The sequence below is a fragment of the Panthera leo genome, chromosome B1 (assembly GCF_018350215.1).
Source record: "Panthera leo isolate Ple1 chromosome B1, P.leo_Ple1_pat1.1, whole genome shotgun sequence".
Classification (NCBI taxonomy): domain Eukaryota; kingdom Metazoa; phylum Chordata; class Mammalia; order Carnivora; family Felidae; genus Panthera; species Panthera leo.
Genome location: NC_056682.1, coordinates 27,181,475 through 27,325,653, shown reverse-complemented (window position 1 = coordinate 27,325,653; position 144,179 = coordinate 27,181,475). Strand labels below are relative to the sequence as shown.

Here is a 144,179-nt window from a genome sequence, read left to right as displayed (position 1 = left end):
AAGAGAGAAATGGGAGAGAATGACCACAAATTAAGATCTAAGATCTTGAAGAAACCATGGGAAGTGACCCCCTTCCTACATGGCAGCAACAACTAAGGGCACTGAGTGGTATAATCTACTGCGGTGACATCTGAGTTTGGGAAGGTGAGGAAAGGACCTCAAGGGGCAACAGGATTCATGGAAGACACATAGCTCTCCTCCAGGCTCAGTGGTACAAAGACTACTGGAGAATAATAGTTACCCCTGGGGGGACTGCACTGTCCTCAGGGAAGATTCAGGCAAAGATAAGGGATTAAGATATGTGGATGTTGCTGATGATGGACCAGGAGTGGCAAAAACATGGCAGGAGACGTTCAGGAGTTAGGACTGGGAAAGAGATGGGGATAGAATCGTGAGTATACAGAGCCTATAGGGATTAGAGGATGGGAGTTAGATGCGACCTGGGAGGCTGCGCCTTCTTAGGATAAACCAGGAGACACCATAGTGAGACTGGTCCTACTGAACTCCAAACAAGTATTGCTGGTGAAGCTTCAAGTATTAAAAGGTAGGAGAAGTGGGTACCTCAGGCCCCAAAATTGCTGGGATAGAAGGCCTAGGGAGACAAGGTCTTCATTCCTGAGCTCAGAAGGCATCCTCAATATCTACAAGTAAGCCCTGGTGCTGTGTATTCCCTTCTCCCCTTTGAGCCTTGTAGATAAAGTTACATACATTTGAGAAAGTTGGGTGTTGCTCTAACACCTAGTCTCCTGTTGACCTCTGTCAGTGGTCAGACTTATTGCTTTTCAGAAATTTTGCAAATAGCATTAACCCCATCATTTCTGACATACCCAGAAATATTACCAGTGTTAAAGGTCCTAGTAAGATGAGACAGAATCTCTAATGAAACAAATATAGAAGGAAGAATATATTAAGAATGGTGAGAAGATGTCCCATGTTGCTTGTCTGCAGACACCTGATCTTGCAAACAACTAGATGTAAGGATGGCCTTAAGTCAAAGTGGACTGGTGGTTTTCAGGGGCTGCTGGGGAGGGGGAAATGGGGATTCCTAATCAAAGGGCACAAAGTTTCAGTTGAGGGAAATGAATACACATGAATACAGAAAAATCTGCTGTACAACATCGTACACTTAAAAATGTGTTACGTTTTCTTACCATAATAAAATAAGATTTAAAAAAATGACCTTGAGCGCACAACCTGTTTGCAAGTAAAGAAGATTGGATATACTCCATAAATTCGCTAGTCAATATCCTCAACGTCTGTCCTGCATTATAAGATGCAAATATAATATAACATAGCTATTATTGCAGATAACTAATCTTTCACTCCACATAACTGTTGCTCTTCTGAATTATTTTCTGATGTTAATGCAAACAGAGGGAAGGAAGAAAACCAGTTTGGATGATAAAACTCTGACCTCAAAGCACTTGTGTCAGATTTATACAATGATGGATCTAAAAACAGGGTAATCCAAGGCTTCCTTTTTCCATTTCAGAGAATCTACCACTCATACAATACTTAATCACACATCACCTTGGGAAATCTCAGTTGTCCTGGTTCCTTTGGGCTGCTCTAACAAAATGCCATAGATTGGGTGGCTTACAAATGATAGAAATTTATTTCTCACAGTTCGGGAGGTTAAGTCCAAGATTAAAAGAAACCAGAAGATGCAGGGTCTGGTGAAGGCCTGCCACTTCCTGGTTCATAGATGGCGGTCTTCTCAATATGTCCTCACGTGGAGAAGGGCAAGGGAGCTAGCTCTCTGGGACATTAATAAGGACACCAATCCTATCCTGTAGGGCTCTACCTTCATGACCTAATCACCTTCTAAAGGCCCCACTGCAAATACCATCACATTGGGGGAATAGGTTTCAACATGTGAAATTGAGGGCCATACAAACATTCAGTCTACAGCATCACTTAATACTTATATTGCTATTTACATTTTTAGGTACTTAACATCTTCACCTGGAACCTACTTATGAGCTCCTGGAGAGAAGGTTGTCCTTTGTATACCCATGGTGCACAATAAACATTTGGTGGTTGATAATACTGGTCTGATCCCAATCCATAAACTCCGGGGACTTCCTCAGTTTTGTTACAGTTACTTTATGCTTCCAATAAAGACTCCTACTCTTAAGAAACTGCACTGGTATATATACAGAGAGCATTACTTGTGAGTTTTAGCCCAGAGTCCCTGCTTATGGCTTGGAGTTTTGTGTCTTCCTGACATTTCAAAGGAGATTTTTAATGAGTCTGAGCAATGCAGACAACCAGCAAAAGCCGAGGTAGGTAGGAGAGCAGGGCAGGTCTCTGAAAGTTGGAGAGAAGGGGGCCGTTGTGGAGGAGGGGTACTCTTCCCAGTGTAGACTTGCCCTTGCCCTTGGCGTAGTCTCTCTTGTTGATGGTAAGGGAATGTTCAGATCTGTGCTATCTTGAGTACAAGGGACAGACTCCAAGAGGATGAGGCGTCCCTGGCAAGCATGCATGGAATAGTGGCTATCCTTCCCTCTTCTTTGATTTCTGAAGTCTTATTTATCCTTGACCATCCCATCCAAAGAGAGAGCTTCTTCTCTAAATTAAAACATTACTCCCCACCCTACCCTTCTGCCCTCATAGTCTTGGTGCCCTCCTCTTGGTGGGAAGATCATATTCAGTCTGCACTTGGAATTGTCCTTCTCCTTCTTTGGATGACCAGCATTACATCCACTTGTCTGGTATGCAGCCCTCTGTCAAAGTTTACCCCTAGCTGAGGGCCATTTTCTGCTTTTTAGAATAATAAACATGTCCGTGTGAATGTGCATATGTGTGTGTATGTGTGTATGTGTCCTGCTACAGACTGCAAACTCCTTGATACTTTGTTCTGTTATTGCCTTTGTTTAAAGGACACCCTGTCCCCACTGTTTGCTTAAGGATCCTATTCATCCTTTAAATGCCACTGCCAAACTAGCCTTCTCATTTACCGGTCTTACAATGATACTGATTATCCATAAATAGTGTCATGATTTCTTAGTTACACATTTGCTTTCTTTCCCTAAAAAAGCGGAGGCTTTGTGTCCCTAGCTCTTTGCCTAGGGTCTGGCACATATTAGGGCTTTAAAAAAATGCTCGCTTAATTGAACTGAAGAGATCTCACAGGTAGAAACCTGAGTAAACAAGGTTAAAATTACATAGTGTGACTTCAGAAGGCTGGAAGATTTTTTCGTCCCCCCAATTTTTTCTTAACCTCTGACCAGGCAAGGTAATTGCATAGAAAGGCTTGGTCTCTTTAGACTTAAAGGTTAGATTGTGTCACAGGGCAGCTCTCCTGGGATGGGGTTCCATTTGGGTTCCTTTTAAGGCTGCCCATCCCAGGAGTGGTAGAGGGTCATGAAGACCCCAAGCAGCCAAACATTCTCAGGCAAGACACACTGTGTTCATGACATGAGTTGTACAGGGTATCAGCTCCATTACCACGGTTCCCCAGAAGCAGCCCAGCCATGGTCAGGGATGGGGACAGAAGCATAAACCACTGACCAGGGGCAAAGTTTGGAGGAAGGAAATGGGCTACAGAGAAGATAAGAGAGAAGTTAATTCTTAGCTATGCAATTAATTTGCAACTCATTTTACACCATTCTCCCATAAGTCCTATTGTTTAAGTCCATTGCCCCATAGTGCAGAAGATGAAATCACTTCTCTCCTTGCTGTGCATTTAACACACATTTAAAGGAAGGACTTACGGCTCTTAAATGCCAACTCTCCTTTCACAATTTAGAGATAAAAATCAGAAACTTATCATACCTTTGACAGAGTTATGCAGATTGCTTTGGGCAGGACAAAAGAGGGTTGTGATAAAATGAAGCCAACGTAGTAATAGGGAATGGGCAAAATGAAATTCTGTGCTGTTGATGTAGGGGCAAATGCCATCTGTGCTCCATGGAGGCAGATGCCCCATTCAAATGGTGACAAGGTGATTCGAGATGCACTAACTTCCCTGTGAGTATGGCTGACTCCATTCACATGATCATGGGCTGATAACCTGACACTGGGTGGAGGTGCTGGAATTTTCTGTGATGGCTTTGCCTGTTGTATGTATCTAGCACTATAAAGAAAACACTAGAACATGTGTGCTTTCCCATTTTTTATGTTTTCCAATAAAAATCCATAACTTTCAAATAAGTTTACAAAAGAGAAATTCACAAGCATGTAATAGTATATTTTCTCTTCTTTTCTCCTCCTTCTTACCAAGTTCCCACTCCCAGCCATTCCCCAGTTCTGATGGCAAATGTTACTGGCTCAGTGAAAAGAACAGAGATGATAGAAAGCAGGTGTTAGGGATAAAACATACGCAGCTCTTTCCAAATATTATTTACGGAGGCTCCTCAGTGTGTCTGGCACATCATTCAGTGCTAAAGGAGTTGCAAGAAATGCAAGATTCAAGGCTCTGGTGCAGAAAGCAACTATAGCACCTGCTGAGTTTCAAAGCCCTTTCCATTGGCCTGATCCCTCTTAGAAAGTTTCAGTAAAGAGGGCCGAACATCCTGAATCTTTGGTGTTTCCACCACTGAATCTCATCAGAAGCTTGGGGTTGGTTAATTCTATACACTGATGGGAGCACTGCACAGTCCCAACCCCTCCCCAGACACTCCACACCTCGTTCTGCCAGATGGCCTCCTGGCTCCTGCCCCTTCAGTCCATTAAATCAGCAAGCACTGCTGTAGACATGAGGTCTCTGCCCCTTTCCTTGGTTCTCAGACTCAGCTGTGCCCTAGAATTCCTGCTTCTCTAGAAGTGTTCTTTGTCTTGAATTCTTCTATCAGTTCTGTGTTCTTATGCCTATGTCCCCTAGACTGTTCTCCAGCCTGCACTTTACTTTCTCTGACAACTTCATCAGTCATTAGTCAGGTAGGAAGCAGATTTAAGGGAGATGATTTCAGTTTGAGCCTTGTTAAGGTTGGGATGCCTATGGAGATGATTCATAGGCAATTAGATATGTGGATCTGAGCTTCATGAATGAAGTCAGTGCCAAAAGCATCGACCTGAGAGTCATCGACATGTAGGGACAGTTAAAAAACAACAACAACAACAAACCAACTCTGGAGTGAAGGGAGATTGCTTCGGGACCGCAAGAAGAAGAAGAGAAAAGGGCTGAGAGTGGCAATTCTGAGGAACACTAACACATTTAAGAGGTGGGTAGGTAGAAGAGAAGCTACTTGGATTGAAAGAAACAAGAGGAAAACCAGATGGCTAAGGAGTCAGGGAAGTCATGGAAGGAAAGAGAAGGGAGAATTAAGTACTGTCAGCCACCGCAGAGATAGTAAATGAGATACGGATGGTAGTGGCCCCTGAGTTTGGACACTACATTGTGGGGCTGAAATTTGTGACCTAAGCAGTTTCAGAGAAGAGGGGAATCAAGAATCTAATTCTATAGACTGAGGAGTGAGAGAAAAGCGAGAAGGCCAGACACGGCTATAGACCCTTCTTTTGAAAAGTTTTAACCAGAAAGAAGGAGTCAGGTGGTGACTAGAGGGCCATGTAGTATTAAGGGAGGCTCCCCATCTGAGTGTTCCTCTTGCTTAAGATGGGTTAATTCTGAGCATATTAACAATATGGGAGGCAGAAGCCTGTAGACATGGTAAGGGTGACAATCCCAAAGGGGATAGTTGATGGAGCAGGAATGTGAAAGACAAGGGAATTTAGAATTTGGGTGGAATGTTTAGCCTCCTACTTCTCTGAACCTTGAAGACAAGCAGCCCAGAGTAACTTGACATGTGAGAGTTCTTGCCTAAGAGCTTCAGCATCTTTCCTGAAGAAGGAAGAAAGGTCATCTTCTGGGAATGAGAAGGAAAGGGGCGAGTTGTGAGTTTGGGGAAAGTGGTGATGGTTTGAAAAAGCATAAGGGAATAGAAGAAGGGTTGGCTGAGGACAAGAACAGAATTATCAGTCCATCTATTCAAGGCCCCACTGAGACAGTGTGTCTCCCAATCATAAACTGTATGCAAGGCTGTCTTGAGTTTCTGTAGCTGTAATCAGCAACTTCTCCATGCCATATTTAGGAGTAGAGAAATAATTTGGGGAGTTTACTTGTTGGATTGTTGAACAGAATTTGTGCTCACTGTAATGTATGCTTGTTCTAGACATGAATCTGTCTTCCCTGTCTGCTATGCTTCTGCATCTATGGGCTTACTCAGTATTCTCTATGGACTTTCTCAATGCCTTATTCATCATCATTGTATCCCACACAGTATTGCTTCTGTCAAAGAAAGTTATTTCATGGGAAAAGAAGTAAGGCTTCATGCTCATGCTCAGAGGATTTACTGGTCTTACCATATGCCTTTCATCCAGAAACAGATGGCCTCATAGAATGGGGGAATGGCTCACTAAGGCCCAGTTACAGAGCTAGTTGGAAACAATGGCGAGCAAGGTTGTGGGACGTGGTATATGTTCCAAATAAGCAACAAATAAATGGTGATGTTTCTCCCAAAGCCGGAGTGCATGGCCACAGGAACTAAGCAGCAAAATGTCTCTCACTCCTACATCTGATGACCCATTGGTGAAATATCTGCTTCCTACTCCTCAGACTTTGAGCTTTTCAGCTTTGGAGCTCTTAATTTACCAGAGGACACAATAATTGTGCCATCGAAGTGGACGTTGAGACTGCCATCTAGCTACTTTAGGTTCTTGGTGCCACTGAGACAGTAGGCCAAAAAACCGAAAACAAGGAATCATTTTGTAGCCAGGGTGACTGGTCTTGGTGATCAAGGTTAAAAAAGCACATTGTTTACACATTAGGGGCAGGGATAAATGTCTGGAATGCAGGGGATCCTCTGGGGCACCTCCCAAAATGGTCATATCTATGGTAACAAATTATCAAGTCTGTAGCAACCCTGTACAGGCAAGATTATCATGGGCTTCAGTCCCCAGGAATAACTGTTTGGGGCATCCTACAGTGAAGAGCCCTGACCTGTTGAAGTACTGACTTTGGAAAGGATTTGGTAGTAGAGGAAGGGAAATTATAAATACCAACTATAACCTTGCTTGACCATTTGTAGAAAAGAGAACTGTAATAGCTGCCCATATTTTCTTTCATTTTTTTTCTCTTTCTCTTTCTGCCTCCTCTGCTTCTATCCCTCTCCTCTCCTCTCTCTCTCTCTCTCTCTCATTTCTTTTATCCCTCTCTTTTTCTTCTACTGTGAGGTTGTGATGACTATCTTTCTAAGTTAGTCCATAAGTTAGCAGACAATGACTGGATTGTAATTGAACTAAAGGGAAAATGAGTATTACTCAGAGGTGGATGCCCTAACCAAGAAGGCTTTCGGGACGAGGGTAAACATGTGTACGTGATTGACCACACCTGAGCCAGTTATTATTAAAACACACAGGTTTGCTATTTCTAGATCAAAAAAAATTAAAAAAATAGCAATTTCGTTATATCCAACCTAATAGCTTTGGTTGGGCAGGAACATCTGTCATTGCCATCATTGTTTGGAAATGCAAGTGAAGGGGAAGATGTGTGTGCACCTTGAGTACCAGGGTGGCAGGTGGCAGCATTACTGGGGATTCGCTCAACATCCATCCCAACCGTCCTGTGGATGCTAGATTTCTCAGATGCCCTAGTAGTAAAGATTCTGGATGTGATATAGGCTCTACCATTAAATTGCACTTGTATTCGTCTTCATTTGCAAATTGAATTAAGTAGGAAGAAAGGCCAATGGCAAGACTTTAATTTTTCTGATGTGCATCAGGATAGAGAGGCATGGTCCCTTGGATTTGGCTTCTGAGTCTGGTGACTCCTTAGTCATATCAAGGGCAATGTAATTCTAGAATGAACATCATCACACCATGCAGAGGCAACAGGCCCTTTGGCAGTCTAGTTCTGCAGTGTGGTTTAGGGAATTGTTCCTGAAAGTGCTGCCTACACTAAAGGATTTCAGCAGACCTCTCAATGGTTCTATGAGCTAAGCATACACTTTAATAAAACTCTCAGTGCTTAAACTAGCCCAGGTGGACTCTGTTGTTTGCATCTAAGAAACCTAACTAATATATAGGATATTTGTCACTCAACCCTGAGTTCTGACCCTGTGTTCCCCAACTCTTTCCATCCACAACATATGTGACTCTGACATCCAGAAGAAGGGCACCTGCTGTTTTCCCCTCAACTGTTCTGTTCCTCGTCCCTTCTACCCCCATAGTGCCTTCATGTTTGACAGTCAGGAAATGATCAGTATTGTGGTCAATCTACTCATTTCATTTAGAGATCTTCAGACTCTCCTTGGAAACCCAGGAGAACACAGACACCTTGCAGGAGTTTTCCACTGAAGGAAATTTCCATAAAATGCCAAAGACATAAATTGTCCAATATACCATTTGTTAAAAAGCAATTAATACGTCAAGATTCTGCCTCAGATTTGCTTTGAAAAAGAGAGTGCTACCACTAAGACATTTTTAAGCCACTACCCTAGTCACTAATTGCTGCACTGAACATGAAGGTGACACTCAGCTATGGTGAAGGAATGACTCTGAAACAAGGACTGTGAGGCTCATTGCTTCATAGATGCATAGATGCATCACAATTACCAATGACCTTGATTCCTTCAGTACGTGTTGATTACCCATAATAAGCCCCACACCAGGCTAGGCGCTGGGGACACAAAGGCAAATCATATATAAATTCCTGGCTTAAGGAGCTTTAGCCTAGTATTTTGTACTTAAAATCAAACCTGGGGGCACCTGGGTGGCTCACTTAGTTGATTGTGAGACTCTTGATTTCAGCTCAGGTCTTGATCCCAGGGTCGTGAGATTGAACCCCACATCAGGCTTTGCTCTGACAGCATGGAGCCTGCTTGGGATTCTCTCTTTCCCTCTGCCCCCTCCCATGCTTGCTTGCTCTATCTCTCTAAAAATAAAATAAATAAGTAAAAATTAAAAAAAAATAAAAAGCTTTAAAAAAGTAAAATTAAACCCATTTTGAACATTGTTCACAATATAGTTAATGCTTGAACAACGTGGGTGTTAAGAGTAGCCACCACCCACACCGTTGAAGATCTGTGTGTAACTTCTGACTCCTCCAAAACTTAAGTAGTAATAATAATAGCTTACTGTTGACCAGAAGCCTTATCAATGATATAAACAGTTGATTAACACGTATTTTGTATATATATTATACAGTGTATTCTTATAATACCTAAATTTCTCTTAATTTTTTTCAGTATTTCTAAGTTATGCAGTTCGTCTGAGAGTTTTTTCAAATCATAACCTCCAAAAATTTTTTCCAATATATTTGCTTTTAAAAATCTGCATAGAAACGGACCCACACAATTCAAACCTGTTTTGTTCAAGGGTGAACTATATTTTATAAAAGTGCTTTCTTTTCTCTGAAACCTAATGAAAAGAGTTCTAGATTCATAATCAGATACCCTAAGTGCGACATCAAAGCTTCTCTGTGTCTTCCTACCTCAGTTTCTCATTGGTGACATGTTGCTAATAACAGACTAAATTACTGTGAGGGGCAAACGAAATAGGGGATGTAGAATCATCCTCTAAATGCTCAAGTGCTATGCAAATATAAGACTTTTGGCATATTGTGACTTGAATCTTTCTCTGAAGAGTCCAGAGCGATGCATCCCAAAACCTGGATCGCTCTGATGTCCCCCTGAGCGCGGTAGCCACTTAGCTGTGGGACGATGGGAACAGCAGAAGCTCTGACATAACTCCTAACTTTGGCTCTGCCCTTTACTACCTGTGTGCTCAAGCAGGTGACTTCCTCTCCCTGAGCCTCAGTCTCCTCATCACTGAAGCAGGACAATACTTCCTCCTTAGAAGGCTGATGTGCAGATAAAGTGAAATAAGGCATTTTAATGTGCCTTGTTCAGTGCCTTGCACATGGCAACTTTTGAAAAGAAATGTTACCTGCCAACTTCCCCAACATCCCCTGACCCGGCAGTGCTCCGCTATATGGCTCCATCCCAAGCAACCATCCAGTCATCCATCCGCTGCACTGGGGCAACAAATAAAGATTTCTAGGCATTGCAGTTCACTTTCAGTGTAGTTTCTATGTAAGTCAGACTTATGGCCACATGAAGAATTTTTATGAGTGGGTAAGTGATCCAGAAGCTGTTCCATTTATCCAAGTCACTCAACAGATATTTATTGATTGCCCCCTGTGAGCCTCTCACAGGCACTCCTGGAGAGAGAAAGATCAAGAAAGAACAGGTCACTCTTATTTCTCTGGCAAGAGCTACAGAACAATGGGAACACACTGCACGATGAGCCTGTCAGAAGACAACTGTTTTCAGGGCCAAGTGGTAAGGAACAAAAAGGCATCTCAAGCCTCAGCCGGCGGGGAGTGGGGGGCATTGGCTGCCTCCTGGGCAGTGGAGGCAGCACCGACACAAGCAGGAAGCCAGCACGCCCCGCCAGACCATACTAAGCTTCTTCGTGTGCCAGGAACATGGGGCATTGAATGAAAGCCAGGCCATGCACCTGGGTGACAGAAGGTGACAACACTACGGGCAACGAGTACTGTCCCCACAACCCTAGCATCCTCCAAGTCATTTGCATTTATAAGATTTGGAAAAGAATTAGGCGAGCTGTGGGTTAGGGGAAGCAATGGTAATCACCTTGGGAGAGAGAAGGAAGGGACAGTCTCTCCTGTGTTTAGTGGGAAGGAAGTGCACTGCCAGCCACTTGCTTGGGAACTAGAGTGGACACTTGTCAGGTAACCATCCATCCTGGGAGCATATCCCACCACTACAGAGTAAACACTGTCCATTCTCTGTGGCCAAAATGTGAGCTCTCCAAGCCATCAGCAAAGGCTGTTTAATGACAGACACCGCCAACCCGAAGGCTCACCCAGACATCACAGCTGACTCCTTGGCCAGCAAGGACCTCAAGGAGGCAGCTGGATAACCCCCAAGTTCAGTGAATTAACTCAGAAAATGATGACCTGGCCCTTGAGCATCCTATGAAAAAAAACGTAAAGACATTCAAGGCATCATTCAGAAATTCTGTGAATTTCAGGGCCCTTATCTCTTATGTTAGTAGTAATGGTTTCAGTAACTCAATGTGTCAATTATTTCTTTTTTATTTATTTTTATTTTTAATGTTTTATTTTTGAAAGAGAGAGAGACAGAGTGTGAGTGGGGGAGGGGCAGAGAGAGGGAGACACAGAATCTGAAGCAGGCTCCCGGCTCTGAGCTGTCAGCACAGAGCCCAAAGCGGGGCTCGAACCCACAAACCATGAGATCATGACCTGAGCCGAAATTTGACGCTTAACCGACTGAGTACCCACGTGCCCCAAGAACATGTCAATTCTGAAAACAGCCAAGTGCAGGGGCACCTGCGTGGCTTGGTTAGTTGATCCTCCAGTTCTTGATTTCAGCTCAGGTCATGATTCCAGGGTAGTGGGATCAAGCCCCACATCGTGCTCCAAGCTGAGTATGGAGCCTGCTTAAGATTCTCTCTTTCTCTTTCTTTCTCTTTCTCTTTCTCTTTCTCTTTCTCTTTCTCTTTCTCTTTCTCTTTCTCTTTCCCTCTCTCTCTGCCCCTCTCCCTGAATTGCTCTCCAAATAAACAAACAAATAAATAAATAAATAAATAATAATTATTATTATTATTTTAAAAAGGGAGCCAAGTGCAAATATGGCTAAAATGAATAATCCTTGATCACAGTTTCAGTTCTGTTCAGTTAGACTGAGACAAGTTAAAACCCTCTCCTCAATGCAGTAGAGCCATGAAGTTGTTTCAGTGTGTTTCTCAACTCAATTCTGAATTGACCCATTTCTGCAGAAGTCCTTGTGATCATTAAATATCGGGGATGGGTACTGAAGAGGGCATCTTTTGGGATGAGCACTGGGTGTTGTATGGAAACCAATTTGACAATAAATTTCATATATTAAAAAATAAAATAAAATAAATTAAAAAAAAAAAATATCTCAGGAAGTAAAGAAAAAAACACATGGCCTAGGCCATGGGGGTTGGGCTTAGGGGATAGAGTTACCGAACAGGATCTGTTGGTAATGACGAAGTTCCAACAAATAGTAAATTGTTCTCTTCCTTCCTTCTTACTCTGAATCTCAAGCAACAGTAAGTAGCTCAAAGTCTGGCAGGCGAAGGAGTTCCAGACACCAAATGCTATATTAGGCAATCCATATTGAACAGGAAGCACCCACATCGCTGTGCGGGATCTACTCTGCTACCTGGGAAGTTGACATTATGCAGTGGGAGGGTCTGCATTATTTAGGAGCATAATCAGCTGGTGAGTATGAATGAGTCATAAATTCTACTGTCTCCTCATCCCTTTTGTCTACGTAAAATCCTTTCAAAATCGTCCCCAGGTAGTTCTCAGAGCCCTCTGGGAACGGCTTTCATGTCTATGAACAGTTCTGGGCTTGCTGTTCTCTCACTGGGCTCTGCTGGGGAAAGGCTGCCTGCCCAGAGCCTGTGTTCCTGTGTCCCCACATCTGCCCCCCCAACACTGCCCATGTGAGCTGTATATCCCCATCCTTCACTATATTAGAGCCAGCCTGATTCCTGTGGAAATACAGATATGGGGAGGATGCCACCCGTTTCCAAAGGTACTGGGCTGCCCCTCCCACCAACGTACACACTATTGGCACCATTTCTTTCTTCTGTCCCCCCCAAGGTGTCTTGGCACCTAGATTTTTCTACTCAGGGATCCCCTGTGGGTCCTCCTCCCATGCAAAGCAACTCACCTAGGGACTTGTGGGAGCCCCACATGCCTGTTCCGAATGTTGGCTCAACCAAGACCACTCTGCTCTAAGAAACGCAAGAAGTTCACAAGGCTAGGCAGACATTGCACAGAAGTCTCACAGATGAAGTGGGACTTGAATGGGATTTTGAGGCCAAGGAGCCACATAGGTAGAAAAGAGGGTAGAAAGATATTACAGGGACTCAAGGATGTGTTGTATCTTCTGGCCATTGAGAAGACAAGGGGGGATGGCAAAGGGAACCAATATTCCCGGCAGGAAAGCCCAGGTATTATTTCATTTAATCCTCACATAGCCTTATTGGTTCCCATAGTCCATGATTTATGGGTAAGAAAACCGAAGTTTTGACAGATCAAGAGCAGCCTTTGTCACACTGCTGATTATACTTTGGGAAACGCTTCTCCAGGGGGCTTCTCACTGGAGGAGTCAGGATCCTGGAAAAGTCACAGGAAACTGGAATGAGTGTTGGCTGGAAGAATGCAGGTGGCTGGCTTTCCGGCTTCTTGAACACTAGTGTCCTCCGTCCACACCGCAGCCACTCCTTCTAGCAGCACCACACCTGTAAGACCACCATTGTCACTTCACAGGCCAAGCCAGGAAATAGTTGCCAAAACCCTGAAGAGGGGGCATAGGGTTGAGAATATCTGACACCCTTTTTTTATTTTCTGTGAGCAGAGGAGCCTTAGAAGAAAATGAAGCTATTTTTGAAAAATGTTTATTTATTTATTTTTGAGCGAGAAAGAAAGCAAGCAGGGGTAGGGACGGAGAGAGAGGGAGACAGAGAATCCCAAGCAGGCTCCACGCTGTCAGCACATACCCCGATGCAGGGCTCAATCCCACAAATCGTGAGGTCTTCATTTGAGCCGAAATCAAGATTCAGAAGCTTAACCGACTGAGCCACCCAGGAGTGGAGCAAATGAAGCTATTAATAGCTGTATTTCTAAATATAACTATTTTTACACCTCCCCCAGAGCTGGTTCAGAGGAGACCCCATTCCATGGCTGTATTTGGCATATCTAATTTTAAACTAGAGGGATTATTCAAAGCTATTTAAAGTCCTAAACCACGAATAGGAATGGAAACAAGTAATGTAGGGGATGAGCAGGTGGTCACCAGGGTCCTTAGTCATTCATACTTAGCATATCTTCTAGAGATAGCACCTTTCTGGAAGCTGAGCTAAGGACGGGGCAAGATGCAAAGGTAAATAACTCAAGGTCCGTGCCTTCAAGTGAAAATCGATCTCTCCCTCTCTCCCCCTTTGAAACAGCTACCCTTCTCAATAAACAAAGGAGCTGATATAGTGACATCATTGGGGTATTTTCCTCTATTGGAAACACCAGTCTGGACCCTTCTACATCCTTAACATTTTTCATACTCATTTACAGTTCCGCTCTTATATTCAAGCTGTAAAGAACAGATTATATCAATGGGTCAAAAACAAAACAAAACAAAACAAAACCTGTCAGTGATGAAATAGGGAAATGTTCTGCTAGACTTTGAAAATCCCAAACACAGTTTTCTCTGTGTACGTAAATGAACACGGAAGCGTGGAGTGGAACAGAGATGACCCTGTAATATGATCCTCTCTGAGCAAATAAGAATGTGTGATTGGGAGGTGTGCTCCTTCACCGAAACCTTTGTCCTGGGAGTCGGGTAGGGCCTCGGCCCTTGACCACTTTTCTATTGGAGGTCAGCAGCGTCTCAAGGCCTGAGGAGCAGAATGAGCTAGTAGAAAGGAACTTTACTGATGCAGAATCAAAATCGAGACTGCTTTTTCATGTGGCAGAAAGTGAAGGACACTGGACTGGGGGTCAGAAGGTTTAAATCTAAATCATAGATCTGCAGCTCACTTGCTGGGAGTTCCCAGGGAATTTTCGTAAGTTTTCTGAGCCTCAGTTTTCCTGTCGTCAAACGGAAGTGGGTGGTAACGGCACCAGCTCTGATGATGACAAAGCAGTGCTGTGAGATTCTAAAGACATATTTGAAACTGTGCTGTGGGCTGCCTAACGCACCAAAATTATTAGAGATTCCTGGAGTGCCTGGGTGGCTCAGTCAGTTGAGCATCTGACTCTTGATTCAGGCTCAGGTCGTGATCCCAGGGTCGTGGGATGGAGCCCCATGTCAGGCTCTGTGCTGAGCGTGAAACTCGCTTAAGATTCTACTCTCCTTCTGTCCCTGTCCCCCACTCATGTGCTCCTTCTCTCTCTCTAAAATAAATTTTTTTAAAAAAAATTAGAGGTGGCCATCAGTATTGGTCTAATAATCTCAGTTAAGTCTCCAGAACAATATATTTAGAAAAGCCAAGTAGTCTAGTTGTCATTCTGTTTGTCTCCTACCATCTCCTCTATGTATGAGTATAGGGTGACTACCTACGGGCACCTGGGTGGCTAAGTCAGCTAAGTGTCCAACTGTTGATTTCAGCTCAGGTCATGATCTCATGGTTCATGAGATCAAGCCCCGAGTCATGTTCTGTGCTAACAGCGTGGAGCCTGCTTGGGATTCTCTCTCTCCTCTCTCTGGCCGTCTCCTGGACATTCTGTCTCTCTCTCAAAATAAATAAAGAAACTTAAAAAAAAAAAAAAGGGTGACTACTAAATAGAAGCATGCCCAACAAAGAGAGACAGTCAATTATTTGTGAATTCTATTAAGAATTTAAGCATTCTGCTTCCATCTCATGTCATATAAATACCAGTTAACTTAGGCAAACTGCTTACCACAGCCTGAACTTAATTCTTATTCTTTCCAAAAATCTGTCTTCTTTTCTTCTACTGGAGGTAGAGAGACCTTCAGGAGGGAAGATCTGTGAGGTCAGAGAAGGAAGCCCAAAGCTTAAGTGTGTCCCAGCATTGCCACATTGATGTCATGGAGAGCCCTTAGAGGAAGCTGTACCTAAACAACTACTATTCCTGTATGCCTTGTCCTGCACTCAGGATCCCCACTCTCTGGAGCAAAGCTGATGGGTGTTATGAGAACAGGTCCATTTGGCCTTACAGATGGCTTTCAGCAACTATATGCCTCCTAGTTTATAGTTTATTAACTCACCCTTAGTTTCCAAAAAGCAGACAGAAGCTCAATCCATAAAGTCCTCATCTGAACTCCATACTCCATACTTTCTCAATAGAAACACTAATGGTTTTCTATTGTCCAAAGAGAAATCCCCAGTTCCATAGACAGGCATGCAAGGCCCCTCACAATTCACTCCCAATCTGGCTTTTCAGCCCATATTCAATTACATCTATCTATCCTTATCTATCTATCTATCTATCCTTATCTATCTATCTATCTATCTATCTATCTATCTATCTATCTATCATCTATCTACCTGTACACATGTGTAAATAATTATATAGGAGGGCATTATTCCAGGTTCCAGGGGGACATGCTGATGTACATTGTATCTGAAACAGCATATTGATTTATAGATTTATTGACTCTGATAGGCACTTGAACTTATTCAGATGCAAACCAAAATTGTTCAGGTAGCATGTGTACATTTTCAATGTGGGCAGAAAAAGCTCTTGCCAGCATTGTCTTCTCATAGAGTCACTCTTTCTTGTTAAGAAAAGTTGAGTTTTAAGCTACCTTTTAAAATCATTCTGACTTGCAATGACCTCCACTCACCTCGTATTTTTCAATACGTATCCGTTATTCACAGTTTTGTGTTATCTCTCAGTAGGTTAGACGTCCTCTTTGTCTTTGTGTTAACTCCTGGTGAGTTTGTGTCCCGTCCATATTCAAATGGTCAGCTGGTTCCAGGCTCCCCCAGGAAGTGCCCGGCTGGTGCTGATTCTCTCCACACAGCCACACTCTGCTTGGGGGTTCACTAACCACCTTTGTTAACTCACATTCTTCTACTTTTAATCTCGGATACACACTCCAATGCCTACTCACCAAAACATGCTGTAAAGAATGCCTTTTAGTTGGTCACCTTCCTAGTTTACACTCATCTGGGAGCTGTGATCTGAACACTATTGTCTTCTGCTCTAGACAGTTCCTTGCAGATGCCCCAGCATGCCTTAGGGCATCTGGGCCCCAGCATGCCTTGGGCCCCTTGACTGTGTCTTTCGTCTGTTTATGACATCACCGTCAATTGTTGTACTTTGATGCCTTTGCTCTCAGAGGCCTACCTCGATTCAAAATCCAGCAAAAATCCTCTTCCTCTGAGAAGTTCTCCGTCACTGCTCACAGCCAGATTGGATGTAGGACAAGCACCATGACACCTGTTCTCCCTGTCATGGTTTGGTTCTTAGTGTGCTTTTGTCTATCTGTCATTCTTCCTCCAATAAGATGACAGTGCCTGGAAGGCAAGGACTGTCTGTCTCTACTGGCACCTGGCTCTTCACGAGCACCTCATTGCTCGTTTATGGGTGAAATGACACAGGACTCCCACCCAGCGGAAGAGCTGACATGTAGAAGACCTACGTAGAGATTATCCTGTGAGCACGAGCTCTCCCGTGCATGTCTTGGTGAGGCATGTTAGTTCTGGGACCCCAAAGGAGCCTTGACCATAGAAGCCTTGGCTAGAAGGCTATTTGGGGAATATAAAACCGTCCTCTTTTGGACAAATGAAGATACAAAAGCCAAGATCAATGTGATAGTTTCACATTCATACAGTTAGTTAACACGAGGGCTGAAACTAGAATAAAATGAAAAGCCACAACAATCCAGAACAAGTAGTACAAAACTCATTTCCTCACTGAAACATTTGAAGAGTCAAAGAACGTCTTCCTTAATATTTAATATCAATGATCATTATCATCAGCATTTACTGAGCTTTCAGCCCATATTCAATTACATCTATCTATCCCAAAGTCGAGGCTCTTCTGAGTCAAAGTAATGAAGAGGAGGAAAATTGGCCAAGAAAACCCATCCCTAGTTCAGCAAGAGAAGCAGAGAGATATCACCATGCAGGGGATGGCCAGAGACCAGCTGAGGCAGAGAGGCCTTGAGAAGAAGCATGGGTATCTAACCCTAGCAACAGTAACATCTTGGACTAGTCCTTCAACCATTCTGAACTTTGGCTTTCTTATCTGTGGAATAACTCTGACCATCCCTGTGGCTTGCACATTCTGAGACTGTTTCCCCTTCAATATATAAATGATAGGACCTCAAACCTTTTATTCTCTGTCAAAAATTAAATGTCTGATGGAGCCAACCTCATGCCTGTGTGTAGCTGATGTTCAAAGCCGTTCCGTTCTAAGACTAAATGAATGATTTCTGAATGTGAGGAAGGAGACACTCACTCATGTTTTCTTTCCCATTCCAAATCTTTTCCTAACATGATCTACTTTCCCCTTGTCCTGGCTCTTACTCTGTTTTAGGGGGGAGGGGAGATGCTCAAGTGCAAAGGGTTGCATCTGTGATACTTCTCAGTCACACTCCATGGTCACTGCTGGTCCCTCACAGGGTCCCTCCTCTTGTCTTCTGTATTTATTTGTTGCCTTTTAGCCTTATTTCCTACTGCTATTCCTCACCTCCAAGAACAACCATTGTAATGGGTTTAATATATGTCATTTGCTTGAATGTGTTCTTGTGAAGTGTGGACTTTTGCTTTGTGTGTATGTATTTCTGAATTTCTGTAAGTAGTATTGAGTCATTATGTCTGGTTTTGCTGGGGAAACCGGCAAGAGAACCCCCACCCCAAGACCCTTCCTCTCCATCACAGAGGACGTCTTCAAGCAGAGATCTTTTCATACTACGCCCTCCCTAGTGTGAGAGAGCACATATTATTCATTCTTTCAACAAAAACTAGGGAAAGAGTATGGCATAGTGATTAAGAACACAGGCTCTCAAGTCAAACATGCTTTAGTCTGAATCCTGTCTTTTCACGTTATATGACTTTAGGCAAGTTACTCAGTCCCTCAAAAATCTCCATTTCTTCATCTGTAAAATAAAGACAAGAACAAATCATTAGGTTATTGTGAGGCTTAGATGATATAGGCTTAGAACAATGGCATTTAGCATAGACTGAAGTCCAAATAAATGACAGCCGAATTCATGAGAAATACTTATTAGAGTGCTCACAGATGCCAAGCCCCACACATCTCATGCAGGGGAGGGAGCTCAGGATGAAAGACAAATGGAAAGCAAGAATTAAAAAAATTTTTTTTAAATCATTATTTACTTTGAGAGAGAGACAGAGCATGAGCAGGGGAGGAGCTGAGGAGAGGGATACACAGAATCCGAAGCAGGCTCCAGGAGCTGTCCGCACAGAGCTGTCCGCACAGAGCCCGACGCGGGGCTCGAACTCACAAACTGTGAGATCATGACCTGAGCCGAAGTCGGACACTTAACTGACTGAGCCACCCAGGTGCCCCTGGAAAGGAAGAACTTTAAAGGCACATCTGAGATCATAGAAAATTGCACAATTAAAAATTTATAATCATTAACCCTTCGAATCCTGGGATGGAATGTTCCGACGCGGATGTTTACAAGTGTCACAAGCTGGTTGTTTTCTGTATTCATGTGAAGAAACCAAAGGAAAAGAGTCACCCTCCACAGGAGGAATTTCCTTTTTTTTTTTTTAGATTAAAGTATGTACTTTGAGACATAGCTTTGTCTCAACCTAGCGTCCCCTACCCGGAAATGAGAGTCTCACACACATGTGAACTACCACCTGTCTGGTTTAATTTGGCCAAGAGTGTTGTGCATGGCAATCTTTATTCTGAGATTTGCTATTAAGGTAGCTTAGACATATAGAAAGTTGGTCAGAGCCTGGGAGGTCCCCAGGGACCATCTGCACCTCCCCTCCTTTACATACGAGGAACCCAGATAGATTAAGCTTCTGTTACATCACATGTTGTTGTTCTTATGTATTGTTTTCCAACAGACATGCAGTGATCACACAAACAACCCCCTGTGACTGACAGCTAGCCTCTTCCAGTGTTAGGTCGAAATTCATAGGCACCTGCCTGGAGACAGCAATGCTGTCTGACCTTTCCTCAAGGCCAAGAAACACTCCAGAAAGATCTCTGGAACCAGAACATACCAGGCAAGAACGCAGCCTACACTTAGCAAGCCACATGTTCCTAAGCCCCGGAGCCTGTACCATCTCCCCACTGATTTAACCTTTAAAGGCCATGCCCTGGGGAAACAATGATCTCAGCCATTGCTGAGATGCCCTTCAGCATCGTGAACTCCAGACCGTGTGTCCAAGGCAGCCTGAGCCAGGTGAGTCACAAAAGTGACGCCCAAAGCCACAGTGATTGTAACATGATTATGAAAACCTCAGTCTATAGAATTAGCTCAGGGAAGCGAGTTGAGTATTTCCTCAAAGAAATGTCTTTCGACTAGTCTAATGATTCATAAGACATCAGAAAATATGTTCTGCGTCTATTTATACTTTGCAAACTAGCGTAACTGCCCTGAACAACTGCCACGAGTTGTTAGCACATGGGAAAGAGATCTATTGAGCTTTAGCAGAATGATAAATTAAACTTACCTGTTTGTTTTTCAATATAATAATTGTGTTGTTGATTTCAAATACCTTCTTTTATTTATTGATCGATTGATTTTAATTTTTTTAATGTTTTTATTTTTGAAGAGAGAAAGAGAAAGAGAGAGAGAAAGACAGCATGAGTGGGGAAGGGGCAGAGAGAGAGGGAGACACAGAATCTGAAGCAGGCTCCAGGCTGTGGGATGTCAGCACAGAGCCCGATGCGGGGCTCGAACCCACCAACCATGAGATCATGACCTGAGCTGAAGTCAGATGCTTAACCCACTGAGCCACCCAGGTGCCCCTCAAAACCCTTCCTTTAATGTACCAGTAGCATCCATAGACATCACCCCAATAATCTGAAATTAGATAAGTTAACACACACGTACTTAAGATGAAATAGCTGTCATTTATGGGCATTAGCTGGTCAATGGACCATAGTCATCCCATTGTCCAAAGTGTAAGAATGGGCAATTTGACCTTACACTGTTCGTGTTAAGGCAAGCAGAAAGAACAAATATATGGGGTTTTGTGATTCTGAAAGAATTTTGAAACAGATATGTTTTGGAGTTTTATATTTGTTGGAACTCTACCTGTTCTAGATATATGTAAAGAGTTCCCAGAATTTGTCACATTTTTTTCTCGTTAGTTTCAGATTTTATGATTCTGCCTATCAAATAAACTGCATTTATTAAGACATAATTAGCCTATTTCACATTTTAATCATCTAAGACGTATATAACTGTAATCACAGCTTCAGATCAGCATGATAATCAATGTTATCAAACTGAATTAATTTAACCCTAATCAAAAGCAAAAATACCATGACATTCTAGTTAATTCATGTAGTTTTATTTTGGGAAATGTGCAATTTCTGTTAGATTTTTTGAAATATTAAGATAATCCAAAAATCTCTCTTGTTTTCTCCAAAGGCCCTCTAAGGGCTCATATACCCCAAGGGTATATGACTTGGGGCCTCGTAAAGGGCCCAGAGAGAGAGGTTATATAGCCTTGGAGAGGGAGACCTGCCTTTTATTCCTTTTTCTACCTCCCAAAAAAAGGTGTGTGTAACTGAGACATGAGCACAGTGTTTATCTTTCTAGTGTTTCAATTTCCCTGTCTGAAAAGTGGGAATAACAAACAATTAAAAAGAAGGAAGGGAGGAAGCAAGGGAGGGAGAGAGGAAAGGAGGGAGGAAGGAATTGAAAATCTGCACCTCAGGGCTAAACAACAGTTCTGCAGGAGAAGAATCATTGGGTGGTCTGAGTTCAGAGAAAACCTTGTAATGTTGAGGTTCACCACTTCCGAGCCCCAGATAAACTCAACCTGTTTGAGGATTTAAAGAATTCTAAAACTTCAACTAGACCAGATTAGCTCCATTTCAGGGGATTTGAATTCAATAATATTCAGGAAAGGAGTACAAGATCAGAGGGGGAAATTATTTTGAATTCTGAACCAGTGAATGAAGCCAAAAGTTTTGACTCAGGCCCTAAAGAGATTCAAATTTTATTTCAGTTGAAAGTAAAGACTTGTTGGATTATGTCCAAATCTTCTTCTTCTGCAGTTTAAGGTATAGCTGTCGGGGTGGGGGGGGGGGGGGGGCTTTTCTCAGGAAACAGTTTGTACCTCAATAGATAAAGGGATCCTGTAAAAAGTACACTAGAGGTGCCCGAGTGGCCCAGTCAGTTCAGTGTCCAACTCTTGGCTTCAGCTCAGGTCATGATTTTGTGGTTCATGAGTTCCAGTTCTACATCAGGCTCTTTGTAACAGCATGGAGACTGCTTAGGGTTCCCTGTCTCTCCTTCTCTCTGTCCCTCCCCTGCTTGCTCTCTCCGCCTCTCTCAAAATAAATAAATAAACTTAAAAAAAAATAAAAAGTACACTAACTTCTCTAGAACAAGTTTACTGGGACCTAAGTTGATTGACTAGAGTAGCCAATGAATTAAGAATTAGGCCAATTCCTAATTAAATGGACCTAGCAAACCAATTACACTTTCTCTGTGCCCTTGGGTTGATAGCAAGGTAAAAATAAAAATTAACTTCCAGAAATTAATGAGATAACCTTCATAAAGCTTTCCGGTATGTATGTAGTGTTCTACAGTGACTGGTGCTATGAGAGTATTATGATAGAGTAAACCTCTGATATTGTCTGACTGAATGAAGGTCAGAGGAAGTCAGAGAGAACAGTGACAAGGTCACGTCTTTCTAGCAAAGGGGTCGTATTTGTTCTCCATTAGAGTGACTTCTTGACAGGAAGTTACAGAACATAAATGTTAACAGCACCTCCAAATTTCAGCCCTGATGTCTTATTCTAAAACCTCACTTCAAACGGATGCTATAAAAAGAAAAAAAAAACAAACCGTTACCTATCATACAATATGCTTCCAAACTATTTGTGTTTACCATCCTGAAGGCGTTGACTTCCTTGAAGTCAGGTGCTGCTGGTAACAGTCAGACTTGTGACTGGCAGTAACTCTCCGGCAGCCTGGCCCCTGGAAGGTCACCCACACATCAGGAGGCTATTTGTTGATTATACAGCCTAAGACCATCGGAATGACGGGCAGCCCTTATGGAGCACTGTCTACAAATGATTAGGCTCCACCCCTATATTCTGTTTTGAGAAGATTCAGGTGGGCCTAAAAATACTCATTTTTAAGTGCACCCCAGGTAATTCTGATGTTACAAGTCCTTAGCCACGTTTTTAAAAATACCGATTTAAAGGAATGCTCCTATTCTGGCCCACCTGAGGCTGAAAAACCTAACCTCTGCCACATGAGGCTAAATAGGTTATGTCCAATTTAGAATGTTCCATGACACAATTTTCCGTTATCTCCTACTTTATTTGTATGCTATCTCATGCTCACTAAAAGTCGGGGCACCTGGGTGGCTAAGTCGGTGGTGGGGGGGTGGTGGCGTCTGACTTCAGCTCAGGTCATGATCTCACCACTCATGGTGCTGAGAGCTCAGAGCCTGGAGCCTGCTTTGGGTTCTGTGTGTGTTTGTGTGTGTGTGTGTGTGTCTCTCTCTCTCTGCCCCTCCCCTGCTCTCTGTCTCTGTCTCTGTCTCTCTCTCTCAAAAACAAATAATCATTAATGCTCACTAAAAGATTTTCTACGGATGAATATAGTAGCAGTGGTATTGTCATTCGTGCACATCAACTCCAAAATCCCAGAAACTGGTGGTACCCAGTTATTTTGGAAGCAGAGTTAGTGACTGACGATAGAATTGTTTAAAAAGTTGTTTGAGAAGCAGTTACAGTCTACTTCTGATTTAGTAGAGTAAGTTCCTACTAGACCTGCCCTCCCACAGGCTATAACCGTAAAGATTAGAAGAAATAACCTCTCCGAAGGCACTGTCCAGTGAGCAAAAGCAAACAGTTTCTAGAGAGGGGAAGAAGAGGATGGCACAGGATGGCTGGGCGAGCTCCCCCATCCCTTTTTATTTCTTAGACGAAGGGAAGGTGATCAGGTGCACAGTTAAAACTCCAGCAGAAAATCTAGTCTTCCAGGCTTAAAGAACCAGAGGGCAGAACGTAGGGCACCATAGCCCCTGGAAAGTGAAGTTGTAATTTTGGAAAGGTGAAGGCCAGTGACAAGGAACCACAAATTATATGCATAAACTCTGACCAAATATCTAGGTGACTTTCAAGCTACACATCACAGGGAAAAGTGCAAACAGCCCAAATAAAGGTACAAGAACTAGAATGAGATTTGAACTATCACCTAAAAATCAGAGTTTTCAGTTTGAGTGCAACTGAGGTATTTGCTTGGAAAATGACAACACTTTTCCAGATTATCTACAACATAATATTCACAATGTCCAGAATATAATCCAAAATTATTCAATGTATGAAGAAATTTTAAAATGTGACTCATACTCAAGGCGCCTGGGTGGCTCAGTCGGTTAAGCGTCCAACTTTGGCCAGGTCATGGTCTCTGGTTCATGAGGTCGAGCCCTACATTGGGCTCTGTGCTGACAGCTCAGAGCCTGGAGCCTGTTTCGGATTCTATGTCTCCCTCTCTCTCTGCCCCTCCCCCACTCATGCTCCGTCTCTTTCTCTCTCTCAAAAAATGAATAAACATTAATAAAAATATTTGTTTATTTATTTATTATTATTTTTTAAATTTAATTTTATTTTTTTAATTTACATCCAAGTTAGTTAGCATATAGTGCAACAATGATTTCAGGAGTAGATTCCTTAATATCCCTTACCCATTGTGCCCATCCCTCCTCCCACAACCCCTCCAGTAACCCTCTGTTTATTCTCCATATTTAAGAGTCTCTTGTATTTTGTCCCCCTCCCTGTTTTTATATTATTTTTGCTTCCCTTCCCTTGTGTTCATCTGTTCTGTGTCTTTAAGTCCTCATATGAGTGAAGTCATATATTTGTCTTTCTCTAATTTTGCTTAGCATAATACCCTCTAGTTCCATCCATGTAGTTGCAAATGGCAAGATTTCATTCTTTTTGATTGCTGAGTAATACTCCGATACACACACACACACACACACACACACACACACACACACACACATATGCCACATCTTCTTTATCCATTCATCCATCGATGGACATTTGGGCTGTTTCCATACTTTGGCTATTCTTGATAGTGCTGCTATAAACATTGGGGTACATGTGTCCCTTCGAAACAGCACACCTGTATCCCTTGGATAAATACCTAGTAGTGCAATTGCCGAGTCATGGGTAGTTCTGTTTTTAATTTTTTGAGGACCCTCCATACTGTTTTCCAGAGTGGCTGCACCAGTTTGCATTCCCACAAGCAGTGCAAAAGAGATCATCTTTCTCCGCATCCTCGCCAACATCTGTTTTTGCCTGAGTTGTTAATGTTAGCCATTCTGACAGATGTGAGGTGATATCTCATTGTGGTTTTGATTTATATTTCCCTGATGATGAGTGATGTGGAGCATTTCTTCATGTGTAGGTTGGCCATCTGGATGTCTTCTTTGGAGAAGTGTCTATTCATGTCTTTTGCCCATTTCTTCACTGGATTATTTGTTGTTTTGGTGTTGAGTTTGATAAGTTTTTTATAGATTTTGGATACTAACCCTTTATCTGATATGTTGTTTGCAAATATCTTCCCCATTCCATCGATTGCCTTTTAGTTTTGCTGATTGTTTCCTTCGCTGTGCAGAAGCTTTTTATTTTGATGAGGTCCCAGTAGTTCATTTTTGCTTTTGTTTCCCTTGACTCTGGAAATGTGTTGAGTAAGAAGTTGCTACAGCCGAGGTCAAAGAGGTTTTTGCCTGTTTTCTCCTTGAGGATTTTGATGGCTTTCTGTCTTACATTTAGGTCTTTCATCCATTTTGAGTTTATTTTTGTGTATAGTGTAAGAAAGTGGTCCAGGTTCATTTTTCTGCATGTCGCTGTCCAGTTTTCCCAGCACCACTTGCTGAAGAGACTGTCTTTATTCCATTGGATATTCTTTCCTGCTTGGTCAAAGATTAGTTGGCCGTTTAAAAAAATGTTTTCTAAATGTGACTCATACTCAAGGGAAAAAGTAATCAACAGAAACTGGCCTTGATATGATCCAAGTGTTTAAAGTAGCAGAAAAGGGGGAGCCTGTGTGGCTCAGTCAGTCAAGCATCTGAGTCTTGGTTTCGGCTCAGGTCACGATCTCATAGTTTGTGAGTTCAAGTCCCACATCGGGCTCTGTGCTGACAGTGTAAAGCCTGCTTGGGATTCTCTCTCTCCCTTTCCCTCTTCCCCTTCCCTGCTCTCTTTCCCTCTCTCTCTCTTTCTCAAAAATAAATAAGTAAACATTTTTTTAAAAAATAAAATAAAATGAAGTGGCAGACAAGGATTTTATTTTATTTGACCATAAATACAAAAATTTTAATAATATTTAACAAATCAAACTCATCAATGTACAAAAAGAGCAATTCATCCAAATGACCAGATGGGGTTCATCTGAGGAATGCTTTAACACTGAAAAACAATGTAGCTTGCCATCTAAACAAATTTTGAAAGAAAAACTATATAATCATCTTAATAGAAAAGGTATTTGATAAAATCCATTACCTATTCCAGATTTTTAAAAAACTTCTCAGCAAACTAGTAACACAAGTTTCTCAACATGAAATACTGTCATCATTTAATGTTTAACAGTTAATGTTACAGATTGAAATTTGCTAGTCAACATTGTAGTAGAAGATCTGGTCAGTGCAATCAGGCAAGACAAAGGAAAAAAAATACTCATATTGCAAAGAGAGAAGTAAACCCTCCTTATTTATTGACACAACATAATTGCATATATAGAAAATCCAGTGGAATCTATAGATAAGCTACTAAAGCTAATTAGCATGTTTACAAGGGGTGAAGTCATTCTCTACAAAAAAAATCCACTTTATTTCTATTTTCTATCACTACCAACAAGTAATTGGAAATTGAAATTTGAAAAGCATCATGTATAATAAATAACATGAAGAAATGTGAAATATTTAGGAATAGATCTGATACGATGTGTAATATATGCACACCAAAACCTACAAAACACTGTTAAAAAGAAATGTTAAAATACTTAAATGGAGAGGCATGCTATGTTCATGAATTAATATTGTGAAGATGCAGACAAGGATTTCAAAGCATCTATTATAACTATGTTCAATAAAATAAAATATATTCATAATATATGAGCAGGTAGGAAATCTCAGCAGAGATATGGAAACTACTAAAAAAAATAAAATGGAAATTCTAAAGCAGAATAGTATTATCTGAAATAAAATATTCACTAGGTAGACGAGTAAGAGTAGGGTAGAGAAAACAAAGGAAAACATCAGTAAGCAAGAAACTAGATCAGTAGAAATCATCCAATCTAAAGACCAGAAAAAGCGGTTAGAACTACAGAACCCTTCCCTTACTCAACTCAGCCAGATGACTTCTGCTCCCTTTCCTCAGCAGAAGATTAAGAGTTTATGGGGCGCCTGGGTGGCTCAGTCGGCTAAGCGTCTGACTTCGGCTCAGGTCATGATCTCGCAGTCTGTGAGTTCGAGCCCCGCGTCGGGCTCTGTGCTGACAGCTCAGAGCCTGGAGCCTGTTTCAGATTCTGTGTCTCCCTCTCTCTCTGACCCTCCCCCATTCATGCTCTGTCTCTCTCTGTCTCAAAAGTAAATAAACGTTAAAAAAATTGAAAAAAAAAAAAAACATTTAAGAGTTTATGCTCCAGAGAGGGCGAAACAAGAGGTCTCTGGGTTGAGAGACCAGGCATGGTTGAGGGGTGGTGGCACAAGATGGAAAACAGAAAGAGGATGAAGTAGAAATTTACATACTGAGGCAGCTCCCCTAACAGCCCCAGCCCCCAACACTCCATCCCACACCCACTCTCTTTTCGCAAAATGTTAGCAGCTGGGCTTCAGGCTTATACTCTGGAAACAGGACATTAGAATGTACTATGTTAGGGAATCTTACCAACCAGGGAGGAAAGATGCTGATAGCCAAGGCTCTATTCTCCAGCAAACCTCTTAGCCAGTTTCTATCCAGGAGAATATACGCCCTGATGGTTGCATTCTAGGAGCAGGGTGAAGAAAGAGAGCTGAGACTTCCTTTTTCAGTATGCAAACTTTTATAGAATGCTCCTGTTTTCCAGCCCCATCCTCTCCTGTGCCAAATGTCCCTACCAACATGGTGAGCTGGGTGTTTGAAGAACGAGGTCCAGAGGAAGCTTACTCCTACATTCTCTTTTACAATTTTGAACCTTTAGCATAAGCATATATTATTCACATTCATTTTTAAGTGCTTAGTAATGGGACTGATTGATAAATGTAAGGAAATCACTCCAAAGTGCAACAAAAGGAAAAGAGAAGAAAAACAGAACAGAGGTAAGAAATGCAGAGAATCAATTCAAGAAGTCTGACATCAACTAATGGATAAAAAAATAAAAAAAGAATGAAGACAACGGAAGAGAGGAAATTGTCAAAGAAAGAATAGAAAACTTTCCAGAACTCAATAATCTGAGTCTCCAGATTGAAAGTAAACACAAAGTGCTCAACACAATGAATGAATAAATAATGAAAAAGGGATGCCAGGCATAAAAAGGAAGATACTAAAAGCCTTGAGAGAGAACAAAAACAGTCACATACAAAAGAAATGAAATCAGAAAGGCGTCCGAATGCTCTAGGGTAACACTGGAAGCTAGAACACATCAAGCCGACACCAGCTTCAAAATTCTGAGGGAAATTATTTTCAGCTGGAGTTCTATACCAGCCAAATGGACAATCAAGTGTAAAGGTAGAGGAAAGATATTTTCAAATATGCAGGGAGTCAAGAATTTTACCTCTGATGCACCCTTTCTTAAGAAGCTCCTGGGGAATGTGCTTCAGGGAAATAAGGGAGTGAAATGACATGCTGACGTCATGCACAGGAAAGGTGTGAGGAAAATCCTACACATAGCTGGGCAGCAGGCGTGGCTTAAAACCAACCCAGGCTGGAGGAGGAGAATAAAGGGCTCGTGGAGGGACGCCTCTGCAGCTGACTGAGTATCAGATATTTGACCATTTGAAAGTGAAACAGGAGGTGTTTGACAGACCTGAACGATCCTGTGTGTGGTGTCTGTGTGCGTGTGTGTGTGTCTATGTGTGTGTGTGTGGGGGGGGGTGAGGGTCAAAGAAGTTTAAGGAAATAAAAAAGACCAAGGCAATTAATTATCTCCAACACAGACAAAACTCTCTAAAGCAAACTGTAACTATGGCACATCCCTGGGTTCAGAGGTGAACAATATACATACAACAGTAACAGAGTAAACACCGAATATGATTTAACCCTTCAGTCTTTGGGAGAATTAGAGAAATAGAAGAGTATACCAAAGTAAACTTGACTGCTACAATAGAAATTAATAATGTCTAAATTGGTAAATCAAGAAATAGCAGTATATGTGTATTATTTAGCACCAAGGAGATAAATACCAAAATAACCAGCTAAAAGAATAGATTGGAAATGACCACTTCCAGACAGCAAGATCCCAGATTTGTTGTAGAGATGGGGAAAGCTGTTTTTCATTATTAACCTTTAGGGGCGCCTGGGTGGCTCAGTCAGTTAAGCGTCTAACTTCCGCTTGGGTCATGATCTCATGGTTTGTGAGTTTGAGTCCCGCATTGGGCTCTCTGCTGACAGCTCAGAGCCTGGAGTCTGTTGGGATTCTGTGTCTCCTTCTGTCTCTGCCCCTCCCCTGCTCGTACTCTGTCTCTGTCTCTCTCTCTGCTTTAAAAATAAACAAAAACATTTAAAAACTTCATTATTACCCTTTACATACAGCTTGATTTTTAACCAGGTTATGTACAATTTTGATAAATTTGAATAGTAGTTAAAACTAAAGACGTACAATAAAATAAAGACCGAATTGTCACCCATCAGAAATATTCTAGAGAATGACTCCGAGTGAGGTAATAAATATAGCTAAGAATTAAGTCATACTCCCTATCTGCCCATGCAATTTACTACTAATTGCCCCTGAGGGGAGATATTACAGCAGACTCCTGAGATTTCTTCTGTCGTCCCCCTTTCTTCTAGTCTATGCTCTATTTAGTTTCAATGATTAGAGTGCACATAGATGTATTAAAATAAATTTCGGGATATCTGGGTGGCTCAGTCAGTTAGCATCCAACTTTGGCTCAGGTCACGATCTCACGGTCCATGAGTTTGAGCCCCATGTCAGGCTCTGTGCTGACAGCTCGGAGCCTGGAGCCTGTTTCAGATTCTGTGTCTCCCTCTCTCTCAGCCCCTCCCCTACTCACACACTGTCTCTTTCCCTCCCTGTCTCTCTCTCAAAAATAAACATTAAACAAATTTTTTAAATAAAAAAATAAATTTCAACTTTTAAAAATATTCCAAAAACTTCATATTTATTGACAATAATTGTAAAAAGTAAGCATTTTGAAGACTACAAGTTGTATAAATCATAAACTGAGGATTACCCATCATGTATGATTTATAAAAATCTCTTCTTCATGGAAAAGGTTACTCTTTCCCCTGAAGTTTCAAGTTTGGCAGATCTCTAGACCAGGGCAGAGCGGTTTGAAGACTACTGATCTACAAAAACCCTAGGTTTGTAGAGCTTCTGACCTATTGGGGCTGTTTAAGTTTGAAGCTATTTTAATCTTGAAACATTACCATCAGAGCAAAGCCACAATTTCATATCAACATCCTCCCTAGGTCTAGAAGTATCATTTCCCACCCTGTGGGCAAAAGCCCAAATATACTAATCATTTGGCAGGAAGTGTAGGTATATCATCATTGTCCCAATTATCATGGTTCCTCAGCTACCTGGTTAGGAAACCCCAAGAAGAGCAAGTTGGTTGTGATACCCCAACAGATGAGCTTGAAATTAACAGCACGACACCTTTAAGTTGGCATATGGTTGATGGGTTTGTCAGAAACCATGGTATTTTTTTCATATTCCATGTATATGACCCTGTCCTTTCATCTCCTAGGTCCACTGCGTTCTCAGTAAGAGCCCCAAGCTCTAAGAATTCTCATATTACGCAGTTGGCTTTTTCTCACTGTGCTCCATGTAACAAGTTCCCATAGGAAAAATGCCTTAATGCTCATGTATTGAACGCTGTGCTCTGTGCTCACACACAAATCCATTCACCATTTACAGTAAACGTGCAGGATAGTATTATCATCCTTATTTTAAAGATGAAAAGATAGATTCAGAGAGGGTAAGTAACTTGCCTAAAATTGCACAGAGGGATCCCAGTAAGTGCCATTCGAACTGTGATACTAACCTCTCCATTATCCAACTGTGGTTGGTTTCTCTTATATGCAAGAATGAAACTATAATATATTTAGATGATTCAGACTCGTGGAATATTTTTCAAAGGTCAGATGTCCCTTCTGCACAAATTGGTGTAAGGGCTTGTACAAGAAATCACTGCTTTAAAGGGAGGTTTGAGATATATTCAGCGCCTGAAAAATGTCTTGTCTTTCATTAAAATCACATATGCTAAAGGTCAGTCTAACATTATGAGCATTGTCTTGGGGGGGGGGGTTTGAGGAGGGGGAAAAGTGTGGTGTTTAAATCATTTAAATTACCTCCTAAGTCTCTCTTAGTTTCAAAATAATTCTTTCGTTAGTTGATGTCATTTATTGCTTTGAAGGGTTTGGGCCTCTATTCGATGTTGTACAGCTTCCCCTTCCTTTCAAAGAAACATTTCATAGTTATCTTCTTCCAGAGCACTCTGGGAATATTTTAGAGATCCATGAATCTTCGAAGGGAAATGGTTTTTTTTACATAAAATATTGTTTTAAGCACTTAAAGCCAGCTTTGTTAATCTTCCATTTCTTAAAAATTGGGACATCACAGTGACATTACAAGAGAGCAGTTGTCTATAATTTGCACAGCTAAATTTGGTTTCCGGATTGTCAAATATGCAAACGTATTGTTTGGAATAATAGTTAATAATAGTTTCCAAGCAAGTCGGGAATAGAGCCATTCTCATTGAAAAGCTGGAGCCCAAATGCAACTGCCTCTCCAGTAAGATAATGAGTTAATGAGGAGGACTTCTTTCGAACCAATAAACAACACTGTCATTCAGGGTTATCTGGGCACCCACCACCTTGAACATGAAGTCGCTAACCCATCACTATGTGATCACTAAGAATAGACCCATTACCGCCTCTTTAGCAAGGGCTTGAGCTAAACAGCTGGCACTTGTATCTGGGGCTGCAGGGAACAGATGACTACAATAAGAATAAGGTCCTGGTTTATAGAGCCTCTGCTGTGAACCAGGGCAAGCTACTGGATTATGAAAGGCAGTGAATGTAAAACTCTGAGATTCTAGGGCACCTGGAATAGCTCCTTTGATGCACTGCCCAGAAAAGCCTTCCCAGATCCCCCCGGCACAGGCTTTGCCCTGGATGTTCTCCATCTGTCCCTCCAAATGCCCCCTCTGTCCTTCTCCACTCTGCCCTGTACCCCCAGCACCCCATCTCTAAGCATAGTCCCCACACAACTCCTGTGACCTCTGTTTTGGGCCAATAGGAGGAACCAGGAGCAGCAGAGGACGCAGGGTGAGTGAGGATGGGGTCTGTGTTCCCCGACCTTTGGCTACTGCTCTCACCGGTCCCCGGCACCCTCTCTGCACCCTTGCCCTCTGCACTTGGGGATGATAACGGCTTCCTGCCGTGGTGCTGAATCTGCTCCACCTCAGTGAAGGGACCCTCCACGGAACTCTTCCGTCCCCTACCTTGAGTGTCACAGCGTCCCTATGGGACTCCGATGGATGCCACAGTCCTTGTCCTCTCCGCTTGTAGTTAATTAAGGTTGGCTCTGCAATATGAAGACTTCATCTTTGGAGAACACAGACATGGATAGATGTAGATACCAGTCAGGACGCCCGACACCTAGTCCTAGCTCAGTGCTAGCTCTTTATTAGCTCTCTGTGTAAACATGAGCAACTTGCCAAAACTACACTGTCTGGCTTTTAAAGCTCTCGGTCTTCAGATCCCCAACTACGCACCCAATGCTCTGATTCCCCGCCCTCCAGTCAGCCCTTTCCAGAACCCTGCTGCCCTACCGGTCTCCACACACAATCTCCCACAGAGCACCTCGCTTCTCCAAACACACGAAGCAGTCTTTGCCAATCGATGCTACTTTTCAACTGCCAAAGTGCAGAGCACGATTCTCAGGCCGTGGTAACTTCTCAGGTCTTATTAACTAAAAAACTTGGGAACGACTCCATGTATGTAAATTTATATCAATAACAAATTATAATTATCCATGTATTTTGACCCGTTTGCTTCCATGTCCTGTTTTAGACCGTTGTATTTTTTTTCCTAAGCCATTTGGAAGGGTTTTTTTTTTTTAGTTTATTTATTTATTTATTTATAGGAATCTCTACACCCAACTGGGGCTCAAACTCACGACCCCAAGATCAAGAGTGACACAGTCTTCCAACTGAGTCAGCTGGGTGCCTCTGGAGGTTTTAAACATCCTCCTATGTATGCATATATGTGTGTGTGTAGCTATGTCTATCTAAGTCAATCTGTCCAGGGGTGGGGAGCAGAGGGTAAATTCATGATATGAAAAGGATGGTCTCGAATCGAATCGTAGAGCTCTGGGTTTTAATTCCAGCTCATGCCCCCTGCTATGTCACCTCAGGCAAGTCGCTTAGACTCTCAGATCCTATTTCCCCTTTTGTAAACGTGGTGGTAATCCCCTCTCTGCCTCTGGTTATTTGTGAGGATTAAATTATTTATTTTATGTAAAGTGCTTGACATATAGAAGGCACTTAATAAGTGTTCATTTCCTTCCTCCTGGAATTATGGCTCATAAACAAAGGAAATCCTAAAATTCCTTGGAAGTTCTGTTTGTTTTTTTCCAAGAGTCCTTGATTCTTTGAGTCAAATTCCCAGGACCAGATGTTGTGACACTAGAAGCTTTACAGTGTAGCAAAATAAATTTTCTACGGCAAATACCTTCCAATTAATCTTATCAAAAGCACCTTGAGGTCAAATATTTAATCATTGGAAATTTAGGTGATTAATAAGACTTCATAGTAGAAAAGCCTTAAATTTTGTCACCTTCCTCCTGGCTTTTTAGAAACTAGAGATGCCTCGAGAAGTAACCATGAAGGTATAAATCAGCTTGTTACACGTCTGCAGCCCAACTCATCAATCTGTTCTGTCTCAGTAGCTAATAAGAAAATATAGATGCAAGAGGAAATTTCCAAGTGTGATGTATATGCTCACTGTCTTGATGGGGTGACTGTTTCTGGGTATTTACTTACACGTGCAATTCATTACCATATGTCAATTGTAACTCAATAAAGCTGCTTTTACAAGTCACGCAAGAAAAATAAATTTTACAAAAGGAAAAATATTAGGGCACCTGGGAGGCTCAGTCGGTTAAGCATCCAACTCTTGATTTCGGCTCAGGTCATAATCTTCCAGTTTGTGGGTTTGAGCCCCACGTTGGGCTCCATGCTTACAGCACAGACACTGCTTAGGATTCTCTCTCTCTCTCTCTCTCTCTCTCTCACTCTCACTCTAGCTCTCGCTTTCTACCCCTTCCCCCCAAATAAGTAAATAAACAATTTTTAAAAAGGAAAAATATTCATTGGCCTGTGCACTGGCCCACACAACTCCAGCACAACCTCATCTTAACTTACACCTTTTTTTTTAAACAGACGTTAACACTTTTTTAAAAATTTTGTTTTAATGTTTATTTATTCTTGAGAGAGAGAGACAGAGTATGAGCATGAGCAGGAGAGGGGCAGAGAGGGAGACACAGAACCCGAAGCAGGCTTCAGGCTCCAAACTGTCAGGGCCCCAAGTGGGGCTTGAACCCACAAACCGTGAGATCATGACTTGAGCCAAATTCTGACACTTAACTGACTGAGCCACCCAGGTGCCCTAATTTTTTAAGTAAGTAGGCTCCAAGCCCAAAGTGGGGCTTGAATTCATGACCCTCAGATCAAGAGTCCTATGCTTTACCGACTGAGCCAGCTGGGTGCCCCTTAACTTACATCTTCATTACGTTTGCCAAGACCCTATTTCCATTCACAAGTACCTGGGGTTAGGACTTCAATCTATCTTTTGGAGAGCACAACTGAACCCACAGCACCCAGGATCCCCACATTCTACAGAGAGGGATCTCCACTGTACCAAGTCTTATTTGTCATGCGGGTGATATCTCATAGCCAAACTTTGATGGGAACTTATGTTTACCCACCCCTCCCTGCACCCCCCCCCCCCCCAAACACCGCTGCCTTGCAGGGGAGGATGGAGATAAACACAAGGATGAAGAGGGTAGAAAACCCACTTCCTTCCACCTTGGGGAGGGTGAACAGAGACAAAGCAGGGAGATGGCGGAGAACCCTGCTCTGCGACCATCAAAGTTCTCTCTGGCGGGAGGCAGTCGTGGACGGCATGGGCTGTGGTGGAAACCAGGGCGAGGAGATGTTACCTCCTGTCCCGCTCACCACCACCTCGAATAAGCTGCTTAGCATTTCAGATCCCTGGATTCCCCTGGCTATAAAAGAAAGGGGTTGAACTACACTGCCTGGGTCGTCCCTAGCTTGCAAATGTTCTGATTTCAGAGCGACATCTGGGGTTCCCCACCATCGGGGACTCTGGGTCACCAGAGGTGACTGGGCATGTGGCAGGCAGGCCACAGGATCAAGAGGCTGTCCTGTCCGCCCACACCCAGGGCTGCCTAGCTGGAGGGCCAGAGCCCTGACTGGCAAAAAGGAAGGGGCAGCCCTAGAAGGGTGTGGAATGCGGTTCTGCAGGATGGTGGCCCAGCCCCTTTCAGGCTCCAGTTAGGGAGTCATCTGGATTCTTTCAACTCCTCCTCTTCTGTGGGTCATTTTCCTGCTCATAGGCACCCCCCACCCCCACCCCAGAGGAGGGCGAGGGAAACTGAAAAAGACCGGTTAGACTTCCTGTCAGCACTTGACTTAGAAGGTCTTAAGCACGGCTTTGGACTTCCTGAAACTTGACCTCCTGGCATCCCCACCCCTGGTATCCCAGCTCAGCACACCCATTGCCCTCTCCTTCCGCAGGCGCTCCCCTCCACCAGTGGGTGCTGGGTTCCTTCCCATACGCTTGCACTCATCCAGGCAATCAACAAGCTGTTTCCCAGCATCCGCGGTGTGGAGGAGATACCTCCCTGCCTCCAGTGGGGCTCACGGCACAGTAAGAGTAACAGGTTCTGACCTTCAAAGAGGGACACCAGAAGGACAGGGGACCAGAGAACGAGGGGACACATCTGACGTCGTGTTTTACACATTAGAGTTTGAACTCAGGCTACTTAAAGCTTTAAGGCCGTTGGCTCAGGAGATGAAACGGTTTGTTCTGAGAGTTCCTACGGCTAATGGAAGGATGATGTCCCCCAGACCATGTCTTGTGTGAGATGTGTCTCCCACGTTCCTGAATGAATGTGTCTCCATCCGAGTCTCTGCCCTCCCTGCTCTAGGCAGTGTTTTTCTCTGGCAAATACTCTTGGTCTCCCCATCCTTCTGCCCTCCAGCAACCCCTTGCTTGGATCAGAATCATCCTAATTGTGTGCTTCCTCCACTGTCAAAGTTAACATCCAGTGCTTATGACCGCAATTGCTTCATTTAGATTCTAACATGTTTTTCACATTGCAATGCAAGCCTCTACCAAGATTGATCTCTTCTCTCCACGGTTACCATTTCTCAAGTCTTGTTTTTACATTGATTTCATCCCAGCAGCTTTATTTCAAGTGAATCCAAGTGGATTTCCTCTTTTTTATTATTATTTATTTATTTATTTTTTTTACTTAATTCTTTCCTAGGGAAAACTGGTCTTCAAGAACATTAAAAGACCTTTTGACCCTTTCAAGTGTAGAGAATACACTTTCTCCTTATTTTTGCCTCAGTGGCCTCCAACCCCAGTGCACTCCTCTTCTGTGCTCTGGTACATGCTTCGGTACTCCTCTATCCATAGTTCATAGGTAGAGGAGTGACAAGGTCACAGGCTGCCTGGGATCCTGGCTGGCTGGCCTGTAAATCACTACTCCCATGGCACTTCACCAAACTGCCAATCTATCGGCCTCTATCCATCTAGTTACTTATTTCTGCAAGCAAAGTGGATTCTCCAAAACCAAGTGGATTAAAACAACCATTTCTTTACCTCACACATGTATAACCTGGACAGGGCTTACAGGGGAACACTCATATCTACTTCACACAGTAGCAACTGGGTGGACTCGAGTAGGGACTGAAGAATCACTCCCCAGATGCCATATTCTCATGCCTGGAAAGTTAGTGCTGACAGTAGGATGGGAGGTCAGGGCTGAGAGCTGGGGGCCTCAGTTCCTCTCCACATGGACTTCTACCTCGGCTACTTGACATACTGTCATCATGGTGGATGGGTTCCAAAGGTGAGCATCCCAAGCCAACATGGCACTCTTATGACCTAGCCTCGGGAGTCACACAGTGTCATTTCTACCATACTCTGTTAGTATAGTCATAAAGGCCCACTTAGGTCCATGGAGAAGAGACATAGACCCTACCACTAGATGGGAAGAGTATCGATGTCGCCTTGTAAGAGCAAAGGGGATGAAAGACTGCCTTTTATGCTGTAATATTTGCATGCTTATTCTAACATGAAAAATTCTGGTTTTCTCCAACATGTTTAAGTAGTATTCACACTCCCAGGAGAGGTACCGTGTCATCCTGTGATTCTCCAAACACCCTGGCACAATACTACATGCCCACAGATGTTTAACGAGAATGGCCCCACTGTAAATGGTGGGCACCTCATGTGACCCACAGTTGGCATGCAGTAAAGGGTAGTTACAACTTTCATCATAATTTAATAATAATAATAATGCTAACTGACTCGGAGATGCCAAATGAGGGGATGATAAAATAATGCTCCCTGATAGGTCCTTGTAACTTAGAATCCAACTAAGACATTGTTTTTGTATATATAATTTTTTAATGTTTATTTTATTTTTGAGAGAGAGAGAGAGAGAGAGAGAGTGCAAGCAGGGGAGAGGCAGACAGAGGGAGACACAGAATCCAAAGCAGGTTCCAGGCTCTGAGCTGTCAGCACAGAGCCTGATGCGGGGCCCGAACTCACGAATGGCGAGAACCATAGTCAGACGCCTAACTGACTGAGCCACCCAGGTGCCCCAGACGTTTTTGTTTTTTTTTTTTTTAATGTTTTATTATTTATTTTTGAGACAGAGAGAGACAGAGCATGAATGAGGGAAGGGCACAGCGAGAGAGGGAGACACAGAATCTGAAGCAGACTCCAGGCTCTGAGCTGTCAGCACAGAGCCCGACGCGGGGCTCGAACTCACAGACCGTGAGATCATGACCTGAGCCGAAGTCGGCCGCTCAACCGACTGAGCCACCCAGGTGCCCCATAGACTTTTTTTTTTTTTTTTTTTAAGAGCGAGCTATTTAAAACCATCTGGCTTTTCTACCTTCTGAGAGGCGTTGCCCAACTGGCAAAACCCTGGGAAACCCTTATAAGCTTTCTACTCGCTAGGTGTGATTAACATTGGGCTCTCAGATGCCTGCCATTAGCAGCTGCACCGTGCTAACAGACACACAGCCTAACACTGCTTTCCCAAGCTCCTCTTCCTCTGAGGACTCGCTGTTTCCACAGAAAATTAACTCCAGTAGCGACTCCCAGCTTTGAGGTGTTTTCTAGCACTGTGCTACTCACAATGGGGTTCACAGACCAGCAGCATTTGCCTCACCTTGATAGAAATGCAGATATATGGGCCTCACTCCAGATGTACCGAATCAGAATCTGTGTTTTTAAAAAGCTCTCCCGGTGATTCTCTTGGGCACACTGGCATCTGAGAAGCACTGTCCTGAGAGATTTGCTCCAGGTCAGCTTAACCCTGCCTTTCCTCCCCGCTGCCCTACAGTGCTACCCTTCAGGCAAGCCTGCCTGCCATCTGGACCCTGGTCAACTAAATAACCTCCCCCACTTCTGGTCAGTTGCTACCTCAGCCATTCCCTTGAAAGAGCCCCATCAGTCATCTGGTCCTCATCTTCACACAACCACTGTTTATGCCAGTGTCTTCTGCCTTAGCTGAACAGGGTGCAGGTGTCTCTGTTTTATTGCCATGGAAGGTGCCAGATTCACCGCCTGTCATAAACGTTATACATCTGCACTGCATTTCCTCACTAGTTAATTCACTTAAAATTGAAAAAGAAAACCCCGCTGTCCTCTAGAATGAATCTGCTGAAATTTGATTTCATAACCTCAGAGATTTGAGACTTTGCCATGATCAGGATTCTTTTGACTGATGCATTGGGTTACTTCATTATACCAACAATCCTACCAATTTTCTTTAAAAATTATCTGTTTTCTTAGTAAGTTTGAATCTGAGACAAGATCTGAAACATTCTTGGTTTTAATCAACTCTTTTTGTCTGTGGTTGGGAGTTTTGTTTGCTTTACCAAGGGGACCAAACGCTCTTTGGAATACTTATTCCTCACACAGAACAAAAGCCCATATATTGGAAATCCAAAACAAGACAAATAACAGGCCTCACGCGGGACCACATGGCAAGTGTAATACTGGGTCGTTGGCCCGGGGAATACCCAGATGCCACAGCTGCCTTGTGCTCCTTATGATTGGTCGTTATCTTGGTAAATTAGCACAAAGTTTATTCCTCAGCCTCTAGAAGTTCAGAAATTTGGTTTTGTTGGCACAGAGATGGTAACTGCTCCTCTCTTTGCAGAGACAGATCATGAGATGAATCAAAGTGGAAAGCCGGTTTATTAGCTCACACTGAGACATTATTCTCTTTGGAAATGGAAAACCCCAGTCCACGTATAGTCAGTCAGGGCCTTATTTTCCTACAGCCCAGCTACATGGAAAGCGAAACCATTCTCTAAGTCAAATGTAGAAATTTTACAATAAGAAATCATTGACACAGGAATTGGAATACTTAAAGGACGTATGACAAAGACATACTTTCCCAGAAGGGAGTCTCCATGGACACAACAGCATAAGCTAAGGGTTTAACTGAGTCCCCCCACCGCCCAAACACATGCGTTGAGGCCCAACCCCCATTCATTGTAAACATTACCTGATTGGGACTTAGGGTCTTTGCAGGTCTGATTAAGTTAATATTGAGGTCATAGGGTGACTGTCCGTTCTGACTAGTGTCCTTATAAGAAGAGACACAGAGACACACAGACATCACAGCCATGTGATGACAGGGGCAGAGATTGGAGAGATGCATCTAGAAGTGAGGAACACCAAGGATTGCCAGAAAACACCAGAAACTAGAAGAGCCAAGGAAGCCTTCTCTCCTACACATTTCGGTGGGAGTGTGGCCCTGCAGACATCTTGATTTCAGACTTCCGGCCACAAGAACTGTGAGAGAAATAAGTTTCTAGTGTTTGAAACCATCCAGTTTGTAGTACTTTGTTACAATAGCCCCAGGCAGCTAAAAAGAGTTGTTTTTCCGGCATGGAATCTGAATGAAGGGAAATCAGAACACTCCACGTTAAATGGTATCATGCTACGAGAGCCAGCTCACCTTTCTTGTTACAGAGAGGGCCTTTCAAATGGGACTGGGATATTTGAAGTCCATTAGCTGAGGCCCACTCCTACATGGACAATACTTGTGGGATTCAATAGTACTTGCGGGGTCAAATTTCATGTTTAATAGGAATCCCACACACTGAGGCACATGTCCCCATTTCCAAACAGCAAACAGACCAAGTAGGGTGTAGTACAATCCTCCAGAAGATGCAAAGACACTCGGGAATAACTAATTAATGGTATTCCCTGCCACCAGCTTTTTTTTTTTTTTTCCTGGAAATACAACCATATTCTGACAATGCTGTGTAGCTGGCAAATGTCCTAGAAAAATCTTTCCGGGCTTCACTTCCACAGCTCTTATTCACTGGCTTCTGAGGCTTCCTTGAGGGGTCAATAGACCATTGGCCAAATGAGTAGACTCCTCAAACTAACCATGTTGCACAATTTTGTTCCTAACGATTTAAGTATTGGTTTGAATTTTGAGTTTGAATGGAAGGTAAAACAACGAACGGGCCCCTTTGGGCACCCAGCTTCCCCCAGGCGTCCATAAACCCTGGCAGTGCCTTCCTCCCATCCCTTCCAGTCACGCATGCTCACTGCCACCACCTCTGGCCAGCTAGATCTCTTCTCCTGTCTGGGTGAGGGGATGATGGGGGCAACAACCAAGAGCCCTGCAGGCCTTCTTCTGAAAAGGGGTGGGTAGGAGTGATTGCTTGTGAGGCACAACCAAAAGTGAAAAAACCCCACACTGATCGGCCACCACGTCTATGACCCATCACCACCCGTGCAGTTAAATCCAGGTGACATCTTCAGAACAGAGAGCCTCTCCCCTCCCTGCTGTCCCTGGACTCCCATCCAGGGCCTCCACAAAAGCTGCCTTCAAAACCTCCCAGGGAGAAAACTGTAACTCAGAACACCTAACAGCCCTATCTATAATATTTATATTTGGTGCCTCACCTATACCCAGCACTACCACCTACCCCATAAACATACACTTTTCTCACATCGTATGACCGACAGAGAGCACAGCAGAACAGAGCTTGCCCTGAAAACCAAGTTTTACTTCTGACTTTAGAGCCACAGGGAGAGCATCTCCAGCGAGTTGGAATATCCATTCTGTGCCTCTCTCACCACGCAGGGATCAGAAACACCGAGCTCCCACTCACAGCCTCTTGACATTCATAGACATTTTCAGGTTTCCTTTGAAAAGCAGCATTTTGTTTTATCAGACAGAAAGCTGAAACAGCCAGATGTCTGGTTCAATCCAGGAGAGCAGGCAGTCTTAACGGCACGTGATGGCCACTGAAACGTTTGCTTCTGGATCTCGTCTCTGCTCCAGATCCTGGCCTTTTCTGACCAGAAAGGGTTTTTCTTTAGATATGTTAATACCTTTCATCTGGACACCCAGTCATATGTTGAAGATCTGGCAGCCCTTGCAGATGGGTAACTTTACCCATCTCTGCTCTGATCATAAGTTAATCCTACACCTAAGACCCTAGCAACTTTATTTCCCAATGTGGTTGGGGGAATTGGGCACTGGCCTTTCCCAAGTACTGACACCTCTTGCTGTTTTGTGGCCTCAGGTGTGAGGACGAAATAGCAGAAACAATGAAAGGGCTATTTTAAAAGTTGTGCGTATTATGGAAATACTGTTGCTTTCCCTAGAGGCTAACGGTGTAGTGATTTGTAAAATGTCCTTATTCTTAGGGGGTGCAAGCTGTAATGTTTAGGGATAAAGTGTCACAATTTGTACAACTTACTTTAAAAAATATTTAATGTTTATTTTTGAGAAAGAGAGAGAGAGCTTGAGCGGGGAGGAGCAGAGAGAGGGAGACACAGAATCTGAAGCAGGCTCCAGGCTCTGAGCTGTCAGCACAGAGCCCAACACGGGGCTTGAACTCACAAACAGTGAGATCATGGCCTGAGCTGAAGTCGGCCGCTCAACCGACTGAGCCATCCAGGTGCTCCTGTAAAACTTACTTTTAAATGAACCAGCCAAACACATACACACACAGGCACACACACACACACACACACACACACACACAGAGCTACATGTATGTAGATAAAGCAAACAAGGCCAATGCTGGCAATTGTTCAGGCTAGGTAAAGGGTATGTGAGCACTCGTACTATTCTATCAATTTTGTAAATGTCTAAAATTTTTCTTATTATTAAAGGAAAAAGAAGCTGCATTGCCTTCTGCATTCGAGGGTAGAAGGCTGATAGAGAGATGCTCCCTTTTCCCCAACGAGGCTGGTTCTTGGAAAAGCCAGCAGTGTCGTCCAGATGAAACTGCTTCAGACAGAGATGTTAAATAAAAACCCATCTCCATTTTGGACAGGGAGGTCTTTGTAGAGCTCGTTTATGGCATTATGGCATTTTCCTCTCTCTGCCTGGGGCCAAGAGACAGGGAGGAGCAAGAGACGGAGGGTCTCTGAGCCAGCACGTGAGCTGCTCTGGCCAGTCCAGGGCAGGCAAGAGTGACCATGCGATGGCCCGTAGGGAGTGTGGGATAGCCTGCAGGCGGGGACCCAGAGAGCTGGGGCCGCCATAACAAAATACCATAGACTGGGTGGCTTAAACAACAGAAGCTTATTTTTCACAGGCTGAAGTCCAAGATCAAGGTGCTGGCATGGTTGGTGTCTGGTTGAGAGCTTTCCCTTTGGGCTTTGGATGGCACGCCTTCTCACTGTGTACCCACATGGCCTTTCCCTGTCTGTGAGCACACTCGTGTGCAGAGACAGTGAGCTCTCTAGACCCTCTTCTTAAGATGACATTCATCCTATGGGATCAGAGTCCCGCCTTTATGACCTCATTTAGCCTTAATTATTTCCTGCAAAGCTCAAACTCCAAATTGGCCACCCTGGGGGTTAAGGCTTTACCATATGGATTTGAGGGGCACACAAACATTCAGTCCATAAATACCTCATATTGATTTTGCTTCTGTTTTCTGCATTGTAATTCCATTGGACTATCTTCAAGCTCTGGAAAGTTCGTTAAACGCAAGAGCCTTAGGTTAACCATTTCTTGGAGAATGGGAGGGAGGGCCCGGGATCCCTCCTTCCCTGAGAAGCGGACTTGGAGGGAGCCCCTGCAGCACAGACTGGCGGCTGCGAAATGGCCAGAGTTGAGCAGGGAGGAGCCCTGAGCAGTGGGCTCCTGGAGCAAGCCAGTGGGCTGGTAGCATCTCTCAGCTGTCCCAGAGGAAGCCCCAAAGATATGGGGGAGGGGGCCGGGTTTCCCACAATGTCACAGGAGTGAGGCTCAGACTGTCTCAGGGGGCAGAGTAAACCTGGGAATCCATGCATTCTATCACAGCAAGGACACATTTTTGCCTTCCATCTCCCCCAACCACTCCAGCAAGGGGAGAAGATGTTACTGGGAAGGTCTTTTTTTGTGCCAAACGTGTGGGTTGGTTTGTGAAAGCAAGCTCAGGGCGGAGATGTCGGCCTCGGCACCAAGCCCTTTGGAAAGGGGCACGTAACGCGCACTGTTAGTGGAGAAAAATTTGGAGCCGTTAGGGGCCAACCGAGGCTGCAGTGAATGAGACCCAGAGTTTGCGGGAGGAGCCCCAGAGGAGAGGGGAGATGGCAGAGAGCTCAGCACTGCTTGGTGAGACAGCATGGCCACAAACGCCCCCAACTTTGAGGAAGCCCGACAAGACTCAGGATGTGCTTGGCACAAGAGAGTCCCTAATGGAAACCAGTGAAAGGTGGCTCTCAGCATCCCGTGGCTCTCAGCATCCCACGGCCCAGGCTGAACAGAGCCAGAACGTTTAGATAGAGCAGGGGGCCAGCAGAGCCCTCCTGACAGCCGCTGACACGCGCAGACTTACTTTCAGGCTTGATCAGAAATGGATGGTAGGTACTTGAGCTTCCTTTACACAGGTAACCGTAGCTTCCGAAGCCATTTCCTTCCACTTTTACTAGTGGTTTCTCCACGCGCCAGCGTCCTGTTGTTTCATGCCAATAATCGAACTGCTTTCTTTGCAGTGGCTCGGTTCTCAGACAGTGTAATTTGAGGTTTGGCCGACTCCTTAAATACGTATCACGTCGCTGAATTTAGGACGGGAGGAAAAGAGTGCAGAACCAGTCAAGGCATCAAAGACAGGCTCATCCTCGTTCCCAAGGCGAAAGCGAAAGGGCCATCCAGACCTCCACTCTCCTCTGGCCCTCCCTTCCAGTGCCACGGCCATGACCTTCCCCCGACACCCTGTGCGCAGCTCTACATTCTCCGTGTTAAGAGCAGCTGTCCTGTGATTTGCTGGTGTCCCCCCAGGGAGCTGGAGCTGAATCACTGGACAACGGCAGCTGATTAGTTTAAAGCTCGTGTTTAAAGGGAGAGAAAGGGCTTTCTGAGATAATGAACTCCAAGTGGGTACACCACTGACCCGTGCCGTCGAGGGTTAACAGCGTAAAGGTAATTGGGGTTTCTAGCTAAAAGGGAAAGCTGCCAAGAAGAGCCCCTAACCTAAGCCTGCGCCCCATTCTTTTAATCCGTGACTTCCTCCAGCACTTCCTCTAGCTTGGGGGAGAAAGATGCAAATCTGGCTAACCTCTGAAAAAACTTGTGGTATGTGCAGAGCCGAGCGTTTCAAGCAGAAAGCAGAGACCAGGGGTCGTTTCCGCCCACGCGCCTCAGCTCGGCCTCCAGGGATCACCACGTGGTTCGTCGGGACCCTCCCCGAGTCTCTTCCAGATGCCCTTGGAAAAAAACCTGGGCAGCCTGTGTCGCGGCGGAAGCTCAGGCGCGTGGCGCTGACCCCAGGCAGGCAGGTGCCGGGCCCGGGGCGCGCGGACCGCTGCTCCTTGCCAGGATCTCCACTCCCCCCTGCATCTCTGAGCCAGTCCACGCAGCGAGCGACCAGGGATACCTGCAGATCCGCGGCACCAAGGTGCGTGGGTGGGAAGCCGAGAAATGACTGGCCCGGTTACAGCCACAAACATACTGATGACTTTATTATGGGCAAAACCGCCGCCCTGCCCAAGGTCTCTGGTGAAAAAGGAAGTCAGTCGTTCACGGCAGCGTTTGCACACTGGGCTATTTATACAGATGGAACTAGAGGCCGGGAGATCAGAACACACCAAATTCTGATCTTGCCAATCATGGCTTATTTCAGGACAGAAAAACGGTCCTTTTTTTTTTTTTTTTTTTTCAACTTAAATGTATTAACAAAGAACTGGCTGGTTCCACTGGAAGGAATTTGACTTCAGCTCCTCTTCAGACAGACTCCCCCCCCCCCGCCTGATGCCGGGGCATAGCCTGAGTGGCAGCTTGGCCAGGTGCAGCCACCCTGGGGGAAAGACCGTGGGTGGGGAGGCAGCTCGGAGGTCCTTCCAGGCAGGAATGTGCCTCAGTATATGGGCTGGAAGCCACCGGCATCAGTATCCGACAGCGGTAGGAATGCAGATTCTATTCAGTCTAAGTTCCCACTCTCTGGGAGTGGCATCTCAGAATCTATGTTACTATTTTTTTATGAAAGTTTTTTAAAATTCATATATTTTTGAGGGGGGGGGGAAGGGCAGAGAGAGAGAGAAAAAGAGAATCCAAAGCAGGGCTCCATCCCACAGCCTTGGGATCACGACCTAAGCCCTGAAATCCAGAGTCGGATGCCTAACTGACTGAGCCAACCAGGCGCCCCTCAGTACCTAGATTATCAACAACCTCCCCAGGTATTTCTTATGCAGATTTGAGTTTGAAAAATGACATCTCTTTCACCACATTGGGAATTCACTAAATGCAGGTTGAGTGAATAAACACCAACTAATTCCTGCTAAGGTATTAACCTATCCCTCTCATTATGGGGTGGCATAAACACACACACACACACACATACACACACGCACACACACACAGACTCTTGAAGATTCCAAAACCGAAGTTAAGATGGCAGAACCTTGGAGACTTGTCAGGGTGGTGACCCTGCTCATATGCCCTCAAATTGCCACGTGGGCCTTCTGCACGTAGGACCGTGATCCCATGGAGACAGATACCAGTGGTGTTGAGTGCTAGCCATTTGCTCATCAGCTACTATGTGCTCACCAGGCACAAACATTATCTCAATTTTCACATCCATGTGGGAGGTGCAATCTCCAATTTCCAGACAGGAAAACCGGGCTCAGAAAGGTTAAGGAATTTTTGCCTCTGCATATGGCTACTAAGCGTCAAGGTACAGATGATTCACGTCCAGTCATCCAAGCCCAAAGGCTGTACCCACCAAAATCTATTTCATAAATTCCAAATGGCGTCAGAGAATCCTGAACTATCAGGACAGGTAAGAACTCTGGCCTTATCTAGTCCAGCCTCCTCATATACTAGTGAGGGGCAAAACAGTGTGAACATGAAGTTCCCCCATTTGTTTTGTCTGGCCCGCTTAGTGTCTTTAAAGAAACTCGAATTCATCAGCATTTAAAACTCTGGAGATTTTACATTAAAACCCAGATTTTCCCTGTCTTGAAAAGCGAGCGATTTTGTAACCCTGGGCCTCATTCCTGGTTCTGGTAATGGTTAACTGTACTGGTTGTGGAATCCACAGACCTGGATTTGAGTCTTGGCTCTAGGTCTTATTGGCTGTGCAACCTTGGATAAGTCACTTTGCCCCTCTGAGCCTCCTCCCTCAACTGGAATGTACGTACAGTAACAGCAGCTACTTCCCAGGCTGTTGTGAACATGGGGTAAGAGAATATATGCTCAGTGCCAGGCGGTTGTGCTTAATAAATATTAAGTTAATATAAGCTTAGAGGGGCCAGGCTTTGGCAATACACTGAGAACATGACATAGCCAAGACTCACACCGGATTCCGGATTCCAGTCCCCAGGTTGCTTCCGCTGCATCCTCCTACTATCCACCCCCCCCTCCCCTCCCCCCCAGCTCCCACCACTCCCTGTGAACACCCAGGACATCATGCCGGCAACGAGAAAACCCAAGTTTTCCGAACGTCTAGCTGGATACATCATTTTGCCTCAAGAAACAAAGTGGTCAGTGTGTAAAGAACACGAAATTGAGATTCAGACTATAGTCTCAGCTGGCTTATTGACCGCAAGCAAGTCCCTTATCCTCACTGGGCCTCAGTTTCTTCATCTGTAGGATGGGAAATACTTGTGTTGTGAGCTGAACTGTGTTCCCCTCCGATTCATACGTCGAAGGTCTGACCCCCAGTACTTCAGAATAGAAGTGAATTTGAAGATAAGGTCTTTAAAGAAGTGACTGGGTAAAAATGAAGGCTTTACCCTCATCCAGTATGACTGATGTCTCATTAGAGGAAAAAGAGGGGCGCCTAAGTGGCTCAGTCAGTTGAGCATATGACTTCGGCTCAGGTCATGATCTCGCGGTTTATGAATTTGTGCCCCGTGTCTGGCTCTGTGCTGACAGCTCAGAGCCTGGAGCCTGCTTCGGATTCTGTATCTCCTTCTCTCTGCCCCTCCCTCCCGCTCAAAAATAAGTAAACATTAAAAAAACAAAGAGGAAAAGAGACACCAGGGGCACATGTGGACAGGAGAGAGCCTTCTGCTAACTGAAGAGACAGGCCTCAGAGGAAAACAACCCTGTCGGCACCTTGATCTTGGACTTCCAGCCTCCAGAACCATGAGAAAATAAAGTTCTCTTGTTGAAGTCACCCAGTCTGTGGTATCTTGTTATGGAAGGCCTAGCAAACCAATACAGTCTGTTCTCCAGAAGAATCCTTGAAAAGCCTGGTACGTAGTAGTAGGTATTTGAAAAGGGTTAGCTGTTGTGCTTCCACAGTCAGAACCAAGGACGTGGGATTGTTTTGTGTTTGGAGGCTGCCCTTTGAGCCAGCCTTCTCTGCTGGCGTAGTGTGCCTGCCAGGTGGCCTGGAATGTGTGCACGGCGTGGCCAGAACACCCTCCGCCTTGGACAAGACTGGAAAGATAACGAAGGATTTGTCAATTCTTGTTCAAGCCACCACCTTCCTGTTTGCACTTGTTATGACAGCAACCCCTTTCTTCATCTCAACGTCTTTCTGAACAGGCCTCCATCTCTAAATACGAGCTCAATCTTCGTGACATCTTTTGAGATGAGTTAATGCCATCTAGGGGGCTATTGGACTCATTGGTAAACTACGGCTCAAAGTAGAATGGATTACTCCTAGCACATATTCATAGTTTTTCACAGCCCTAATATGCTGATTTTGCTAATTCTAGGGCATCTATCTTTCCACGTCTGACTGCCCTGACCTATTCTTGGCCACGCCTCAATGGTCTCTGTGATTCAACAAGCTCCCCTCCTGATCCTTTGAAGTTTATCTGAACTTCCAGCCCATGAAGGGAAAAAAGACGATATTTTATCTTGGCGTCACTGGATATCCTTACCTGCATCTGTCATAAAGCAGATATTCATTCAGTTCCAAAATCTATGTAATACTCTTCAAAAAGCAGTAGACATTAACTTCTTTTTTTTCTGGGAATGGTTCCCAATCATTTACTGGAGAGTAACCCCCATGACTGGAGATTACTATAGTATGATGTCGTTTTGTGCTATTTTGAACAGTTCCCTTATATAGAACTGTTCTGTCCACCAGCCACATGTGGCTGTGGAATACTCAAACACAACAGATTTCAAAGACTTAGTATAAATAATGAGAATGTAAGGTGTTTCATTAATTTTTATATTAATTATACCCTGGAATTATAATATTATAGAGGTATTGGGCTAAATAAAATTTACTCAATTAATGCCACTCATTTCTTTTTACTTTTTTTAAATTTACTTACTTTAAGAGAGAGAGAGCACACAAGTGGGGGAAGAGCAGAGAGAGAGAGGGAGAGAGAGAATCCCAAGCAGGCTCCTCGCTCAGCACGGAGCCCAACATGAGGCTGAATCTCATGACCGTGAGATCATGACCTGAGATGATTGAGCCACCCAGGCGCCCCATTTCTTTTTACTCTTTAAATGTTAACTCCAGAACACTTTAAATTACATATGCAACTCACACTCTATTTCTATCAGACAGTGCTGGCAAAGAAGAGAAATTGAGGGACCAGAATATTTTTAAGTGGCTTGCTCTAAGTTCCATGGAGAGTCGGACAGCCTGGGCAGAGCTCTACCAGTAGATGCATATAATCATATGACGTAGGAATGGCACCATTTGGCATGGCTCTTTGAAAATATCTCCCCAACACCAAAATCTTCATCCACCACTTGGTTTCTCCTGAGAAGAAAGCATGTGGAGATTAAGTCAGCCCAGAGGATGAACAGAAACCCATAATCCTCTACGAGTCTTAAAGGGTAAACTAAATGACCTAAGACTTTTCCATCCCTGATGTCTAGAGCAGTCATAAGAGTGTTCTGTACTCCCACTACCACATCAGAACATGTCTGACTCAGAAAGATAGTGAAAGATTCACATGACAAATATTTTCATTCTGTTATCTCTTTTTTGCCAACCACAGTTGAGGTCACTCAACAAATCCCCAAATGATGTCACCTGAGGTACCGAAGGGATCATTATCTTGCGTCGGGACTCACTCAGGTATGCGTCGCATCCAAGTAAAAACACGAGGCAATGATAGGTCACCTCAAGTGACTTTGTCTCCGCCTTGAGGAGGGGAAGGCCGCACAAAGACAACCAGCATCCAGTGGGGCAGACTTCGCTGTGTGGGGATCACCCTCTCACCAGAGAGGTCCTTCTCTGATCTTGCCTGTGCCCTTAAACCCTCAACCCCGTCAGAGCCATTCAGGAAAGACCCCTGACTCACCCACCCACAGAGTCTGAAATACCTTCCTTATCTTGGGGTCACTGCGAGACAGGCAGGAACCTTGATATAAGAATAAAATAAACTGGTCTGTCAACAGCTTGAAGGGCTGTTAGTTCATCGGAAACTCACTAGGTTCTTTCCAGAGCTTATTTATTCGGACTTGACATATGACTACAACAAAGCAATTTAATAGCTTCGCTAGAAATGAGGGCAAAGAAGAAAACAAAACAAGGAAGTACTTCCAAACAGACTCTGAAAAGATGTCAAAACTCGAGGAAGGGGAAGATGATGAAAAATATTTGCAAACCCAAAAACCCAGCAGCTTATAGCTAGTTGGCATACCTCTGTGAGTCTCAATGTGGTATTCATCACACCAAAATAAAAGAACTGTGATAATCCAATTCATTGCGTTTAAAAATTATTATTCATATTAATGCCTCAAAGGGCATTCATGGATGTTTATAATTTGTTCCGTTTTCTGCTTTCAAAGGCTCAAAGATATGTGATATTTAAAAATATTTTGGTTCATTTTCCTTAAATGTTTTATCTTTTGCAAGGGGTGAGCTTCAGTTCTGGTTCATTCCCCCAACAGTACCCGACAAAGGAGGCTTTCTAGGAGGAAAAGTACTAATGATATTCATGGAACATATGTCCCTGTAATGCCCGAGGGCAAAAGTCAGTTGACTCAGCCCCAGGCAGGAGCCCCTGACAGCCCTCCCTGCACCCAGGGCATGTCATTTGTTCAGTGGCCACGTGGGCCAGCATCCTGGCAGAGGCGATGCTCGGGGCACTCAGCATGCTCAGGCAGATGGGCCAACCCTCAGGGAAAGGAAGCTCTTCTGAGATCCTCCTGTCTTCGTTCTTCCCAAATGGGCTTTGCTATAAAAAGCAAATTAAACAGCCATTGTTCCTTTCCTCCATGAAGCTGGCAGACGGACATCCTGCCTAATCCCAAAGCTCCCGGATGTTTGCTGCCGGCCTGCTGATGCCTGCTACTGCTTGACGCAGGAAAAAAGAACTTACCCTCCCCTGGGGAATGGAACGCGTCTTAAGTTCTGAGCTTTCCTTTTTCATTGGGGACTTTTAAATTTTTATTTTATTTTTAAATCTCTTATTGAAATATAGCTGACATATAATGTTATATTAGCTTCAGCGTATCGTTTGACCACTACATACATTATGCTGTGCTCACAAGTGTAGTTACCACCTGTCACCACACAAAGGTATTATAATATTTTGACTCTGTTCCCTATGCCGTACTTTGTATCTCTGTGACTTACTTAGTTTATAACTGGAAGTTTGTATCCCTTAATCTCCTTCACCGTCTCCCCATCCCCTCACCCATCTCCCTTCTGGCAACCAGTAGTTTGTTCTCTGTATTTATTTATGGGTCTGTTTCTTTTTCTTTCTTTCTTTCTTTCTTTCTTTCTTTCTTTCTTTCTTTTCTTTCTTTCTTTCTTTTTCTTTCTTTCTTTTTCTTTCTTTCTTTCTTTCTTTCTTTCTTGATAAAGAAAATGCGATGTATGTACGTAATGGAACCTTCCTCAGCCATAAAAAAGAGTGAAATTGTGTTGTCTGAGACAACATGGATTGTCCCAGAGGGTATTCTGTTAAGTGAAATAAGTCAGACAGAGAAAGACAAATAAATACAGTACAATGTCACTTATATGTGAAATCTAAACAACAAATACAAATAGCAACAACCAAAGAAAAAACAGACTTGGGTCCTTTATTTTCGGTGACATATAATACACAGCAGAAAAGGACTTTCTTTTTAACCCTGGCCTGGAGAAATACTTCCACTGGATTGATAAATAGGTTTAGGGTCATAATCGGAGGAGATCCTAAAACACTGGCCCTTAAATCTTCCCCTACCTGTGAAAGTATGTGACATTTCTCAGTGAAAGACTTACTTCAGTGTTTTTGGGAGTCCCTCTAAAATGCCAAGTAGTCAAAAGGAGATTATGCGGAATGATTGATGTGTTATTTAACTTGATTGTGTTAGATATTTCACAATGTGTACCTATATTAAATCGTCATGTTGTATACTTTAAATGTATACAATTTTATTTGTCAGACCTCAATAAAGCTGGAAAGAATAGAATAGAATAGAATAGAATGAAATGGAATAGGTAGTCACCCACCCTCATCTAAAGTAGAAAACATAAAACACTTTCTAAAAAGACAGACTATGGAGGGAAAGACAAATGATACTCTGAGCACTTACAAAGCAAGGCCTTAAAATATCATCTGTCCTCAAGTAGCTCTGGGTCTCTGCAAAGAAGAGAAAAGAGAAAAACTGGGGAGAGGAGAAAGAAAGAAGAGCAGGAAAGGAAATTGGAAGAGAGAGAGAGGGAAGGGAGGCGACCTGTGTTTCTCATATCATGGCATTTATCATACTGTAATATAATGGCTTGTGTAATACTCTCTCCCCTTTATAGACAGTCCAGGATCTACCTTGCAGGCTTTTATTTCATATTATTTTTCAGTTTATTTGTGTTCTTTTTTAATTTCTATTTTTAGTTCGATTTTCACTGAATTCTAACCTGTACCAATGGGTCACTGAAAGCCATAACATCCCAAAGTGACTCACAGGGCTAATCCTTCTGGAAGAGTATCTCTGAGACTTCTCCGTGGACCGTCCACGGACAACTGGGCCCTGGCTGACGTTGTGTGGCTGGGGGGTGCCATTTCTGTTGGAGAAGCCGAGATCTCTCCCTTCACGCTTTTATGCGGCCCATAGGAGGCCACGAGCCACAGATCGCTCTGGCTGATGGAATTCCTAACTTACAGCAAATGACTCAAGTATCCACTTCATGACGCCTCAGGAACCCTAAGGCAGAGATCCAGCATTTCCAACAAACCTCGGGGGAGCTCCAGATACAAGGCACTGATGAGGGGCAGTCCTGTAAAAGTAAGTCCCAGGAGGAAAAACAGGTCTGAAAAATGTGGCTGGCCTCAGGCCGAAAGGCTAAAATTATTCAAAATGATTTACTCTTCCATCGTTTAGAGTGAAGGCTAGAATAGCCATTTTAATCACTAGTTTCTGAAAAGTCAAGTGTACCTACCTTTGGGTCATTTCACACTTACCAGTTCTCTAAACCATTACTAAACTTGGGGGTCTTTGAGGTTTCTAACGTCAGCTCTCACATTAAGATTTTCAAAGTGAAACTTCAGTACGTGTTTCCTGAACAGCTTCTCTCTACATGGTCAAGTGGACTTATTCTCAGAAAAGGAGAGCCACTTCTGGTAAATAAAGGACCGAAACAGGAAGTGAGCCCATGACAATCAAGCAGAGGGTGTGAATGGTGTGGAAAGATGAGGAAGGTTCCTTAGGGGTACGGCTCATGCTCTTCCAGCCACAGCTTCTCCACAACAGGGTCTTCTCCCCCTCAGCTCCTCAGCTATGAGAGTCCTGGATAAAGCCGCTCCTCGTACCCCTGTAACCACAGGAGCTCATTTTTAGACTCCTGCCCTTTCTCCGATGCTACAGCATTGACCAAGCTAACATTCTGGGAGACGCAAATGGTACTAGATTCCTAAGGCTGCTGTGACAAATTACCACAAACTTAGTGGCTTGAACAATACAATTTATGATCTTACAGTTCTAGAAGTCAGAGGTCGGGCACAGGTTTTACCAGGGGCCCAAACCAAGGTGTCAGCCAGTCTGTGTTCCTTCTGGAGGCTCTACGGCAGAATCCGTTCCTTACCTTTTCCAGTTTCTAGAAGCCACCTACACTCCTAGGCTCATGGCCCCTTCTCTATCTTCCAAGCCATCAGACAGATGGAGTTCTTCTCGAATGGAGTCACTTCTGCTTTTCTCTTCCACTTGTAGGAACCTTGTGTTGACATGGGTTCCACCCAGATAATTCAGAATAATCTGTTTTAAGGTCAACTGATGAACAGCCTTAATTCCATCTGCAATTTTAATTCTCTTTTGCCATGTATCATAAGAGTCACAGATGTTAGGATATGGACCTCTTTTGGGGGGCCATTATTCCACCTGTCCCACAAGCAAACCAAAATAAAAAGGATATACAATGGGCAGAACATACCTTCTAGATTAACACACACGAAAGTATCTTGAAAACGCCAGGAAATAAACGTGAAGTCAAAGGTCAAAAGTAAAGAAAGAAAGTAGAACATCAATTCACGTTGTATCAAAAGAGGTCATTAATTAAATCAGAGCGGAATAAAGCACCCTAAGATGATCTATGAGACCTGGGGGGAACCTTATGAAGCCATATGGCTACCATTACTTAGTGCTCAGACAGTAGTTCAGAGTCAAACGTTTTCACAGTCAAATGTTTTGATGCAGCAGTCAACGATACTCAAAGATGGAAACCAGCACGAAGCAAGCTGTCAATCATTGCAACATTGCAACCTTACCTTGGAAAGCATCTCTAGCTTTCACATTATTTGTCTGATTCCCACCCCCACCCTCTCCAACTCTGAGTCACTGTTGAAAAGAACTGTTTACAGCTCAGGAGGCAGTTCTTACACGTCCCTGTAAAAACATGATTTTTTTTTTTTTTTTTTTTTTTTTTTTTTGGCAAGAGCTTGCGAGTAGCAAATTGAATCCCCATTACCCTGTGTGTTGAACTGGTTGTTGGAAATCTGACAAATATCCGGTGCCCTGTTGGACAACCAGTGCATCTTTCACTGATTGAGACCCAAGGACCAACCTCTCACTCTATCTCTCAGAACTTATTGAGATAGGGGGGAACTGCTGTCCCCATTTGGCAGACAAGGGAGATTAAAGTTCCAGGAGAGCTGAGCTGGAGTTTGGACCTTTCTAGCCCTGAGTCAACATTGTTCTACTGTATTGACGGCCACTCTTCTAATCATCCCTGATGGCCCTGCTCTTCCTGTGACATTGCACAGCAGGTGAATTTCCTGGCTGTTGTATATATAAACAGTGTGTATATGTTACCCAGATATGCAAGTTAGTGTCAGTAAATACCTCTTTCTTTCTCTCCTCTAAGTTTTTCCAAATACTGAATCTCATTATTTCTTGTTTTTGTATGAAATACTGCATCTACAAAACTGTCAGGATGCCTGGGTGGCCCAGTTAAGTGTCCAAGTCTTTATTTCGGCTCAGGTCACCATCTCGCAGTTCGTGAGACTGAGCCCAGAGTCAGGCTCTTTGTGGACACCGCGGAGCCTGCTTGGGATTCTCTCTCTCCCTCTCGGGGATTCTCTCTCTCCCTCTCTCTGCCTCTCCCCTACTCGTGCTAACTCTCTGTCTCTCAAAATAAATAAACATTTAGAAAAAAATTTTAAAAACCCTCTCTTTCTCTGTCTTTATCTGTTTCTGTCTCTCTCAGTCTCTCTCTGACTCCCTTCCTGTCCTTTGGAAATTCACCCCAGTGTGTCACGTCCAGGGTCACGTCTGTATCTTGTAGTCAGCAAGAAGCAAGTTGTCTTCCATCGTAGATTTCTGGGTACTTCCTCAACTTAAGCCATTTCCATTCGTTTTGCTCTACCTCTCTCCAGCCAGACTGTCTTAGGTCTAATGCACTTGCCTTTCCTAGATGAGTTAGAGCTCTTTTCTTAGTCTCAGCCCAAACCACTGCTGGGCTACCCATGAATTCCAGCCCCCTATCCCCTTTGCTGCTGCCCTGCTGAGCTCTGCCTTTTCCTCCTTCATCTGTTCATTTCAGCCACATTTGTAAGGTCCTATCCAAAGTGTTCTCATGGGAGATTTTTTACCCCAGACCCACCCGCTCCCCTCCTCCCCTTCCCCATCTGGTAAAATCTTGCAAAATTTCCATCTGCCCTGAAACATTGTCACCACTGCTCTGCTTTAACAAATACACCCTTTCCTCTAGGGTGGTGGAGTATGTGAATAACAGCAGGTAGCAGCTTTTAAAAATAAGATCCAGAGAAACAGTCTGACATTATAATTCATGAATGTAAATTCATGCAAGAATGGGAATGTGTTCTTCCCTTCCTCCTCCGAAGGGGCTTTACCCTGTCAAAGGAAAGAGAACAGGTCTTATCAAGATACGCAATCTGCTCCATTCACTCAACTGCTGAGGTTTGTAACACCTCTCCGGTGAGTTTTTGCAGAAAGAACTTTTGCTTTGTTCAAAAGGCTTCTGTGCTAGAAAAAAAGCTCCAAGTTTCAGAAGAGCAATTAAAAGAAGCCGTGGAGCTTAAGCAAGGCAAGAGGAGGATCATTTTCCCTGGTGAGGCAGACAGGTGAGGGAGGAAAGCCTTTGAAGATCAGAGGAGATGGGAGAGAGTCCTTGGCTAGCGGAGAAATCCCAGATACAGAAATTGTCTTTCTGTATCGAGGGGAGGGACAGCAACACAGACAGCCTTGCCCCAAAGCTTGCTTTATTTTTATTTATTTTATTTTCTATTTTTTTAATATGAAATTTATTGTCAAATTGGTTTCCATACAACACCCAGTGCTCATCCCAACAGGTGCCCTCCTCAATGCCCATCACCCACCCCCACTCCCTCCCACCCCCATCAACCCTCCCTCCACTCCCTCCCACCCCCCATCAACCCTCAGTTTGTTCTCAGTTTTTAAGAGTCTCTTATGCCAAAGCTTGCTTTAAACTGACATGTTCCACCCCATTGGCCGGCTGTTAGCTTTAAATTTGAGAGAACACCAGAAAAGGTTACTGTCCAGAAGTACAACACTAGTTTCTTTCCATCTTTAAATGCTTGGGGAAAATACCAAATGGGAACACTGGACCTGAAAAAAGTTGAAACAGAATGCAGTAGAGGCAAGACCCTTATTCAGCACTTCAGCCACCAGCCCCCCCAGGAAAGAATGGGTGGACTTAAGTGTTCACAGCTACCCATAAACTCTGGGATTTTCATTACACCCAAGGGGAGAATGACTATTATTTATTTAGCAACTAGTATAATGCCAGGTGTGTTTCATATCTCTAGAAATTACTGTAATCCTTCAAGAAAAATATTTTTAGACCCATTTTACAGTTGTGGAGACTACTATTTTACTGACAAGTTGGTATAGCCAAGACTCAACTCAATCTGATTCCACAACTGGTGTTCCTTTGCTCCGTGAAGGTGGGAGGAGGAGAGTGTCTACCCTTCGGTACACTGTCACTTACCAGTGTTTCCATAGGAAGCCCACTTGTTCCTACCTTTAGGAATTAATGTGAATGGCAGTCCCAATTCAAATGCTTTGCTCCATAGTCCCCTTGAAGACTCATATTATTGAGCCATTTTTCCTGATGTTTAGACAGTGAATTCAGATATTTCCACATTGTTAATACTCAGAATGAAAATGTCAACTGTCAACACAGAAGAAAGGATTCTTCAAGAGAGAGCTGTGAAACTGACAATTTCTGATAAGACTTGAAAATCACTAGTATTTACGGTTAGCATTCCTGGCTGCACGTCGGACTCACCTGGGGAGCTTTATAAACTAAATGTCCTGCTCTGTGCCTGGGGATTCTGTTCGGGATGTATGGGGCAGGGCTCAGCAATCTATACTTTAAAAAAAAAAATCACTCTAATGGTTTTGATCTGCAGCCAGGGCTGGTACCCACAGACGCATGGTAAAAACAGCCTTCAGATTTCCTCTCTGTTCTGTCACTTGCAAATGCAATCACAATGCAATCAAAGAGAGTCACAAATCCCTAATCCAGAAACCCTCCCAAAGCAACACAAAGCAATCACAGAATAGTTTTTTTAAAAATGAAGGCCAAAACTAAGCATAACTGGAGCAGGAAACCACCAGATGTGAATATATTAAGCTTTATTTTAAGAGATTGCGATTGGAAATTGTTTAAATACTAGAGAGTGCTGTGAGCTGACAGATGGCGAGCGGCACCGAGGAGGAAGGCAGCCTGGACTAGCAAACACTACCTTAATCCCGGTCACCGTCGTGGGACATGCAGGATTGTGCCCTTGAGACTACTGCCCGCCCCCAAACTGTTTTCATTTTCATTCAAACTTGATCCTCTGAAAGGGTCTCAAGTGCTACCGTTTTTAGAACTACAGTTGCAACAGCAACACCCCAGATGTATTATGCGTGTGTCCCATGTACGGAGGCTCCTGGTTATCTTGATCCTCCCCAATCACCACAAAAGTCATGAGTGTTAAACCCAAGTGCACAGACCGCTGGGAGAAGGATGGAAGCAGCTCCCATGGGCTAGAAACCGTCGGACAGCACGGTACACCATTCCGGCTGCCTTTGCTTAGCCTGAGGACCGTGTAGTAATGCCAGGGATCCCCCAAAACTAGAGCCACATCCACCTGCTACAAAGTGCTGGGCTCCGGGAGCCACTCGGTTAGTTCTAAAGGTGTTTTGATGTCTTACGGTGGTGCAGCTTTAAGAGTTTGGGGTCTCCCTCTCGGGTTCACAGAGAGCAAGCAAATAAACCGTGCGGTGAGCACGGCTAGGCTGGAAGCTCAGGGGGCACAGGCTCCGGGGGCAGCTATGTAGCAGGCCCCGGACACCTGCTGCCCGCTGGAGACAAAGCAGCCGGCCCTGCCACCTGAGCAGAAGGGTGAAGGACACTTCTCAAAGAAAGTCAGACTCAGTGAGCTAAAATGGGAAGGGTGTAAAGAATTCGCCTGATAAACTGGCGTGGGCAGAGAACAGCGTGTGAGCAGGAACGTGGTCCATTCCAATGACAGAAGTTCAGCGGGACCAAAACAGAGAAAGACAGTGAGAACCCCAGGAGTTAGAGACGGGGCTGGGTCAGCAGCCTCGCTGACTCAAATGGACTTGTAAAGCATGATCAGGAGTTTCGACTTGATTCTAGAAGCAGCATAATTGAAAGGTTTAAAGCCAGAAAGGGCACACTGACATTCTAGAATTATTCTGGGCAGGAGAATGGGCCAGCAGGGGGTATAACCGGTGAGAGGAGACCAGCTAACAGGTCAGGCAGGGCGGGAATGAGGGTACCATGCAGAAGAAGCGTTGTCGGCAGGACGTGAGGGTTCATTTGACTGGCGGGCAGGAGTTAGAAAGACATGGAGAGGGAGAGAGAGGATCCAGGTAGCTGCGGTGCCATTTATTGTGGGTGAGGAAGCTCTGAGACCCTTTTGGACTGGTTGACTTTGAGGCACTGTGGCACACGCAAGGGACCGTGTCAAGTAGGCAAATGACTAACAGGCCCTGAGCTCCTTCAGGTCATCTGGCTTCTCCCCACAAGGTTAAACCAGCAGCCCTGTTCGTTCAGCCCTCCTGTCAGCTCTCCGTGTTTCCCCCCGAGTGACAGGCTAACCATCGCTGAAAAACGCTCCAGGAGAAATGAATGAAAAGCAAACGGCCAGTGGTGGACTGGTAAATATTTATAAGTGCTTCTTCTTCCCGCTCCCAAGGAAGCCCCCACCGGGACCATTCGGTGAGTTCCGTGGTATAGCTCTTCGTGCTGTGGCCCAGGTCGGGATACTGAGGTGCCACCTCCGGATGTGGACTTGGGAAGTATGTGCAGATTCAGCTTCGGCAAGCCAGCGTGAGCCGATGGCAGCCCAGCGTTGCAGACACGCCAGCAAAACTGAAACCAATCAGTGAAGCCTTCAGGCAAGAGTCCAAACCACACTGGCCCATCAGGCCAACCCCAGGTGACTTCTCCTCTCCAAGACCTGGGTCTCACAAAAGTCCTAGAAAAACATAATTCTGTTTGGTGCCTGGGAAGATCCGAGACCTTCTAGGGAGGTTGAGTGGAACCTTTAGACATCTGTTCTCTAAAACAGGGATCAGCACATCATAGCCCTTCGGCCAAACTGGGCCTACTTTTTAAGGTCTGCCAGCCACCGATGATTTTTACACTCTTAAATGATGGCATTTTAAATAGTTACATAAGTACCTGCATCATAGCCTTCATTTTATCTGTTGACACATAATCCCTGCAGCCTAAAATATTTACCATTTGACCTTTTAAGAAAAAGTTCACTGACTCTTGCTGTCCTGAAGGTCCTGAAGACACAGCCAATTCTGACCCCTAACATTTTTTAAGCAGCACGGTAGCCAGTGTTTTTCCCTCCCCACCCGGGCCATCTCCCACCTCCTGATTGGGCTACACCACCATGGAATTAGGAGACCCCCTTTAATCAGCCTCCCCTCTCTAGGGCACCCCCACTACTTGCTCCATCTGAGGCTAGCCCTGGAGTCTTCCAGAGCTGCTCCCACCATGCCTGCATTTGCCTGAAGTTCAAACCCAGGACAGGAGCTTTGGATTCCCCTGGAGCTGGGCTGTGCAACCTGCAAATGCAGGGCTTAACTTCCCACGAGAAAAACCTTGATCTATGAGAGACAAAAGATAGAAGGGAGCCAACAAATAAACTTCTTCTTCCTTCCTCCTCCAGGGGACTATTCCGAACACGGTATTTCTGTGTCACCTGCCTTGATTCATCCCATGTGGCTGAGCAGCTAGCTGTATCCCTTATGAGCAGCTTCTCTACCTCACTTCTCTTTTCCCCAATTCTGGTTACCCTGGATTTGCACCTCTTAATAAAGTATTAGCACTGTAGCTGTGCATTAGGCTCTTTTTTTTTTTTTTTTTTTTTTTTTTTTAGGAAACTGGCTAAACAAAACAAAACAAAACAAAAACAAACAAACAAAAAAAACCAGCCGATAAGGTATTATCTTTGACAATTCAACTCTGTCCCTAAACAACAGCAAAAACTAGGTCACCGTGCCATACCTCCTAAATAAGTTCAAATGGTTATACAATTTTTTTAAAAATAGGCATGAAAGGAACTTTTCAGAAAACTACAGAAGACCAAAGTATGATGTGATGGCATTTTTACAGTCATAAGATATATTCATTATAAAATAAAGACCTAAAATGTCAGGTATTAAAAAAAAAAAAAAAAAGTAACAACCAGAAGAGAAAGAGCAGAGGCAGTGAGCAAAGCAAAGAAAAGACTAATCCCGGAAAATGCCTCAGGGGAAAACAAGAAACTATTAAGACTCAGGTACTTAGGCTGTAATCTGACCTCAAAGGTGAGGCCCAAGCACACAGCCAGAATGGATCTTACTTCTTTATTGGCCAGGGAAAAGGAAGAAGAGGCTTTATCTGGGAAAGAAAGGAAAGGAAAATGGAAACCCAGAGCGAGAAAGAGAAACTAACTACAGAGATGCGGTGAATGCGTTAAGGGATATCAATCAGGTGGGTTGCAGCTGATGTGACTGAACTTATGTCTCTGTAACTTCCAACACTGTTTTGTCTTAATGGTCCCTCCTGTCAGGACAGCTTTGCCTTCTACATAGATCTGTGCTGTGCTAAGAGACATTACCTAAGAACATCACACTTTGTGGGTGAAAGGAGTGGATCTCCAGCAACAGATTCTTGAGGGTGGGAGGGGCCTCTGAGCCCATTTGATTTATCCTTTTCCATATTCTTTAGCCTTTTTCATGAAACCCTATCAAGCATTTATTGTTTTCCATGGCCCTAGATAAAGGTCTTAGAACTCAATTCGTGCTCCACATCCAAGAGCATCTCTAAACTAGGTGTATGGACAACAATGGATCAGTATCCAACGTCATGCCTGGCACCATGGACACCTAATAAATATTGTTCAGGAAATGACTGAGCACATGGCCAGTCCTTGAATGCCCATTTGTCCTTTTCCAGAGCGGGAAGCCCAGAATGCACTGTTTTTGTATACCCAAGCCAAACGGATTTCAATGCCCTTTCCAGAGAATCAAATGATTTCTTCCTTTGAGAAAAGAGTGAGGAGCAGGCTCACTTATTCACCTCACTCTACCACATGACTTAAAACTCTGCCATTTGGGCTAAGAAGTTGGAAAATATCTAAGAGACAAGATTCCTTGGCTGCCTCTTTGCCAAGATAACCACTTGATGGGTCTCAAGAATTAAGTGAAATAAGGGTTGCAGAGCATTTAGCACAATGTCTGGCACACAGCAAAGGCTAAATAAATGTTAACTGCAGAGGTAGGTTTGACTTACTGTTGTTGCTGTGGTTGTGACTTACTTGTTAACTATTCCAGCGCAATAGTGAAAGCAGCCTTCGCACGCCTGACTTTTAATGAGTTCCATTTAAATGAAAAGTCTTATACTAATCCTCTATCCAGACCTGCAGAGGCTTTCCTGAGATGATTTCCAAACACAACCACACAACTTAAGCTTTTTAAAATGTGGAGGATTTAGGAGAGCTTTCTATGCAACAGAAGGAATTTACAATTTTACAAGAAGAAACAAACACGCAAACAGACAGACACCTTCCCTGAGCTCAGTACAGGGTTGAATTTTCCTAGAGAACAGTAAACATTTGGCCATGAATGATCTGCACACCTAGAATTCAGGAAAGAAGTACACCGCACTGAGCCCAAAGCCCCCTCCTCCTGCAGTGTGCGTGGCCCTCTCAAAGAGGGTCGAAACTTAACCACTGTTCTCACGGACACTCATGACCCCCACGTGCCCAAACTCCCTTCATCCAGATTGCTCCTGGCTTCAAAGAATATTCTAAAACCCCGCAGGGAGAGACCAGGTAAGGCCCTGACCCATTGGTCATATTTAAACAGTGTAGCCATGTACTGGCTAAGTTTATGGCATTTGAAAATCAGAATAAAGTATTGAATTTCCTGGGTACCTGGGTGGCTCAGTCAGTTAAGCATCCAGCTTCGGCTCAGGTCATGATCTCACCGCTTGTGGGTTCAAGCCCCACGTCGGGCTCTGTGCTGACAGCTTGGAGCCTAGAGCCTGCTTCGGATTCTGTGTCTGGTTCTCTGCCCCTCCCCCACTCACACTCTGTCTCTGTCTCTCTCTCTTTTTCTCTCTCTCAAAAATAAATAAACATTTAAGACTTTTTAAAAATTAATTAATTAAGGAAACAGGTTGGATCTTGGGGTGCCTGGATGGCTCAGTCGTTTAAGCGTCCAACTTCGGCTCAGGTCATGATCTTACGGTTCGTGGGTTCGAGCCCCACGTCGGGCTCTGCGCCGACAGCCTGGAGCATACTTGGGATTCTCTTCCTCTCTCTCTCCGTCCCTCCCCTGCTCATGCCCTCTCTCCCTCCCTCTCAAATAAATAAACATTTTTTTTTTTTTTTAAAGGAAACAGACTGGATGTCTCTAAGGACCTTTCCAGACCAGCGACATTCCAACACTGAATGAAGAGTGCCTCAGGCTCTGGTGAAGACCCAGAATGAGAGAAGGTACTTGCCTCTGGTGCCTGATCTAGGCTAAGACAGCAGCACCTGGAAGAGACCAATATAAGGGGAGACAATGAAATATGCAGGAGTGGTGACACCATGACAGTTTCTGTGATATTCATGGATTTTAAGTCAATACTAAGAGAGCTTCTGGAAGAGTGAGTGCATCCATTTAGTCACCCTCAACTCATTTCACTAGAGATAAAAGAAAGGGGAGAGGAGATACTAAAATTTTACTCCATCCTTTTCTAGAAATGTCCTAACTGTCCAGATGAGATCTGGGAGAGAAAGTTAGTCTGGAGCCATGTTTGACTAGTCAGATAGGCTCACAGGCTTGGGATCTTCTGAGCAGGGGAGACCATCTTTCTGGTGCTGCCCCTGACCACTGCTCAGCTGAGTCCCCAGAAGTGTAACAGCTGTCCATCCTCCTTTCAGCCAAGTTCAGATACAGCTTCCGCCCCTTTTCATGAGCCATACCATGCACTTAGTCAGCAGGGGAGGGACAACAGCAGTCATATTTGAACCAGAAAGGAGGTGTTATGGACTGAATGTTCATGCCCTCCAAAAATTCCTGTGTTGAAACTTAATCTCCAACACGGTGGAACTTTGAGAGGTGATTAGGTTTAGATGAAGTCATGAGAGTGGGGTCTCCATGTTGGGATTAGTGCCCTTATAAGAAGAGATAACCAGAGAAACCTCTGTCTCTGTCTCTGTCTCTCTCTCTCTCTTTCTCCATCATGTGTGGGCACAGCAAGGAGGCAGTCAGCAGCAAGTTAGGAAGAGAGCGCTCACCAAGAACCTAGCCACACTGGTACCCTCATCTTGGACTTCCCAGCCTCCAGAACTCGGAGAAGTGTCTGTTTATGGTATTTCATACGCCCCATCTATAGTATTGTGTTTTAGCAGCCAGAGCTGACTAAGATGGGGGAAACTGCTAAATAGAACAGGAGTGGGTCCAACAAACTTTGCAATACCCTTCAGGCCCTGGCAAAACAACAGCTGCCTTGTTCTTATCCAATCTAATCTTTCCGAATTTATGTTCCTTAATTCTCCTATGTGGCCTCAATACAGACAAAAGAAGTACGTGGCCTTTGCCAGATCAGGTGCCATCACCCTGCCAAGTCACAGGCCTCTCTCAAAAGCCAGTAGGCCCACGCTCCTCCAGGCAGCTACCCTATCACATACCTGGACGCGTGGGCCGCGGGCATTGGGTAGGTGAAAAGTAAGTCTGTCTGGGAAAGTGGAGCTTTCCTAATGGTCTAAAGAGGAGGCAATCTCTTTTCTGAGCAAGGAGTCACGTGGATTAGATGGACTCTGAGGTCCTTCCCCAGAATCTACACACAAGCTCTTGGATGCCCAGTGACGTCTGCTGTTCGGTGGCTTCAGGAGGCCGCTTTTCCTACCGGATGCAAGCCCGGGTCAGAGCAAAGTGGGCAAAATATACTCACTGCTGGGGGTTCAACTGAGCTCCAGCTGAACTCTAAAGCACCTCCAACGGTGGGTGTAGAATTCAGCCACTTAGAACCTCATGAGCCCTCTTTAAAGAGCTTGTCATCCAAAATGCACAATAGGATGGGGTCATCTGGATCTACCGTAAAGTAATCCTGACCCGGAAGCAGGTAATATGCAAATGACTTGCCTGTTTCCAGAGCCAACTTTGAACAAATCCCATCAAAGTCGTGTTTCTGCCTGGCACAGAGCCTGTGCTTTGGCCGCTTCGGAGGCTTTGGTGGTCCTGCCAGGCCGTTGGGTCACCAAGGCCAAGAGTGCTGGGGAGAGCTCGAGAGTTGTAAGCGGGCGAGCAGCTTCATGGAAGCAAATGACCTCTTCTGGAGGCCCAGTTTTCTTGAACAAAGAGAATTCGCCTCATGTAAATGAGCACTTAACTGAGAAGAGGGAACACGTTTCAAAATCTGTTGTTGTTACTGTGGAAAAACAGTCCTTTGCCAACACCACACAGGTGCTGCAGAGAACAGGGACAGGGCGTGGCCTTTCCTGCAGTTTTCTGGCGGAAGGAAAAACGATGCTCACGTCTGGAAAATGGGTGACTTCCACAAGTGAAAATCTGGCTGATTCCATCCTGTCGAGAAGGAGCAGATGATTATCTGCCCCTGCTGCCTTCCCTTGTGCTGACTTTTATGGTGGTGGCAATTTTTTTCTTTTTTTTTTTTGAGGGACAGAGAAGACAGAACTGGGATCTTAATATTTTCTGTTCCTCTCCAGCAGGCATTCAAGAGAGGTCACAGGGACCATTGCATTTGGGGAGGAATTTGAGAAGGGCGGACAACAATGTGAAGAAAAGGCAGTCACATCACACATAGAAGATGCAGACAGTTCTGAGAACGCAAGTGAATTGAGTGACTCCAGCTGTGCCCAGACAAAGGGACAGGAGACAAAGTGTTAGCATGGATCAGTGAATGCCACAGGCTAGAAATGAAAGAGAGGGGCATCAGCTTTTCCTATCTGGGCAATGACAGGCATGATCTGGTACCCTTATCTAATATCAAAATGTTCATGCTGATACCCTGCACGGAACACGCAGACATCTGTACAACACGCTTCATTTTGTAAATGGTGCAAGAAGGGATGGAGTCCACGAATTACTCACTCAAGAGAACCCAGTAGACACTCAGTGGCAGAGCCAGTACAGGTCCCTAAATGTCCAAGATGGTGGGATAGGAATTTGAATCATCTTCTTGGAACAGGTGAGGTTTCCTTAGATGTTAATGCATACTCACATGAACAAACGCCAATTAGAGTTGCCAGATAGTATACAGGAAACCTGGTATATTAGGATTTCAGATAAACAACAAATAATTTTTAGCGTAAGTATGTGCTAAGTACGGGACATACTAGAAAATCATTCATTGTTTATTTGAAATTCAAAGTTACTTGGGCATCCTATAATTTTATTTGCCCAGTCTCACAACCCTAGTGTCAATGGCTTTTCCTCCCTGGTCACTGTGGTTATGCTGCTAGAAATGATCTCCTCTCCTTGCATCTATTTAAATCATGCCCATCCTGTAAGGCTTAGATCACACTTTGCCTGCTGCAGAAATCTTCTCCTGACTAGTCTCACTCATGCCATTGTCTCCTTTTTGTCAATACCTGTGCTATATTGTGATGGAACACGGGCCAGCCTGGCATGCACTGCTATGCCCTTCTCACCTTGCTTCGTAAGCCCTCACCGCGTCTCTCCATGGATGTTTCAACCTCCGAGGGTCAAAATCATGTCTGATTCTCACTTTGTATCGTCTCTTGCATCTATGAGGGGACCAGGAAGGATAGTCAGTAATGGATGAAAAATTATTTGCTTTAGAGCACACGGAGAATTAGACAAAGAGAAGATTAGGATTATCATTATCATTTTCCCCCTAGTTTCTCCCGGGTATGAAAAAGGCAAAAGATAGAGGCGGAAGAGACTAGAATGCATGAAAAAATGATTTGCACATAAATTAAAGATAACATTTGCGTGTGGGATAAGAAGCCACAACAAAATTGTGCTGGTATGGTAAGAGCAGGTGCTATACTGACCTGTAGATTTGCTTCTATGGAAATTCTCCTCCCATCTAAAGTCTCTGCAAGTATTGTTTCATGCATTGAACATTAAAGCTGGAAAGACCTTAAAAATCATCTGGGTCAGACTATCATCATACGGGAAGAGAAATTGAGACCCAGAGAGGAAAGTCGCTTGTCCACAGTCATGTAGTGGGTTAATGACAGTCTCCTGGTCCCCAGACAAAGCTCTTTCAATTTGTCGAGCTGACCTTTCAGTCTCAGGGACAGCGTCTCATGCCAGGAGGCAGGTTTTCAGCTCTGCTTACATATGTATGTATGTATGTATGTATTTAGAGTGCCAGCAGGGGAGAGGGGCAGAGGGAGAGGGAGAGAGAGAGAATCTTAAGCAGACTCCACATTCAGTGCAGAGCCCGACACAGGGCTTGATTCCACAACCCTGGGTCATGACCTGAGCCAATATCACGGGTTGGATGCTCAACCAACCCAGGTGCCCCTCAGTTCTGTTCGTTTGAATAAAAAGACATCTGTTGTCTTTTTTTAATCTATAAAAGGTATTTAATTTTATCAGGAAATCTAGAAGATATAGAAATACATAAAGAAAAAAGTTTAAGTCACCCAGTAACCAGAAAAACTACCGTGAACATATGCTGTATTTGCTGCCATGGAGTTTCCTATGCATAACAGACTATAAACTCCATGAAGGCAGGGATTTAATTACCCTTGTTTGGCTCATATCCTCAGCATCCAGCACAGTATCTGGCAGATAAAAGTCACTCCATCCATTCTTGTTGAATAAATGACTACATAAATATGTATATGTGCATATAATTATGTTTATGTGATTTCAAAAATTGAAGTCATGCCATTATAGTTCACTTAATGTTTTCTTCACTTAAGATTATAGCATAAGATTGTCCCCTGGGTGCTTTAGTCGGTTAAGTGTCCAACTTCGGCTCAGGTCAGGTCAGGTTGGGTCACCTGGGTGGTTTAGTCAGTTAAGTGTCCAACTTCGGCTCAGGTCATGATCTCGTGGCTCATGAGTTCGAGCCCCACATCGGTCTTTGTGCTGACAGCTCAAAGCCTGGAGCCTGCTTTGGATTCTGTGTCTCCCTCTCTCTCTGCCTCTTCCCCTCTAGTGCTCTTTCTCTCTCTCTAAAAAATAAATAAACATTATAAATAAATTTTAAAAAAAGATTGTTCCCTGTCAATAAATATCCTCCTATAACAATATTTCTTTTATTTATTTATTTATTTATTTATGTTTTTATTTATTTTTGAGAGAGAGAGACAGAGTATGAGCAAGGGAGGGGCAGAGAGAGGGAGACACAGAATCCAAAGCAGGCTCCAGGCTCCGAGATGTCAACACAGAGCCCGATGTGGGGCTTGAACTCACGAACTGTGAGATCATGTCCCGAGCCGAAGTTGGACACTTAACCAACTGAGCCACCCAGGCGCCCCTAATAATATTTCTAATAGCTGTAAAATTCTTCTATCGTATGGCAGAACCATAATTTATTGACCATTCTCCAATCAGTGCATGTTATGGCCCTTTGCAAATTATTTTGAATTACAAATAGTACGATGATAAATATTTCTAGACATGAATCTCAATAAGAATTGGTGCATGGGGAAATAGACGTTGTCTTCACCATTAGGTGAAGTTTGGGCAAAAAAGTATAGCGAGTGGCATGCCTGGGATCATCTTCTCGGCCGTGTGTGCCATTTTCACTCAGGTTCCCTCACAAATCACAAACCTCAGATTGGAGCTGCCAATCTCTGACAGAAGGCGTGAGATGGTCAATTTCCATGTTATCTCCCCATGTGGGTGAGATAAAGATGTCTGAACCAAACAGCATTTCATAGTTGAGTTCACCAGCCTTGTTCTTAGCCAAAGTGCACTTAAATCTAAATAAAAGAAGTGCCCTCCTCTCCCCAGCAAGTTCAAAACACATATTCCACTAGGAAATGACTTCAAATTCAAGAAAAATAATATAGATGGCCCAAATCCCAAACTAAGTAACAGATTTCTTTTTCTAATGAAATCCATATACATGAGTCCCTGCTTGCCCATACTTGATAGAACATTCTTCACGATGTATATTACAGGTCCATTGACATTCAGCCATCTCTGAAGTCAAGCTGCCTTTTTAATTTTCCCTTTTCGCTGAAACAAAGAAAAACCAAAGCAGATCCTCCAATGGCCTGAAGCTTCTGTTCTGAGATGCCAAAGGGATCTTTGTGACATCATTTTATGTGCTGCTCTGGCCACTGAGATAAGGGAAGTGGTCAGGGAAGATGCAGGGGGTCCTTTCCCACCAATGTCACCTCCTTCTTCTCTCCTATGTCCCAACCCAGCTGAGTTCCTGGTCTGAGGAAAGGACATCCGATTCAAGGATGAGGCAGAGAGCTTTGGTAACCTTTCTACTGTAAAATGTTCTGGTGTCGGTATTCTGGGTGTGACTACAGACTGCATCTGTTTCAGGATCGTTCACGCCACTGTCCTGGAGGCCAAGCCATGGCCGGACAGGTAATGCCTCTCTCACGTAACCTTCCAGTCGGAATCCAACTAACGTTGAGGACTGTGGCCATTTCTAGTCCCGCCTTATATCCTGTGGAAGATTCAGAGCTGACTAGACTCGTGCAGGCATTCCAACTGAAAGATAAAGAGATTGGACAAGAAGAACAAATATTCCTCATCTTATGAGCTGGTTCGAATTGACTAGTGGTGATTTCCTGCAGTACTATCTGAAGGATATCAGCCCTTGTCCAGAGCATAAAAGAAAAAAAAAGTTTCAGAGTCACAGAGTGATGGGCCCAGAAAGAAAACCTAGCACCGCTCAAAGCCCAGAACTGTGACCCTGAGGGTAGGCATTTCTTTGACTCATCTTGCAACCCCAGTGGCTGACACAGTGCCTGGCATGTGACGGACGTTGAGTACATGATTGAATGAAGAAACAAATTCTGAAAGTCTGACCGCAGGGCTTACATTAAGTTGTTACTGCTGGTACAAACAACAGGAAATTCTCTGCAAAGAGAGAACGTATGCCAACACTTCATAGAGATCAAAAGGAACCTAAAAGGAAAGACACCTCACCAGGGATTGCTAGGGAGGCAAAGGACAGAAAGAACAGTGGAGATGCTGTCTCCCTTTCACCTCATGCCCAGCCAACAATATGGCTGAGTGTGGTTAACAGGGAAAGGCCGTATCCCATACCCACTGGTGAAAACATTCCTGGAGCAGAACCATCTGGACTAAATAGGTTCCTACAAAACTGATGGTGTCATCGGCCTAACCTTCCGCTTCCCACCCACTTCTTCTATTCTAGTGGAAACCAACTCCATTTTAGAGAGCTAAAGCATCAGTTTTCTTAACAACCACCTCTGCAGTGAGAGCTTGAGTGTCTGACCCATTCTAGAAAGGGTTTCTCTTTAGTCAAAGTGTTTTGTCTACAGATGATCCCTTCAACCTTGGCCACCGACTTTTAACCCTGAGGAGATCATTCTAAGGATGCAGCCACTACAGGGAAGAGGGTAGAGGAGAAAAATGGGGAAAATACAGTCCCTGGTAATAATACTGTTGAATGATAGAAGTGACCTGGAATGCCCTAATGAAGAAATTTTTATTATGCATGATTTCAAAAGTGTATTATTTAAGCTACTTTCAGTTGGGTATTCTATTGCTTTCTGTTAAAAACATTCTGGGGCGCCTGGGTGGCTTGGTCGGTTAAGCGTCCGACTTCGGCTCAGGTCATGATCTCACGGTCCGTGAGTTCGAGCCCCGTGTCGGGCTCTGTGCTGACAGCTCAGAGCCTGGAGCCTGTTTCAGATTCTGTGTCTCCCTCTCTCTCTGCTCCTCCCCTGTTCATGCTCTGTCTCTCTCTGTCTCAAAAATAAATAAACGTTAAAAAAAATATTAAAAAATAAAAACAAAAAACAAACAAACAAACAAACAAACAGAAAAACATTCTATTGGATGTACCGAAGTTTCATGGCCACAGGAGGGCTGTGACAGGTATGACTCTAAGATCCAATTCACCTTTTGGAGCTGGTACCAGATCTTTAACACAAGGGATGGAAGTTTTTCCCTAGAAGCCCAGGGCAGCCATTGATACGGCCCAAGATTGGCCGGAACAGTGAATGTCCGGTTGTGAATGACGAAGTCAGGTTGAGGAAAGAAATTATTCTAGAAAGGAATCAACCTTAGAAAATTGAGAACAAATTGAAATTTGCATCCTTCCCTACTTTCTGCCCCCCTAGGAGATTTTTCTTGAGGCTATGAAAAAAAAAATCAAAGATCATCAAAGTAAAATAGATTACTTCTATTCTATTTATAGCTTATAGGTGGTAACGCCAACAGCACCATTCACATCCTTACTTTCTTTTCTAATTACTACTTTTCTATGTGAGGATTATAACACAGAGTGTCACCAGCAATTCCCCCAGGCAAAAAATGAAAACATTTCAGTGGAGAATAAAGATCCTTAAAAAAAAAAAAAGAAAAGAAAGGTAGTACAGTCACTCTGCAAAGGTGACTGATAGTAAAAAAGAAAGGAGGAGGGAACGGTGGAAGGAAGGCAGGAAGGAAGGAAAAAGGAAGGCAAGAGAGAGAATGACAAGGAAGAAGGAAAGAAGGTAGAGAGAAAGAAAGATAGGGAAAGAATCTATTATTACAACAGATGTTCTAAATCCTTGAGTAAAGAAAGTGATGAAAAATAAATCTGATGCTCTGTCTAGTATTTGTGGTTCCCCAGGATGATTTCACCACTGAAAAGACTAGAACAATCCATTCGTAGGAGGCAGTGTGAGACAATGGAAAGAGCACAGACTTTGAAGAAAGGACACTTGGATCCCAGCTATGCTAATTGCTATTTGCAAAACTCAGGCCTGAGGTCAGCAAACTACAGCCCACAGGCTGGTCCCATGTTTTTGTAAATAAAAGTTTTTTGTTTTTTTTTTTAACACAGTTGCAATCATTTGTCTATATATTGTCTATGTAGCTTTTGAGCTACAGTGGCAGAGCTGAATGGTTGTACAGAGGCCATATGAATGCAAACCTAAAATAGTTACTATTTTGCCCTTTAAGTAACATTTTGCCCACCTTTGCATTAAGCAATTGTCTAACCTCTTTAGCACTCAGTTTCTCCACGTGTAAAATAAAAGTAGGATTCAAAGCAGATTTGAGCTTACAGAAGAAACCATCAGTGAACTTGAACTTGAAGACAGATTCATAGAAATTTTCCAATCTGAAAAACAGAGAGAAGAAAAGATTAAAAAAAAAAATAGTCTCAGAAATCTGAGAGAAAACATCCAGAAAGACAACATACATGTAATGAGGGTTCCAGAAAAAGAGAGAGAAAAAAGCAGAAAAAACATTTGAAGAAATAATGATTGAAAAGTTCCCAAACTTGATTCTAAAAATATTAATCTACAGGGTTGCCTGGGGGCTCAATCAGTTAAACATCTGACTTCGTCTCAGGTCGTGATCTCATGGTTCGTGGGTTCAAGCCCTGCATCGGGCTCTGTGCTGACAACTCAGAGCCTGGAGCCTGCTTCAGATTCTGTGTCTCCGTCTCTCTCTCTCTCTGCCTCTCCCCCACTTGCACTCTGTATGTCTGTCTCTCAAAAATAAACGCTAAAAAAATTTTTAAATATTAACCTATAGATCCAAAGAGCCCAAAGAACCCCACATAGGATGATCATAAAGAAAGCCACACCCACATACACCACAAACTGCTAAAAATCAAAAAAGAAAAGAAAAGAAACAAAGAATAAAGTGATACATCGTGTGCAAGGGAACAATACAATTAATGTCTGACTTCACATCACACCGATAGAGGCCAGAAAGTAGTGAGACAACATATTTAAAGTGCAACAAATAAATAGCCTGTCCTTGCCAACCAAGAACTTTATATCCAGCAAAACTATTCTTCAAGAATATAAGCAAGATGAAGATATTTTGGGGTCAACAAAAGTTAAATGGATTTTTTCTCTCCTTGTCCTTCATGTTAAAAGAATATGACACTAAACTAACCTGAATCCACAGGAAGGAATGAATAGATTTTTTCTCTTAGGCTTTTTATAACAACACAAGACTGTATAAAGCAATACTTATAACACTGTTACTGCATTTATAATATATATAAATGTACAATATATGACAATAATAGCATAGGGTTGGGGTGGGGATGTAGTGAGACAAAGGTGCTCTACTTTGCCAGAATTAAGTTGGTATTTACCTAGAGTGTGGGGCCACCGTGAGAAAATAACTAAAAAAATTGCCTACAGAATCAACAGAGGCACTAAAATGGCACACCAAAAATGTTTAACATGAAAGATGATTATAAAGAAGGCACAAAAGATTAACAGGTGAGTTCATATATGTAAGAACATATATGACATATATGTTGGCAGATAGGACATGCCACGCAAGTGTGGTCATCAGTGTTCTCGTAGCTGTTGTCATTCAACTCTAGGAGCAAAACGAGCTCACCCAGGAAGCTTTCAGGCTGGTAAATCACCAGGTGTGGAAAGCTAGAAGGGAGCTAGCAAGCATCTGGAGAAAACAGTATCAATACAGAAGCAGGAGGCTGGCTCTCTTGACGACTTCAGAATTCTTAAGAAAATGTAAGAATTGTTGGAAGATGGAAAGGGGTGGGGGGATATGGCGATGACAGGGGCACTTGACCTAGCATAAACCTCAAGGTCATGGACCCGAAAGATGCCTTGGCATTTTAGCCCAGAAAGAGGACTCCCGCAAAGGTATCACATTCCAAAGGGGCTCTTCGAAGGTTGTGTGAGTGACAAGAGCCAACTGAAGCTTGAGGCTGATGGTGTCAAGTTAATGAAAGACAAAGAAAAAGCAGAACCCCACCCACTGCTGCTCTGTAGGTGCCTTCCAAAGAAAGGCTCATTTATGGGCTCAACTATATGCTGAGACGTCTCACTGAATCTTGAAACCCAGGAAGACAGAAACTAAAGCCTCCCACTGAACAATGAAAGGAGTTGCACCTTGCTCGGGGATTCACAGCACTTAAGACAAGTCCTGTCTTTTTTCCCTGTTACTGTCTCCGTCAAATAGAAGATCTCTGATCTAAAATTGTAAATGTGAGAGAGCTGAGCCAGCAGACCGAAGGGGCTATAAGGAGGTACTGGGTTGCCCTGCATGGGCACAGCCTCCTCACCCTGGGGAAGTCTCCCCAAGTGCGGACAGAACAGATGCATTTATTTCTTACAGCTGCTGTAACGACACACCACAAACTGGGTGGCTCTTAACTGCAGCACTTCAACCCAGGATGGCCTCGTCTTAACTGCCAAGACCCTATTTCCAAATAAGATCACGTTCTAAGGTTCCGGGTGAACACAAATTTGGGAGAATACCATGTAATCCAGTACAGGTGTCACGTGCACACAAATGCCACAGGACACTTGTTGCACATAACAAGAAAGCTAGAGGGCGTGTGCAGGGTGAGGAAAGAAGACGACCAAAGCTAGAGCCAGGGGTGGGAGGAGGCATTCCAAACATAAAGGAGGCAAAATGCAACTCTTCGAGACACGTCCTGAGAACAAGAGGTGAGAGCACCATACAAGCCATGGAATCGTAGGGTTTCAAGAGGGAAGAAGTGGCAAATGTTGCAGAAAAGCCAAGCAATAAAACCCAAGCAGGCACCAGGAGGTGCGGCAATTAAAGCTCATGATGTACTTGTTGCATGGTTTTAGTGGAACAATGGGAATTCCATTGCTGCCTGATTGCAGCGACCTAAAGAAGGACATGAGGACTGGGGGGTGGTAAGCAGAGATTGTTCTGCGGAACATGATCCACAGAGGATGGGGAAGGTAGGTCGTAGCTGAAAGGGGTGCGGAGTCATGTACTGTTTTGAAGATGAGAGACACTCACCCGTGGTAATATGCTGAGATCAAAGAGCCAGGCGTGATATATGGATTGTACAGTTTCCATGCATAAAATGAAGAGGAAATTGATGACTCAGTGTGAAGAATAAGCCTTAGATAAGAAAAGAATCCCCTGAGACACAAAGAAGGAAGAATGCGTCCTGTTTAAAAGAGTGAAAGTTGCCACAGGAGATTAAGCTGACAGCCTGGATCATAATGATAATAACAGTGATGGTTTTGTTATTAGTATTTGCTGTGGGAAGGGGCCAGATCAAGGGCTGAAGCAAACAGAGAGGAAGCCAGCCAAGCATAAGGGCAGCAGAAGGTTGGGGACCTCAGATTTGCAGCCACGCCCACCTGCATTTCCTCCACATCGACTGCTCTGCCGAGGAGTTGATCTAAGCCTCCAGCATTTGTGCCCCAAACCACCCCATAGGTACAGGGTAGACGATGTATTATGTCAGCAGTAGCCTGTGTGAAATTGACTTCAGAGTGTTGTAACTGAGCGGCTGCAAGTCTAAGTGCATGGTCTGTTCAAGATGGGGCTGCAAGTTCATGGTTCGTCACACCCCCTCTGCTCCAAACACATAAAAATGAGCAACAACATATCAAAAGAGAAATCCAGTAAAACACAGCTGGCCTCAGAAACAAACTAAACATCTCCACAGACCAGAAGCAGATGGGAACCAAGGCAACGGGTGGAACTGGAGCCTTGAGCCTCTTGGGTTCTGGGGTCTGAATCAGGCAGTGGAAGCTAAGAGGTCAGCTGCCTGGAGAAACAGGGACTAACGGGTTCCTGCCTGAGCCAGAAGTGGTGCCGTGGCTGAGAACTTGGGGGCAGCCTGCTGCCCGGGGCTGTGGCTGTGGCTTCATGGGCAATGGTGGCTCTAGTGCCTGGAGAGGATTAAGACTCAGCCCCAAGGCCAGGAACAGAAGTAACTGCTCACTGACTGGGAGGCTGGACCTGCTACCCCCTAAAATCCCAGGCAGGCAGAGCTCCCTTCCGGATGACTGCGGACGGGAGTGTGGTTCACTGTGGGGGCCTCTCAAACTCGCCGAACAGAGTGAAGTAAAAACAGCAAATGAGGGAATTGGCCTGTTTGAGCAACAGCAAGGAGGCCAGAGTGGAAGAGAGGAAATATGGGGACCGTGGCAGAAGATGAGGTTGAGGGGAAGCCAGGGGCCATGTTGTACAGGGCCCAGTAGACAGTAGTGTTTGGGAATGTGATCCCAACACAGAAATAACATGACTTATTTTGGGGTCTAGACAAGCTAATCATGAAGGTAATGTGGTAAAAATTTAAAGCCAGGTTATCCAGAAATTTTTTTAAATGGAGACCAAGGACGGGGGAGGGGGGGAATATTAGCCCTGCAAACATTACAATAGAAAGGCACAAGAAATAAAATAAGGTAATATTAATACATTAATAAGAAGATAGACCAAGATAACAGGTCTAAAAGTCCAGAAATAGAACTCAATATAATTTTTTTTAATTTAGTATATGACAAAGTAGCACTTCAAATCTGGGGGAAAAAATCTATAGACAGGGGCTGACTTCACTAAAACATAGATAGGCATCAATATTCCAAAGAAAAACAAGCACAAATATCAAAAGTTCATGGGGTGCCTGGATGGCTCAGTTAGTGGAGCAGTGGAGCATGCAAATCTTGATCTTGGGGGTCATGAGTTCAAGCCCCATGTTGGGGGTAAAGTTTACTTACTAAAATAAATAAATAAATAAATAAACATAAATTGTTTAAAAATCAAGAGTTCACAAAAAGGAAAATCTAAGTGGCTCCTAAATACATAAAAAGACATTCAAAAGAAATGAAAAATAAAAACATATTAAGGGTTTTCATCTACAAGACCGGCAAAGATCCAATACATTGGATTATGCACCACATCGGTGAGCTTGCCAGTCATTCGCCTATTTTACTCTCAAATCCATTGCCAACTCTTTCCTTCCTGGCTCGTTTTAATATGTACCATATCACCAAGAAGCATCTGGCAAGACAGCCTTCTGGAAGCTTGAGACTGTACAGTTGGGATACCGTCCCAACAGGATGCAGTACGTGGTCTGAACAAGAAACCCATATATGTGTGGTTTCCCCCATGGTGCCCAGGAGCAGAGATAGAGGAATGACTTCTCACTATACCTGATGGCCCATCACAGAAAGCTTCCAGTCTTGCAACCCTGGGCTCTGCCCAATTAGGAGTATTGACTCCCAAGAGAGGAATGTGTCTGTCCACCAGCAACACAAGAATAGTTGCACAGAACTGGAAGTTGAGATTGCCATTGGGCTACTTGGAACCAATGGGCAGGGAAAGAGGTTATCAGATTGGTGGAGGGGAATAATCTCATTTACCCAGAGGAAATAGGCTTTCTGATACACCATGGGCAGGGAAGGCTATGTCTGGAGCAGAAAGCAATCTCTTGGTGCCTTTTAGTACCACATGACCCGTAGTAAATGGAAGGCACTTTACTCAATAAAGGCGGGACTATTAAGAAATCAGACTCTTGGGGGAAAGAAAAGATTCCTGCCACTCTACCAGGTAAAGATTCCCCAAACAGCCACGTGTTGGCAGAGGACAAAGGGAATGTTGAATGGGTCATGGAAGGAGAAAGTCATAAACATAACCTGCAGCCTCGTGGCCAGCTAGATATGAAGACTGAACAGCTGTGTCTGCCTTTGTAGGTATGTATTAGCTAACTTTTTTTTTCTTTTTCTTTCTCACTCCCTGATGATTATGTACGAGGGATGCCAATGGTACTTAAGTTCACAATCAGAAGAAACATCCAGACCTGAACATCTAGGCTTTTGAGACACCTGTGGTAAGTGAGGGGCTTTATATGTCCTCATCTGGGGGAAGGGCTTGAGTGCTGGTACAAAGGATCATTGAGCTCTGTCACACTGCACAGGACCATTGTCACATGACCATTAAATATGGGCGGCCGGTGAGAACGGGACTGAGCACAAAAAGATTGGGCTGTGCTAGTCACTGGCCTGATTTGCTCTCAGAGCTGCTCCCCTTCTTTCCCTGCTCTGGTCTGTATTCATGGGAAAATGCATTTCCTAAGCTCTGGCTGAATCCGGGTCCTTTTCAGAAACGTGAGGCATTGGCAGGCAGTCTGGAAGGCAGTGGAAGGGAGAAGCCAGGGTATTTCTCCCCTTCCCTGGCTGCCCGGGGGTTATCTCTATCTGCGGGCAGCTACTTATCCTCCAGCTCTCGCCTGACAGCACCACCCCCCCCCCCATCCTCCCAGCTCCTGCTAGGCAGGCCTGTCATCCTTCCAGCTGCTTCCAAGGCCCGGCTCCTGGGGTCCAGTCACACTGCCTCCTTGCCAGGCCTCAAGGAGCTACAGGTTCCCGCCTCACCACCCCACGTTTGACTTTGCTCACTCTTCCATCTCTCGGCTCATCAGTACCATGTTTAAAATCCCAACAGAGGACTCTTTGCTGACTTGGTGCTCTTGGTCCTTGGTCCTTGGCTGATTTGGTGACGAAATGGGAAAACCAGCAGGTGGGCATCAGAACGAGGTGGAACATTCTTTTCTGGCGGGAGCGTAAACTGACAAAATTCTGTGGAGGGTAATTGGGTGACATCTATAGATCCGTCAGGATTATGAAAGCATGCACCCTTTGTTCCAGCATTTCCACTTCTGGAAATTTCTTCTATACGTACACTCGCACGTATTTAAATAATGTTTGTACAAGATTATTCATCACAACGTTGTTTGTAAAGGATTTGGAAATTACCTAAAAATCCACTGATGGGAGATAAGTTCAACAGACCAGGATACATTCAAAAGTGAATCAACTGCAGTCACTCAACAGAATGAGGAAGTTCTTTATGTATGTTAAGGGTAGATCTCTGAGATCTGAAAAGGCAAGGTACAGAACAGTACATATAATGCCACCATAAGATAAATAAATGTAGCTACTATATTTATTTATATTCACAGTGATCTTACTTGGAAAAAACTAATAATTTTTTGGCTGCCTCTGAAGAGAGAGTCTGGGAAGATGAGAAGGAGAGTTTTTACTGTTTCCTCTTTAGTATATTTAGAATTTGGTAATTTATGCTGGATTACATATTTAAAGAATACATAAAATTTAAACTAAAAAAAAAAAAACAACCCGCATCTCTACACTACTTACAAGAGACATACCAAAAATACACACATGCACGCACAGAGGGAGAGAGAGAGAAATGTTGAAAATAAATGGATGGGAAATATATACTATGAAAAACTACGTAAAAAACAAAAGAATGCTGGAGAATAAATCAGACAAAACAAAAATTAAGGCAAAAGCCTTAATTTAGGGGCGAAGAATGACATTATATATAATTTAATGGAAAAAATCCACCAATTGCAAATATGTATATTCATGCCAATCTACCCACGTAAGAAGAAATTGATTGTGCCAATACAAGATTAGTAAGGGCGTAGACAATTAGAAGAATAAAACCAACAAATGTGAGCTAATAGACATAGAATCGTTCACCAACAAATGGAGACCACATTCTTTCCAAGCACAGAAGGCAGCATACACAGAAACTGACCATGACTACAGGGACAGAAGAAGTCTCAGCATGTTTCAAAGAATCCATGTCATATAAGCCATCTTCTCTGACCACATGTTGATAAGAAATCAGCAATGAAAAGATTCTTTTATAATGTTTGGAAGTTTAAAAATCTGTTTTTAAAGTAAGTTGCACACCTAAGGAGAAATCACAGTAGAAATGACAAAATATTTGGAACGCACCAGCAATGGGTGGTACTAAATATCAAAACCCGTAGGAAGAATATTCAGAGGGAAATTGATAGTTTTGAATGCATCTATTTTAAAAAGGCGAGAAAGACTGAAATAAATGAATAGACCATTCACGTCTCAAAGCTAATACTTTTAAGTTTTTTTTAATTTATTTTTGAAAGAGAGGGAGAGAGAGTGCAAGCGGGGAGGGGCAGAGATAGAGGGGAACAGAGGATCGGAAGCGGCCTCTGCACGGACAGCAGAGAGCCCAATGTGTGGCTTAAACCCATGAACCGTGAGATCATGACCTGAACCGAAGGCAGATGCTTAACTGACTGAGCCACCCAGGCGCCCCAAAGCTAATACTTTTATAGAAAATGGAAGAAAGGATTCTGGGTTATGATATTTGAGCCCATGCACCTAATTATTCCCCCTCCAGAGGATCCACTATGAAAGTGCAGAGAAGGAACTGCTTACAAGGGCAAAAATGCACAAGCACAGGGAGACAGGAGAGGTGGGAACAGCAGTTAAGATGTGGATGCTGGCACACAGGTGGATAATGAGAAAGGACTCTGCAGACGGGCCTCAGCCCAAATCCTCCACTGGCCATGGGGGGAGCTGTGAGCAAGGCTGGTTCACAGGCCAGCACCCTCATGGGCTCAGACACTGGCAGCACCAGGTCCCTGGACTTGGGAAGAAAGGGGACTACATTAAGGAGGATTTGGTGAAAGCTGTTTGGGAATCAGTTAACCCTTAGAGCCCCTCCTCTTCTCCACACTGCAGATGACCAGGCAGGTGGTTGACCAGAAAGTCTTCTCGGCTGGGGGCCACTGAGACACAGTGGAAGGCATGGGTATTTGGGATGGTCTGAATGTCCGTGTCCCTCCCAAAATTCATATGTTGAATCCGAACCCCCAAGGTGATGGTATTAGGAAGTGGGGCCTCTGGGACGTGATGAGGTAATGAGGGCAGAGCCTCAGACCGAGTCCTGAGAGAGCTCCCTCACCCTTTCCACCATGAGACATCACAGCAAGAAGATGAAGAGCCAAGCACTCACCAGACACTGAATCTTCTGGTACCTTGATGTTGAACCTCCCAGCCTCCGGAACCATGAGATAATGTTTGCTGTTTATAAACCTCCCGGTTTATGGTGATTTTGTTATAGCAGCTGGGAGGGAATGATCCAGTCTCCTGCCCCAAAAAGAGAGATAAAGTGGCCTATGCAACTGAACACTGAGGTCCCAGCCCTCTTTTGTCACTTGGTAAACACAGGAAATTCTAAAACTTTTTTCCAAGAAAGGCACCTGGGTGGCTCAGTCAGTTCAGCATCCGACTCGTGATTTCACTCAGGTCATGATCTCAGGGTTCGTGAAATCAAGCCCGGCATTGGGCTCTGTGCTAACAGTGCAGTCTGCTTGGGATTCTCTCTCTCTCTCTCTCTCTACCCCTCCCCCCTCGCATTCTCATTCTTACTCTCTCTCTCTCTCTTTCTCAAAATAAAGAAATAAACGTTTTAAAAAATAAAAAATAGATAAAACTTTTCTCTAGGGAGCCTGACAGTCCGAGAGGACCTCGGTGTTTCTCCAACAGCCCCCCTCGATCACTCTGCAGTGAAGATAAACGCTGACCAGCTTCACTATTCTCTCAATACTTCCAACCAGCTTTTAGATCTCTACTGTTAAATATGAGCAGGTACCCAGGATCACGTCCTCCCAAAGGGATTCATAAACTCTCAAGCTATCTGAAGCCCGCGCGTAACTTGAAGATTCTATTTAGCCTGTCTTCTCTGGCAGGGGAAATACTGCTCTTTCTTTGCACGGCTGGCTTTGGATTGGCTACCCAGTTTTGGAAAATCTGCTTTTGAACTGTCCTGAACTGGGATGTGTACAGGTTGGAAAACTCTAGTGAAACTGAGTGGTGTCTCTCTGGGAGAACCAATAAAATGAGGTAGATGAGTGCCATAGAGGACCGGCCTGGCTGGTCTCCATTTGCACCACCGACAGATCCCCTTCGCCGCCCTGCTCAGACCCCTGGGGAGGCAATCCCCACACGCTGAGGCACCAGCCCTCTGGCTGATGTCCTCTGACCCCCTTTGGGATTTGACCAACAGGAAGTAATGGCCAAAGATCAGAAGGCCTGAGAAGAGAGAGGAGGAGGTTATTCCCACACCCCCTCCCACTCTGGCACTCCTCTGTCAGGGGCTACGTCTGTCTATACCATGATTCTTGTGGGTGGCCCCTCTTCCTCAGCTCCAGGAATCACCCAGTCTCCTCTAACACCATTCCCTATCCTTGCACCTTGAGGCAGAACCGACTCAGGAGGAAAAGGGGTGTTATGCAAAGAAAATGTTCTGGGGCAACTCGTAAGCCTTATGAAAAATATAATAAAATTAAATCCCTGCACCACACACACACACAACTCAATTCCAGGTCAATTAGAAACCTAAATTAAGGTTGGCAGGCCCATAACACTTAATGAAGAAAATATAGAATAATAGATTTATGACCTCTGGTGGGTAGTAGGAAGACTTCCTTAAAAAGACAGGAAAAAAAAAAAGAGGGCAAACCTTTTACAACACATTTAACGACATTAAATTTAAATCTTTGTGTTCATCAAAAGACACATAAACAAAGTTAGAGACAAGGCACAGTCTGGGAAAAGATATTTGCAACATTTAAAGCTAACAGAGGATTATGTTCAAAATTTATAAAGGATTCCTACAAATGAATAAGAAAAAAGACAAACATATCCAGGGCAAAAGAGACGAAGTACAGAAAGAGGCAAACCACAGAAGAAGAACACTGAAAATAAACATATGGAAAACATGTTCGCCAGCACTGATAATTAGGGAAATGCAAATTAAATTTTTTTTGAAGTTTATTCATTTTTAAGAGAGACAGAATGTGAGCGGGGGAGGGGCAGAGACAGAGGAAGACCCAGAAGCTGAATCCAGGCTCCTCCAAGCTGTCAAGACAGAGCCCTACACCGGGTTTGAACTCACAAACGGTGAGATCGTGACCTGAGCCGTGGGACGCCCAACCCACTGAGCCACCCAAGTGCCCCAAGGGAAATGCAAATTAAAACAACCCTGAGATACCCTCAGATTGGTGAAGAATGTGAATGTGAAAGAAATAAGCCATGGAGCCATGAAAACGTGGGGGAACCTCAAAGGCTCATCACTAAGTGAAGGAAGCCACCTTGGAAGGCTACATATTGTATGATTCCAGCGACACGACCTTCCGGAAAAGGCAAAACTATGGAGACAATAAAAAGATCAGTGATTGTCAGGGGTGGGGGATGGGAGATGCGGAGGTAGAGCACAGAGGATTTTTTAGGGCAGTACAAATATGCTGTATGATATTATAATCCTGGACATTTTTCCTTACCTATTTATCCCAGAGAGTGTGCAACACCGAGTGAACCCTCAGGTATTTGGGTCATTATGAGGTGTCAGCATAAAAAATATACCATTTTGGTGAGTGATGTTGATAATGGGGAAGGCTATGCATGCGTAGGGGCAGGAGGTATATGGGAAATCTCTGACCTTCCTCTTAGTTTTGTTGTAAACCTAAAACTGCCCTAAAGAAAATTAGTCTTAAGAAATGGTAATATGGGGGCACCCGGGTGGCCCAGTTAGGTAAGCACCCGACTCTTGCTTTCGGCTCAGGTCCTGATCTCACGGTTTCGTGAGTTCAAGCCCATGTCAGGCTCTGCACTGGCAGCACGGATCCTGCTTGGGGTTCTCTGTCTCCCTCTCTCTCTGCCCGTCCCTCACTCATGCTGTCTCTGTCTCTCTCTAAACTTTACAAAATTTTTTAAAAAAGAAATGCTAATGGGGTAAGACCAACATTTGGTTAGATTGCGGAGAAACGGGACCTCGTACGCGTACTCACAGATGTGTACTTGGCAATATTCATAGATCCAGCAATTCCAAGAGGTGTATATGCTGGAAAAAAATGTTTCATCTGCAAACTAGGGAAAAGGCACTAGAAGATGTATTGCAGCATTTTGTAAAAGGCAAAGGAAACAGCATAAATATCAAATGGAGAGTGGATACACAAATTACACTATATTCATAAAATGCAATTCTATATAACAGTATAACAAAAAATTGCAACAACATGGAACAATCTCCAAAAAACAAAACGCTAGATGAAAACCAAGTTAGAAAAGGATCCTACCGACTGACAACATGTATGTAAAGTTTTAAAATGTGCAAAACACCACTGTATATTTTTAAGAATATATGCATGTATAGTAACAGTGTAAAAAAAGAAAAAAAAACACACACACATACAATTGAAACCTACGAGACTTGGGATAATGATTACCTCCGGGGAGGGAGAGTGTGAGTCAGGAAGCCAGGGAGTAAGGGAGGGATATGAAATGGGATTCCCAGGAGACACCAAGTGTGGCTCTTAAGATTTTATGGCAAAAAAAAAAAAAAAAAAAAAAAAAAAAAAAATTAAAAAGCTTTCAATGGAGTTGGGAAGCAGGTACATAAGCATTTGTGATTTTTGTATTTTTTTGTAGGTTTGAAATATTTCATAATGAAAATATTTAAATCTACTATGATCTTAAAGGGTGTTAATAGAAACGTGGCACCAGAGTAGTGGAAAGAAGGCTCCCACTCTAAGCTGTACTAGGCAGATTCCTTAGGAAGTACCATGTGCGTACTTGGACCACAGACGAACAGGTGGTTGGCTAGTAAGTAAGCAGTGACCAAGACCTGTCAATAAACACAAACTAGGTCGGGGGAAAAACAAAAACAAAAACAGAAGGATGCACCTGGGATGGTTAGCCCGGAGTCAAAAGACTTTCTGACATTTTACAAGCAGTGGGGCATGCCAGCCGCCCATGGAATGTCATCCTAGAAAGTGGCAGCTGGCCAGCGACCACTTTGTATCCCACAAAGGATACAAGTTCAGATGAGAGACAAATGCTGTTCGGTTCTCGGCCTCATCCTCGTTGCAGGGCAGCTCTGGCAATCCAGATTCATCATGAAAAGAATCACCACGTAAAGCTGCACAGAGTCAAGCCTTCTGTGCCTTGCCAGAAAGGCACAGATGCCCTGACTGCCCTGTGGTCCCAAAGCAGATCCCCTGAAAGGCACAGCAGCCCAGGAGCAAACTCAGGGTATCTTGTGGCCATTCAGATCATCAGTCTTGGTCTTGGCCTGAGCCCTGGAGTGCTGTGTCTAAGTGATTAGATGCAGTGATCTATTTACATTCATTGAGCTAACCAATAAATGGGCAAAGAGCTCGTTTGTGACACTAAGTACAGCTTTCTCTCTACCGCGCACCACCAACAACAAGCTTCCAATCATTTCTATTCCATTAAACATTGCAAATTAGAGTCCAAGGAGGAGGCTAATTTCCAATCAAACAGAAGAACCAAGGGGACCCAAATCTGTTCTCGTTTTTGCCCAGATGGCCATGTAGGCACACACTCACAAGCCAACTCGCCCACTTCAAAATATAACAGAGCAAACACACAAAAATAAACAAGTGACTAGATCCTGTGTCATGTGCTCTTTTGCTTTTATTAAAGGCATCCATTTTTGGAAGCAACTCAAGGGACAGGCTTTGGATGCTCCAATATTTTGCAGAAAGGGCACAGATATTTTAAATGGGTTTGCTTCCTGACTCAGTCCTCTTGCATGGGTGCTAGAAGGTTGTGCCACAATTGCCCAGGCAGCCTTGAAGTGTGCTACAATCTTCCGTTTGAGCTGATATTACACTCGGCCAAATGAGAGCAGTACATCCACATTTCAGACCAATTTATTCTACTTGAATATAATGTGTCTCATTAATCTCTTCCATCTGTTGTTTATGTGCATGAACAATTCTAGTGGGAAATATAAAGGACTGACACAGGATTTACTACTTGGGCCTCTGAGTCCAGCTTTCATTTGTAAGGAGTTACTATTCTTGCAGATGGGTCACAGATATCTCAGAACTGGCTCTCCCCCAGCCCCAGTGACATTGTGAGAACTTCCCCGTCTGCCCGGGCAGCGTTCCCATGGCTGGTGCCACACAGATGCTCATGTGTCAACCTATCCTGGTATCATCAGAAGTCAAAGGCAGAATAGGATCTCCCAGACAGGAAGAGAGGTCCGCCAACTCTGTTATTCAGGCATTTTTCCTCTGCCTTCTGCTACTGCTGCTTTCTGATCGATTTGTTGCCCAGTACACCTTCCCCCAGGCTCCGGACAGGACAGACAAAAGTCAATGTCAGTTGGTTTTCTACTTGGTAGCAGTGCAGTTGGAAATGCTCATGTGAGAAGACTCTGACGTTAAATTGGCTCCACCGAGGATTGGGGATTACTGCCTATGCAGCTTCCAATCCCCACATCACCAAGGATAATCAACATCTTGGAGGGAAAATTAACACCTTATGAAAAGCCAATCTGAAAATCCCTAGTATAATTAGATGAGACTAGCTAAGTGTGTTCGTTAGTTCAAAAAATTTCTGAGGGTCCGATAGGCACCGTGCTTTGTGCCGGACCCTGGAGCACTCAGTGGTACGTGAGACAGACGATCCATACTTGCCTGAAGCATTCAGTGTGTTGTGTGCCCATTCCCCAAATTCAGATGTCAGAGTCCTAATGTCCAGTACCTCAGAATGTGACCTGATTCGGGAACAGAGTCATTACAGAGGTAACCAAGTTAAAATGAAGTCATTAGAGTGGACCTTAATCCGATATGACCAATGTCCTTATAAAAAGGGGAAATGTGGAGAGAGACACACACACGGGGAGGATGCCTGGCAAACATGAAGGCAGAGATCAGGGTGATGCTCCTATAAACGAAGGAGCCCTGAAAATCACCAGGAAACCATTAGAAAGTAGGCAAGAGGTGTAGAAATATTTTCTCACCTGGGCCTTAGAGGGAACCAGTTCTTCCAACACCTTGATCTTGGACTTCTAGCTTCCATAACATGAAGCGATGCGTTTCTGTTGGTTAAGCTGCCTAGTTTGTGGTACTATGTTCCAGCAGCCCTAAGAAACCAAATATGTATGCCTTCCACAAAATAATGTCACCTAAAAGGGAAGAATTCATGAAAAATTAGAAAAAGCTTTCCTGATTTTCCTTCAACCAGCTGAGGGATCCAGCTTCCAATAAACAAAGCTGACCTCCATCACTCCCAATGGCAACAACCATTCCCAGCGATGCATGACCAGCTGCCTCTGATGGAACGAGGGCCACAATAAGTGAGGGCTCCTTGGGGGCCTGTAGAGAGGACCTTAAGGGCCAGTGGAATAAGAAATAATAATAAAAAGAAAAAAACTCTCCAAAATTTGTCTGAGGGTTCCAGGATTATCCTGTCACTTTATCTGTCTCAAAAACTTCTGGGATGTACTGGCTGGCTTCAAAGATATAAAATTTCTTGGGGCGCCTGGGTGGCTCAGTCGGTTGAGCGTCCGACTTCAGCTCAGGTCACGATCTCACGGTTCGTGAGTTCGAGCCCCGCGTCGGGCTCTGGGCTGATGGCTCAGAGCCTGGAGCCCGCTTCCGATTCTGTGTCTCCCCCTCTCTCTGCCCCTCCCCCATTCATGCTCTGTCTCTCTCTGTCTCAAAAATAAATAAACATTAAAAAAAAAAAAATTAAAAAAAAAAAAAAGGTATAAAATTTCTAAATTGCTATTTTTAACCTGGGTTCTAATCCCATTTTATGCTTCGGTCAACTCTGACCTCAGGCAAATCTTGTCTCCTCTCTGAAACTCAGTGCACCCATTTGTAGAGCAGGAATCTAGACTACAAGATACATAGATTCTCCCTTTAAATTCAGTTGCTATGCAATTTGCCCCTCACTAGTATTGGGTAGTCTACGAAAGTAATGATGATGATGATGATAAATGTGAGGGCTTCTTTTACCAAGTTTTGTTCTATGAAGTTTTTATAAATTAATGAATTTAGTCCATGAAACTCTTTTGGAAGAAAAATAAAAGCAAATAGCTCTTGGTCATTCTCCAATTTCTCCACATACCCAGACTCAGTGGAATAAAAAAAGTTGTCGTCACAACGAAGCAAGTGACTGTCTCAACAGTGTGTGAAATGGTTCCTAACCTTTAGAGCACCAGATGAAATGGCTTGGTCTGCCTTGCATGCTAGACATGGGGCCTGAAGTCAGCCACAGATGCCACATCCCGGGCAAACAACCCAACACAACAAGTGGGCCTGTGTAGCCTATTAGCAAACTCTCATAAGCAATTATACAGAGACCGCTGGCCAAAAAGCCATTGACAGAGAAGTGAATTCAGTGTGTGATGAAACCATTGCTAAGAATTCCACCTAGTCTAGAAACACGTTCCATGAAAAATAACTCCTCTCAGGAAGAGGCTAAAGTCCAGTACATTGTTGAGGCTTCTAGGTACTGCTAAGGGTCAATACTTTTGTCTGGAAACCAGAAGCAGTGGGGCCGGCCTGGAGGAGGAGGTGACTGGGGCCACCTCTCCTCTTGCGAAGCAGGACAATAGGATCAAGATGACCAGGCGCACTCTGGGGTGGCCACCTGCTACCTGGAAAGAATTTACGAGCCCTAAAAGAACACTTCTTGGAACTCTCTGTTGCAAAGACAGGGAAGGATATGATGAAAATTTGTGGGCTTAGTTCAGCCTCTTTTAATGCCTTCTTTTTAACTAGAGGATTTTTAAAAATTATACAAGTGGAAGCACTTTGAAAAGTGAATTAAAAGATTTTTTAGGGGAGCCTGGGTGGCTCAGTCAGTTGAGCATCCGACTCTTGAATTCGGCTCAGGTCATGTTCCCAGGGTTGTGGGATCGAGCCCCCCACAGGGCTTTGCACTGAGTATGGAGCCTGCTTGGGATTCTCTCAATCTCTCTGTCTCTCTGCCCCTCCCCTCTCTGCTTGTGCTCTATAAATAAGTAAATAAATAAATAATATTTTAAAAATATTCTTTAAAAATAACACCACAACTTTAGTGTGCATTGTCTTGTAACAAAAGACAAATCGTTGATTAAATTTGAATCAATCATCCGTCATTAAATCTGACACCATTTAGTCATCTCTATAGATCAGTGACTTTGTCTTAAACCATCATCCTATAAGGAACTTCTGAGTAGAGGAGCAATCAAAACTATAGATTCATATCTATATGAATAATCCATATGAGTATATTGAACTAAAAGGAATCTTCTAGAATATCTGATCTAACTCCCTATCTTTTTACCGAGAATACCGAGGTGCGGAAAGAAATAAAGTAATGTGCCCAAGATCACGTAGCTAGTTAGAGACAGAGCTAAAAGGAAACCCACAGCTTCTGACACTGGGTGAGCCAGGACTCAGCGTTACCCCCACCACCTCCTAGATGCCCTCAGATCCTTCCCTGCACTCACCTCAGTGACTCACCACTGGCCTGGTTCTTCATTTCTATCTCTTGCGCGTGAAGGTTGCGGGGCTGACCATCTGTAAAATAGAAGCGTCTTTAGAATTATATTTTTGAATATCTAGAAACATCATTTTAAGTAACTGGGCTTATAGCCAGAATTTTCCACCGAGTGCTACCACCAAATAACTTGAATCTCATTTGCCAGACTTTCTTCCCTAATCTCCCTTCCCCTGTCCTCTATTAACAAAACAAAACAAAACAAAACAGAACATCAGGAAGAAGGAACAAGGAAGAGGCTCTCCATAACTGCAAGAATGCAGAACTGATCCCTGGTTCCTCAAGGCCTGGCTGAAGCCAGGGGGAGGCTGAGAACAGTTTTCAGGAAATGGGCCCCTCTAGAGGGTTCCCAGAGTGACAAGCAGCCATATTGGGTGTAGACTGAAGAGCTAGCTTTTGTAGGGAAGTCGCTCAGGTGAATGAAGTTCGAAGGGAAACAAGTTGGGGAAGCTTTAAGCCATGGCTTCCTGCACAGGACCCTCGGCCCTTAGCACTTTGGTGCTTAATGTTCTCAGCTTCAGCCGTGGACACACGATCCCACAATCCATGACATACTCATCTGTAACTTTGGGGAGACACCAGTTTGAATCACATGCTTTGAGGGGACTGTGAAGAAGTCAGCCCCTTGGCTAAAGCATGGGCCTAGCTCAGTATCCAACTTTCCTACTTCACTGGCCATGATTCTTTTTCTTCTGACACCAGCTTCTGACATAACAGCGTATGCTAGAATGGTATTGTATATGTGAGGATTTCCAGAGCTCTAGTGTTTTTCCAAATCATCAAAGATCTGCTCTGCAAGACCTGTCTGTGGAATCCCTCAGAGATATTCATTCGGCCCATGGCTGAAAACTGAAGAACAATCCTTTGATCAACTTGCCCTGAAATTCTTTTTTGTTTGTTTGTTTGTTTGTTTGTTTGTTTTTTGAGGGGGGGGGTGCAAATGAGCAAGGACAGAGAGAGAGAGAGAATCCCATGAAGGGGGGAGAGAGAGAGAAAGAGAGAGAGAGAGGGAGAGGGAGGGGGAGAGAGAAAGAGAGAGAGAGAAGCAGGGCTCACCCAAAACAGGACACAACCTCCCCTGACGTGGGACTCAAACTCATGAACTGTGCGATCATGACCTGAGCCGAAGTCAGATGCTTAACCGACTAAGCCACCCAGGTGCTCTCCTTGCCCTGAAATTCTTCCATCATTCTCTTGGCAGTTTACCTGCCATCTTCTCTTAGCCTTCAGCCCTATTCCTTCTCCTTCATTATGGCTCTTTCCCCTTGCTTGTCTAACCTGTAGGGTCTTTCCGTGCCTCGCTAGGGTAGTGGTGGACCTCCGCTTTCCAGAGCAGAGGTTCAGACGCAGTATGCATGTAGAGCTGATGGTCTGTTGCATCTTCTAGTACCCTGCTCGCTGGTTTCATCAGCTAGAAGAACCCTAGGGGAAAACCTGCATGTCCACGGATAGGGGTCAGATAACCACAGACATGTTCAGCAAGTTGGCAAGAGATGAACAGAAACCAAACTGCACAAGGAGAACTCAAGGAAGCCTCTAGCCTCAGGGAAGGTGGCGGCCAGTGTTGACTCAACAGCCGAGTAAGAGGTGGAGGGAAGTGGTCCCTGGAACAACACGGGGACTGTTTCCTGGGATCCTTTGCCCATTCCACCACTCCAACAGCTTTTGTGGAAGACAGAGGCAGAGAAGCCCTGTCCCTATGTATTTTGCAGAAGAACAGTAAATATCAGCAGTCTGGAATGTAGCAGCAGGCGGGGCACTGAGCAGAAGTCTGGGGTAAGGGAGTTCTTGTGGTGGGTGTGCCCGTCAGCTGGATTGGCAGACCCGGGGAGAACCGTGGGGTGGGCGGCCCCCCTGGGGTGGCCCTGAGGGGGTCTGCAGGAAACAGTGCCTACAGATCAGTGGGCAGGTCTGCAGCCACGGTAGCCCCAGAGGGTCCCAAGGGGCGATCTGCCAAGAGACCAACACAGCGTGGTGAGATGAAAATCTGCCAAGAGGATCATTTAGATTGAAGACCTCCAGTGAACTCAGACACTCTACCGAAGGGAGGAGATTGACATGGAAAGGGGCCTCGGGTCCTGCAGTCAAGAAAGTGGAAAGATCCAGCCACATTTGGGCCTGCGTAGGCATGTGATCTTACCTTTCTTGAGAGTCATAAGGTTGGACAACGTGAAGTTTAACAACACAAAGAGTTTGTAGACAGCTCTGAACAATTCACAGAAGAGGGGTCTCTTCATTTCTCTGTGAACCACTGTGCATGATTTGGCATAGATACAGACATAAAAGAAGTAAATCATAAGAACCAAGCAGACATGTGAACCCACCATGGGAAATGCAGTTTGCTACAGGACAGGGAGGTACAGAAATCATCCTACCAAGAGGAATTCTAAATCGTGTGATGTATGGTGTGCACGCTTTTATTTCTTCTTATTCAAATGAGCAGCATTTTCTGTGTATATGTGGACTCAGATTATTGGGCCTCCACCTTGGCCTCTAGTTTACCCAAGTTCAATGTACCCTGGTGTGGACCTCCAAAGATCGCCAAAAATTGCCCTAAAGACTTTGAACAACGATATCACCTTAGTGCTCTACATTTAGCATGCTTCCTTTCCACTGACTCAGTAGAGCCCTGTCCTACATTCTGGGACAAGAATGCTAACTCTTCTCTGCAGGAAGGCTCTGAGGATTGAGGGGGCTTTCTTTGTGTGGGCCATAAAAATCATTAGTACTTATTGTTAAAAAAAAAAAAAAAAACTTAGATTATAGAAATGTATAAAAGTAAAATATAAAAAGTTCTTTATTTTCCAACAGAACTTACTCCCATGCAGACGATCCAGACTCCCAAAAATAGACTCTGTGAAGAGGCTGGGGTACGTGTTTTATTTTCCAAGTATATTGAAGAACCCCGCCCCGCCCCCACGGGCACACACACACACACACACACACACACCAAGAAATGTAATCATACTACCCATAGTATAGGCATTTTGCTATTTCAATCGATACTCTGTCTTGAACACCTTTCCTGCCAGCACTTACAGATTTCCCTTATTATAGTTTTTAATAGCTGCATGGTTAGTCCGTTCTATATATGAACCATCTTTATTTAATCCATCTTTTATTCATAGACATTTAAGTTATTTTGAGTTTTTTGCTTTTGCAAAGAATGCTACAAAACTATCCTCGTGCAGATATCCGTGCACGGTTGCATGGTTTATTTCTAAAGGTAAATTTCCTGAAGTAAAATCGTCAGATCAGGGGGTGTATGTGTGTTTTGTATTTTAATGAATATTTTCAAAGGTTGTACCAGCCTATCCTCCCAGAGAGGTGGTGTTTGTGGATGTGGAGTGTGTTATTGCTCCAGGTCTTGAGAGATCCCTGTCTTGCCTATGAGGCTTGGAAGTAAAATCCTGGGGTGCCTGGGGGATTCAGTTGGTTAAGCATTCCACTTCGGCTCAGGTCATATCTCGTGGTTTATGAGTTCGAGCCCCGAGTCAGGCTCTGTGCTGACAGCTCCGAGCCTGGAGCCTGCTTCAGATTCCGTGTCTCCTCTCTCTCGGCCCCTCCCCCTCCCCTCAAAAATAAAAACATCAAAAAAAAATTTTTTTAAAGAAGTAAAATCCTGGGCTTCCATTTTGACTAAAAGAGCTCTCTGGTGCTCTTGGCCATTAGAAATTCAGCAAGTTCACAGTTCCACCAGTTTATTTATGGACAAGGTGGTCTTCAGCAGTTCCGGGGGAGGTGCCGTTTCAGAACCACAGAAGGTTGGCACAATAGGGTCCCCAGGGAGATGGTTGCAATCGACCTCCTCATTTGACAGATGAGCAAATGGAGCTGTGGGCGGATGCTGTCTCTGGGTGTGCATCACCCTGTCCCCATCCTTCTGTGAGATGTGGGTGTTCATCAGTCATCCAGAACTTCTGGGTCTTTCTAATGCAACCTCGGTACGGGGTGGGAGGGGACCTGCTTGTGGACGTTTGGCCGGCCACCAAGGCTGTGAGAGGTGTTCCCGCAATGTACGTCATCCCAGTGTAAATACGTGGTACCTGCACGGGGCTGGACAAAATGATGACACTGTGTTTGTTGAACAACAGATTGAGGTATAAATCTACCTCTCGTGGCATGACTCACTCTTCAGCATGTGATCTGTGGGAGCATCCCTCTCCATCCCAGCCTTCCTACTTCAGCCGTTAGAGTCAGAACTCCCTCCCTGTCAGTATGTCTACCCAATTTCCCACCTCTCTGTCTCCTCACCAGAAGAAGAAGCCTGGCTCCTCTGAGTGGTCGGACTGGCAAGAAGGAAGGGCCCCCCCGGGTCCTGTCCCAGAAGAGGTGTGCCTGGAGCGCCACCCTCCCAGGCTGCCTTGTCAAGTGTGTGGGTGCACACCTTACAGGAGGCGCCTGACCCGGTCCAGCTCTGACTATGTGCCCGCACGCGTCTGGGGATAGATGGGCAAACGGATTCAGTATCTCTGTGGCCCTAGTTCTAGGCTGACTCAGTCTGGCTAATCAGAGGATATTTTCATCAGACTTCTGTTTTGATCTTCTGATTGATACAGAACTCACCGGAAGAAAGGAGTTTTATTCATTGGCTGTCTTACAACCATAACATTCGCCCTCAAAGGCTGTGAGTTTGAGGACAGGGGAGATAGACCCAGTGACTCACCTAACAAATGCTCAAAGGCTTTCTGTGTGCAGCAGCTGGTGGGCCACGGGACCCTCGTTCCTTTTCCCCTCAAGGAACAGGGATCCAGTTGGACTGGGTCTCTCAAGTATATTCAGTAAGGCAATGCCCTTTTTTACCAGACTGATAGGATTGGGATCCAGGAACCTCCTGGAACTTCAACAGGCTGGTTAGCAAGGGTACAGAGGTGCCTGCAAAGCTGAATTGCACAGAAGAATTGTGAGACCACGTACGCACGCGTGCGCACGCGCGCGCACACACACACGTGGGGTGGGGGTGGGGCAATTAGAAAATAATTAAAAATATAACGGAGCCACATCTCTCAAATCGTTAGGAATGTTCCTGATACGGGAAGAAAACCAAAAAACAAGTTGCAGACTAATGCATTTACTTTAATTATATTTAAGTAAAAACAAACCAGAAAAGAATCTATCTCTATGTAAATATGCATTTGCATCTGTTTGAATGAGCAAGGGAAAATCGTGGAAAGTAGATAGCAGGTGTTAGTGCTGGTAGCTCAAGAGGATGGGCTTGGCGAGGAGGCCAAAAGAGAGGGCTCGCTTTCATTTTAGAAATCTTTGTACCATTGCCATTGTTACAATAAACTTGTCTTAACTTTTGTACCAAAAACCGTCAGGAGAGGAAATTAGATGAAAAGGAAAAGGAAAATGTTAGTTCCAAATTCGCATATTTCTCTGTGTTTGGGGGGAAGGGAGAGAGAAAGGGGGAAGCAACAGATAGAATAGTGTATATCATATGATCTATTTATGTCAACGAAAATGATTCATTCACACATATGCTAGTATTGCATCAAAATATATTTCAGTACAGTTTGAAATATTTGTCGTGGGCATGCAATTCCTTCATTTGTCAAAAAAACTTAATTATATTTGTGAATAATTTATAATACAAGGAGAAAATGCTGGTGATGTATTAAACAAAAGAGCAGTATATCAACCTGCTTACATATTAAAATTTCAATAGTAAGGGAACAGTCAGGGGAAATGTACAGACAAAAGACTGGGTGAAAAAGTGCCATAATGTCAACAGTGACGGTTAAATTATAGGTGGCATTTGCTAAAATTAAAAACAGGTCCTGTGGGCATGACTTCACCTCTGATGCTTAGGGTTGGGAAAGATCTGGCCTGGTTGCGGATAGACAGCAGATTCTAGGACCACAGCACCTTCCTGGTACCCCTTGGGGGTCCTGTATAACGCCCTCAGTGTCAGCTAGGACATGGGAGGGACTGTGCAAGAAACAAAGCAGCCAGCACAGAGAGAAAAGCAGCTGCCAGCCCTCACTCCAGTGACAGGGTCAGTACCCTTTTCTCTGACTACAGACAATATTATGAAAGATGGGGAAAAAAAACTTCATTGGTTTGAATAGAAGTGAAGAATGTTCTATGTTAAACAGCAGCCTTTTACTAGAGAGACTCAGAACACAGACTCTGGAGTTAGACTGCTTGGATTCGAATTCCAGCTCTGCAAACTGGGTCAGGTGCACGCTTCTTCACTTCTCCATGCCTTGACATTTTCATCTACAAAATGGGAAACATAAAAATAATAGCATACGCCCCATAGGGTCCTCATGAAGAGTCAACAAGTTAAAAGATATAAAAATCTTAGAGTAATACTTTGAACATAGTACTATATAAGTGTTTGCTATTGTTACTAACAATATTATTCCTTACATATTTAGAAAATGGTGGCACTAATTCTTGGTCTGTGGTCATTGCTTTAATAATTTTTACAATTTATTGGAGGTCAAAGTTGTGTCTGGAAAATACCTGGATCTCTCAAGGCGCCTGGCTGTCTCAGTTAGAAGAGTATGCAACTCCTTTTTTTTTTTTTTTTTTTTAATGTTTTTGAGAGAGAGAGACAGAGACAGAGCGTGAGCTAGGGAGGGACAGAGAGAGAGGCAGACACAGAATCCGAAGCTGGCTCCAGGCTCCGAGCTGTCAGCACAGAGCCCAATGCAGGGCTCGAACCCACAAGTGGTGAGATCATGACCTGAGCCGAAGTCGGGTGCCCAAGCGACCGAGCCACCCAGGTGCCACTGCCTCCCGTGCAACTCTTGATCTCAGAGTTGTTAGCTCGAGCCCCACAATGGGTGTAGAGATTACTTAAAAATAAAATTATTCTTAAAAAAAGAAAATACAAAAGGGCACCTGGATGGCTCAGTTGGTTAAGCATCCAACTCTTCATTGTGGCTCAAGTCATGATCTCAGAGTTTGTGAGATTAAACCCCACATCGGGCTCTGTGCAGATAGCATGGAGCCTTCTTGGGATTCTCTCTCTCCCACTCTCTCTCCCCGTTCCCTGCTCTCTGTCTCTCAAAACAAATAAATAAGCTTAAAAAAAGAAAAAAAGAAAATACATGGATCTCTTCAGGAAGGGCCATGGGGTCAAAACAAACAGTACATGAAAGCTTTGCCCTAATTGGCTCTCCCATGCAGGCTTGGGTTTGAGAGCCTAGAGGTCTTGCAGAAAAATTATGCACTGGGGCAGGTGGTGGAGACAAAAGACATTCTCAACAGGGAACATCTCAGACCAAAGTCTTGGAATTTTCCTTAGCAAATTTAAGAAGCTTTATACTATTTCAACTCATAAAGCTAACCAACCAGGTCTGAAGCACTCCTTATATTTCAGGACACGGTCTGTATTGTTCTTGGAGCCACCATATCACACGCTATTTCATTCATGCCATGAACCAAAGTGAGCCCAAAAGAAGATTCTACAACTGATATGCCATTTGCATCTCCTTGGATAAATAAACAGGTAAAGGACAACAGCCACACAACTAAATGAATATCTATAAATATTGTCCATCTAACTCTGTTTTCAGGTGCTATATATTTAGTTATTGGGAATGCTCATATCTTCATTCATCAAGTTCTGCCCAGGTAAGGTCCTATATGACCATGTCTTCTGCAAAGTGTCCCCTACTAGTCACTCCCAGATCCCATGGATACCCTGCCTTTTGGAATTCTTAAGCCTCTTAAATAATTCCCAACTTTGTTATAGACTAACTTGCATTGTTACAGGTGTTTCATATGTGTTTGTCTCTCTTCTTGATAAACTTCCTGATGATAAATGGTATAAACCTACTCCCTGTCTGTCCTTTCCCCACACCTGAAAACAAACAAACAAACAAAAAAAGCTGAGCATACTATGAAACTTAATATAGAATCATAGGCTCCCAGAATCTGAGAGCTAGAAGGAACTTTAATCTATGGAAGGACTCCTTTCATAAGATGAGGAACCTCATCTAGCATCATCTACCAGGAGGACTATTGAATCTGAAGTGTGGACATGCCAATAAACACACACAAACATACACACATTCTTAGTAGCCAGTTCAGTTGAAGTCAAATAGGCACCATCTACCATGACAGACCCAGACACAGCAGAATTCTAAAGCAACCTCTGATCGGCCAAAGGGAGACCCTAACACGTCTTTCTCCATCTGCTGAGACGGGAGATTTCTGGGAGCTGTTCTTTTTTATTGTCTTTGCCCTACAACTGCAAAGGGAAAGCACCGTGGTTTAACTAGCCCTAAAGTCTCAGCCAGTAAACCTTGGACACATGCTTTCTAGTTCACACTGCGAAGCACTGTGTTAACATGGTACTCGATCCTGTTAATAGCACTAATCAGGAAACTCCGTGCAGAGTTTTATTTATTTATTTTTAATATGAAATTTATCGTCAAGTTGGTTTCCATACAACACCCAGTGCTCATCCCAACAGGTGCCCTCCTCAGTGCCCGTGCGGAGTATTATACCTTTATGCTAATCTATCTTTCTCATAAAATGTAAATAGGGCTAGACATTCAGCCCAGGATACTTTTCACCCTCATATGAAAAGAAACAACTGCTGGCCGGGGGCCCAGGGTGGGTGAACATGGACCCCAGCAACAAGTCCCATGTCTTGGTTTCTTCCTTCCCTAATGAGCACAGATGGAACCAGGAAATTGGTTCCCATAGTTATTAACTGTGACTTTGGGGGTAAAGCAAACCCCATGCTTTCCTCACTGCATTTATAAAGCACACACGGTAAGAAGGAATGGGACTTCACTGGTCACCCACAAACTTCTTGAATCCTGTGAGTCAGAAGTGCCATTGCAAGTGGGGAAGGACTTTGCAGCTTGAGTTTGGTGGTGGGGCTTCTGGTGTGATTAATCTCGGAGAAACCTTCTTCCTCTTACCTTGCATCCATTAGACTATGCACTAATCAGCGATCGTGTGTCATTTATTTTTGTATCTTCACACTAGCAAAGAGCCTGGCATGCAGGAAGCGCTCCAGATGTAGTGATTGAACTGATGTGAAAGTGACCAGAGTAGATGGTGGGCAGGCTATGGCCCCTGACAGTAACTGGCCCCTTCAAGATGCTTTCCTTCTATTCACCACCAGTCGCCACTCCTTTTCCTCTCTGCACATCTCTGAGATTGAACAGGTTGGCCCTGACTGCAGAGCAACCCCCAACTGGCTCTCATCTAGTTTAGAAAACTGACATTTGTTTACAGATGATCCCAGATTACACAATGCTTGCCACTTTCCCCAAATATCATGCGTCAAAACGTAGCCTGAATATAGATAGTAAAACGATCACTGATGTTCTGCCTAAAGGCCTTCCACAAGCTGCAGAAAGAATATTAATTCTGTGCCCTATTTGTTTTCATTGCCTAAGGGAAGCCCGGGACAGACACCAGAGCATCTTTAATCTTCTCTGTTTCCTGTCTGGGGAGAGGCAGACTGACTCTCCTTCCACAGACTTTCATATTCAACCCTATCCATTCATGTCAAATTGCTGAGCCAGGAGAAAGCACACAGGAATCTGATGGAAGTTTTTTCCCAAGTGAGGAGTACCATTAGTGTAATATAAATACAACAAAACCTTGCAACAGTTCTGAAATGACTTTCTTCTGCATCTATTCAAACACAGGATGTTTCTTCTTTCATAACGGTCCAGTAGAAGGACTACCAGAATGTTTTGCCTCTCTACCAAGTTCTGTGTCTCAGACAAAGTTTACCCACAGCCCAAATTTCATACAATTATTGAATTGTAGAATTGCAAGAACGCTTCTAAGGTTACCATATAATATTAAGTAACTTTTTCATTCCAAAGGCTTGACTAGCCTTAAAGTCTACGTCTTTCTATAACATCCTAGGTTATTTGTGGTCTTATATTCTAATAGAAGTCCAAAAAAATGGAACAGTAGCTGTACTTACGATTTAGTTTTCAGCATTTCCTGAAATTGATTTTACCATAAAGTAAGTGAGCTTTAGAAAGGGAAATATGTTTAAGGACCCAGAGTCTGCTCTATTTGGACTTTGAGAAAAACCGTTCATTTTTCTAGCAAACTTAGAAACTATTTCTTAAAACAATTTTTAAGCAAAAGAAAGGATTTCCTGATAATGCTTTGGCAAGTAGTAATCTTTGACAAGGATAAGCCTTGCGAGAGCTTTTTTGACCTAGCTTTTTCAATGAATCGTTCTCACTATTACATTTCTTTTAAAAGAACATAATAATATGTTTAATGCATTAAGGGACAATAAAGATTACACCAACTAGTCAATCAAAAAGTACAAACGGCCCTTACTAGGTGGCAATGGTTGGCCTAGATTTTCAGTCTGCATAATTGATCCTGCACAGAGGTAAGCACGTCTGCAGCCAGCTATGCTGAGGATGAACCGGAGCCTTCTTCAATGATTCTAGCCGACAGAACATGCTCACAAGTGGATGTCTCCTGTTACATGCTGCCTAGCACCACAGTCTTTGTGGGTGATGAAATACAAACCATCACCACTGGAAAACACACACACAACCACGCACACACATTTCATCATACCCACTGTCTTTCACTATACTGCGTCATGGATTTCCCCAACAGGAACAAGACTAGGGTGCAATGAGTGAGGCACTCATCTTGGGAACAAAATTTAGGATGATACCAAAAAACTCAATTACCAAGATAAATGATAGTTTAATGCAATAGTCATGAAAATAAAATTCAATGCAAAAAAAATCCATGACAAACAAAATATTGAAAGTCTAAATAACAAGATGCAACCTGTCCCTTGTACAACCTTGCCTCACTTGTCTTACACCAACCTTGGCCCTTGTTCCAATAAAACTTTATTTACAAAAACAGGCAGCCAGCCATGGGCCATGGTTTGCCAAACTGATTTTTTTATATTGCATTAAAATACTATTTATCTTGATTACTGAGTTTTTTGGTACCCCTTTAAATATCATATCCTTGCCCTGGTTCTGTTCTCCCACTGAACAGTAAATACTATGAGGACAGAAACCAAGTGTTAATTCATCTTTGGTACACAAGTGCTCATTGAATTCTCAGAAGTGATTCTCAGAGATGAAACTTAAATTTACATTCCAATCATTTCCCTAAACGTAATCCTTAATTTTCTGGTAAAAAAGATACATAGATTGTCCCTTAAGAGAAATGGAAATATATAGCATGAACTACAAATATAATCATCATATTTAATATGGATGTTTTACTTCTAGCAATTTATCATAAGAAACTAATTCAGCTAAGCAAAAAGATATAGGTATGAAAATATTCATAGCAGCATAAATAATTCCCAAGGGAGGAGAGCTGTTTAATATATGATCATATGTTAATATGACAGAATCATATGTATTATTAAAGAAAATAATTTTTAAAGATATTTAAAAATTTGAAACATTTTGTATCATAAACTAATAAAAAGTAACAAAATACTAAGAAATATGTACACCGTGGAAAATAAACCAATGTATACAATTCAAAATTAATATGCAAAACAAGCTTTTTTAGGATTATGGAATTACATTTTCACATTTTCTACTAAATTACTCTTTAATCATGTTTTCATAGTGCTTCTATTAAAATAATTTGAATTAAAACATTTTGAATAAAATATTCTCAGCACAGGGTAAGTCCAATACCTATAGCAGATTTCCTCTCAATGAATATCCCAACCCATGGTAAGAGGAATTGAAAACCAGAGAACAAAAAGTGATCTTTCTTTTACTTCCAGTTAATTCTTCACTCTTGATTTTTCTTACAAAGCTTTCAAAATTACTCTGTCTAAAAGCGTGGCAAATACTAGGGGGAATCACATGGAGAGGATTTAAATATCACAAGTTTCCACTTCAAATGTAGATGAGCATAGAGGTAAAGAAAGAGAGAAAGTGTTCTAGGGCAGAGACCAGTAAACCAAGGTCCTTGGGCCCAATTCAGGTTGCAAACTAACAATGGTTTTTATATTTTTTAAGGGTTGAGGAGAACAAAGAGGAAGAGAAGGAGAGGAAATGATAGAGGCTTACGTGGCCAACAAAACCTAAAATATTTACCATCTGATCTTGTACAGAAAAAGTGCCAGTCTCTGCTGTAGGAGAAAAAATAATACATGTCTCTGTGTTAGTCGACTTTATACATTTCTTTAATTAGTAGCTTTTACCTTTTTAGAGCAGTTTCAGGTTTCCAGAAAAATCGAGCAGAAAGTACAGGGTCCCCACATAGCTTCCCCCTCCCAGTTTCCACTGTTACTAATATTTTGCATTAGTGTAGTAATTTGCTACAGTTGATAAACCAATATTGATATTATTATTATTAACTAAAGTCCATCATTTACATTAGTCTTCACTCTTATTGTCGTACAGTTCCATGAGTTTTGACAAATGCATAGTGTTAAGTATCCACCGTTACGGTATCATACAGCATATAGTTTCACTGCCCTAAAAATCTCCTGTGTTTCACCTTTTCACCCCTCCCTTTCTCCTCCCAAAACACCTGTCAAACACTGATCTTTTTACTGTCTCTGTACTTTGGCCTTTTCAGGAATGTCATATAGTTAGAATCATACAGCATGCAGCCTTTTCTGACTGGTTTCTTTCACTTACAATATGTATTCAAGATTCCTTCATGTCTTGTTGTGGCTTGATAGCTCATTTCTTTCTATCACTGAATAATATTCCATTGCATGGATGTACCACAGTTTGTTTATCCATTCACTCATTGAAGGACATCTTGATTGCTTCCAAGTGTTGGAAATGAGGAAAATTATGCTATAACATTCATGTGCAGGTTTTTGTGTGGACATAAATTTTCAATTCATTTGAGAAAATACCAAGGATTGCTAGATCCTATGGTAAGATATGTTTAGCTTTGTAAGAAACTATCAAACTGTCTTCCAAAGTAGCTGTGCCATTTTGCTTTCCCACTGGCAGTGAATGAGAGTTCCGGTTGTTCTATATCCTCACTGTATTTGATGTTGTTAGTGCTTGGCTATTGGCTACTTTAAAAGGTATGTAGGAACATCTCATTATTGTTTTAATTTGCAATTTTCTGATGACATATGATGTTGAGTATGCTTATTTGCCATTCATAGATCTTTGGTGAGCTATCTGTTCAAATATTTTGCCCATTTTTAAATTGGGTTGTTTTCTTATTATCAGGTTTTAAGAGTTCTTATATATTTTAGACACAAGTCTTTTATCAGATGTGTGCTTGCAAGTATTTCTCCCAGTCTGTGATTTGTCTTTTCATTCTCTTAATGGTATTTTTTACAGAGCAGAAATTTTTAATTTTAATAAAGTCCAACTCATCAATTTTTTGTGTCATGGATCATGCTTTTTTTGTGTGGTGTCTAAAAACTCATCACCAAACCTAAGGTAACCTAGATTTTTTATCTATGCTACCTTCTAAAGATTTGTAGTTTTGCATTTTATATTTAGGTCTATGATCTCTTTTGAGATATTTTTTGTGAAAGATGTAAATTCTGTGTCTAGGTTCCTTTCTTCTGCTTAAGGATGTCCATTTGTTGCACTGCCATTTGTTGAAAAGACCATCCTTTCACCATTGAATGACCTTTGCCCCTTTGCCAAAGATTAATTATATTTGTATGGGTCTATTTCAGGGATCTCTGTTCTATTCTGCTGATCTATTTGTCTATTCTTCCACCGACACCATGCTGTCTTAGATACTGGAGCTTCATAGTAAGATTTGAAGTTGGGTACTGTCTGTCCTCCAACCTTGTTTTTCTCCTTCAATATTGTGCTGACTATTCTGGGTCTTTTACCTCCCATATAAACTTTAAAATTAGTTTGTCAATATCCACAAAATAATTTGCTGGGATTTTGACTGGAATTGTGTTGAAACTATAGATAAATTAGGAAGAACTGACATCTTAACAAAATTGAGTCTTCCTATCCATGAACATGGAATATCTTTCTATTTGTTTTTTACTTCTTTCATCAGAATGTTTTAGTTTTCCTCATATAGATTATGTACATATTTCATTATATTTACACCTGTGTAGCTAATTTTTGGTGCTATTGTAAATGGTGTCATATTTTTTATTTCAAATCCCAAATGTTCATTGTTGATCTATAGGAAAGCAATTGGTTTTTGTATGTTAACCTTGGATATTTACAAGGATATATAGCAAACTTACCATAAGATGCTTATTCGTGCTTTGAGATCTTCTACATAAGCAATCATGTTATCTATGAACAAAAACAGTTTTGTTTCCTCCTTCCCAATCTGTATACCTTTGTTTCACTTTCTTGTCTTATTGTGTTAATTAGAACTTGAAGTATAATGGTGAACATGAGTGGTGAAAGGAGACATCCTTTCCTTGTTTGTGATCTTAGGGGAAGAGTATCTGGTATCTCACTTTGAAGCATGATGTTAGCTATAGGGTTTTGTTATGGCTGTTTTTCCTCAAGTTAAGGTAGTTTCCCTGTTCCTAGTTTGCAGAGACGTTTTATCATGAGTGGGTATTGGATTTCGTCTAATGCTTTTTCTGCATCTATTGGGTATCATCTTATAATTTTTCTTCTTTAGCCTGCTGATGTAAAAGATTTTATTAATTGATTCTTGTATGTTGAACCAGCCACGCATACCTGGGTTAAATCCCACTTGGTCGTGGTGAGAATTTTTTTCAGTTGTTTTTATATATCTTTTCATTGTTGGATGCTATTTGCTAATATTTTGCTGAAGTTTTGCATCAATGTTCATAAAGACATTGGTATATAGTTTTCTTCCTTGTAATGTCTTTGTCTGGTTTTGGTATTAGGGGTCTACTTCCTCAATGAGTTAGGAAGTGTGCCCTCTGCTTCTGTTTTCTGGAAGAGATTGTACAGACTTAGTATCTTTTTTATAAAAAAATAAATTTACCAATGAAGCCGTTTAGGCCTAATCTTTTCTGTTTTGGAAAGTTGTTAGTTGTTGGTTCAATTTCTTTCACTGCTATAGGCTTTTTCAGGAAGTTATTTCTCCTGTGTGAGTGTTGGTAGTTATGTCTTTCAAAGAATTGTTGCATTTCATCTCAGTTATCAAATTTTGAGGCATAGAACTGTTCATAGTATTTCTTTCTTATTCTTTTAGAGTCCATGGGATCTGTAGTGATAGCCCCTCTTTCACTTCTGATATCAGTAATTTGTATCCTCTCTCTTTTTTCCTTTGGTTAGTCCAGCTAGAAGTTCATCGATTTTACTAATCTTTTCAAAGAACCAACTTAAGTTTTGTTTATATTTTCTATTGAGTTTCTGTTTTCAATTTCACTCATCTCTGCTGTAATTCTTATTATTGATTTTCTTCTGCTTACTTTGGATTTGATTTCTTCTTTTTCCAATTTCCTTAGGTGGAGGTTTATACTATTGATTTTAGATCTTTCTTCTTTTCCAACATAGGCATTCAATGCTATACAGTTCCCTCTAACCACTGCTTTTGCTGCATCCATGCATTTTGAGGATTTGTATTTTTATACACATCTATGTGTTAAGTAGTCTGATTTTTTATTTTTTTTTAAAGTAAACCATATCTATATTTTCATTTCTAATAAACAGTTCTTTCTTAGAGTTTCTTTAAAGTTTGAAAAGATGTGATGGGAAGGAAAAATAATGGGGAATTTGTAGAGAGTGAACTACACTGACTTTTCCTGAACTAATTATTGTGAAAAGTGACTCTTACATCTTCCCAATGCATATAGCCTATGCCAAAGAGCTCAGACCAAAAACAGCCACTCCTCCCATTCCTCTTCACCTGGCCTTTCTTTGTTGAGAAGTGATGTCTTACTAAATGTTATGGTGAAGCTGAAACCAGCTTGTACCTGCTCTGGACAGTCCATTGTTAACCTGATGTCACCTTGAAATTAGCCATGGTGAAAGTATTTGTACCAGGGAAATTGGCATGTAGCACAAATCAGGACTAATTGTGGGTAGAGGAGGCAGTGGGGTGGGGGGGAGGCTGGCTCATCAGTACAGCAGTGCCAGATTATAAAACCTATTTATTTCCCCTAGCTTTCTAAATTTATTGGGCAGAAATAAGAAACAGAATCTATTGTACGTGAATATTAGAGAATCATAGAGCTTCCAAAACCCACTATTTCCTCCAGATGCCGTGAATATGCCAGGCCATGTGAGAAGAAGAATTCTTCTTTCAAGCAGCAATGTGAAATGTAGCTGGGCAAGAGTCCAAAATAGATTTTCTAAGAACACTCAGTTATGTCTTTTATAAACATAACGAAAATATTCTTCGACAAACTTCCATAGGGTTAACCATAGGTGAAGTGATTCATCCAAATGTACAAGCTAAAAGTAACTAAAAATGGAAGCCACAGACTTGGATTATTATTTACTCCATGGTGGTTTGGATCAAGGTTTTCCCCTAGGAATCAGTCTCATGCGTGGTGCCAGAATAAGGGCAGTTATCTGAGGCTTGGGTTTGGAGGGACTGGGCAATAACAGGGAAAAAAAGGCTGGAAGAGAAAGAAAGGATGTTCCCATAAAGCTAAAAATACCTTTAGTGTCATTATATACTTATTTGTATACAAATGCACATTCCTAACTATAGTTTGAATGGACATCTGGCCCTACAATCTAATTATTGCCAGAAAGAATAGAGACGGATGATTCTAAAACTAACGTGACTACTTTCAATCATTTATAAATAAAAATTATACAAAACAAATTATCTCATTTAATTTCTTTGGTGTATATTTTACAAACTCATGAAGAGAAGCACACGCATGCGCGCGCGCGCGCGCACACACACACACACACACACACACACACACACAGACGTGAAAATCCATCCGTATCTATCTCTTCAACTTTCTTCCACCTCCCTACAAAATAAAATTAAATAAAAATCCGTTGTACTATTACTCGTACGGCACTTATGGTCTAGGAAGGCTTTTCCCAGACATTATCCCACTCAGTCATCTTTTGTTAATAATGTAAATATTATTTGCATCCTAGTTTAGAGGTGAGAAAATTGAGCCTCTGAGAGATTAGCCGACCTGCTCCAGGTCAGCATATGCATCGGGATTCAAATGTAATTTCTTTTTAACTAGAGCCCTCTATTTTCCTTTCATCACATGTAAACTTCTGCTCTATTTTGCCATTTCCCCTGTCATGGCTGCCCCGGACAAATATTTTAACCAAGGGAGTGGTGAAGGGTGGCATGCCATGTGGGCATAAAGATTATATTGAGCTGAAGGCAATGGAGAAGAAGCAGACACAAGAAAAGCTCTCTGCTCTCCCCTCTTCCCCTAAAAGCAGGACAGAAATTTACAAAGGTGTCCGTTCCTTCTCCCCTCTCTACCAGGAAGGGCAGAAGTCAATCTCCAGAGACAGCTCTAGACCCTGATCCATCCAGAGACAACAGCAGAGGAATCCACCTAACAAACTTTGTAAAACTAGCCCTTGTCTCCACCATTAGTTTCCTCATGTATTTTTCTTCCCACAATTTGTTGCTCTAAAGAAACTTAAAGTCCTTTTCTTTGGTCTTGTCACTTCTCGAAAATGTTCTTTTGTGAAGATCCTGTATCAGCAGGTTTCTAACCAGCCCTCTGAGTTACTCACCACTGGGTGCTCCCACGTTTATGATCAATGCACCTGTTAATAAACTTGGGCTTGTTTTTTCTCTTGTGCATCTGTAGTTTGTTAGTCTAATTGCAGGGCCACTGCCTGAAACCTAAGATGGGTATAGGAAAAAGATTTTTTCCCCTCTCCTACAGTGTCCTACAACAGGAATAGCCTTAGACCAAGAATTTTCTTGCTCTCCTTCTTCTCAGATTCATGCTATACTGCACATTACCCTGGAGGTTTCGTGTCTGCATTTAGTGTCTGCAGTATCTTTAGTAAGAAATGTATCTGCATTGGCCTAAAACATGATCCAGCAAAGGGTCTTTCTGAGGCAACCATTTCCCTCTGAGCCCATGGGCTGCCGCCCTGCTTGGGTTTGGTTTTACAAAGCACAGATAGTAATATCGTTACTGCTGAACTCCTAATGCTTAAAAAGAGAGTTCTCACTATGTCATAGCTTCTTTTTGGACTTTCCTATACAGAAATAGAGAAAATAACTTTTTAAGTCAACAAGGTACTAAGGATGAAGTCATTTGCATTCCTGGAATGTCTAAATTTGCATCTATACAAAAGAAATTTTTTTATTTCTCTAAAAATGAAAACTACCCGTCCAGTATCATTAAAAGTCTCTAAGTCATTCTGATAGATTTTTTTTTTTTTTTTTTGATGTTTAAGGATTTTGGTCTGGTTGTTATTACCATTGATTTTCATAATCTTTGTCAGCCACTTCCTATGTATCTGCGACCTCATGCAAAGTGTATTATTCAGGTCATAAAACGCAAATATGAATAGGGAGTGTGTGTGCTCATCTCAAATTCTAAGAATTTATGACCAATTCAAAGAATATATTTTTTAAAACAACAGCATTTTCTTCACGTGTTTTGAAGCCCAAACTAATTTTGGAAGATGCCTTTGGATTTCAAGCCTCTCTAGATTTTAAAACATACAAACATAGACAAGTATTCAGGTTATAGAATCATGAGGAAAGGCTAAACCAGCTGGAATCATCCCAAATGAGCTGCTTGATTGGTGTCTAAATTGCCCAAATACCCCTTTACTCTGTCTGGGGTAGAGAACCTGCTTCTGATTACAGACACTATTTGAAAGCAAACATGCTGTAACCAATTTGGCTCACCAGCATCAGGAACTGTCGATTTGCTTCATGACTAACTCTATCCGGGTATTTTGTTAAGGCGGCACCTCAAGATATTAGAAGTAGGCTCATAATTCACTCTCCAACAGGGAGGTGAGGAAAAGCATTTTCTAAAGCTCTTACGCATTAAATACTCAGTACAGGGTGTTAAATTAATTAAACAAGGAGACCGTTAGACTGAGGTGGTTCTAATACCTTAGCAGCCCACGTAAGCAAACTAAAACCGAAGTCGGTAAATGCCTCAAGGTTAAGAAATCTAAATCTAAGGACAACCAAGGACAAACAGCCAACTAGGCCTTTTTCAAATCAAGCAACTGCTTAAACTGTAGCCAATCAAATAATTTCCTTGCCTTGCTTCCCATCTTCTCTATAAAAGTCGTGCCCCTACCCACTTCCGGCTGGAATTCTCCAATTCGAATTGATGTTGGCTCATATACACTCCTAAAACTTTTAATATGTCTCCGTTTATCTTTTAACATGAGACAACGTAAGTGGGAGGACTGTGTTGTTATTTGAATTATTTGTGAAGTATTTCCCCCCTTCCTAAAATTCCTCTTTAGCTATACGGGATAAAATTGAAACAGCAGACCCGTCCTTAAATTTAAGTACGAAGTTACCACACAAATGAATCCCTCCTCACCTACCCTTTGCTAACAAAGGGTTTAGGGGAGAGGAGAAGGGGGTTGGTCCTGCAGCTCAATACACATGGTTACTTGGCACCGGCCGGGCCCCTGGCCTTTGGTCAGGTAGCTCTTGGGTTCTGGAAAGCCGGCACGCTTCTCCAGAGGGCCAGCCTGGGGTGGGTTCACAGAAGGGAAGATCTGAGCACCGAGATGCTCCTCCCATATCCTATTAAAGAAAAGCATCCTCTGAGAAAGCTACCGAGTTTTGAGACACCAACACCCCCAAGGCCTCCACCCGAAAAAGCCTCAGGGCTCTCTGTTTGTTTCAGTTTCTCGATTAATGAACGTGCGCTTCTGAGTCCAGAAGTAGCAATTGTCTCTCTTCTCTAAAAGCAGCAACAGGACACACCCAGGGCTTTGGGTTTGTGTTTGGAAGGTAGCTTCCGGTCCATCATTTCCCCCACCCCACCCCACCCCACCCCCAGCCCACATGGTGTTGCCTAGCTGGATCTGTAAGTGCCTCATTTACAACCCGAAAGGTTAAAAAAAAAAAAAAAAAAAGTGATGGCTGGAATTTAAATAGCAATCCCAAAGAGTTCTTTGCCTAGCAGAGAAACCAATTACACGGAAATCCTCTACTATTTTAACTTCCTGGGGTCTATCCCCACCCCCCATCTGCCAAACGGTGGCAAAATTGTTTTGAAAGCACCAATGTGCACTTTTTTGTCTTGGGAATGGGTTGCAGAGAGCTCATCGGATTTTCCAAGACCCAAAAACTTGTGGAACTACTACTGTGAGATGGAGAAATGGAAATGCAATCAACAAAGCCAGAAAGGAAGAAAGGAAGGAAGGAAGGAAGGAAGGAAGAAAGAAAGAAAGAAAGAAAGAAAGAAAGAAAGAAAGAAAGAAAAAGAAAGAAAGAGGAAGAAAGAAACCAACCTGGTGCTCCCTGAACTAGATGACAGTCTCCCTGCAACACTACTCAAGCTATGAGGATTCCCGCTGAAGCCAGCAAACCAGCAGTCGGGGGAGCTTCCCCTGGGCTCCCAGTGTAGATCATTCTCCTGAGAATCTGGGAAGGCTTCTGGCTCATGGACGCAGTGTATTTGCATGAAAACAGTCAGAAACATACCAAGAAAAGAAGACTCCTAACATTGCTTGTCTGCACTCTTGTTATGACACAGGTAAGTAGGTGCACGCGGCGGGTTTGTGAGACCTCTGTCACTTCTTGTACTGAAAAGGACCAAGGCCATCTAAAGCCCCTTCAACTGGAAAGCGATTTTTAAAATAATGTTTTAATTGAAATACAACAAATATACAAATGCATAAGTTATAAGTATGCATCTTTATAAATTGTCACAGAGTGAGCATACCCATGGACCCGCCCCCCATATCGATATATAAAATAAAGCATTACCAGCATTTTCCTGGTGACGAGTGATAACTAACGAGGCTAGATGTTTTTCATATGTATTCTGGTTATATATGGCTTACATAATGAATACTAATGTTAATAATATTTTTACATTATTTGGATATTCTCTTTTATAAAGTGACTTTTCAGTTCTTTTGCTCCTTTGTTATCTGTCTTTTCTTCTGACATGTAAGCAATAATTTGTGTATTCTGGATATGAGTCATTTGCCAGTTTTATGCGTTGCAAATACTTTCGCCCACAGTGTTAGTGGCCCTTCCCTTCTGTGGAGACATCTGTGATGAATACAATTGACCGTTAATACTTGGTTTGTGTCTTGTTTTAAGAGATCTTTGCTCACTTCGAAGTCATGAAGATATTCTGCTGTGTTCTAGAAAATGTGTTGCATTACCATTCACATTAAAAGATATAGTCTACTTGAAATAGATTTTTATGTGTAGGAGGTAGGGGTCAAGTTTCAATTTCTCTACACGGATATCCAATTGACCCCACACCATTTGTTGAAAAGACTGTCATTTCCCTATTGATCTGCAGTGTTCCTGTGTCATAAATATAGTGTCCATTTATGTACAGTTCTTTCTGGACTCCGTTCATCAATTTCACCTACTTATCCTTGCACCAGTTACATGCTGTATTAATTGCTGTAGCTAAATAAAGTCTTGATATCAGCAGCATACATTTTCCAACCTCATTTTTCAAGACTATTTGGCTATTCTTGTCCCTTTGCATTTCCACATAATTTTCGAATCAGTTTGTCCATTCTGTCACGTACAAAAGAAGGCTACTGGGATTGCACTAAATCTAGGTATCAATTCAAGGAGAATTGACATCTTTATATGATGTCCTCCATTTATTCCAGTATTCTTAAATGTCCTTAATTTCTCTCAGTAATGTCTTTTAAAATATTTTTTAGATGTTTATTTATTTTTGAGACCAAGAGAGAGAGCTCGAGCAGGGGAAGGGCAGAGAGAGAGGGAGATAGAGAATCCCATGCAGGTTCTGCACAGTCAGAGCAGAGCCCCATGTGGGGGTTGAACTCATGAACTGTGAGATCATGACCTGAGCTGAAATCAGGAGTCAGATGTTTTAACTGACTGAGCCACCCAGGTGCCACTCCGTCAATAATGTAGTTTTCCGTATAGCTGTCTTGCATGTCTTCCTTAAATTTATTCCTAAGTAGTTGATTTTTTTAAACTATTCTAAATGAGAATACTCAATATTATTACTAATTGTTTATTGCTGGCAAAACTATTAGTTTTTATATATGGATCTTGTATCTAGTGATCTTAATTCACTCATGGATATTAAAAGTACATCTGTAGATTACTTGGAATTCCTATGTAATATTGTATTACCTATGATTAATGACATTTTTTTTCTTCCTGTTGAACCAATCCTAATATAGTCACTCTTACATCTTTAACTTCTTCTTTTTTTGGGTAGGGCATCAGGACAATGTATAGTAGACGTGGTTACAGTTGAGCATTCTTGTCTCAGCCCTAATTTCAGGAGGAAGTTCCAGAATTTCACTGTCAGGTATAATATTTGCTATGGAATTTTTGTAGACACACACTGTAAGATTAAGGAAGTTCCTTTTTGCAGAAACCAGCTTCCAAGATGGTCCCCAATTCTTCTTCCCTCTTGGTAGTCAAGTCTTTGTATAGTATTCTCCTACATAGAATCGTGGCTAGCCTGTGTGTTCAATCGAATATGGCAGAAATAATGAGTGATTTCCAAAATTAGTGACAAAAAAAGCATTTCAGTTTCCACTTAACCTCTTGGAAATCTTAATCTCTGTTGGATCACTCATCCTGGAATAAACCAATCATTACTTCCTGAGAAGACTCAAGCAGCCATTTGAAGAGGTTTACATGTGATAATAATGATAAGAAGAATGCTTCCACTAATAATCAACACCAACTTCTTAACCATGTGAGACACCATGAGAGCAGAGCTTCCCAATCAAGTCTTGATATTGACAGAGAAGAAAAATAATTTTCCCTCAACCTGAGTTCCTAGCTGAGACCCTTAATAAAAGACAGATTAAAAAGAGAAAAACAAGTAGAAATGTATGATCATGTCTTCCTTATGCATATGTGAGAGGTACCCAGGAAATAATGAGTAACTCCCCTAGGTGGCTTGGAATTCAGGCTTAAATATCATCTTAATAGGGAAAAAGAAGGGATGTAGGCCACTTAGGGGAGAGGAAATGATTTTTAGGAAAGATGAGTGGGCCCTTTGAATAATAAAGAGGAGGGGTGGTAGTTTGTGGAAAAGTGTGTGGGTGTGGTGTTGACTTCTAGTCTCCTCTCCAGTGGCAGGAGTCAGTCCCCCCCTGGTGGATAATACTTCCAGGGAGGGGATTTACAACAGGTGAGCTTTTTTTGAAGGATCTCTCGTTGGGCATTTAAGGGAAGTTCAACGAAAGCCTCTCCCTTCATTTACTGTTTTCCAGGTGCCTACAGCTCACAGTAATCACTATACCAAAACAGCATATTTGGGGGTGGCATGTCGTGAACCCCTGCAGTCTTATTTTGGGGTGTCATATTCTGCTATTCTTCAATACGACTGCAGCCCCAGCCAACATATTGATTGAGCCCTCATTAAAGATCCAGAGGGAGAATTCCAATTTAAGACGTTCCCACATTCTGAAGCCATTGAAAATGTAAGGATAAGTGTTGATTGTTGTATTGAGCCACAGAGTTTTGGAGTACTTGGTTTATTCCAAGCCAAGGCAATTAATACAGGGGTGCCTGGGTGGCTCAGTTAAGCATCCCACTTTGGCTCAGGTCATGATCTCACACTCCGTGAGTTTGAGCCCCGCATCAGGCTCTGTGCTGACAGCTCCAAGCCTGGAGCCTGCTTCTGACTCTGTGTCTCCCTCTCTCTGACACTCCCCTGCTCACACTCTGTCTTTTTCCATCTCAAAAATAAATAAACATTTAAAAAAAAGAGACAATTAATACACCTACACTTACTCTGCTAAGAGTTTTTATTTTAAATGAGTGTTAAATTTAATATAATATTATTTCTGCATTATTAAGATGATTGTATGCTTTTTCTCCTTTATTTTACTAATGTGGTTAATTGCACTGATTTTCCTTATATTACTAGGATAAATCCAGTTTGGTCATGATAGCTATATTATGTATTTCTGAATTTCATTTTCAAATTCCAGTATATTGCTTAGAATTTTTGCATCTCTGTTTCTAAGAGGTATTGACCAATACTTACTTCTTTTGTTCTTTTGTAACGTCCTGGTCAGGTTTTGGTGTTAAGGTGGGAAGTATTTCCTTTTTTTTCTATTCTCTGAAAAAGCCTGGTCTTCCTTACTCCTAACAGACTTGAAAGAATTCACTGGTGAAATCATCCAGGCCTGATGCTTTCTTTGAAGGAAGGTTTGAATTAGAGATTCAGTCTTTGGTGGCTACAAGACAATTGAGATTTTCAATTTTTGTGTGTGTCTATTTTGCCAAATGATGTTTCTCTGGGAATATTCCTTTCATCTAAATTCCTAAAAGTGTAGCATAAAGTTGTCCATGATGTTCTTTTTCATCTCTCTATTTTTCTCTGTAGAATATTACAATTTGCTTTGAAAAATTCTTAATATTGTTTATCTCTGCCTTCTCTTCTTTTTCTTAATCAGTCTCACCCGGGAGTTATTAACGTTATTAGATTTTTCTAAAGACCTTTTTTGGCTTTTTGATCCTAGGTACATTGTTTTCTGTTGCCCTGATTTCTGCTCTTACATTTATTATTCCCTTTTACCTGCTTTCTTCCCTACTTCCTTCCTTCCACTTTAATTTTCTGTTACTTGTCTAACTTCCTGTATATCAGCTTAGATCATGGATTTTCAGCTAATATAAACATTTAAAACTGTGAATTTTCCTTTAAACACAGCTTTTGTGCATCTCACAAGTGTTGATACATTTTGCATTATAATTCTTTTCAAAATATTTTTATTTTCCTTATAAATATACCTTCTTCTTGGGGCACCTGGGTGGCTCAGTCGGTTGAACATTTGACTCTTGATTTCGGCTCAGGTCGTGATCCCAGGGTCTTGGGATTGAGGTCTCTCTCTCTCTCTCTCTCTCTCTCAAATATATATACGTATATATATATATATATATATAATTTAAAAAATTTTTAATGTTTATTTCTGAGAGAGTGAGAGACAGAGCATGAGCTTATGAGGGGCAGAGAGAGAAGGAGACACACAACCCACAGCAGGCTCCAGGCCCTGAGCTATAGACCACAATCTGGGTTCAAACCCACAAACTGTGAGATCATGACCTGAGCCAAAGTCATATACTTAACTGACTGAGCCCCCCGGGCGCACCAATAAATAAGTCTTTTTTTAAAAAGAAAAAAATACATGCTTTTTTCTTAAATCCATGGGTTATGTACACACACATCACTTAATGTCCAAGTGCTCAGGGATTTTCTTTTCTTGTTGTTACTAAATCTCCCTGTGACTTAAGAGTGTTCTTCTCTACAGTGTTCTGAAATTCTTTCCCATTTCATTCTTAAATTTGTTATGACTTTATGGCCCAATTGTGGTAAATGTTCTAGATATTTCTGAAAAGAATATAATCCCTGTGCTTGTTGAGTGAAATCTTGATTAGGTCAATTCTGTTCAGTATATTGTTCAAATCTTATTTTTCATTACTGAATTTTTGGTTTTGGTTTTGCTAGCTACTTCTGTCAGTTACTGAGAGAGGAGTGTTAAAATTTCCACAATGATTATTTGTCAATTTCTGCCTTCGGTTCTGTCAATTGCGTATATATGTATGTGTGTGTGTGTGTGTGTGTGTGTGTATGTGTGTGTGCACTGTTATTAGTGCTTACAAATTTAGAATTATTATGTCTCCATGATTGACTGCACATTTCTCTTTCTGAAATATCCCTTCTAATTTAATCATGCTTCTTTCCTTAAAGCCTATTTTGTCTGATACAGCACTTTGTCTAATAGGATTGCCTGGTGGATTTTTCTTGTTTTTTGTTTTTTGTATTTTTTTACTTCTCACATCTCAGTATCCTTATATTTAGTATCTTATAAGCAGCATGTAATTTGAGTATTTCCTCATCCATCTTGATAAGCTTTGTATTTTTAATTGGAGTAATCTCCTTACATTTACTATCATTACTGACACATTTGATTATTTTAATATACTACATTACCATTAATTTCTATTCGTCCTACCTATTCCTTTTTATTTTTAAGTTTATTTATTTTTATGAGAGAGAGAGAGAATGTGAGCAGGCAAAGGGCAGAGGGAGAGGGAGGAGGAATCACAAGCAGGCTCCACGCTCTCAGCGCAGAGCCCTACGCAGGGATCCGTTCCGCGAATGGTGAGATCATGACCTGAGCCAAAATAAAAAATTAGACGTTTAACCAACTGAGCCACCCAGGCATCCAGGTCCTACCTATGCTACGTTCCTTTCCTTTTCTTTCATATGTTCTTTTGTATTAAGTGCTTTGCATTACTCCAGTTTTCTGCTCTATTTGTTCGCTAATTATACTTTTCAAAAAACCAGTCTTTCATCAGTTACTCTAGAGATTGAGGCATTTACCCTTCGCTTAAGTCAAATGTAAACCACTGCTTTGTCACTTCTTGGCCAAGGCAATGACCTTAGGACATTTTAACTCCATTTAATTATTCATGCTTTTGTACCATGGTTTCATGCCTTTTGAGTTATACATACTTACAAATCTGTGAAACATTTTAATTATTATTTTATATATTCCATTTTTATTTGGATTTACCCATATATTTACTTTTCAGGTTGTTTTCTGCATCTCTTAGCTTTAAGCTGAGGATCATTTTCTTTCTGCCTAAAAGAATTCCCTTTCCTATTTCCTTCAGGTCTGCTGATGATGGATTGTTTCCATTTCTCTTAGAAGTAATGGCTTGTTTTTTCTTTGTTTCTGAATGAAATTGGCATTGGGTCTGGAATTCCGAGTTCAGTTATTTACTTTCTGTATAGTAAAACCTTGGATTGCAGGTAACTTGCTCTGTGAGTGTTCTGCAAGACAAGCAAACATTTCTAATAAATTGTAACTCAATAAACGAGCAATGTCTTACAATAGGAGTAGTAGGTGACATTGTCACGTGATCACGACTTAGCCAATGGTTCTTCTCTCTCTCTCTCACTGTGGGATTGTGGGTGATTGTCTCCCATGCTCAGATGCTTGATCTCAGGCCATGGTGTTTGGCAGAAATCAGTGGTTTTTCAGGATGTTGAAGGTGCCCACAGCCGGCACCTAGTGTATTTTTTGTCACTTTAAAGCACCTATGGACAGGCCTTTGCTTTTCCATACGAGAGTAAGCTTACGAAAACTTTGCTTCATTCTAGGTCATTGGATAGGTTCTTTATGAAAGTTGCACGAAAAGAAAAAGATTCCATTGAGCTAATAGATACCAGTGGTTCCATTAGCGATAGTGAAAGTCCTCCTACACAATAACCCTCTTCTCGCTTGTCTCTCTCACACTAGCCACGAAGGTTTTCAAAGGTAAGTGCAGATTCATTTGCTTATTTTTCTTGATATTTTGTATTTTCTTTATTATTTTGTATTATATTACAGTATTGTAATCATTTTTATGTGAATATTTTTGGGTTGTGGAACGGATCCTCTGAGTTTCCATTATTTCGTATGGGAAAATTCACTTTGATATGCAAGTGCTTTGAATTGCAAGCATGTTTCTTGAACGAATTATGCTTGCAAACCAAGGTTTTACTGTCCTTTGAATTCATCATTCCATTGTCCCCTGGCTTCCATTATTGTGGCTGAGAAGCCAGCTGTCAGTCCAATTGTTGCTCTGCTTAGGGGAATTAGTCTCTGTGTCTTTTTCCAGGCTGCTTTTTCAGATTTTGCATTTGTCTTTAGACCCTGTATCACAGAGGGCTGCTACAAATTGATAGGACACTATCCATATCAGCAGTAAAGACTGCTTTACAGTCTTTACAAACCATGAAGAAAAAGACAACCCAATAGAAAAAAAATGGGCAAAGAAGGGCAACAAAATTCACAGAAAAGGAAAACAAATGGCACTTACACGTATGAAAAGACGCTTAGTCTCACTCAAAGTGAGAGGATGCAAATTAAAATCATAAAGGTACACCATTTTCTTACCCCTCTCGTAATGGACAAATCAGTAAGTTGATCGCCCTTTGTCAGTAAGGCCTCTCACGTATTACTGGTAGGATGGTAAACTGATAGACTTTCTTGGAGGGGCTATTTGGCCATATCTGTTCTCTATCAAATGTGCACTGAAAATGCACATTACCTGTTGAGTCAGAAATTCCACGTCTAGGAATTTATCCTACTCACCCGTGTGCAAAATAGCATGTTGTTTTTATCAGGTATGCTAAGACGTGCAGACGCGAATATGACTGTCAGGGAGAAAGGTTTTAGGCCCGGGGGCTTCGGGTAGGAGGCACACCACACCATGCAGGGTCATATGGAGAGGCACTAGCATCTGCCAGGAGGCAGAAGGAGTGAAGGCTAAGATAAGCAAGAGTCTCTCTTGTGGTTATTTTTTGGCGGCTGTTTTGTTTAAAGTTTATTTATTTCTTTTTGAGAGAGAGGGAGACAGAGTGTGAGCAGAGGAGGGGCAGAGAGAGAGGGAGACACAGAATCCAAAGCAGGGTCCAGGCTCTGAGCTATCAGCACAGAGCCCGACGCAGGGCTCGAACTCACGAACCACGAGATCGTGACCTGAGCCGAAGTCAGGCGCTTAACCGACTGAGCCATCCAGGCGCCCCTCTGTTGTGGTTTTTGAGGGAAGAGTGGGTGAGGCAAGGTAAGTAGGATAGACAGGTTTAGGATCAACTAGTGTGAATAATTTCTGTGGGCTCTGGGCATAGAGACGGCCCCCAGTTGTCTAACACTTGGCCCCGGCATGATTAGGGCAGATGGGTAGCAACCCAGGAGAACAAGAGCTCAAGAAAAGACCTGGTTGGACTCTGGACTATTGGGCTTGCAGTTGAAAAACACACTCACAAGGGGGCCATTCGCTCCGAGAGTTGGCTAGCCCCAGAGGGGCTCTCCCCAGTTGGTAAGGCCCCAGATGCCCAAGCATCAAGAATACAGAAAATAAGAAACTGTGGTTGATACACACTTACACAAGTTTATTCATTGAAGCATTATTTGCACTAGCAAATATGCAAACAACCTCAAATCCATCAATAGGGAACTGGTAAATATATTCAGTTCCATTCAATGAACTATTTTTTAAAATATTTTTAATAGTTATTTACTTCTTGAGAGACAGAGAGAGACAGACAGACAGACAGACAGTGTGAGTGGGGGAGGGGCAGAGAGAGAGGAGACACAGAATATGAAGCAGGCTCCAGCTCTTGAGCTGTCATAACAGCACAGTGCCGGATGCGGGGCTCGAACTCACAGACCGCGAGATCGTGACTTGAGCCGAAGTTGGACGCTTAACCAGCTGAGCCAACCAGGTACCCCTCATTCAATGAACTATTGCATAGCCATACTAATAAATAACTGGCACTTTATGCACTAATTTGAAAGGCAACATAATTCAGTGGTTAAGAGATTAAGCTCTTAAACCAAATATTTTAGGGGTATAGCACAGCTTTACCCCTTTAAAAGTAGTTCTTAAAATATTGTTTCATAGTAGAGAAAGTAAGTATCCATGGAAAACAAAATTTACTTTTTTTTTCACCTTGCTGTTTTTGTGAAGACAACTGATGTTGTCAGTTCCTCATGTATCTAGGTTTCTAATTACAGGTGACCAAGGAATGAGCCCTAGCTAATCCACAGAATAAGCAGAATTCGGTAAGGCCAACATTGAAATAGGACTTAGGTAATTACCATGAACTATGAACTACCTAGAACAAATTTCAGGAAGCAAATGTGAACTCCCCGAGGCAATTGCATCAAACCACTGGCCTCGATTCTACCAGCAGGAAGTAACTGTGAGAGAGTAAGCTATAAATATCAAGTTTTGGCGCAAAAATGGAGCAAAGTGTTAATACATGTCCTCTGGTCTTCGTTCTACTGCCCTCCCATTTTTGATATTTTGTCTGTCCTTCTAATTTTTGTCAGATTTTTAAGAACTCATTATAAATTCTTCTCGCTAGATTTCAATATCCTTCACAATATGGGACTGAAATTCTGTGGTAATATGGGGCGAGTGGGGGGCTTGCACAAGGAAAGAACATGTTTATACATGTAAATGATAAAGCGTTACACTCTTATGAAGTATGATCTATCCATTCAACAACCCAACTGTGGCAGATTGACCGCCATTTACCTAAAATCTATTCTCTCCATTGCATTTACTAACAGAAACCCAGTTGTGTTGGGGAGGGAAAGGCATTGTGCTCAGCTAAACAACCTATACATCCTATCCCTCCTTGAATCTCAAAAGTCTTCTTGGAGATGTTTGCTTTCATAAATATGGGTACTATTTCTTCCACTTTATTCCTTTCTTCTTGCTGCTTAGAATGTGGACATGATGTTAAAAACTGCAGAGGCTTCTTGGAACCATGAAGGAAAACCCAAGAGTTCACAGAGACCTTGGCCCCGACATCCTTGGGCCATTGAGCTAACAGTAGCCATCCCTTGTGCCCAGATTTCTTGATGCATGAGGAATCAAAATAAACAAACTTGTGGGCTTGGAGTATTAGTAAATGATAACTTCCAGCTCCCCCGGGGAGAAAAAGCCCAGATTTTCTGTTGTATAAGTTCTCCCACTGAAGCTGATTTCAAGCTACCAATGTGATGTCCCTGAATGCAAAGATGAGAACAGATACATAATACCACACTGGTATATAGTATTCTAACTAGAAAATAAAATAGATGCAAATAATCATGGGAGCACAGATGATGGCAAATGTACTAAAATAATTAGGATGTAAGGATTTTTGTATATTTATTATCTTTGTAATATAATTGTACATTTATACCACTTAATTTTAATAATGGTCGTATTGGGGTTCAGTCGGGTGAGCCTCTGACTCTTGGTTTCAGGTAAGATCATGATCCCAGGGTCATGGCATCAAGCCCTGCGTCAGGCTCTGCTCTGAGTGTGACGCCTTCTTGAGATTCTCTCTCTCTCTCTCTCTCTCCTTCTGCCCCTCTCTCCCATTCACATGCTCTCTCTCTCTCTCTCAAAAAAAATAAACCTAAAAAATAAAAATAAAAAATGAATCATAATAATGGCTGTATTTTAAAACTGACTTGCAAATTTCCTGAAAATTCAGTACTCCTTTCTTGTGAGCCAGGATGCATCCAGTCTAACACACCATTCGGTTTAAGCCTGTTGCTATAGGAATTAATATATCAGCCAAGGTTATTTCCCATCATTCTTCAGTCTGGGCCTCTAGGTCGTCTCACATCTCCCTTTCATTATTTTCTATCTTTAAAAAAAATACAGGCCTGTGTCCTATAGGAGTCCTTCTGGAAAACTCCGTGCCTATGATGGACAGACACTGGGGTCACCCCCATGTCCATACCTTTTATAATCCCCTACCCTTGCATATGGGTGGTGCCTGGGACTTGCTTCTCTCCAGAATCCATTGGTGCTGCTATCCAATAGGATGTGGCAAAGGTGATGGGATGTCACTACCATGATTGTATTAGGTTCTACATGGATGAGGCTCCATCTTGCTGCCGTGCACTGGAGAGCTTCTCCTTGCTGGCTTGATGCAATAAGCAGCCATGTTGAGGTAATGCGATTGTTAAGGAACTGCTTGTTCGTGGCCTCCAGGAGGCTAGCAGCCTCCATCTGATAGCCAGCCAGGAGAAGAATGGGCCCTCAGTTATATAGTCATCAAGAAATTAATCCCAATGACAACCTGAATCAGTCTGAAAGAGGATTATCCTCCAGTGAAGCCTCCAGATTAGAGTACCTCTTCATCACACAGCCTCATGTGATGTTGAGCAGAGAACCAGCCAAGCCGAACTTGGGCTTCCGACCCACAGAAACTCTGAGATAATGAATGTGTTGTTTTAAGACACCAAGCCTGTGGGTGATTGTTACATGGGCTATAAAACAACTATGATGCCCCACCGTCGTCTTCCTCCCTGCTTTCATTACCACTTCGTTTCCATACCAAGAAAATCACACAACTTAGGAGTTCTGTGCTATGGGCTTAACATTCATTGATTCCAGAAGTCTCCTCCATGTTAGCGATGTGTATACACAGGCCACTGCTGCCTGGATACATTCAGACCTGTCCAGTTCCACTGTTAATAATTTGCATGACATGTGTTCATCAGATGCATATGCAACATGAAGTAGGAAGGCATGACCAATTTTTTTTTAACTGATGGAATAGATGAGAATAATGAGCAAAACAGCAAGATAATGGTTATGTATGTAACATATCTTCAAGTTCAAAAGAATAGAATATGAGAGACCTGAATTACCAGCAATACAGATGTTTGGAAACGGTTGACCACAGAAGGAATGAAGAGTCAAAAAGACCTGTCTGTTGTGTGTTTTTCCAACACTGTCAAGCAGTTAACTCAATGTTGACATTTCCTGCCTGGAGATAGTGTCTGATCCCCCAGGATAAGGGCCCGGTCCTACAACACTGGCCCCCTCCAGGTTCTCACCTGTGCTTCTGACTGGCCACAGATTGAAAGTTCCAACAACCCCCTCCTTTGGTTCAATTAATTGCTAGAGTGGCTTACAGAACTCAGAGAAATACTTTACTTATTAGATTTCCAGGTTATTATAAAAGGATCTAACCCAGGAACGGCCAGATGAAGAGTTGCACAGGGCCAAGTATCTGAGAAGGGGCCTGGAGCATCCATGTTCTGAGTGCCCCACTGTCCCTGAGTCTCCACGTGTTTACCAGCCTGGACACACTGGAAACCTTCTCCTGGCCCCACTCAGTCCTTTTGGGGTTTTATAGAAGCTTTATTACATATGCACAATTGGTTTACTCATTGGCCATTGGTGATTGAACTCAATCTTCAGTCCCCCTCTCTCCAAGGAGAGCTTCAGTGGGGGAAGGCAGGCAGAGGGTTTGGACTGAAATTTCCAACCCTCTAGTCACATGGTTTGTTCCCCCCAAAACCAGCTCCAGCCTTAGGTTACTGAGGGGCTTTCCAAAAGTCACTTCATTAATATGAGCTCAAACAGAGTTCCTTATGAATGACAAAAGACACTGTATCACTGAGGAAACCCCAAGGATTGAAGAGCTTTCTGCCAAGAACTGGGACAAAGACCAAGTGTATTTTTTACTTTATCACTAACTGTAAATATCTATGTTGAAGAAAAACCTAGGCCAGGAAGATGTCTGAAATAAGTAGTTAAGGGGCACCTGGGTGGCTCGGTTGAGCATCTGATTCAGGTCATGATCTCCCGTTCCTGAGATCGAACCCCGTGTCGGGCTCTGTGTTGACAACCCAGAACGTGCTTGGGATTCTCTGTCTTTCCTTCTCTCTCTGCCCCTCCTCCTTGCCCAAAAATAAATAAGTAAACTGAAAAAAAAGTATTTGAATTCACCATTATCCAAGGCGCCATTTAAGAATATGTTTCTATGTGGGGAAGTATATTCATCCCAAGGCATGCAAAAAATTGCTAATTATGGTTCTTACAGAGTCCAATTTGAAGATATAAAATCATTTTAACTCTTGGCTTGCCCATCAGGACCTACAGCATTGTACGTCCCTCCCTCTCTCCTTGGCTTGGTCAGTCTCAATATAGCTGATTGTATCAGTTATTTATTACTGCAGAGCAAACAATTCAAAATTTAGTGACTTAAAATAAAAACCATCCTATTTACTCATAGTTCTGGAGGTCAGTAATGTAGGCTGAGGTCAACAGGGTAAGTAACTTTTGCCTGTGTGGCCTCGAGTACTCAGAGAGGCTGAAGTCTTGGGGGGTCAGCTGGGGGCTGGGTGGTCTAGGGGGTCCTAGCTAGGTTGGTTCATCTCTGTTCTGCATAGTTTCATCCTCTAGTGGGCTAGCCTGGGCTTCTTCACGCAGCAGTGGTGGCATTTCTGGGGGGACAAGAACAGAAGGTGCAAGACCTCCTGTGGCCTAGGCTTGGAGACTGTGCAACATCACCCTATCCAACATTTTATTAGTCAAAGGCAGTCCCAAGGCTGCCCAGGTGGAAGGGGTAGGGCAATAGGTTTCACCCCTTGATGGGACAAGCTGCAAGGTACAAATAGCTTTGTGCTGTTTTTAATCGCCCACATCAAGAAATCCATCTAACTTTATCCTTTCTTGTACCGATGCCTAGTTTTCTGTCTGTATCCGTTGGTGATGCCAGTCCAACAGGATGGGAGTGAAAGCCTTTTCCAAAAATGATTCCAGCTGTGATGGGGCAGCTGTAGCCTCATTACAGTCTTTGTGGTTGTTGATAAGGTCAGGCACATCAGACCTTTTCGGAAACTCTGTCGCCAGTATCTTGTAGGAAGAGGAGGCAGAATGGTCCCAATTTGCTACCCACGACAGATTGCCAGGGAAATGGTTGCTTTTTTATACTCAAGTGCCTTTTTCACAGAACCCTTGCTGATAAACTAGTGTTAGCTGAAGACCAGTTAGCATGCTGACATTTCTCTAAGAGTTGTTATCTCTAGGCACCTGTGGATAAATGTGCTAATGAGAGACTTTTCTTAAGGGCTCTTAGATCCATGATTATTCCAAGCCATGGTTGAATGCAAACATCATCAGAACAGCGTGTTATGCTTAATAGCTGAGAATGCCTCTGTAATACTTAATCCCCTTTATGCTCGTGACAGATCAGCCTCTGAAATAGGAGCACGGCCCCAGGGGAAACGCAGCTTACTCATCAAGCCTCAGGTAGGAAAGCACCAACAAGTAATGACTTCCCAGCCGTGGGATGTTTCTAGAGTCGATATATTTCCAGTCTAACCGAGACAGCAACCAAAGTGATCTTTTTCCATCAAACTTCATTATTCAAACCATTTATGGGATAATTCTCTGAGAGAAGCTGTTTCTTAACACTTCCTTGGTTGAGTAAGCGGCCAGTGGAAAGATTCTATATATCACTCAAAGGCTCTAATCAAAGGGAGTCTTGGAGACCTCCACTGTTTACACAAATCTGGTGACCAGGCATTTGGAATTTGTTCAAGTTCCTATGGGATCAGTGTGATCCTTGATGGTCTACCTAATAACATTAAGGCCTTAAACCCTGACCTTGGGCAGTTTTACTCTTCCCTTCTTAAGGTTTTCATGTTCCGTGTGGACTGTCCTCAATTGTGGTTGTTACTTTATCAATTAAAAGTATTTCTTTCTGCGGCACCTGGGTGGCTCAGTCTGTTAAGCATCCCGACTCCTGATCTCAGCTCAGGTCTTGATCTCAGGATTGTGAATTCAGGCCCCATCCTGGGCTGCACTCTGGTTGTGGAGCCTACTTAAAAAAAAAAGAAGAAGAGAAGGACAAGGAGAAGAAGAATTTCTTCTTACTGCTTGAAACTTCTCTTTCCCAACATGGCCTTTCCTTTTACTTTCTATCTTCATTCTCTGATGGGACTTGTTTACTTTTTAAGTTAGGATTTGGTGCCCGAAACAGAATCCACAAGGATTTAATTAGGGAAGCGGTGGGAAAGCCAGAGAAGTGGCATTTTAGATGAGTTTCCAGGAGAAACTCCTAGAATGCCAAAGAACTGATTACCAGTGAGTGGCTCCCTCTCCTAAAATCAAGAAAGTAGGCAATCAGGAGGCTGTTCTAGAATCTACTGAGTTCAAAAACATGGCACTAGAGCTGCAATCTAGGGCTGAAGAAACTGGGATCTGAAAGTTAGGATCAGAAAGTCAGTGCTTCTGATCACCCACAGAGCTGGACAGGTACTCCAGAAAATTCCACCATCCCTTGACCTTGCTTGCCTGTAGCAAATAGCGAAAAGCAGCATGAAAATGGTTACTATCTCACTTCCTCCTTGCAAATATCACACAAGTAAATCTAATGAAAGGAAGCAAATTTCTAACTGAAAGAATCTGGGAAGTGTGGTAGTTTGAGGCCTTCTACCCTGTGCACTAAGGACACCCTAAAAAAGAAATGAACGGGAGTGCCTATTGGCTAAATCCTGCGGGGCGACTCTCACTGCTCATCCTCCCCTCTGACGACATTAAGTGGAATATTTAACAAACAAGCATGTGCCAGGCAGTCCTAAACTCATTTTTCAACATTATCCCACTTAATGCTTACATCACCCCCCTAAATTAGGTGCTATTCACCCAGTTGTCCAGATGACGAAACATGGGGTCAAGGAAGTGAAGGAATCTGCCCAAGGCCACAGAGTAGGAAGGGGAAAGCTGGTAATTGGACCCAGGTTTGTGTGATGCCAAAGGGAATATGTGTCCAAGCCTACTTGGTGCCAAAAGCTGTGATCATAACCACTACATTAGACCACCTTACAGAGGTGCGCATTCGGCGCCCAGAGATGGGGCTCAGCCAGCCTCGCACAAAAGAATAGATTTTCATTCCCCTTTCTGGAATGGGACCATTTGCTTCATTCCCTTAACCCACTCCAGCCAGCTCTGTATCCTGAGTAAACATGGGCCAACAAGAGAGGTCTGACAATACTCTTGCTACATGACATTAACCGTGGCTTCCTTCACCGCCCATATGCCAATCGGTTTTCTACAAAAACAGTTATTCTCACAGAGAGACTTGAAAAGCATTGAGAATCTAATGGTGTAAAAAGAGCTTGAGAAGGATTTTTAGCTCCGTGTTCATAATCATCCCATGCATAATGAATATCACTCACAAACATCGGGACAGTGAACACAGGCCCTCACATCTACTGCTGACCCAATGATGAAGACCCTTTCGGTAGGTGAAAATCAAGACAAGGGCATAGGCTCACCCACTTGATCGGGCACCAAGGGCTATTTAATGCATTTTCTTCTACTCTGATAAAGAATGTAATTTAGAATCTGCTGGAAAAAATCCCCCTCTGGAGGCTGCTTGAAGCATTCTTCTGTCATGGCTGATTACTACACTAGTGTTTATTGTCAGCAAAACGAAAACACAAAAATACCGTTCTTGGCATCATGCTTCTTTTTTTCCATTATAATCCAATCAAGGTTTAAATCCTCTCAACTGAGCAGTTCTTCCTTCAAAGAGAATGCTGCAAGAGTCCACGATGGACGTGAGGTGAGCATGCGTCGGCTCCGACCTTCACCGGACTCGGAATCTGGCCGGTCCTCTGGCCATGGGCAGCCTCGCCGCTGCACTCAAGACATTTTCTTCTTGGACACAAGCACCTCAAGAGAGTTTTTGGCCCTTAGAGGGAATCACGTCACACACACGAAGAGATCAGTAAGAAATGCTTTCAGCAGGCAGGCTTTTTGAGAACTATCACTTCCTAAAAAATGTAGCATAGGCTGCCAAAAGGGGTTATTTTTATCTGAGGAGTCCCATGGGCTACACCCTCCTTAAAAGGATAGGATAATGAAAATACACCTTCCTTCTTCCTCTTTGAGGATCTCTTTACCAACAGTAAATGTTCTCAACTAGCCATGAAGTACCCCTTCTGCCTAGAAATCACCTCAGCATGTGTGGGGCGTTAACTAAACGTGGGTGGTGATTCATCATGAGTAATAGTCGATGCTGTGGCATCATCGGTTGGGAGAATAAAAAGTCCTCCTTTTATCAGTCAGATTGTCTGCTCTTTTTATCTTAACAGATAATAATGTAATATCCCACGCTAGCACCCAAATGCTCAACTCCCTTTTTTGTTTCTTATATAATTATTTGCAAATTCTTCCTAACTCCTGTGTGATGCACCTGTCTCCGTGGGAATTGTTACTGTTTTCAGATATGAACGGTTATTTATTATATTCAACGTCCAGTCTTCTTTGGGTTGAGTAGTTCTAGTTCATTTGGCTTTTCCTTAGCCTCCAGCATTAGAAAGTCAGCTTTGTGACTCATCTCTAAAGGCTCTCCTGGTTCTGCATATTCCTGTTCTCTAAAACCCTGGGCGAGTTCTGATCTCCTGGAGCACAGAGTGTCATACAGTGTCCCAGCCTCCATATGTGCAAGAGGAAAATGACCTGCCCTGAAAAGGAACCGACTCTTCTTTACAGATAGGGACTTACTTTAGGAAAGGGATTTATCAGCCCAGCTGGCATGTGAGTGGAGAGTAAATGGTAGTGCCTGAGCCTGAGCTCAAATTGAGATGGAACCAAAAATATCTCATCAGTGGATGATGTCCACTCAGTTATATTACTTGTGCCCAAAAACAGTGACTCAAAACTTCTCCGTGCCCCAAATTCCCTTATCGGTTATTTTTCCCGGTGTCTCTTTTGTAAACTACTTTCCTTTAAACTTAGATTATGTACAGTTAGTCTGTTTGAAATTCTTGATTTTTAATTTTATTAAAAAAATTTTTTTAAACTAATGATGATTAGCATTTTACTAAAAGTTTATGTCCACTAACGAGTATGCAAGATACATTTGCTATTTACTTTTTTGTAATGTTTTCTCATAAAAGGAAACACAAAATAGTACCTGCAGGAGACCCCTCACCCTGACCATGCTGTGCTCAGATGTCCGTAGCTGTCTCCAAGAGAGGGTTATTTTTATTAAACCGAGACACGTACTGACACAAAATTCATAAAATAATCTCCCTGCATGAGCACAAGTTGTATAACAACACAACCCATCTGGGGGTTTGGACTATATAGAAAAAAACTGATCGATTTGTCATGGGGTTTCAAAAACAAAGGGTGAGGAGGAAGGTGTCCCCTCATGTGTCTGTGAGTGAATATTTAATTTCCTTAGCCAACCGTTCCCTCCCCATGTCTAGGGTGATGTGAAAAGGGTGATACCACATCATTACCCTCTGGCTACGTGAACAACCACTAAATCCACAGTTTTCTGCCTCCCTTACCTACCTCAGTGTTTCTTCAGAGGCGTCATCCATGAAATGAGCAGGCTGCATAGCAACCCCCGGAGAAGTGTAAGTGATTTTTTTTTTTTTATCTGACGGATACGTGTCTTCCTCAATTACATTGGCAGATACCAGCATGTTATTGTCTGACTTGAATATTAAATATCATCTGCATAAATTGTTATATCATATTGGCCACTCATATGAGGCTCTGGAACACCAGCCATTCAACACTATGTTCTAACCTGTCCCCAAGAAAAAGCTTCACCACCCCCCCCCCACTCGCTGCCCTGCTATCAGCATCATGGAAATCATGTTCGTAAGAGTTTCTTTCCAAGGAAAGTGCATTCATTCGCAATTTACTTTTCCCACTTATATTCATTGAATATATCAGTATGTGCTCGTCGGATGTTTTGATGAACACGAGGTGTACAGAATTCTGGAATGAGTCGGTAAAAATCCAGTCAAGAGCACGGAATCTTGAGATTTTTGTTAACCCACAGCCTTGCCATGAGTCAATGACGATTTAAGGTGCTGACCTCACCCCCACCACGCCACACTCCCGCAGGTTCTTCCTTTACATGACCTAAGGGTATAGGGACTCAGCCCGGAATCTCTGCTCCAGGGGACAGTGCCTCAGAAGACTTTCTTAGGTAGCCCTTCCACCCAGTAACCCCGAGGCTGAGGATCACGAAAACACACAGCCACCTCCGCCAGCAGCTAAAATGTAGGCTAACGTAATAACCATGGAGATCACGCCACAGGTGGGATTTTGTGGTTGGTGATGTTGGGTTGAGGTGGGGTGATTACTGTTGTTTTGCTTTGCTTTTTTCTCCCATAATGTTCACTTGGTGAATGAGTGTGGGGGCAGTTTGGTGACCATGACCTCAGGCACTCTGTTAACTGATCCTCTGTTCTCCCGGCCTCTCATAAACTCCAGTGGTCTTAGAATTCAGCTCTTTCCTTGTCCCCCTTCCTCTGCCACCTCACAGCAAGAGGCTTCAGTGGCTTTATTATTCAGCAAGGAGGCTGGCAGGGCCAAAGCTAAGCTTTTAATGCATCTGGCACTGGGATCCTACACGTGTCTCCACCGACTTGCATGGGACGAGAGTCCCCTAGGGCCCAGACACTTTTGGACACATTTAGATACTAGGAGACTAAAATTGCGGAACAGACAAAAGCCAAACTACAAAAGGGGACTTTAGGCCTCTGAACGAAAATTCAACTTGAGGGAAGAAGACAGATCAGTCGGTCTCAGCACCTAATGGAAGGAGGGGCAGCATGGTTCTGGAACCCACGTGGTAGTTCTGCCCCATGGGCGTGCATCCTCCACAGGTGGGCAACTGTGTGTGAAGAGCTGTACAAGCTCCTCTAGGAGGGACAAGGGGGCCATCTGGGAAAATTCCACATAGAGGAGAAACCACTCCCAAACCGGGCGTGGGTTTCCATTGCTGGCTCGTCACCAGCCCATCTCCACCTCCCTCCACCAGGGTGAGCTCACTCGTTCTCGTGGGTCCCACTACCACGTGCCTCCTGATGGCTCTTGAATCCTTTCTGCAGCCCACACTTGCCCTGTGTGCATCCGCGTGTGTGCCCCGAACCTGCCCATCAAAAGGCACCACAGATTTTAACCTATTCAAACTGAACTCATTTTCCTATCCCTCCACACACCCCCACCCACACCTGTGTTCCCTGTCTGCCGAGTAGTATGATGTTGTGAAAGACCAATAGAGCTTTTAAAAAACGTAGTTCCCTGCCAGGGAAAAATTCGTGCTTTTTAAGTGCTGAAGATGGGGAGTTTGTGATGATTATTGTAATTAAGAATTGAAAACTGTTGGGGCGCCTGGGTGGCTCAATCGGTTAAGCAGCCCCTTCTTGATTTCCGCTCAGGTCGTGATCTCGTGGGTTCTTGAGTTGACTCCTGCATTGGGCTCTGTGCCAAAGGATTCAGCTTGGAGTCTGCTTGGGATTCTCTCTCTGCCCCTGCCCCCACCTCTTGAAAGAAAGAAATAAACTTAAAAAAAAAGAAAAAGAAAAGAAAACTATTACTCTGGAATGGCCAAAGTGAATTTGGAAATCTGTCAACAGTTAAAAACAAGCCCCTTACAGAAGGTGGCTGCCTTTGTGGTGAGCACAGCATAACACTAGAATTGTCAAATCACTGTGTTGTGCGTCTGAAACTAACGTGACATTGCGTGTCAACTACACTTCAATAAAAAGCAATCAAAAAAAACTAGTGAGAAACCAGCCCCAGACTTCTGTTAGGTCATGGGTTTCGCTCCAGGTGCTTGTCCTCTTTGGTTCAGAGTCAGTGGCAATGGAACACGGCTTTGATATTTCTTAGGCAAGTCTGGCTGTTGCCAAGTAACAGCTTTTACAACTTCTACTGGGCCACCAAGCCAGGAAATCTGGGGTTGATATCCTGGTTGTCTCCGTCCTCATGCACACTGCCTCTTATCAAGCCTTGAGTGCCTCTTGTCCTGGATCCTCAAGATGTGGCCAGAGGAGCAACATTCCCAGCATCACCCGGGAGCTTGTTGGAAAGGCAGAATCTCGAGCCCTGCCTCAGACCTGTGCAATCAGGGTCAGCTTTTCGACAAGATCTCCAGGTGTGATTCATGGGCACATGTGCGTCCGAGAAGCACTGTCCTCACTCCTGTCCCTGTGACCATGCGTCTGCACCTCACCCTCCAGCTCTTTTAGACCTTCCTACAGTGTAGCTGTGACCAGTGCACCCTGAACGGTTTTATTTGTGTAACATCCTGCACCCTGGCCCCCCTTTGCTGAAATCTGTCCTTTCTGACCCTGGCTAAACATGAGAATCATGGGGATTGCTTTAAATATTTCGTTTTAATGTTTTCTCATTTTTTGAGAGAGAGAGCACGAGCAGGAGAGGGGCAAAGAGGGAGACACAGAATCCGAAACAGGCTCCAGGCTCCGAGCTGTCAGCACAGAGCCTGACGCGGGGCTTGAACTCACAGACTTCGAGATCATGACCTGAGCCGAAGTCGGACACTTAACAGACTGAACCATCCCAGAGCCCCTTTCAAAAAATGTCAATGCCCTTGCCCCAGTCCCTGAAATTCTGATTCAGTGGAAATGAAGGTTTGGTCTAATGTTTAAATTCCCCTCACCTGATGTTAATGAGTAGCCACGAGTTGAGAACCATTGAGCCAAAGATGAAGTTTTAATTCACTACGATGGCAGGTGAGTCTCTCTAGGGCTGAGCCTCTCGCTGGCTTTCTCTCTGTCACCACGCTGTGTCCCGTCATGCCGAATCCATAGTTGACAGCCCAAACCATTTGTTGGATGAATGAGTGTTTGCATCTCCTACACCGGGAATGGTGATCTGTGGAAAGAATGTGTATTCGCTGCATTCTGAGAAACGCAGAGGCTGCATTCGTGGGCGGAACGAGGGAATGATGGAAGATACGTTTTTCAATTTACGACAAAGCAAATGCCTCATTTAACGACAGCCAGGGACTGCAGACAGCCATGCGGGAATGCCCTTTATGGCCCCATGGATGATTCTACACAGTGACAGCTCTTCTCCTCCCAGACTGGCAGGCAAACAGGAAGCTATGGGTCTTGCTACCCAATCAAATATTTTCTGCTTTTAATTGAGTGGCAACAGAGCCAATGGAGCTTTATCGGAGGGACTTGGTCCTAGAGATGAAAACATAGACATTTTTTTAGTTTGCAAATGGCGTTATTGTTTTTTCCATTTGCCAAAACATAAACATGCTTGGTTTTTTTTCTGATTTTCCTTATATTCCTGACTGACAGAGAGGCCATGGCTAACCACGCCTTTTACACAAAAATGACTGTTAAAAATTTGGTCTACTTCATGTTTTTAAAAGCCAATCAGAGGCATTGTGACACCGCATTTCTCCAGCATCTCTTTAACATCTGGACATGGCTTATGTGCCGTAATGCTGCAAGACGTCCGGAACCCTTAGTGCTGTCACTAACAAAACCATAACCATACTGCTGTTATCACACCCAACAGAATTATCCACAATTTCTTTGTACGTATCATCCGTTTCTCTCTTGAGCAAGCTCTCCAGGTTCTGTCTTTATTAACCTCACCCCCTACTCCCCCCCGCAAATCCTTGTGCCCTGCTCTGTCCATTCAGCCAGACCCTCTGGAAAAGTACTTCCTGGGAACACCCAGCTTCAAAAGAAGGGTGAGTCACATTGAAAGTACATCATCACGTCCATTCCTGCCTTCCACCCCATCTGTGTAGAAAAGTCATAACATTCTGATTTCTGGAAGATTAAGGCACCTGGTTTTTCTCTTAAAGGGGAAAAGCAATAGGTCAGCTCACTTCCTTCTTTCTCTATTTTTAAACAGCCTTTTCTCTAACAATTTCCTTTCCTGTTACGCCGTGCCCACATTTCTCCTTTCCTTCTCACTTACCCTCCTCCTCACCTACCAAAGATTACTCACATGGTACTCAGGATACCAAGCTAACTCACAAACAGTTCTCTGGAAAACCTAGGCCTGATTTTCAGTAACCTGGATCAAGGGTTTTTTAAGCATTTGATTCTCAGTCTTAAACACAGTCTATTAATTATTCCATTAACAGTGATGAATCCCACTATGCCTCTTCCCCCTTAGGGTGAATTCACTCAGCTGAAGACAGGCTTTCCACTGAGACCCATTTAAGAGAAAAGGGCATTAACATTGAAATGGATTTTTTAAATATAAAGTAACACTTATTTACTAACACCAAGTTAATTCTGTACAGGAATGCTCTGTGCGTGGTTGAAAAGCCATTGCCACCAAAAGTCCGAAAGTGTTGGGACAACTGGAGGCGAATCCCGGAACATAGCTATAGCCTTATAGAAGCAAACACACGGTGTTTAGGACCCCACTACTGAATTCTGTTAACGTTTATTTAGCAATTTGCCATGCCTCAGTGAATCCTTAGAACAACCCTAAGAGGTAGGTATGATTATATCCATTTCACAGTGACTCACCCAGATTGCACAGCTAGCTGGCGACAGATATGCTCCAAAGCCCTGTATTTCCCAGCCAAATACCCAGGACTCTGGTTCTCACACACCATGCTTGTCACTCTGAAGACAGTGCTTCATTTCCCTTCCCATCTCCAAACTGCATTGTTCCCTGGTACCTCTGAAGAGGCTTCTGGAAACATGACCCCATTCAATTGCATGCAGATGTTTATGTCTGTTTGCATTCATTTATTTTTCTGGGGAAAAAAGACAGAAAACAGAAAACTAAAAGTTAAGAACCACCTATTTATTTATTTATTTATTTATTTATTATCTTTAGGTAATCTCTACACCCAACATGGGGCTCAAACTTACGAACCCAAGATCAAGAGTCGCCATGCTCTACTGACTGAGCCAGCCAAGTACCCCAAGAACCACCCTTTGAAAACACTGCAATTATTTTATTTACTTATTCATTTATTTATTTATTTAGAGAGAAAGAGAGAGAGAGAGAGAGAGAGAGAGAGAGAGAGAGAGAATGCAGGCAAGGGAGGGGCAGAGACAGAGGGAGGGAGAGAATCCCAAGCAGGCTTTGTGCTGTCAGCGCTAAGCCCAACGTGGGGCTTGATCTCACGAACCACAAGATCATGACCTGAGCAGAAATCAAGAGTTGGATGCTTAACTGACTGAGCCACCCAGGTGCCCCTTAAACCCTATAATTGTTTTAAACCTCTGGTTGTGCAATTGGCACTCGACCTGTCCCTCTCACAACTGTAGTACATGCACACACACATGCACATGTACACACACACAATACATCCCTACAGAATCCCCACGTCCTTAGTTTAATTGCCCTATATGACAAATATTCCTCTGACCCAAGAGGCATTTTCAAGACCAAACTTGGCACGGCTCATATAACAACTAAACACATCTAGGGGAGACCATTTTTCCTGGAACAGGATGCCTTTAGAAATGAAAACTCAGAGCAGTTGTTCAGGTGACAATTGTATTACTACTTCAGTCTACTCAGAGGACAACAGTAATAGATACACAAATCCTTGGCTATAGATTCATTACTGACTCAACGAGCATTAATTAAGACACTTCTGCTTTCACAGCCTGTGAGATTTTTGCCATCAAAGGTATTTCATCAACCAGACTTATGTCCCAGAGAGAAAATAGCTGCCCACCTGAGAAGCTGGAGTGGCCGGGAAGGATGAGATTAAATTATCAGAATGCAGGCCAGTGAAACAGAGTTATTGCAGGTGATAGCTGGACATCTGAGGGGGGGAAAAAAATAAAATAACGACCCTCAAACTCCAGAATCCTGCAGCTTAAAAATATGCTTTGTAAACTGAAAATTTTAGTAGTTGAATTCACTGTTCTTATCTAAATTGATGGCCTCAAAAATCAAGAACACCTCAAAGAATACAGAGAAGAAAATTATGGGGGCAAGAGAAGAGGCTCGGAGAATAGATTAAGGAAACAGCATGTGGAAAATTAATGTCTACACAGTCAGGGCATCTGTTACCAAGGTATGGTAAGTATCACAGTTATGTTAGGAGCGAGATCAATACCAGCATTCTTATGAACGGGATGATAAAATGTCAACGACTTGCTTTCACATTCTCAAAACAAAAACAAAAAACCCAAGCAGAATGAGGGAAGATGCAACTAGATGAAGTAAGAATGATAATATGTTGATAACTGTTGAAACTGGATAACGGTGCAAGGGAATTCTTAATAGTGTTTTAAAAGAAGTCGAGTTAAAACAAAGTGACAGAGAATGGTGGAAAATTGAGAGTGACAGCGGTATGGTAGACCACACGCTCTGAAGAGCCTGCTCCCACTGAAATGTAACTAGTTCCTTGGTGACTTACAACAAACAAAAGCTATCATGATAATGTATGTTGGACATACCAGAAAGTAAAGGAAATGTTCAAGAACCAGAAAGAAAAGAAAAAGAAGAACGAGGCCTTAATCTTGAGTTGGGAATATAAGCAATACACAGGTAAGTAGGAAGATTAATAACACATGGCAATCCAGTGGGGTAATCTTTTGAACTGATAGTGCTAGAACAATTTGATTTTCATATGTAAAATTATAAACAGGTACATAAGGCTGACCCTTCCCTCACACCATATACAAACGGAACTTAAAATGAATCGTAGGTGTTGGGGGGGGGGGGTTGGTGCCTGGGTGTCTCAGTGGTTAAGCCTCCGAGTTCAGCTCAGGTCATGATCTGGTGGTTCCTGAGTTTAAGCCCTAAGTCAGGCTCTGCACTGATAGCATGAAGCCTGCCTGGGATTCTCTCCCTCTCTCTCTCTCTTATTGCCCCTCCTCCACTCATGCTTTCTTTCTCTCCCTCTCAAAATAAAATAAGCTTAAGAAAAAAAGAAAGTGAATCAAAGACTGCCCTGAAATTTTTAAAGAGATCAAGATTGGACTTGATATTCTCTTTTACAGGTCGCAGGCCCTTTTTATCACCTCCCAGGATGAATTCCTGATGCAAAACCTAATCGGAAGCTAACACAACGACTTAAGGCCTTTTTATCCCTAATTATCACCACTAACCACCAACTGTCCCTCTGATAAAAAGCATTTTTATATCATTCCTATCACTGGAGTCCTACATCCTACATCCTGTAGTCATTACAGCTATTTTCTAAATAATCCCAGATCTACCTGCTTCCAGTCACACAAGAGAAGTGCACTTCCTGTCTCCCTTGCAGCTCATTGGTTGCCACGTGAATAGGTCCCGCCAAGGAGTCGTGAGCAAAAGAGATGTGCATCACTTCCGGTTTAAATGTTAATTACAGTGCAACCAGCAACCTTCAGGGTAGGAGCAGCTCCATCAACCCGGGTGTTTGTGTGAGTACCGTGAGCGGGGGCCCAGACGGCCATCGATGGACACAGAGCGAGAACAAGGAAAAGACCTTTGCTGTTCTGAACGGCTGAAACCTCGGGGTTGCTTGTTACCGCGCTGTAACCTGACCCATTTCAATTAACATCACCCCTGGGCGAGGAGATGTCGTTTTAAATCATTTCGGAATTTCATTCATTCCTTTATTCCTTTATCTACCGAGGCCCTCCTCTGTACTTGGAATTGGACTAGCTCTGGGGAAACAGCAGCCCAGAGGGCACACGTGGTCCTTTGCCTAGGTCTGTGGCTGCAGGTAGAAAAATGTGGGGAAATAAAAACTTTATTCACTTAAGTAGAAAGTGGCTTGTCAGCTAGCCTCTGTGAGGTCCGTTTCCTCATCTGTAAAATGCACACAATACCTACCCTGCAAGGTTTTTATAGAGGTTGGCAGCAATGCCTGGTCCCTGAAGAGGAAACTAAACAACAGCTATAAATATTTTATTTCACATTTCATAAAAAATTACTTTGGGCAAACAATGAAAAGGTAGCAGAAAATAAGAATTTAAATCCTCTGAGTACCATTTTCACATTATTGCCATTTTCACATGATTCTTTATTCTAGGGTATCTTGGGGTGTGTGTGTGTGTGTTTATTTTTAATTTAGTGATTGGCCTTCCGGCCCTAACTGGAACTGGTTCCAGGATCAAGTAGCAAGTAGCTTGGGTTTCCTTGGAGATGAAAGGCCTCAGAGAGGGTTCTGTGTTTCCATGGGCCCCGCTTGCTAAGGACAAATACCACCTTCCCACAAGCCCTCAAGAATACCTGTGTGAAAGTGAACCTCTGATGTACTGGGATCTTTTCTGTATTTGGATCACCTGAAAGGCGGGAGAGGCAGGGCGAGAAGAGATGCCCGCAGAGAACAGGTTGCACGGAGGGATTAGAGATAGTGGAAGGTACCCATGTGGCCTACATGATCAATTTCATCGGTATGAATGAATGCATGAGTGGGCGTCCGTGACTCAGGCCAGGTCTGAGTGGCTGAGGATGCACATGATTTCGAAGCTGTCCCCAACTTCCTCGGTGTCAAACAGAAATTGAGAAGAGGCACATGAGGAAGTTTTCTTGAGATAATCATCATCGCCATCTCGAAACAGTCCCTCGACGCTCCCGGCAAGAGTGATGACATTTGGACCGTCTAGAAAACATGCAAAATAGCCGAGCATTTGCTTAATCTTTACGAGGTGAGCAGGGATGGAAAAACAAATTCAGTACTCACACCCTGGGGAGCTAATCAAAGCCAGAGAGCTGTTGACTGACAAGCCTGAGGAATGGGCAGGTCTTAGGGTGTGAGGACAATGTTCGGGGACATGTTGCATTTGGGAAGCCGATGGAGGTGGTGAGTATGTGGTCAGATGTGCGAATGTAAGCCAAAGTGAAAATGTTAGGGCTGAAGATACATATTTGGGAGTCACCCTTACATGAATAGTAATTGAAACCTTGAGAATGATTAAAAATAGTCCAGATTCTAGGGGGACCTGGGTGGCTCAGTTGGTTAAGCAACAGACGGCGGCTCAGGTCATGATCTCACAGGCCGTGAGTTCGAGCCCTGCATCGGGCTCTGTGCTGACAGCTCAGAGCCTGGAGCCTGCTTCAGATTCTGTGTCTCCTTTTCTCTCTGGCCCTCCTGCTCACGCTCCATGTCTCTGTCTTTTTCAAAAATAAATAAACCTTAAAAAAAAGGTAAAAAAAAAAGACTATCAAAGTCATGAAAAAAAAAATAACCCAGATTCTAGACAATGAAGGCCGAAGAGATAACAGGATGGTGTGAAAACCACGATTGCTAAGAACATCAGGCCTTCTCTACGGTGCCTCTAGAAATGAGCAAAATAAAGAGGAACATTGGGTTGGTCCCTGTCTTTTGCTTCAGCCATTAAAGCCTCAAAGTGCCAGTTCTTCCTAAGCGGTGTAACATAAAAATTAAAAGCATGGGGTTTTCGAATCAGGTAGATTGAGATTTGAATCATTGAATCATTTCCAAAATGTACTACATGTGTGACCTTGAGTGAGTAAGTTAATCTCTGAGTTTTGGTTTTTTCAGCTATAAAATATGATAATATCTACAACAAATAGCTGTTTGCTAATTAGAGAGTTACATTATATATATATATGTATACACACACACCGTATATATATACATATACGATACATATATACATATACATATAACTATATATGTATGTATATATATGTGTGTGTGTGTGTGTGTGTGTGTGTATATACACAACAAATATCAGCACTCCCTCCTCCATGGTATAGAATCTTTGCTAGAAAGTGGTTGTCCGGCCAGAGACTGTATTTCCCAGGCTCCCTCGCAGGTAGGTGGCCACGTGACTTGAGTTCTGTCCAGGAGAATGTGAGCAGAAAAGACAGCACAAACTCCCAGGTCCGGCCCATAAAACCCTGCCATTCAGGGCTCCTCCATTTTTTTTCTCTTTCCAATGGATAGAATTTCAGTCTTGGGTCCCAGACTTATGATGTGGAGGAGGGTTATCTTGCTGAACTATTCTATCACCCACTTGTTCTATGAGCAAGAAATAAATTTTGAATGTGTTAGAACCATTACATACTTGGGAGTCTATTTGTTACGGCAGGTACAAATAGCAAATAACCAATAAGGTAGCAGTTAGCCTATTCTAATGGGTTTTATTTTTCAGTGACATGACTCCTGAGAGTCAAGCATGTATCTAAGAGGTACTGATAAATAATAGTATCATTCTAGTGCCTTCAGGCCCCACGTCTGTTCTTGTTAGGGCACTAAATACCCAGAGATGTATACTCTAATCTTTTTGGAAGAGAGAGAAGTTGATAATGTTAGGGTTGGCTATACAAGCTTTTAATAACACACCATAAGAAACAGGGTAGGTTCTGAAAGAGGGCAGGGCACAGGTTGAAGTTTGCAGACATGTGGTCAGTAAGAAATTTCTTGTGGCAATGTGCTGGAGGGACTCTTAAAAACACAGGTGTCAGGAGGCGCCTGACTGGCTCCGTCGGTGGAGCATGTGACCCTTGATCTTGGGGTTGTGAGTTTGAACCTCATGCTGGGTGTAGAGATTAGTTAAAAATAAAATCTTGGAAGACAAAAACAAAAAACAAAACAAAACCCAGAGATGTCAAATATTCATTTTTACATTGCTGAAATGTAAACCTCCTTTTCTCAAAACTTAAACAGTTTAAGCATAAGAGACTCTTAAATACAGAGAACAAACTGAGGGCTGCTGGAGGGGAGGTAGGTGGGGGGATGGGCTAAATGGGTGATGGGTACTAAGGAGGGCACTTGTTGGGATGAGCACTGGGCGTTATGTGTAAGTGATGAATCACTGGGTTCCTCTCCTGAAACCAATATTACATGGTATGTTAACCAACTTCAATTTAAATAAAGAAACTAAAAAATAAAATAAATTTTAAAGGAAAAAAAACCCAAAACACCAAAAAACAAGTTTGATATGCACACACACACACACACACACACACACACACTACATCTCTATATTATACATCTCTAAAAGTAGCACAGTTTTTTGTAAAGATATGGCTGAAAAGCTTTGGGAAAGCCAAAACCTGGTTATGGCTTAGATATCTCAAAGAGGCACTTACTGAAATAGGAGTCTAACTAGAAAGACTAATTAACTACATTGTGCTCAGAAGGAAGGGTAATGGTAATCATGAAACCTTAGTGGGGCAGGAGGGTTGGGGGGAGAGTTAAAAAAAAACAAAAACAAAAAACAAAGAAAGAAGGGTCAGACTTTGCCAGTGTTTATCAGTGTCCTGGAAGAAATCCACCAAGTCTGGTCAACAAGACCATTCCATTCAGAAGAGTGTTTCTACTCCATTGGAAGAGATGGATATTTTATTAGAGAAGTCTATGCTAAAAACAGCCTTAAATCATTTATTTCAGCAGTTGTAGCAAGAGATGGTAAGCAACAGATATGTCCATCAAATTATGGTATGTCCATACAATGGAAAAATCAGCCATCTTGGAAAGATATCCAAGGTATAATGTTAAGAGAGAAAACCAGGCTTATGATGGTGTGTCTAGAGTACTACCAGAAGTTCATCTACAAGTGAAAGAAATACACAAACACGTATGTCTCTACCACATATAGAATATATCTCAAAGGAAGCAGAGATATTGGTAGGGATTGATTGAACAGGGAACATACGTGGGAATGTGATTCTGCTTGCACTGCATCTTCTTTTTTTATTTGAATTTTTTAACGTGCATGTTTATTATTATTATTATTATTATCCAAGAATAATAGTAAGTAGTAAATTAAAAGACAGAACAGCAGATCATCTGAAAAGCTGTTTTGTTTTGTTTTACTTTAGCAAATCTGCTGCACACACAAGAACAATGAAGGGGTAGCTAAAATTGGATGTACATTCTAAATTCACTCTTTTCCCTCTAATTCTAGCTGTATCAAGGCCCTTCTTAAAATTATAATTGGCTTCTCATATACACAAGTCTACAGAGAGAAAACGACCTGCCCAGTGAGTAAGCTGTCCTCTGGTCCCCTCATGGTTATATTTCTTACTCTAATTCAAACATCTACTCTTGGGAGTTTGAGTATAATAATTGTGGTCCTGTATGTCTAATCAGAACACCTGCATCTGAAACTCCAACCAGAAGACCAGATCTGGTAAGGGGATCTGCCCCAGAGACTGGCAGCTGGTCAGTCCGGAACCCTCCATTCGCTAAGTGGGTGGCTAATGCCCGGAGCAGAGGAAGAGCAGTTTGCCCAACTGGCCCCATGCCTATGTCAGCCACACTCCCCGCCTCCACTCCTCAAGTTCCTTCTGCCTGCCTTTCATCCAGCCCTCTATCCCATGGAACCCATGCCATTTCTGGGAGGAAAGGGAAGAATGCGGATTTTTCTCACCAGGCAATGGTTCTGTAACCTCATTCGGGGGCTAAAATATTAGCAGAGGATGTGTTATGAACCAAAATAGACAAAATAACAACAAAACGAAGCCAGGGCTATCTAAAGACTATGTCATTAAAAATGATTTCATCCCCCCTGGGCTCCGGAGACGTGATTTACAGGAGGCAGTCAGCCTACCCAGGTGGTGAGAACTCATTTTTAATAAATGATAGCGAGTAGGTTTATCCCGACCTGTGACTATGAGTCACCGTATTTGAAGCTGTTTGACAAACACCATCAGAAACAGATGACCTTGTCCAGGGGACTTTTCTTTTCAGGGAAACTAAGTGCGTTTCCTGAGAATGCTGCTACTGAAGGTCTCACGTCAGATCAGTGAGAGAGACGCGGGCCTCTGTGGACCAGACCGCGTGGTCACCAGGGTCCCCTTCTCCTCCAGACGTCTGTGGTTCTGCGTGCTTGGAAACCTGGTAGGAGGAATAGCATGTACTTCTGAGTAAAACGAACCGTGGTGGGAGAGGGGGCGACGTTACTTTTCGGGGAAAAAAGCGACAGGCTTGTGATCCCTGCCGTCACTGATCATAGTGCAAGTTAATGACAGACGGAAAGCTCAGCAACCGTTTGTTACTTGAAATTCCCCATCACTGTGATTGAGCACCTTTCCCAAGTGTGAAATGAGGAGACTATTCACAGGCGCACAGGTACCTGTGATGTGTGGGGCTGTGGGCCAGGGACAGGAAGGAGGGATTCTCTGTGAATCCCAAAAGAGGTAGGAGTGATGGGGACACTGTACTCTCAGAGGACCAATGTCACCCCTTTGATGGACTCTTGCCTTCCACAGTCTGGCAGCCACACGAAAGCAGCTTTGGGACGGCTTCCCAGAGGCAGTAACGGCCGGCTGCAACCCCTTTCTCTTGACTTCTCCCCATTTCTTCCACTTTTTTCCTTCTTACTTGAAGGTACCATTCTATCATCAAATAGGAATTTTTGAGAGAGAGAGAAAGAGGGAGAGTGCCAGCAAGGAGAGGGCAGAGGGAAAGAGAGAGAATCTCAAGGAGGCTCCGCCCTGAGCCTCCAAAGTGAGGCTCCATCCATGACCCTGGGATCATGACCTGAGCCGACCTCAAGAGTCGGAAACTCAAACAACTGAGCCACCAAGTCGCCCCAGTAAATTTGTTTTTAAAGGCAAGAAGAAACAGGTGTTTGGGATCAGAGATAAATAGGAGTGGCACTTTCTCGCTCAGGTAGGAGAGGAAGGGATGAGAGGATGGGAAAGGTGAGAATCTGATTGAGAAGCCAGAGTCTCAATCCCAAAGAAAAAGATAAAGCGTGGGGGGGGGGGGGGGGTAGGTCAGTCCAAAGCAGAGCAACCTAAAAGCCTTTTTATTTCCAGTCTTTGTTTTGTTTTCATTTTGGCCCACACTGATGCAGTGAACGTTTGTGTGGGCACACGCATGCGTGTTTGGTTATATAAACAAGAAAAATCTCTGGGAAAATACACAAGAAACATAACCTCATTTGCTTCCAGAAGGGAACTCCTTGTACATTGAATGAGGTGGCTATATTACCTATTCAAGCTATACATCAATAAAATATGTAGACAACAGAGTGTTTCTTAACTAATGGGTATAAGAAAACAGTGATTCCTGGGGCGCCTGGGTGGCTCAGTCAGGAAAGCGTCTGACTTCAGCTCAGGTCATGATCTCACGGTTGGTGAGTTTGAGCCCCACATTAGGCTCTGTGCCAACAGCTCAGAGCCTGGAGCCTGCTTTGGATCCTGTGTCTCCCTCTCTCTCTGCTCCTCCCCCACTCAAGCTCTGTCTCCGTCTCTCTGTCTCTCTCTCTCAGAAATGATTTTTAAAAAACATTAAAAAAAAAAAAAAGAAAACAGTGATTCCCATCTGAGCAATAATGAGTATAATGTTATAGGAAATTGAACCTATCAGCAAATGAAACACTTCTAGATAAGAGTCACAGTAGGACATTCCACAATCAGATACACACACACACACACACACACACACACCATTTTCAATACATGACAGGGTAAAGAGGTTGTAGTTTTGAGACTCAAGAATATATAAATCTTTAACATTTCTATCTTAATAATTGTAAAAGTAACACATGCCAGATGTAGACGATACTGAAAAAATATTTTTAAAAATAAAATTACACTTACTCCCACAGTCAGAATTAACTACCTCAAGTACTTGCCCTGCCTAGAGGAAGCACGGTCAAGATACAAGACCACTTTTTGGTCCTATCTGACAAAACCACAATGTAGAATTGGCCCAGAGGGAGAAATCCCTTAAAAAAAAAAATTGCCAACCCAAATCCATAGCTTGATGTTTTGAATATTTTCCATTTTAAGTCTTTGGACAAATAAGGCAATATTTTTTTTCCCCTCTCTCTCTCTTGGGGTCATCAAATATCTGATTCCTGCAGTATGGAAGATTCTCTAGGATTCCTCCAGGAAGGATTCTGGCTTTTCCCAATCTGGATGCACTAAGGTTTTTTCCCCCAGAAAAGGGGAGGTGGGCTACCATCAACCACGCTTCTCCGTGGCCCCCCAATGACAGAGATGTGTTAACCTAGGTCAGCTCCAACCCTTTGCCACCCCTTTGGCATTCACCCAACAGTCCCCCCAAAGAAATAAAATTCAGTTTGTCTGCTTCATTATATGCCTTAAGTTAAACTCCCCTTGGAGGGCTAACATGAAACAAATCCAGAGATGCCGCAAGCGGAAGCAATGGGAGGCGTGTCGTTTAACACCGTTTAGAGGTATAAGTCCCTCAGTGTGTCACATGAGCAAGTCCCACATCGTGTGCACATCAGACTCACTTTCCTGCTCATTGCGTGTGATAGAGCACTGCAATTAAAAGCAGGACTTTGGAGTCAACCAGACCAGGAGCCACTGGCTGGTACTGCTGATTACTTAATGGGGACTTTGGACTGCATTTTTATCCTCTTAAGTCTCTATTTCCTTATCTACGAAATCAGGATAATATTACCTTCTTCATGGAATTTTTGTGAGGGTTCAATGAAAAAGCTATTAAAAATTAACCCAATGCATGAGGCACGGCACACACTGAGTCAGTATTATCTGCTCCCATTGTTCACATAGCGTGGAAACGAGAGTGCCTGTCTCACAGGTGAGTCAGCATTGCTCATGGTTTCCTGTCCCTTTCTGTTGTTGCCAGCCTCTGACACTTGTTCTAGTCCATGGGAATAGAGGAAAAAATCAATTCAATCCCTTGTATCTGGTTTACTTGATTAGGTTCATACAGTTGAGTGTAATTGGGTTTGAAAACGTCTCTGAATGGCAAATGTCTCTGCGAGCTTTGGTGTCATTTCCTAGCAATAACCGAGCACCAGTTAATTTTTCATTATTTCATACGTGGTTCCCCAAACTCTCATATGCTATTATTCTGGGTTCTAGAGCCCTTGACTTTTCAGGAACCATAGAAGGGACAACTGATGTCTTGGGTTCCAATTGGGTTCCATCTAGTTTCATCCCCACCACCCCCACACCCCACCCTGTATGACTGAGCAAACAAGACATCGTCAGAAAGGAATGGATTTTCCCGTTTAGGATTCAACCCCGATCACAGGCGAGCCGTCTCTAAGGAAACTCCAAACAATAAAAAGATGGCTTCCAATGGTTTTTCCTAAAATCCCAAAAAGTCTGGGAAGCTTGGCAAAGAGCTTTCAAAATCTTATCGGTCCCACGTAAAACACGGAGAGTCCGCTGCCATCAGCTTCTGGCTTCCCCAGACAAGAAGAGAGCATCCCGGCAGCTCAAGGACCCAGCAAGTGACTTCAGGGGACTCTGGAGTGCCCAACCACTCTTTTCCAGATCATTGTGTGACCGGTCACAAGGTCACAGAATTTGGAATTTTTTACATAACAAACAAGGCACATTTCCTATATCCCACAGCAGTGACAAATGTCAGCATATAAGGCACTTGTGTTCAAAATGAACACTTTCCCACCAAAATAAAGATAGAGCCATGTAGATTGGCTTAATTCCAACTTGCTTGATACGTTCTGTAAATTCCTCCAGTGTGTTCCTAAAAGGAGACTATGAGAATACGTCTTGTGCTCCCACGGCTTTTCCCCTTTACCCCCATTCCACTCTTACCATTCTCACCCCACCCCTACCAAATAACAATAACTAAAAAAAAAATTAATAAATAAATAAGATGCCTTGCATTTGTGTGCTAGGTTCTCCTAAAAGTGGGCTGCATCCT

General features: G+C 43.1%; 1 protein-coding gene and 1 long non-coding RNA gene across 5 annotated transcripts; one reads left to right on the top strand and one right to left on the bottom strand.

Moving 5' to 3' along the window:
* Window positions 1-58,252: 58,252 nt before the first annotated feature.
* On the bottom strand, window positions 58,253-68,666 carry LOC122218345. The gene is made up of 5 exons (XM_042936657.1): window positions 68,242-68,666; window positions 66,137-66,232; window positions 62,980-63,013; window positions 59,117-59,346; window positions 58,253-58,388 (listed from the first exon to the last, which is right to left on the bottom strand). The coding sequence occupies exons 1-5, from the start codon at window positions 68,556-68,558 to the stop codon at window positions 58,253-58,255; spliced, it is 813 nt and encodes a 270-aa protein (XP_042792591.1). The 5' UTR covers window positions 68,559-68,666.
* A 112-nt stretch (window positions 68,667-68,778) lies between these two features.
* LOC122217460 lies at window positions 68,779-135,375 on the top strand. 4 transcript variants are annotated; one of them, XR_006201515.1, is made up of 7 exons: window positions 68,779-69,014; window positions 77,133-77,208; window positions 95,874-96,002; window positions 115,671-115,827; window positions 127,084-127,236; window positions 131,919-132,115; window positions 134,596-135,375. It is a non-coding gene; the product is annotated as an uncharacterized LOC122217460 (long non-coding RNA). The 4 variants fall into 4 exon arrangements; XR_006201517.1 differs by lacking the exons at window positions 127,084-127,236; window positions 131,919-132,115; window positions 134,596-135,375 and adding an exon at window positions 123,049-123,102; XR_006201518.1 differs by lacking the exons at window positions 115,671-115,827; window positions 127,084-127,236; window positions 131,919-132,115; window positions 134,596-135,375 and adding an exon at window positions 108,626-108,734.
* Window positions 135,376-144,179: the final 8,804 nt, after the last annotated feature.

Coding starts and splice junctions, on each gene's coding strand:
- LOC122218345 (XM_042936657.1), bottom strand. CDS start 68,558: ATGGGCAAGCAGGGACTCATGTATATGGATTTCATTAGAAAAAGAAAT. Junction 66,233..68,241: donor ATTGGCAGCTCCAATCTGAG/GTTTGTGATTTG, acceptor GTCCCCTCATAG/ATGCAAGAGACGATACAAAG. Junction 59,347..62,979: donor GCCTAGATCAGGCACCAGAG/GCAAGTACCTTC, acceptor GATTGGTTTCAG/TTTTGCTGGCGTGTCTGCAA.